At 55.7% G+C, this 131,278-nt stretch overlaps 9 protein-coding genes and 1 long non-coding RNA gene across 19 annotated transcripts in view; 7 read left to right on the top strand and 3 right to left on the bottom strand.

The window, feature by feature from the left end:
• Positions 1–199, bottom strand: part of GALR2 (galanin receptor 2) — a gene marked incomplete at both ends in the record, with an annotated part of 2,293 nt that extends 2,094 nt beyond the window's left edge. The window contains one exon of the mRNA XM_080679675.1: positions 1–199. This exon is cut by the window's left edge and continues 169 nt beyond it. Within this exon, the coding sequence (XP_080535801.1) occupies positions 1–199 (199 nt within the window).
• Positions 200–3,059: 2,860 nt separating this feature from the next.
• On the top strand, positions 3,060–28,838 carry SRP68 (signal recognition particle 68). Its single transcript, XM_080677669.1, has 16 exons — positions 3,060–3,248; positions 4,669–4,735; positions 7,318–7,431; positions 9,784–9,979; positions 11,273–11,355; positions 11,639–11,748; positions 12,009–12,091; positions 13,289–13,429; positions 18,650–18,748; positions 21,255–21,319; positions 22,607–22,763; positions 24,080–24,174; positions 25,519–25,648; positions 27,086–27,161; positions 27,575–27,627; positions 28,042–28,838. Exons 1-16 carry the CDS (start codon positions 3,080–3,082, stop codon positions 28,267–28,269), a joined length of 1,866 nt encoding a protein of 621 aa, XP_080533795.1. The 5' UTR covers positions 3,060–3,079; the 3' UTR covers positions 28,270–28,838.
• An 8,331-nt stretch (positions 28,839–37,169) lies between these two features.
• On the top strand, positions 37,170–53,822 carry EVPL (envoplakin; the record flags this gene model as incomplete). Its single annotated transcript, XM_080680874.1, has 22 exons — positions 37,170–37,255; positions 40,187–40,286; positions 40,623–40,777; positions 40,869–40,995; positions 41,762–41,887; positions 42,069–42,107; positions 42,229–42,390; positions 42,480–42,587; positions 42,751–42,846; positions 44,409–44,534; positions 44,972–45,118; positions 45,299–45,453; positions 45,625–45,722; positions 45,968–46,140; positions 47,073–47,251; positions 47,384–47,522; positions 47,604–47,797; positions 48,343–48,493; positions 49,284–49,367; positions 49,484–49,594; positions 49,677–49,769; positions 50,382–53,822. 22 exons carry the CDS (start codon positions 37,170–37,172, stop codon positions 53,820–53,822), a joined length of 6,090 nt encoding a protein of 2,029 aa, XP_080537000.1.
• Positions 53,823–54,220: 398 nt separating this feature from the next.
• Positions 54,221–58,578, bottom strand: CDK3 (cyclin dependent kinase 3). The gene is made up of 8 exons (XM_080677534.1): positions 58,239–58,578; positions 57,518–57,641; positions 57,138–57,215; positions 56,922–57,042; positions 56,670–56,840; positions 56,479–56,580; positions 56,055–56,258; positions 54,221–54,965 (listed from the first exon to the last, which is right to left on the bottom strand). The coding sequence occupies exons 2-8, from the start codon at positions 57,631–57,633 to the stop codon at positions 54,843–54,845; spliced, it is 915 nt and encodes a 304-aa protein (XP_080533660.1). The 5' UTR covers positions 57,634–57,641; positions 58,239–58,578; the 3' UTR covers positions 54,221–54,842.
• On the top strand, positions 55,960–59,867 carry LOC308252820. The gene is made up of 4 exons (XR_013961057.1): positions 55,960–56,063; positions 56,414–56,562; positions 56,683–56,834; positions 58,487–59,867. It is a non-coding gene; the product is annotated as an uncharacterized lncRNA (long non-coding RNA).
• Positions 58,439–71,655, bottom strand: TEN1 (TEN1 subunit of CST complex). Of its 3 annotated transcripts, none has more exons than XM_080677537.1 (5): positions 71,520–71,655; positions 69,501–69,625; positions 66,811–66,945; positions 64,959–65,116; positions 58,439–58,578 (listed from the first exon to the last, which is right to left on the bottom strand). In XM_080677537.1, the coding sequence occupies exons 3-5, from the start codon at positions 66,900–66,902 to the stop codon at positions 58,460–58,462; spliced, it is 369 nt and encodes a 122-aa protein (XP_080533663.1). In that variant the 5' UTR covers positions 66,903–66,945; positions 69,501–69,625; positions 71,520–71,655; the 3' UTR covers positions 58,439–58,459. The 3 variants fall into 3 exon arrangements, with proteins under 3 accessions (XP_080533663.1, XP_080533662.1, XP_080533661.1); XM_080677536.1 differs by having other exon boundaries at positions 71,278–71,555; XM_080677535.1 differs by lacking the exon at positions 71,520–71,655 and adding an exon at positions 71,176–71,226.
• ACOX1 (acyl-CoA oxidase 1) lies at positions 71,612–97,711 on the top strand. Of its 2 annotated transcripts, none has more exons than XM_080677533.1 (14): positions 71,612–71,843; positions 72,092–72,251; positions 84,876–85,033; positions 86,970–87,077; positions 88,047–88,166; positions 88,313–88,428; positions 89,280–89,449; positions 90,606–90,768; positions 91,409–91,599; positions 91,862–92,041; positions 92,161–92,266; positions 92,389–92,532; positions 92,820–93,026; positions 95,811–97,711. In XM_080677533.1, the coding sequence occupies exons 1-14, from the start codon at positions 71,723–71,725 to the stop codon at positions 95,859–95,861; spliced, it is 1,995 nt and encodes a 664-aa protein (XP_080533659.1). In that variant the 5' UTR covers positions 71,612–71,722; the 3' UTR covers positions 95,862–97,711. The 2 variants fall into 2 exon arrangements, with proteins under 2 accessions (XP_080533659.1, XP_080533658.1); XM_080677532.1 differs by lacking the exon at positions 84,876–85,033 and adding an exon at positions 77,497–77,657 and having other exon boundaries at positions 71,627–71,843.
• Positions 97,712–100,892: 3,181 nt separating this feature from the next.
• FBF1 (Fas binding factor 1) lies at positions 100,893–121,398 on the top strand. Of its 5 annotated transcripts, none has more exons than XM_080677216.1 (30): positions 100,893–101,456; positions 102,007–102,092; positions 102,911–102,938; positions 103,685–103,726; positions 105,451–105,544; positions 106,664–106,724; positions 107,224–107,274; positions 107,812–107,953; positions 108,676–108,753; positions 109,289–109,408; positions 109,735–109,873; positions 109,984–110,117; positions 110,635–110,734; positions 111,784–112,272; positions 112,371–112,499; positions 112,701–112,789; positions 112,991–113,049; positions 114,349–114,504; positions 114,638–114,738; positions 114,867–115,073; positions 115,902–116,009; positions 116,089–116,228; positions 116,308–116,426; positions 117,457–117,579; positions 117,666–117,851; positions 118,271–118,447; positions 118,537–118,674; positions 118,779–118,896; positions 119,604–119,722; positions 120,599–121,398. In XM_080677216.1, the coding sequence occupies exons 2-30, from the start codon at positions 102,090–102,092 to the stop codon at positions 120,680–120,682; spliced, it is 3,534 nt and encodes a 1,177-aa protein (XP_080533342.1). In that variant the 5' UTR covers positions 100,893–101,456; positions 102,007–102,089; the 3' UTR covers positions 120,683–121,398. The 5 variants fall into 5 exon arrangements, with proteins under 5 accessions (XP_080533342.1, XP_080533345.1, XP_080533344.1 ...); XM_080677218.1 differs by lacking the exon at positions 100,893–101,456 and adding an exon at positions 101,504–101,566; XM_080677217.1 differs by lacking the exon at positions 100,893–101,456 and adding an exon at positions 101,607–101,869.
• A 1,820-nt stretch (positions 121,399–123,218) lies between these two features.
• Positions 123,219–128,613, top strand: MRPL38 (mitochondrial ribosomal protein L38). 2 transcript variants are annotated; one of them, XM_080677221.1, is made up of 9 exons: positions 123,219–123,371; positions 123,505–123,684; positions 125,191–125,325; positions 125,402–125,610; positions 125,758–125,830; positions 125,952–125,997; positions 126,960–127,118; positions 127,352–127,488; positions 127,685–128,613. In XM_080677221.1, exons 1-9 carry the CDS (start codon positions 123,305–123,307, stop codon positions 127,819–127,821), a joined length of 1,143 nt encoding a protein of 380 aa, XP_080533347.1. In that variant the 5' UTR covers positions 123,219–123,304; the 3' UTR covers positions 127,822–128,613. The 2 variants fall into 2 exon arrangements, with proteins under 2 accessions (XP_080533347.1, XP_080533348.1); XM_080677222.1 differs by having other exon boundaries at positions 123,266–123,371; positions 125,952–125,979.
• Positions 128,614–129,503: 890 nt separating this feature from the next.
• The window catches only part of TRIM65 (tripartite motif containing 65), a gene marked incomplete at its 5' end in the record, with an annotated part of 5,685 nt that continues 3,910 nt past the window's right edge, over positions 129,504–131,278 (top strand). For both annotated transcript variants that reach the window (XM_080678151.1, XM_080678152.1), the window contains 3 exons: positions 129,504–129,905; positions 130,709–130,804; positions 131,045–131,278. In XM_080678151.1, coding sequence (XP_080534277.1) covers positions 129,504–129,905; positions 130,709–130,804; positions 131,045–131,278 — 732 coding nt within the window. The remainder of the gene's footprint in view (positions 129,906–130,708; positions 130,805–131,044) is intronic.

Genomic DNA, 131,278 nt, shown 5'->3' on the forward strand with positions numbered 1-131,278 from the left:
GGTTGAGGATGAACAGGTTGGTGGTGCTGACCGCCGGGCCGCTGCGCAGCAGCACGGCCAGCACCAGGGCGTTGCCCACGGTGCCCACGAGGAAGATGAGCGCGAAGAGCATGGGCACGAGGACCGCCTCGGGCTGCCAGCTGCCCCCGCCGCCCGCCTCGCTCGCGTCCTCGGTCCCAGGGCCCCCCGAGTCATTCATGGTGCGGCCGAACCCGAGGCTACCCGGCCTCCCGCACCGTCTTGAGTCCGGGCGAGCGCGCAGCTCCGGCGGCTCCAGCGGGACTCCGCAGGCTGCAGGCGAGTGAGCTCGGCCGCGGCTGGAGCGGGAGCCAGGGTGCGCTGGGACCAGGGGGAGGAGCGAGCAGCTGAAGGGGTGGGCTGGCCCCCCAGGGCTGCCGAGTGGCCCTGGCGGGTCCTTGCCGAGGCGCGGGCAGCCCAGCCCCGGGTGCAGGGCCCTCTGGCGTCGTCGGCGCGCTCCAGGCCCGGGTCCGGGCTGTGCCGGGCTGAGCGGCGAGCTGACCTCCCCGCAAACACGAGTGTTGGGAACGATCGCAGGGCCTGCGTGTGTGTGCGGCGCCTGTGCTCCCCTGAAGCCTGGTGGGGGCGCCGAACCTCCCCGGACTGGGGGCTCCTCGGAAGATTTCCCTGCGGGTGCTCAGAGGTGGTGGTGGGGAGGTGACAGGGGGCGGAGGCAGATGGGGGGGCCCCTCGGGTTTCCGGAGTTGGCGAGTGGGACTGCCATGCGGTGTACTCCACGCCTCTTCCCAGTCTTAATTTCCACCCACCCGCACAGGAGAGCTCAGAGACCCCGAGAGCCTCGGCGGGGATGAGGGGGTTTGCTTATTGAACGTTTCTCCCTCCGCTTCAATCCAATAAACAGTATTTATTGAGCATCTCCTGTGTGTCAGCCTCCGTCCTTGGCGTTATGCCTCAATTTCCTCAGCTGTAAAATGGGAAAATAACACCTTCGCACAGGGCTCTGGTGAGAATGAGCTGTGTCTGAGAGGCCTGAAGCCAGTGGTTGAATCTGAACGAATCAAATTCTTCTCTTTCTTCTGACCCTAGTCAGGTATCCAAACAGGGAAAACTTTAATATAAAGTAGCAGAGCTGGCCGAAACCGGTTTGGCTCAGTGGATAGAGCGTAGGCCTGCAGACTGAAAGGTCCCAGGTTCGATTCTGGTCAAGGGCATGTGCCTTGGTTGTGGGCACATCCCCAGTGGGAGGTGTGCAGGAGGCAGCTGATCGATGTTTCTCTCTCATCGATGTTTCTAACTCTCTATCCCTCTCCCTTCCTCTCTGTAAAAAAATCAATAAAATATATTAAAAAAATAAAGTAGCAGCCAAAGCCGGTTTTGCTCAGTGGATAGAGCGTCGGCCTGCGGACTGAGGGGTCCCAGGTTCGATTCCGGTCAAGGGCATGTACCTTGGTTGCGGGCACATCCCCGGTGGGGGGTGTGCAGGAGGCAGCTGATCGATGTTTCTCTCTCATCGATGTTTCTAACTCTCTATCCCTATCCCTTCCTCTCTGTAAAAAATCAATAAAATATATAAAAAAAAAAATAAAAAAAAAATAAAGTAGCAGAGCGGGCCCGTATGGCTCAGCGGTTGAGCATCAACCTATGAACCAGGAGGCCACAGTTCCATTCCTGGTCAAGGCACATGCCCCGGTTCCGGGCTCAATGATTGTCTCCCAGGAGGTCATGGTTCAATTCCCAGTCAGGGCACATGCCCGGGTTGTGGGCTCAATCCCCAGTGTGGGGCATGCAGGAGGCAGCCGATCAATGATTGTCTCCCATCAATGATGTTTCTATCTCTCCCTCTTCCTTCCTCTGAAATCAGTAAAAAACAAACAAACAAACAAAAACTGTATTTAAAAAAAGAGACTTGAACAAAGTGAGGGCGCTAGATTAGTAGATATCCAGGTGAAGAGCATTCCAGATGGACAGCCAGTGCCCGCTCTACAGCAGACACCTGCCTGGGTCCCTAAGCAAGGAGGCTGGCATGACTGTGCTGAACGGACTGGAAGGAGACTGGTGGGAGAGGAGGTAAGAGGCACAGCATGTAGGGCTTTTTTCCATTGTAAGGACGGTTGCTTCTAGCTCTGGGCCGAGAAAAATGAGGAGCCACTGCAAAGTTTTGACTCCAGTGGTCGGCAAACTCATTAGTCAACAGAGCCCAGTATCAACAGGACAACGATGGAAATTTCTTCTGAGAGCCAAATTTTTTAAACTTCTTCTAACGCCACGTCTTCAAAATAGGACTCGCCCAGGCCGTGGTATTTTGTGGAAGAGCCACACTCAAGGGGCCAAAGAGCCGCATGGGGCTCGCGAGCCGCAGTTTGCCGACCACGGGACTAACCCAATCTGACTTCAAATTTTTTTAATTGAAATATATTTCCCTTGCCCTGACCGGTTTGGCTCAGTGGATAGAGCGTCGGCCTGCGGACTGAAGGGTTCCAGGTTCGATTCCGGTCAAGGGCATGTACCTTGGTTGCGGGCACATCCCCAGTAGGGAGTGTGCAAGAGGCAGCTGATGGATGTTTCTCTCTCATTGATGTTTCTAACTCTCTATCCCTCTCCCTTCCTCTCTGTAAAAAATCAATAAAAAAAAAATAAAGAAATATATTTCCCATACCATGCAATATACCCATTTTAAGTCTTTTTTTTTTAAATTACATACAGAATTGTACAACCACCACAATCCATTTTGGAACATTTTTCTTTGCCCCCCAAAGAAACCTCTACCCTTTTAGCCGTAAGTCTTCAATCTCCACCCGCACTCTCCGCCAGAGGCAACCACTACTTTCTGTCTCTATAGAATTGCCTGTTCCGGACTTTGCATATAAATGGACCTATGCAATATACAGCCTTTTGTGGGGCTTCTTTCAGTTAGCTTATTTTAAAGACTCATCCGAGCCCACCCGGAGACGCCCTCCAACAAGGGGCTGGCTCCTGCGGGCGGGGACGGGGAGGGGAGTCCGCCGCTATCCCATCAGCCTCTGCCAGGCAGGTCCCGCTCTCTCCCGCCGCGGTCGTCTCGCCTCCTCTATCCCGTCCTGCTCTGCGGCACTGGGGCAAGATGGCTGCTGAGAAACAGGTACCTGGTGGCGGCGGCGGCGGCGGCGGCGGGGGCAGCGGCAGTAGCGGCGGTGGACGCGGTGCCGGAGGGGAAGAAAATAAGGAAAACGAGCGACCTTCGGCCGGATCGAAGGCAAACAAAGAGTTCGGGGATAGCCTGAGCTTGGAGAGTATCCTAGAGTAATCGGGCCCCACTTGGAATGACTACGTGTCGATCGGGCGGGCCGTCGGGGAACGGGCTGTAGGAATCACAGCTGGATGTTCTGGGTGCGAAGGCAAAGCTTGAGTGCTCTGAGGAAAAGCTCGTTGCCCGTTTTGAATGCGAGTCACCGCGGCTTTCTAGCATCGCTTGCGAAGCTTTGTTAACAGATCGGTAGGCATTTTCTGTCATGTTCCCATGCGCTGGAGGAGTCGATTTCCAGTTTACATCGCGTGTCATCACAATTGAGTGCGGATGACACTAGCTGGTGGCTTTTTGAAAGGAAGTAACAGATGGGGAACGTGTAGCTGAGTTTCTGAGATAACACATTTAGCTTGACTTCTTAATATAGTTAAGTTTTCAGGGGGTTGGAGTTTTTGAACTGGTGGTGTAATGCCAAATGGATGTTAGGACTCCTTGATTTTACTACGGACCTTAAAGCTCCTTGTCCCTATTTAGTTATTAAAATACTCCTTTTTAATTTTTAGTATTTAAAAATACACCCCTAGAGAAGCATTGAGGAAACTGGGAAAAGAAAACTAAAGTTGTAGATAAGGGTCATTGGACTTTCTAAAGTTGGTACATGATCTTAAGCTATTTTAAGATTCTTAAAAAGGAGAGTTTAGGCAGGGCTTGTTCTTTTATTTTTTTTAATATACTTTATTGATATTTTATAGAGAGGAAGGAAGAGGGATAGAGAGTTAGAAACATCTTGATCAGCTGCCTCCTGCACACCCCCTACTGGGGATGTGCCCGCAACCAAGGTACATGCCCTTGACCGGAATGGAACCCGGGACCTTTCAGTCCGCAGGCCGACGCTCTATCCACTGAGCCAAACCGGTTTCGGCAGGGCTTGTTCTTTTAAAATAAAAACTTCGGTGTCTTTATGCCAACGGTGGCCCGGTTTGGTTGGCATGTGCTAATCATAGGCTCCTGCAGCATCACAGCTGGTTAGGAAAGTTAGATTTGGCAGGTGCAGGAGCTGATGCAAATGGAGGAGGGATACGCGTCCTTTATAGCCCGAACCTGCCTGCATGAGTACATGACTGGGCCCAGGTGTCAATCAGTGGGAACCAGCCCACTGATTAACAGTCAGCATTTAGAATCCAGCAGCCTTCTTTAAGCTGTTGGGTTTCAGTAATCCTTAATGGCTAGTCATGGCCTCCTTTTTTCGTGTGAAAATAGAAATTGTGAAGGCAATCCGCTTTTCTATGCGCTTAGCCCTGTCCTAGGGGTAAGATAGCTATTGAAAATGGTTTCCCTAGTTAATGTGCTAATAAGTATTTCAGGAATGTCTAATACGCTGTGGCTTGATACAAATCGAGACTGATGGGGACATGTGATTGATTTGGGTTCTTGCCATTGTAAGCGTTCCTTAATCGTGGCTCTAGTTCTTCAGATCATTAAGGAATCCCAGCAGCAGCATGGCTTGCGGCATGGAGATTTTCAGAGGTACAGGTTAGTATCACGTGCAAATCCCTGTGGAATTTTCAGCTTAGCCTTTGTGAATATCCTACTTCGTGATATCAGAAAATCTAGCTCTGAACTTACATTGGATCCTCAAAAGATACTTAATTTTCTTTTTTTTTTTAAAAATATGTTTTTATTGATTTCAAAGAGGAAGGGAGAGAGAGATAAAAACATCAGTGATGAGAGAGAGTCACTGATTGGCTGCGTCCTGCACGCCCCCCATTGGGGACCGAGCCCGCAACCCGGGCATATGCCCCGACCTGGAATCGAACCGGTGACCCCCCGGTTCCTGGGTCGACGCTCAACTGCTGAGCTACACCCGGCTGGGCGATACTTAATTTTCAAATTTAAAGGTTTATAACGAATAAAAAGAGCCAACCTTTTTATCCATTTTGCCTCACAGTATTGCAGATACATTGGAGGCTTCTGCTGAAATTAATGAGCAGTTAATGGTAATCATTTTTTAAACTTAGTCATATTGTGTAGTGTTGGTTAAATGCAAAGCTTGACAGTATTTTAAACACAGAAGGGGGATTTCCGGCATTATGATTTATTGGTAAACTTTTATAACAGCCTGTAAGTTGAAAAACATTTCATATGAGTCTAAAAAATATAATAGATGCCTAACGTGTAATATAGTTCGGTACTTTGAAAGCAGAAATATCCAACTTTTTCTGAATTGTAGATATAGGCTTTGGCTACCTGACTTTTAAAAGTGCTCCTGAAACACTCTAATTTCAGCTTCTAAGGAATCAGCTTTAAGGTGAAGGTCAGCAGGCTGGGGCAGAGTGAGCAAGGTGGGGAGTGGCAGGACCAGAGGTCGGAGGGCCCTGGAGGCTAAACTCCTTCAGGTGTTCGTCTAGGTGTCGGGGGAAGCCACTGAAGAGTTAAACAGCAGGTTTTTATCACTTGATTTGTTTTTAAATATTAAGAAAATTTCCAAAAACAAATGTGGGGTTGATAGTATAATGAGCTCATCACACATTTATTACAGTGGTCAACTTTATGCTCTGTTCTAATTTGGTTTTTTTTCTAGTTATTAATTTTATTCAATATTGCATTTTAAAGAAGAATATGTTTTTATTTATTGTAGAGAGGGGAAGGGAGAGGGATAGAGAGAGAGAAACACCGATGAGAGAGAAACATCGATCGGCTGCCTCCTGCACACGCCCTACGGGGGATCGAGCCGCAACCCAGGCTTGTGCCCTGACTGGGAATCAAACTGGTGACCTCTTGGTTCCTAGGTCGATGTTCAACCACTGAGCCAGTATTGGCCAGGCCAATATTGCATTTTAATTGGCTTTGTGGTGGTAAGAATATACATAACGTAAAATTGACATCAGTGTGTACCTTCCAGTCATTTTTATGTCTTTAAATACATAAATACATTTGTACATGTGTGCCCACAAAATAATGTTTTTGGTTTTCTAGTTCTTTTCTATGCACTTTTTCATAAGCTTGCTCACATTGTATATACAAAGGTGTGTCCTGCTTTTTGGCTGAATATTATATTGTATGTATTTCTCCCTGCCTATAAAAATGTTCTGCACACATGATTCTTATGAGTTGCACTGTTAACCAGTGTTATTATAGGTACACAATAATTTATTTACCTTTTCCTTGGAGTTGGTTACGTATATGATAGCCAGTTTTTTAGGTTTAAAATTTTTGTTCCCATGAATCTGTTCAAACCTCATTGTATTTCTGATTATTTCTTGAGTATAGAATAGTATAGAAGTAGACTGTTGGTTCAGGGAGTATGAACGTTTTTAAGGATCGTGATAAATGTATCCAAATTGCCAGAAAATTCTTAGCAATTTATATTTCTCCCCATAAAGTATGTGTTCCATTTGATTTTTATGTAGAAGGATAAGTGATAATTAAAGCAAAAATTATGAATTGAGGGAAAAGATCTAGTTTATAGATTCAGCCAGACTGTTATTTTTCTTTTTAATAAGCTATACCCTGGTAGCTTTAGGGCTAAGATACTACAGTAGCATTTAAATATTACCCTGTATTGTAAATTATGCGCTTTATTATTTGATTAAGGGTTGGTAAAATTTTATATATATATTTTACACTAATTTAGTCAAAATACTTTAACTGAGCATCTGTATGGTAGGCACTGTGCTTAGAAATTGGAAAATAAAATCATCTTTGCACTAAAGGAGTTTATACTAGTGAGACAGGCATCCTGCTCATTCTTTCAAAACCCAGCATCAGTCCACTCCAGTGAAGTGTCAGCAAGAAGAGGATGATCACTCGTGTCCTGGACATTCAGTTGGCCATTTGCCTTGTTTTCTTGGTTGCCATTTTATCTGCATGATCCTCCCAACTAGAGGATGGGTTCATTGAGAACGGGTGCTGTGTCCTCTGTCTCGCTGTTTTCTGTGACGCCAGTCACACTGCCCGGCTTGTTTTACTTCGGTGAGTGTTTGCCGGACGATGTGTGGTGTCTGTAGGAACCGTAAGTAGAACATGTTAAACCTTTGACCTGACCTTACTATAGAATTTACTGTCGAATGTCCTGTTAGGTTGTCTGAGTGATTTTTGTTTGTGGTTTCTCACAGGGGCTACTGTTCCCGTAGACAAAGGCGTCTCCGGAAAACACTCAACTTCAAGATGGGGAACAGACACAAGTTCACAGGGAAAAAAGTGACCGAAGATCTTCTGACTGATAACAGGTACTGACGGCTCAGTGCTGGATGCTGAGTACTGTTTACAATGTGCCAGACATTTTGCCAAACTCTTTCATTGTCTCATGTGATTTTTTAAAAGTATATTTTTATTGATTTCAGAGAGGAAGGGAGAGAAAGATAGAAACATCAATGATGAGAGAGAACCATTGATCGGCTGCCTCCTGTATAGGACTGAGCCCACAACCTGGGCATGTGCCCTGACCGGAATCGAACCTGGGAACCTTCAGTCTGCAGGCCAACGCTCTTCCACTGAGCCAAACCAGCTGGGGCTCGTGCTTTTTTAGCAGCTCTGTGGAGTGGGCGTGTTTACTATTGCTGTGTTACAATAAGGTTCAAGAACTTGTTCAGAAACTGTGGTGGAATGGCAATGTTAAAGTCAGGGATTGAAATCTACCCAGTGTTGGGAAAGGTTTCTGGAATGCAGATTTCAGTGTCTCGAAGTGCTTGCTTCAGTCAGTAGATCTTAGACCAGCCTTGGGCAAACTATGGCCCGCGGGCCGGATCCGGCTGTTCTATCCGGTTCTCTTGCTCTCCCCTCCGCTCCTTTACTTTGAATTTGTATTAGTTCACACAAACACTCCATCCATGCTTTTGTTCCGGCCCTCCGGTCCAGTTTAAGAACCCATGGTGGCCCTCGAGTCAAAAAGTTTGCCCACCCCTGCCCTAGATGGAATCTGGCCGCATGCAGGCTGCTCCAGATGAGTCCTGTGTCTCAGTGCTGCATGCACCTGCTTCATGTTTCTGAAGAAGAAGCTGCCAGGCACAGGCACTGAAGGCCGCTAGGTCAGTTCCTCGAACGGCAGCCTGTGGGCCAAATTGGTCCTCCTGCCACCTGTCCTTAAAATAAAGCTTCATTGGAACACAGCCACACCATTTGCTTTGTACTGTTTCCAGCTGCTTTGAGCTACCATAACAGTAATTGTGGCAGAGACCATATGGTCTGCAGCCGTGGTCAGCAAACTGCGGCTCGCGAGCCACATGCGGCTCTTTGGCCCCTTGAGTGTGGCTCTTCCACAAAATACCACGGCCTGGGCGAGTCTGTTTTGAAGAAGTGGCGTTAGAAGAAGTTTAAGTTTAAAAAATTTCAAAAGAAATGTCAGTCATTGTCCTGTTGGTATTGGGCTCTGTGGACGAATGAGTTTGCCGACCGCTGGGCTACAGAGTCTGAGCTATCGGGCCCTTGACAGAAGAAGTTTGCCGTGAGTGGGATGATGCCGGTCCACTGAGTCACACCCACCGGCTCCATGTAGCGCCTCCTCATGCTCTGGTTTCTGACTGGGTTGGGATAGGAGAGGTGTGGGTTCAAAGGTGAGGCCAGCCGAAACCGGTTTGGCTCAGTGGATAGAGCGTCAGCCTGCGGACTGAAAGGGCCCGGGTTCGATTCCGGTCAAGGGCACGTAACTTGGTTGCGGGCACATCCCCAGTAGGAGGTGTGTAGGAGGCAGCTGATCGATGTTTCTCTCTCATCGATGTTTCTAACTCTCTATCCCTCTTCCTTCTTCTCTGTAAAAAATCAATAAAATATATTTAAAAAAAAAAAAAAGGTGAGGCCAGACTGTGTGCTTAGGTGGGCAAACTTTTTGACTCGAGGGCCACCATGGGTTCTTAAACTGGACCGGAGGGCCGGAACAAAAGCATGGATGGAGTGTTTGTGTGAACTCATATAAATTCAAAGTAAAGGAGCGGAGGGGAGAGCAAGAGAACCCTCCGCTCTTTCGGCTCCGCGGGCCGGATAGAACAGCCGAATGGGCCGGATCCGGCCCGCGGGCCGTAGTTTGCCCACGGCTGGCGTAGACAGTCTCTATTTGCTAAAATTTGGGAGGGGTCAGTCTAGGTTTGCCATTGAGGTGGGAGCAGGCTTTTCAGTGAGATGTATCTGGTGTTGGTTGGAAACCTGAGGTGGCCCTGGCTGGTTTGCCTCAGTGGATAGAGCGTCGGCCTGCGGACAGAAGGGTCCCTCTCGGGTTGGATTCTGGTCAAGGGCACATGCCCGGGTTCCGGGCTCGATCCTCAGTAGGGGGCGTGCAGGAGGCAGCCCATCAGTGATTCTCATCAGTGATGTTTTTATCTCTCCCTCTCTCTTCCACCCTGAAATCAATAAAAATATATTTGGAAAAAGAAAAAAACAAACCAACCTGAGGAGGAGCCTGAGTCAGGGGAGCCTCAGTCCAAGATGCTGATTTTGAGGTCATGGTTGCCGCTGTGAGAAGAGTAGTCAGGAGAGAGCCAGGGAGCGTGGAAGACGTTGCGAGGCCGCAGGTTGTGCCTCGGAGAATGCCTGAGTCTCCTGCTCCTGGCCTTTCCCGTTCAGCTCGCTCGCTTCTGTCTCTGGTTTAGGTATTTGCTGCTCGTTCTGATGGATGCTGAAAGAGCCTGGAGCTATGCCATGCAGCTCAAACAGGAAGCCAACACTGAACCCCGAAAACGGTTCCACTTGTTGTCTCGCCTACGCAAAGCTGTGAAACACGCAGAGGAATTGGAGCGCTTGTGTGAGAGCAATCGCGTGGATGCCAAGACCAAGTTAGAGGCTCAGGTTAGAGTCTTAATGTCAGCCTTGCTTTATGGTGCAGATGGGAGACCGACTCCAAAAAATACAGGTACACAGAGCAGAGCTCCTTAGGGTATACACTGAGACAGGAGAGGGAAAAACTGTTTGGTTTCTCAGGGTGAAGTGGGTATCTCTTTTTTTAATCCTCACCTGAGGATATGTTTACTGATTTTAGAGAGAGAGGAAGCGGGGGGGGGGGGGGGGGGGGAGGGGGGGAGAAACATGTGAAAGCGATGGGTTGCTTCCCATGTGCATCCTGACCGGGGGTCAAACCACAGCCTGCGCATGCGCCCTGACGGGGAACCAGACCTGCAGCCTTGGGCACGGGAGGACGCTCCAGCCATCCGAGCCCCCAGCCGGGCGGCATCTCTCGTTTCGGAGCTCTTGGTTTTTAGTAATTAGCTCTGACTTTTAGAGGAAGCTCATGTTTCTTTTGATATGTAGATGGAGACTTTTATATTTGGAAGAGTTCACAAAATAATAATTTTTAAAATGCATTTTTTAATTTTATTATTTTTTAAAATATATTTTATTGATTTTTTACAGAGAGGAAGGGAGAGGGATAGAGAGTTAGAAACATCGATCAGCTGCCTCCTGCACACCTCCTACTGGGGATGTGCCCACAATCAAGGTACATGCCCTTGACCGGAATCGAACCTGGGACCTTCAGTCCGCAGGCCGACGCTCTATCCACTGAGCCAAACCGGTTAGGGCTTAAATGCATTTAAAAATTTTTTTTATTTTTAGTATATTTTATTTTATTGATTTTTTACAGAGAGGAAGGGAGAGGCATAGAGAGTTAGAAACATTGATGAGAGAGAAACATCGATCAGCTGCCTCCTGCACACCTCCTACTGGGAATGTGCCCGCAACCAAGGTACATGCCCTTGACTGGAATCGAACCTGGGACCTTACAGTCCACAGGCTGACGCTCTATCCACTGAGCCAAACCGGTTAGGGCTTAAATGCATTTTTAAAAAAGAGATGGATATTGCAAGTTTATATTCACCTTTTGATACTTATGTTATAGCCCAGAAGCTGGTTTTAAGTAAAATGAAGACAACGAATTTCCTTTATTTTGAAGTTCTCTCCGGGGAAGTAAATGAATCATAACAAATGACCTGTGTATCACATTTGATTAGTGAGAAGTTGTTCTCCTTTAAAGTCAATCTGCACATCCATATTCTGGACACCCAAGGTGGAAGGACATAGAGGAGGCGGAACTGTCACACTGGTCTCGGGCGCTGAAGCAGTCTCTCTTTCCCTGCCGCCCTCCAGGCTTACACGGCGTACCTCGCGGGAATGCTGCGGTTTGAGCATCAGGAGTGGAAAGCTGCCATTGAGGCTTTCAACAAGTGCAAGTAAGTCCCCGCTCCAGGGCTCCGGCCAGTTTCCCTCTAGGTCGTCCTGTGCCTTCAAGCTGCAGATCAGGTGATGGTGGTTTCTGTGCCAGTCAGTGCAGTTTCTTGTTTTTCTTCCCTTTAGAAATGTTACTTACTCTCTGTCATCCTCAGAACATGCCAGCTCTGGCAGCTGGTAGAAGGTCCTTAAAGTGCCGTGTTTTGTTTTTAGCCAGCATGGTCCTTGTGAGCTCATTTTCTTAAAATCAGGCTGCTGTGAAACCCGGGGCTGCTTCCCTCGCAGGACTATCTACGAGAAGCTTGCCGGTGCTTTCACAGAAGAGCAGGCCGTGCTGTACAACCAGCGCGTGGAGGAGATCTCGCCCAACATCCGCTACTGTGCATATAACATCGGTGAGAGGCCGCGGCGAGCCCTGGTGGGCGTGGGGGTCCATCTCCGAAAAGGTAGGACTGTCAGAGTCAGTTCTCAGAATCGCACAAGGCAGTGCCTTGCTTGGCTTCCACCCTGCCGTCTTCTGTGCCCCACGAGCTGCGGGCAAGGACTGGAGTCACTGCACGCGCTTGCCCAGGGAGCCGTCCTTCCCCTGGGAGTTGAACCTCGTGGTTTTGGAGAGAACAGACCAGTCCCTTGACCGTTTTCCTCTCGTTCTCAGGGGACCAGTCAGCCATCAATGAACTCATGCAGATGAGACTGAGGTCTGGGGGCACCGAGGGTCTCCTGGCTGAGAAATTGGAGGTAATCTAATATGTACATTTTTGTGTGAAAAGTCTTTGGTTTTAAAAAGTCCAGAAAAAAGAAGTAATCCATAATCCCATCACCCAATATAATTGCTATTAATATGTGCATATTTATATTTATATATTTTTTAGCAAAAAACTTTTCACTTAGTGTTTTTAAGTATTCAAGTTCTTTGCCATGTCACACTTATTTTCTAAGCAATATAGGCTCATAGGCAAAGTAGGAAATAACAAAAATGGGGGAATAGGATCACGTGCGTGGCCACACATAGACCTCTGTATGTGTAGGGGAAAAGGCATGTATTTTAAAGATGGGATCTCAGTGTGAGTTCAGTAACATTCTTTTATTTATTTATTTATTTGTTTGTTTGTTTGTTTTATTTTTTAAAATATATTTTATTGATTTCTTACAGAGAGGAAGGGAGAGGATAGATAGTTAGAAACATCAATGAGAGAGAAACATCGATCAGCTGCCTCCTGCACACCTCCCACTGGGATGTGCCTGCAACCCAGGTACATGCCCTTGACCGGAATCGAACCCAGGACCTTTCAGTCCGCAGGCCGACGCTCTATCCACTGAGCCAAACCAGTCAGGGCTCAGTAACATTCTTTTAAAATATGTCACATGTGGTTTCCCCTCAGTAAATACATCTCCACATCATCATCTTTTGATGGTACTCCCTTAGGTCTGGTTTAGTTGACCACTTCACTGTTACTGAGTGCTAAACAGTATTACCATGAATATCTGTGTCCCCAGTTTTTGTACATATTCTTAACTCTTTCCTTCGGATAAATTTCTAAAAGTGTAATTAAGTATTTTGGAAGCTTTTGATACAATATTTTAAGTTTCTACCAATTTACATTTCTGCTTGGGGTGTATAACAGATATGTTTTTCTACACCCTTATCAGCACTCAGTCTTTTCATTATTTATTTATTTATTTATTTATTTATTTATTTATTTATTTATTTATTTTTGTGATGGTCTTTTTAACCTTCTGTGGTGTCTTTTTAAAATTTGAGTTTTTGTGAGCCAAGACATTATCCCCAGGAGGAATTCAAATACAAATTTGTGTGTACTCTACAGGGTATAATATGTTGGCTATAGAAAAAGACACATACTCACTTCTGTTTATTTCACCGTGGTCACTCATATCCATCAGTTAAAGCTTTAACTTTCCGATACTGCTTTCTAGGCATTGATCACTCAGACTCGAGCCAAGCAGGCAGCCACCATGAGCGAGGTGGAATGGAGAGGGAGGACGGTCCCCGTCAAGATCGACAAAGTGAGGATCTTTTTACTGGGATTGGCTGACAACGAGGCGGCCATTGCTCAGGTAAGGAGGCAGTACCATCCTCTCTTGTATGTTTCTGAAGAGGTGTGTGTGTGTGTGTGTGTGTTTAAAATCACAAAACAAAAACTATCTTAATGCTGTTGGGTATTTGATAACGGTCTCAAGATGCTCTCTCGAATGAAGTTACTTTAAAGGCTGAGTTTATAGAGGAGATACTGTGTGTAAAGGGCAAAGAAACGGATGGCGACAGCGTCAGCGTCCACCTGGGAGCAGGGGAGCGGCTGGCTCAGGTAAGGGGTGGCTTTGGGCCAGCAGGTGGAGCAGCAGCTTCACTGTCTGTTTCCCTCTCTCTGACCTCTCACCTGGCCTCCTCGCCCTAAAGGGCCAGCCTCCTGTCCCCGGCTTTCTAAGGAGGGCCTCGCTAAACCAGAGTATCTTGTTTTTGTGCGGTCCATGTAATACTCAGGCAGAGCTGCTTGCTGACATAATTGTGGCCTGTTTGTGGGTGTAAACAACCAAGTGAGTTTCAGAAGATGAGATCGGGGGCTCTTGGTTTGTACAAGCGATTAGGCACTTTTCAGACCTCCTCCTCCACGTGCATCGAAGAGCATCTTAAAAGAGAAGAGCCAGGCCGCTCCGCACGCCCGCCACCTCCCCAAGGGCCCGGTGCTTCTTTCCGCAGACTCCGCAGCAGCTGGGACCCTGAGTCACTCGCGTGTCGGGCGCTTGGCTAGTTGTTCCGATGGGTTCCAGTCTTTTCAGTGACGTGTTCCAAAGGAGCCACTTTGGTTTGAGGATGGCTTTCAGGGGTGGAATTCCTTCGTGCCTCTGTGTTAGGTGTGGCCTCTCCAGTTTTCCTTTATTTGCTCAAAGGACAGAAGACTGGAACAACGCTAGGAGTTTATTTTGTCCCCTTAAACCAGCCGTGGGCAAACTACGGCCCGCGGGCCGGATCCGGCTGTTCTATCCGGTTCTCTTGCTCTCCCCTCCGCTCCTTTACTTTGAATTTATATTAGTTCACACAAACACTCCATCCATGCTTTTGTTCCGGCCCTCCGGTCCAGTTTAAGAGCCCATTGTGGCCCTCGAGTCAAAAAGTTTGCCCACCCCTGCCTTAAACTAAGAGACTGAGAAACACTTGGAGAGCCTTTCATTGCACGGGAGTGGCAGTATCTCTGCTGGACTGGGGCTCTGGTAGCAGCAGCCGTTGAGGTCATGTGATCGGGTCATGATTTTGTTTTAAAGGGACACAGGCTGGGAGAAAGAGCTGCCGTCGGTGACAGCCAGCAGGAGTTCTGGCTGGAATGGGTGGGGAGGCCCACGGGGCAGATTCAGTGGGGGCTCCCAGGACTGGGCACAGACATGTACCCGATAAAGGACAAGAATAGCTGACGTTAAGCTTTAAAAATATTCAGCTTAAAGTTTAGAAAATATGAATGATGTTTTCAAGAGATTGGTCTGTCTCATGTGCCGTTCACTTCCATTGATATTTCACTCTAATGAAAAGGAAACCAGCGTATTTCCTTTCAGTCTCAGTATTCATGGGGTATATTTTTTACGTGTTGGAATTACACTGAGATCTGATTTTGTATCCTGTGTTTATTAACATTTTGTGAAGATTTTTCATGTTCTTGTCAATCATTTCATGAAATTTAAAAAAATACCTGGTGGTCACCTGGACAGAGACCCCACAAGCGGAGCCGAGGCGGGTGACCGTCCTCCTTCATGTCCCGGGAACCTGCTGAACGCTCCTGCCTCTGGGTCTTTCCAGCCCTGCAGGGTGGGCAGCGCTCCCGTTACGGATGGGAACGGCCTTGGAGAGCCTGTGTGACTTCCCAGGCGTGTGCGGTAGAGGGGAGCTTGGCATTTAAACCCAGGCCCTGGGCTCCCTCCTGTTCCTTGGCCTGTTCCACACGTCCTGTAGACTCACCAGGCGGGCTGGGGCAGGACTGGTGCTTTGGCTTTGGCGCACAGCGAGATGTCATTTCACTGACGTACACAGCGGCGTCCTGGGCTGGGAAGGCTTGGCTAGGCCCAGCCTGGAGTGGGACAAGCTCCTTAGCAAAGGGATGGTCTCCATGCAGTCAGGCAGTGGGGGAGGCAGGTCTCCCACGTGGAGAATTTACCTTTCTCTCGTTCTTTACACATAATAAGAGAATAAAAACCTGTAGTTGGGGGCGTCTTCTGCCTTATTTGTATAATAATTCAGCTTCGGCTAAATTAGACCAAGTGAGGACATTTACACCTTAGAGATGAGGGCTCTTCCTTCATCCCAGTGTCTCCTGACCTACCTACCCGACTGGTGTTGGCCACGCACAGGAGCTGGGATGCGAGGATGCAGTGGTCCCCGCTCACTGCTTGCCTGGCAAGGCTTCCGTGGCTTCGGTACTGACACAGCGTTTACTGAAAAGCGTGGAAGGAAGAAATAATTCAGGGAGACGAAACACGGGACTGAAAAGGCTGGAGCTGAGAGTGAATCCGCTGCCAAAATCCAGCTGCAAAATCCTGAGTCTCAGCCAAGCTTACATCTTCGTGTCTTTAACGTTGTCTCGCTTCATCACCTCCTATTTCGTTCCAGTCCCATGTGGTCGCCGCGGACTTGTCCCTAGGGTTGATTGTGAGGCAGCTCTTTGGGAGGGAGGTGGGTTTAACACAGCTGCAGCTTGGATGATTCTCAGCTGTGGTTAATATTTTAATGTTTGAGTGGAAAGGAGACCATTTATTCCTCTCTTTTAAAGAAATCTGTTCTACGGTGAGGTTTGTATCCCCTCGACCAGATACCCATCGTTTTTTCTCGACTTCAGTGGGCTGGGTGAGGTGTGTTCCGTCCCTTGGTTCTCCTGTGGGTGTGGCGGGGAATGTGGTCAGACTTGCCTCGTTTGTCTCTTAGTCACACCACCACCTTCCAGCAATTTTTGTAGGCAAGTGAAAACGTCTGTTTTTATAGCGGGGGCGGGGGTGGTGTCACTAGTTCAGGACATACAGCAGCCGGGTTTGCTCTGGACCAGGGAGCCACTGAGCCGGGAGAGGTGACCTCAAGCCCCAGCCCGGGACGTTTGAAGCTGATCTGGAATGTGTGCACTAGGGCCAGTGACTGACACTCCCGGGCCTGAGGTTGCTCTGGGTCGGCGGACACCTGGGGAAAGTGCAGGCCCACCTCGTTCCTAGGCAGGGAGTTGCCGCGTGTTCGGAGCACCTGTTGGTTCAGCGCAGACTTTGGAGGTCTGTGTGTGGGTTCTGAGGAACCCCGCTCTCCCTGTAGAGGTCTGTCTTGTCCTTTGTCCTTTCAGATGATCTCAGCCTCCAGGGTGGGCTCATGGAATGAAAGTGTGAACAGTGAAACGTGCTGAACGCTTCCTTTTGGGGACCCCGGAGAGGAGTGGTCTCTGAGTCACTGTGCACGGCTGACGGGCGTCCTCCCTTCAGATCGGCCTTCCCCCCTTCCCAACAGTCCCGGGGGGCTTCGCTTTGCTCAGCACCTGATGCCGAGGTGCCCTCATCCGAAGGGAGTGGAGGTGACCCATGGCAGTAAAGGGGTTCAGCAGTATTTTCATTTTCTTACTTGGCCCTCGCTGCAGGACGGAGACGATCCTGTGTAGCTGGTAAAACGAAGTTTACCCTTTTCTGACTTACACACCCATTGTCCCAGCCGCGAACCCTGCCGTCTCTGAAAGGGTGTTGGTGGCGTAATTGCCGGATTGCACGGTATCGGCTAGAGCGGGAGCTCACCTGCTGCTGGGGAGGCGGCTCCGCTCTGAGTGGGTGCTGCCAAGTCTGTTCACAGATCTGACTCCTCTGAGACTGTGGTATGGCTGCCCGACCCGCAGGAGTCCTCCTTAGAAATGGGCCAGCGAGTGTGAGTGACAGTTACAAGGTGCTGTCACCGGAGGCGCCGACCTGTGCTTTGTATGAAGTGTGTTTCTCCAGAGCCCACTGGGCAGCGCAGCAGCCGCTGGAACACGTGGCTGAGTTTAAGTGGATGAAACTTCAAGTGCTCTGAGGTCACAGGTGGCTACCACCTGCTGTAGGGACGGCGCCACGGGACGGCTGCTCTGGGTGTCAGTGAGTGGCTGGTGGCCGTGCTTGCTTTATAGCTTTATAGAAGGACTGTCCCCGATTTGTTCCTAAGTTAGGGAACAACAGGGGCGTCAGGTGACTTACAAATAGAAAGTGCGTGTGATTTATATTGGGTAATTCACAAGGCAGTTTGTTTCCACACTGAAGACCAGGGAGAACATGAGCGCCCGTAAGAGAAGAAGAGGGTTCCTTTAACCCTGCCACCCATCTCTCTCAGGAGTGGGCGGTGCTGGGTTTCCTTGGGGCTTTCTTAGAGGCCAGTTGGCTGTCAGTGTCTGTGGCAATCAAACACAATGATGGAATGCTGATGTTTTGGTGCCACAGTGGGTCTGCCAGTAACACAAGTCCCCTCCTTTCTGCCTTTCTTTCGCCCGTTCCCACCTGCTCAGTCGGATTCTTTAGACCAGTAATGTGGTGTGGCCGGTATTCATTCAGTTAATGAGTCACCTTTCCCTTTCCCAGCGGTGAGCAGTGGGGTGACGCGCTGTGCTTGTGCAAAGACTGTCATGGAGTGCAGTCTTGTCAACTCTACCTGCCCAGAAAGGCTCTCAGCGAGCCATGTGGCTGTCTGAGGGCGGCATCTGAGTGCTGAGGGAACCTGAGTGATGGGAAGAGAAATGGATGCCTGATGGGTGTCGATCAGTACAGTTACTCACTTGCTCGGACCTCAACGCAATCCAGTGTCAGCACGTCTGTGGGGTTACATTCAGGGGGATAACTCTGCTGGCATCCAGTGGGGTTCAAGGCCGTTGGTTCTGGAAGGAAAAAGGGAAGGAAACCTCTGGTGCTTCAGGGAGAAGTAGCGCCCAGGTCTGGTCCGCAGGCCCCTCCAGGGATGCCGGGCAGGCCCTGAGCAGAGGCGGAGCGGTGGAGGGAAGTGGCAGAGGCTCTGTGATGGGAACAGTGTGAAGCATCTGTTGCCTGACGGACAGTTTCAGGTGGTTGGACAGGTGCTTTTCAGCATGCTCACCTGGCGGATACGGAATTCCCTTTCCACCTGCAGAGTGACTGTGGCTCCCCGAACAGTCTTACGTGGTGCAGAGTAGTGACGCCTGAAACGCTCTCTGGTCGGGGCACTGTTTATTGGGTGTGTGATGGGGGGAATCAAAGCTGTGATGCCCCCTCCCATCAGAACCCTGTGCCTTACTCAGAGGAGAGTCGGCACCTCATTCTGCCTTTGTTCAGGCGGAGAGTGAAGAAACCAAGGAGCGTCTGTTTGAATCCATGCTCAGCGAGTGTCGGGACGCCATCCAGGCCGTTCGGGAAGAGCTGAAGCCGGACCAGGTAGGACCATCAGCTGAGGGCGGGCTCTTGCTCTGGGCTGGGGTCCTCCTCCTCCTCCTCCTCCTCGGGGGCCCATTCCTAGGTGGGGTCCCGGGGGACAGTGCATTGAGTCTCAGCCACTGTTGTTTTGGGGGGTGCTCGGCTAACAAGCAACAAAAGCCTCTGGGCTCCGTCAGGTTGAGGCGTCTCTCTCTCCTGCTTCTCCTACTGGTTCCTCTATGACCTGCTAGGCCAGGGGTCCTCACACTTTTTAAACAGGGGGCCAGTTCACTGTCCCTCAGACCGTTGGAGGGCTGGACTATAGTTTAAAAAAAAACTATGAACAAATTCCTATGTGCACTGCAGGCCCGGGACGAGTCGGCTGCTAAGCAGGACAGGCAGCGACACCCGGCGGGCCGGATCAATGTCCTCGGTGGGCCGCCTGTGGCCCGCGGGCCGTAGTTTGAGGATCCCTGTCAGCTAGGCCTTTGGTCTCAAACTCATCTCAGCTAGACCTCTCTAGCTCCCTTCTTTAATAAACCGCTGTGGTTCACTCGGCATCTGGGGAACCTCACAGCCACTGTGCCTCTTTCTTCCCTGTCACCAAACACCTGCTTCCTCTCCCTTGTGATTCTCTGGCCGCTCGTCCATCGCTCCTGTTTCTGGTTGGTGCCAGTGACTCCTCTCGGTCTGGAGCAGTGGTCTCCAGATGTTCATGCTAGTGGGTCCCTAAGTCACATGGAGCATTTACCTCTGATATGTTTATTTGTAAGTTACAGACCTTATTGGTCAGCTGATCGGTAATACATAAAATGCATTTAAAAAAGCTTCTTAAATTAAAAAGAGATCTAGTTTTCTCCTTAGACCCACGCTCTTGAGGTTGTGCGCACCACACTTGAGAGACCGTGGCCTGGCAGGCACAGTGCCACCCCCTGCGCTGGTGTGGAGCCTTCCCCGCCGGCGCTTCCAGCCTGGTTCCAGCCCTGAGCTGTGCTGCTTCCCTCGGAGCCCTGTGCCTCCCGCCGTCTGCTCACCGTCGTCTTCACAGGCCTCTCCCACCTGGTGCACGCCTTCCCCTCTGCTCCTTCCCCTCCTCCACCCGCTCTTCCTTCCGCTCCCTTCTCACACTCCACACCACGCCTGCTTACAGGGTCAGGTCACAGCGCACCCCCTCTGAGAAGCCTGCTACCCCATCCTCGCCCACAGACCTCTCCCTCTTCTACCTGTCTAAATGTTGGGTAGTTTATCAGGAATTGCCATTTAACGTCTTGTGTATCGTTCCATATTTACCTTTTTGTTTTCTCTTCCTCAAGATTGTAAGCATCGTAAAAGCAGCAATATATTTCCTTCAGCATATGCCTCAGTCCATTGGGTATAAAATGTTCAGTAAATATTGGTTAGGCTGTGGCCACCTGTCTCCCTTCCCCATTAAGCTGCTTTTGCACGTGACCTTCCCTTCATCCACTTAGCAGGTCCATACAGAGCCCCAGCCTCCATCGTTCACCTGGAATTCACGGCGGTCGAGGGACGCCTCCCAGCTAGGAACACGGTGATAGCGGGGGCCTCGGGGCCCCGTTGCTGCTGCAGCATTACCACGCGCAGTGGCTTTCAGCAGCACATTGATTAGCTTAACCGGCTGGAGCTGGACGTCTGCATGGGCTCCGTTTGGAAGCCCGGGGGGACCTAGGGGAGGAGGCATTCTAGTTTTCCGGAGAACGCATTTCCTGGCTTCCAGAAGCCACCGCATTGCTCGGCTCATGGTGCCTTCCTCCCCTTCAGAGCTCCGCTCTGACCTCTGCCTCCGTCTCACTATATCACCAGCTCTCTGCCTCCCGCTTATAAGGAGCCTGGATTGCATTGGCCCCGGATATTCTAGGCCAGCGGTTTGCCGCTCTGTGGACTAATGAGTTTGCCGACCACTGTCATATACTACCCTTTACCTCTGCACACAATATGCCACAATTACCTAATCCTCACAGCTTCCAACTACACGGTAACATTTAGTCCAGTCCAGTGATCGGCAAACTCATTAGTCAACAGAGCGGCAAACAGTGGTTTGCCGACCACTGTTCTAGGCTAATCAAAAGGCCCTTAACTTCACCGCCTCTTCAGGCCTCTCGCCATGTGAGAGAACAGCTTCACAGGTTCCAGAGTTGGGATGTGGACATCTCTGGGGTTATCATTCAGCAACCACAAAAGGCAGGCGCTGACAGCACAAGGGGTCCAACTTGGGTCAAGGCCCAGACCCCGACTGGAGCCGTGGATGTGGTCTGTCTGCCCTACGTTAGGGCCGTGGGTCTGGCTCGGAGCTGCGGACAGGAAGTCTAGCTGGCGTTGCTCTGAATTCTCTCATGTCACTCACGTCCAGTTTCCAGGTGCCAGTGGCCACTGAGTGACCCGTCGTCTAGAACATGGCCAGTAGATCTGATGTTCGAGGATCTTCCAGGGCCTTTGGGACCACACATGGGAGGAGGGGCCAGAGCCCGGGGAAGGTCAGCTGTGTGATCTGCCTTTTCACTTCCTGCAGAAACAGAGAGAGTTCAGCCTGGACGGGGAGTCGGGGAAGGTCTCTAACCTTCAGTACCTGCACAGGTGAGGCGTGATGCGTGCTTGCAAGTGCGGTGAGCACATCATTGGAACGAGAGTGTGTGTGACCCGTGTGTCTTTCCCTCCTCACCCAGGGAGTGAGGGGACTTCCCTCCCCTCCGACTCCTGTACGGCTCTCACTTCTGCTCTCAAGTCATTTCTGAGGACTGTTTGTGTTCTCGGGGTGTTGTTTTTAAAAGTCAGGGTCTCATTCTAATTTTGTGGTCAGGAAGTCTTCCTCTGTCTCTCGGGGGTTATCACTCATCGTGTGTTTAGGTTTCCTGCTCCCTGCAAGGCCTGGTTCTTCTCCATTGCTCGTTTCCCTCTTGGTTGTGACCGCTTCTGTCTGGTTCGAGTGAATGTCTGATTCGCCCTCCTGTGAGGCGTGTGCGTGTCTGGCGGCAGCTCTGCATGCTGCGCGGGGCTCGTCAGCTTGGGGCTTCGCTGTAGGCGTCGGCTCTGCCCTCCACCATGGAGCCCGGCTCCAGTCTGGCAGGTTTTGTCTTGGGCAGGTCGGATCCCCAGAACATCCCTGGCTGCTCTTGCTCTGGAAGCTGATTAGGCGAAGAAGGCTAGGAGGCCAGTCGGCACTCGGACTGACAGTCCTTGGGTCCCTGGTTCATTGCGGAGTCCCTGACGCGGCCATGCCTGTCCCCCGGCCCAGGCCTCTGGTGTCCTCTCCCAGGAGGCCTCCCGTCTTCTGCCAGAGGAGGATGGGCACCTCGAGGCCTGAACACTTCTCAACAGATTTCTAAGTGGTTACCTGTAACCCCCAGATATGAAAGAGCCTCACCGGGTGGTTCAGTTAAAGGGAGCAGGCCCCAGGCACAGCCTCCGGGACATGCCACCTGCACAGCCATCCAGAGCGACGCCCTCACTCTCTGAGGGAAGCCGTCATGGGAACATGCCTCCCTGTGGTGCACATGTCACACTCGTGGCCGGCGGGCTGCACGCCTCGTTTGACATGCTTGCTGCAGTGTGAGTGTGGGCGGGAACAGGCTTGCTCTCCGTGGGCTTCGTGAGGACTGCCTCTGGGATAGGCAGTGCGCTCCCTAAAAGAAGAAATGAGACTGTAATTCCGACTAAATAATTCTGTCGAGTGGTCTCGGGCTGGGCCCCTGCATGTTGGCCACTGAGCAGCAGCCAGCATTGAGGGCTTAGGCCAGGCTGAATGGCTCTGCCGTGTGACAGGCCCTCACCCCCACGCTTCCCCTAGGTCAGCCCCGACCTGAGGTTCTTCTCAGAACGTCAGCGTCCTGAGCGTAACCTGAGCTGCCATGTGCTACATTCCAGCTACCTGACTTACATCAAGCTGTCGACGGCCATCAAGCGCAACGAGAACATGGCTAAAGGTCTGCAGAGGGCCCTGCTGCAGCCGCAGCCGGAGGATGACAGCAAGCGCTCGGCCCGGCCCCAGGACCTGATCCGGCTCTACGACATCATTCTGCAGGTGACCTGGAGGATGGGAGCCCGGGCCTGGCCTTGGCATAGGCGGGACACCAATGACTTCGCTTTACATAGTGAAAGGGTGGTGACAACCAGCAGCTGTTAGGGTCTTGGTAAAAGACAGAGAGGGGTCTTGTCCTTGTACCACTTCAGTGACTGTGACCCCAGCATTTATTTATTTATTTATTTAATTTATTACTTTTTAAAAAATATATTTTATTGATTTTTTACAGAGAGGAAGGGAGAGGGAGAGAGAGTCAGAAACATCGATGAGAGAGAAACATCAATCAGCTGCCTCCTGCACACCCCCTCCTGGGGATGTGCCCGCAACCAAGGTACATGCCCTTGACCGGAATCAAACCTGGGACCCTTCAGTCTGCAGGCTGACGCTCTATCCACTGAACCAAACTGGTCAGGGCTATTTTATTACTATTTTTTAAAATTGATTTTTTTTTAAAAATATATTTTATTGATTTTTCACAGAGAGGAAGGGAGAGGGATAGAGAGTTAGAAACATCGATGAGAGAGAGAGACATCGATCAGCTGCCTCCTGCACACCCCCCACTGGGGATGTGCCCACAACCAAGGTACATGCCCTTGACTGGAATCGAACCCAGGACCCCTCAGTCCCCAGGCCGATGCTCTAGCCACTGAGCCAAACCGGTTAGGGCATATTTTTTAAAATTGATTTTTGAGAGAGGAAGGGGGTATATATAGAGAGAAACATCAATGTGAGAGAAAAACATCTATCAGCTGCCTCCCGCCTGTGCCCCAGCCGGGAATTGAACCCGCCACCTTTTGGTGTCCGGGACAAACGCTCCAACCAGCGAGCCACCGGCCAGGGCCGTGACCCTGATACTCAGACGTGTTGATGTGCAGAGACCAGGGAGCCCACGGGTTCACTGAGCACTTCGCCTGCGTGTGATCCTCGCCCACGTGCGGTGGCGCGCCCTGAGACCAAGGCCACCCTGCCTCAGCCTGGGAGCTTGCCAGGGAGCAAAATTGTGAGACATTCACACACACAGGCGTCCGTGTAGACGCCAGACGAGCGGGCTGCTCTGGAAGGAAGGCGCTGAGCGGAGCCGTCCCTCTGGCCGAGCTGCTCCGAGAAGGCGCTCGGGGTCAGTCTGCACTGAGTCGGGAAGGGCAGGTCGGCCTTCGGGGTCGGAGACGAGGGAGGTGACACAGGTGTGGCTGCCGCCAGGTCACTGGACTCAGACCTTGCCCTTGATTGAAGCCCAGGCTTTCATGTTACCTTCGTCGGTCTATTCTTGGTCCACAGCCGCCTCTTCATGAGCTTTCTTTGTGCGTCTCGTGCAGAATCTGGTGGAGCTGCTCCAGCTCCCTGGCCTAGAGGACGACAGAGCCTTCCAGAAGGAGATAGGCCTCCGGACCCTGGTGTACAAGGCCTACCGGTAAGGACGGGCCCTCCGCCCGGGAGATTGGGCGCTGGCTGCGGGTAACCTGCCCTGATCGGAGGCCAGCAGCCAGCATGTTCGAGCGAAGTCTCAGGTGTGGCTGGCAGTTCCCAGGGTTTGTTTGCTCTTGGGTGGGTCGGGGCAGCCGGAGAGCCGCACGTGAACCCTCCTCTCCCTCCTCTCCCTCCTCTCCCTCCTCTCCCTCCTCTCCCTCCTCCCCCTCCTCCCCCTCCTCCCCCTCCTCCCCCTCCTCCCCCTCCTCCCCTCCTCCCTCCTCCCCTCCCTCCTCCCCTCCTCTCCCTTCCTCCCCTCTCCCCCTCCTCCCCCTCCTCCCCTCCTCCCCCTCCTCCCCTTCCTCCCCCTCCTCCCCCTCCTCCCCTTCCTCCCCTCCTCCTCCCCCTCCTCTCCCTCCTCTCCCTCCTCTCCCTCCTCCCCCTCCTCTCTCTCCCTCCTCCCCCTCCTCTCCCTCCTCTCCCTCCTCCCCCTCCTCTCCCTCCTCTCCCTCCTCTCCCTCCTCTCCCTCCTCTCCCTTCTCTCCCTCCTCTCCCTCTCCTCTTCCTCCTCCCGTGGACAAGGGACGGTGCCTGAAAAGGGTCAGCTGGCAGAGCGAGGCAGAGCCTGAGCTGAAGCTGAGGGAAGGCGGGCTTCTCGCTTTCCTAAACGACTCGTGTTATTTGAACTTGGATGCGGGCTGTGTAGCAAGAGGGATCTGGACAAAATGGCCACCTGGAGCCCTTTTTCTGGCCCTCACACCCCCTCACTCCGACTCCCCAGGGTTACCCTCCTGGTCCCCGGGACCCTTCGTCCTGTGGGGCCGGCAGCCTCAGGCTGTGCTCCGGGAGTCTGGTTGCCGTTAGGAAGGGGGTTTGGGTTTGGTTTCTGAGACACGAGCAGAGAAGAGTGATGGGGCCCGAAGTGAGCCGTGCTGGCTGGGATTTACGTTGGGCCTTCCCTGGCCCCCCCGATTGCGGGGAGGGTGCAGGTTAGCCCCGCAGACCTGGACAGAGAACGCGGGGTCTCCCAGGCATCGGTCCTGAGGCTAAGAAACCTGTTTCCAGATTTAACATATAGCCCTGCCGGGCAGCTCAGTGGTTAGAGCCTCGTCCTGCTAGGCCACAGTTGTGGGTTTGATCTGTCAGGGCACATACAAGAATCAACCACCCGTAAATGTAGAAATAAATGCAACAGCAAATCAATGTTTCTATCTCTTCCTCCCCCTCCCCCTCCCCCTCCCCCTCCCCTCCCCCTCCCCTAAAAAATTTAAGTTTAGCCTAAATTCAAGGAGAGCCTTGCCCTTAGGAAGCTGCGCTCCAGCCGCCTGTGCCCTTCCCTCCCCACCAGGTGTTTTTTCATCGCTCAGTCCTACGTGCTGGTGAAGAAGTGGAGCGAAGCCCTTGTCCTGTATGACCGAGTCCTGAAATACGCAGATGAAGTGAGTTCCACGGCTGGGGCCTTCAGGAGCAGCCTGAAGGTGAGTCTCTAGGGGCTTCCTGTCCTTGGGGTGGGCCTGCCTGGCCAGCCATGGGAGCTGCGGGCCGGGCTCTGGGCCTGAGGAGGACCAGGTTCAAAGAAGGGAAGCCATTCCTCTGGGTGAAATAAACCGCAGACTCAGCTGCACGTTGAAATCGCCTGGAAAGGTCTTTAAAAAAAACGGATGTCTGGATTCACATCCCTCTCCGGTCCCCACACACTACAGGATCTGTCTGGATTTACGGCCTTTGGGGAAAAGCGTGGATGTCTGGGTTGCACCCCCGGAGATCCTGATTCTAACGGGTGGGGTCTGGGATGAGCCTCGGGTTTTTAAAGTGACTTTCACATGCAGCCAGGTTGAGGATAGGTGCCAAAGCCTTTCCCCACAGTGTGCCGGGGCCGGCGGCGGCAGCGCCTGGGCGTGTGCTGGAAATGCAGGCCCCGGCCTCGGCGTGGAAGTCTGCTGGGTGCACGTGAAAGGGAGCGCACTGGTCTAACGTGCTGGGTGGTGTGGTTTCCTTTACTGATGTGAAGAGAGCTGGCTGTTTAAGCTCGTGACTGGTGATGCAGCGGTTCCTGAAGCACAGCTGGCCCAAGGAATCGTGTGTGTTTTATGAGCAGAGACTGTTTAGAACAGTGCGCGGAGGTTTATAATAAAAGCGCTGGTATTAACAGAGCCTGGCTGTTTGCTCAGAACAGCACTCGGCATGGGGCTGCGCCATGAACCTGGTTTCTGCCTTCAGAGAGCGTGTGCGTTGGTCACCGCCCCGAGACCTGCATGTGGGAGCCCGTCTGTGAATGCAGAGTCGGGTGGGGGTCCTGGAGCAAGACAGGCAGCTGGGAAGGCGTAGCCGGTGCGGGCGGAGGAGGGGTGACAGTGTGGCAGCAGCGTCACCGTGCGGTGTCGTCCAGATGTGAGGCAGACAGTACGATGGCTTCTCCCAGGAGAGAAGAAACGTCTTACAAACGCCCATCCTACCTGGTGTGCCCATGGGTGTGGGGGTGTCTGGGAATAGCGGCTCGAGGGATTCAGCGGGATCCCCGTGTGGGGTCACTGTGAGTACTGCCAAGTGAGAGGCCGAGGCAAGAGAAGGGCCTTGTGCTCAAGCCAGACGGCCTGGGTAGGTCCCAGCTTCGCAGCCCTGGGGGTGGCTGCCACGTGATTTGGCCCCTCGGTGCTTCGGTCTTACCTATAAAACGGCACGTGCATTTGGTGTATAATAAACTTATTAATACTGTCGTTAGCCTCATTATTCCCAGGCACCGTTACTTACCCATGGCTCAGCTGTCCCTGTTAGAACCGGCCAGTGTTGCTCAGTAGGAGAAGCGTTGAAAAGTCTGAAATCCCCTGGGAAGACCAGTGGCGTCGCCTCGCCCGGGCGTTTGGTGCTCCTCCGGCCGCCCGGCTCATGGGTACGCGGTTTCTGATTTGTTGCAGGACCTGCCCGACGTGCAAGAGCTCATCACGCAGGTGCGGTCGGAGAAGTGCTCCCTGCAGGCGGCGGCCATCCTGGGTGAGCCTCCTCCCCCACAGCCCCTCCCTGGGGCTCCTCGCCCGCCCCCACTGCCCTTTGAAGATTGAACGGGGTTGTCTTGGTGAACCTGTAAGATTCTCACTTTCCCCACCATCGCCTCTGTGCATGGAGGCATCCAGCTCTGGGAGGGATCGGGGGGGAGCTGCCGCGCTGTCCCTCTGCCTCGTCGTGTCTCCGTGCCGTGTGCGGCTCCTGGGCCGGCGGCGCGGTCTGGGCTTTACTGTCCGCTCTGCGTGGCTCCTCCGCAGAGTCGGGGCCCCGGAGGGAGAGGGCTCCCTCGCCCACAGGTTGGCCCCCTCTGCTCTTGGGGTGAGAGCCCCACGTGTGATAGGTGTCGTTGGTGACCGAGTTTGCCAAGTCCCCGTCCTTACTGAATCCCTGTGACCTTCCAGATGCAAGTGACTCCCAGCAGACGGAGACTGCCTCCCAAGTCAAGGACAATACGGTGAGCCTGGGCGGGGCGCTCGAGGAGTGAAAAGGCGGGTTCCTGACTCACTGGGAAGGTGTGCTCCTGGGTGGAGGGGACCCCTAATCCTAAGGACATACCCTGCTCCCTCCCTTTTACTCAGCAACCTAAAGCTGCCTGTGCAAGGTCAGGTGTCATCTCGATGGTCCCCACTCAGCTTAGGGACCGGTGCCGAGAAGCACCCCCGCTGGGAGTCCCCACTTGGGCGTGTGGCGGGCCCATTGTACCCCAATCCCAGCCTGCCCCTCTCTGACCTCAGCTATTAAATGGGGCACAGGAGACTAGTGGGGACCGAGTGAGGTTCACCTATAGGCCCTGAACTGGGCGCCCCACACAGTGAGTCCCCCCCAGTCTGTGGCTCACCCCGATCCCTCCCTTGGACCTGCCTTCCAGCCTCTGGTTGAACGGTTTGAGACATTCTGCCTGGACCCTTCCCTCGTCACCAAGCAAGCCAACCTCGTGCACTTCCCGCCCGGCTTCCAGCCCATCCCGTGCAAGCCTCTGTTCTTCGACCTGGCCCTCAACCACGTGGCCTTCCCGCCCCTGGAGGACAAGCTGGAGCAGAAGACCAAGAGCGGCCTCACTGGCTACATCAAGGGCATCTTTGGGTTCAGGAGCTAACCGGGCCCCGTGGGGGGGGGATCCGAGCAGTCTGTCTTGTGAGAAGCCCAGCAAGTTCCATGGTGTAGATGCAGGTCCGCATTGGCCCGGGTGGGAGTGGCGCCCCCCGCCCTGCACCCCTGTGTCTCGTGTGTCTGTGCGCTTCCATCCTTAACCACGTGCGGGAGGGGCCCCTGTGGGCTTCGGGTGCGTGCGCGCGGGCTCCCTCTGTCCGGCTCCTGGGGCGCCACTGCCGCCTGGTCCCGTGGGCACGGGGTTGATTTCCTTCGGTCGGTAATGTGTTCGGGGAGGAGTTCACACCAGGCAGGAAGGGGTTCGGGTGTCTTGTCCCGCCCTTCAGTGCCGGGGCTTAGAAACGAGCTCCTCCTCGCTGTGAGCATCCAGATCCCTTGAAAAGCTTTTCTGTGACGGACGCATGGGCAACGTCTCCCCGAAATTACAGTGGGCCTCACCCCCTCACCTCCAAGTGGAAGCTAAGTTTCAGAACAAGCAAAGAGCTCTATTTTTAGAAGAAATGTGTTACACTCAGAATGACGAAAGCAAATCTTATATTAAAAGGCAAAGCTGTCGGAGACTGTGCCGTTCTTTCACGTGCGCTCGCCCGGTCCAGGCCCCAGCTCCCCGGGGCCCTGCTGCCTGCCGCTGTTGTGTCAGGTGGACCCTGCCTCCGGGCGGCCGGGGGTCCGATGTGAGGTGGAGTGTCAGAGGCAGCTTCTGCAGTCCCCAGGCTGTCATTTTTAGCTGCCACTGTGTTTTAACCAGTTTCTCTCCAGCCCCGTTACGTTGTCCTCAGTCATTCTTACTGTTCCTATTAGAGCATCACTAATAAGTACAAAGCAGTGTGCGAAAGCGAGGAATAAGTGATTGAAGCCTGAGATGGACCTGAACCTCTGAATCCCTGTGGAAGGGGACACCCCATAGGACACGGGGAATGGGGGCCGAGTGTGGTTCGGACTTGGCGCCGACGAGAGCAGCTTGAAGAGGCGGTTGATCGCTTCAGGATCTGAGAGCATTCTTGCAAGATGGACTCCCACCTTGGGTGCGATGGGCCTCGCCTCCCCAGGGAATTGCAGAAGCCAGATTGTGGTGGGAAGATGCCAGACTGCTCCTCAGAACTGCATACCCTCGAGGTGCTCACACGTGACCCCTCCTCCCCCAGGATCTGCTTTGGGTCAAAGAGAACCTTTTTTTTTTTTTGTCATTGAAAGTTTCATGGTCTCTGCCACACAATTTAGGGGTATCCTCCCTCCTAAAATACAAACAATGATCGTAGGTTGTGGTCTTGGTTTTTGGTCCTGAAACTCGGGGCTTATGGAGCTGAGGGAAGGTGGGGGCTTTCATCCCTCCTCGCCCTCCTCCAGCTCCCCAGTGGGCTGTGGTCCAGGGTCCCCATCCCCCTCGCCGCCTTGAACTGACTGGTCACAGCCAGGCTGTGCTCCACGGCCGGGAGCCCTCTCTGTGCAGTGCCCGTGGCACTGGGGGTGGGCGGGGCTGGAGAAGCCTCCTCGTCCTCACCTCCGGCAGAGGTGTCCCTGTGTCTTGCTCAGGGCCTTCCTGGGCCTCCACTGCAGAGTGCCGGCACCCGTCATCCTGTCGCAGTCTCCTGAGCGTGTTCTGTCCCGTGGCCACACTAGGGAGTCCCTCCCTCCTGGCCTCCCTGCCGGCTGCTCTGACCAGCACGGCTGTGGTCAGCCAGCGATGCTGGGACAAGACCTGTTTGGTGTTACAAGGACGCATTTGCATAAGAGGGCAGCTGGCAGGGCCTGGGGCTCCGGTGAGCTCGCACGTCCTTCGCGTAGGCTCCCTGGATGCTAGACAGACTGAGGGGGGGACAGGGTGCCAGAAGCAGGGCCCATCCCGTCCGCAGGCCCAGGAGGCGGCTTCCTCCCCATGGGGACAGGCTCAGTCAGCCCCCGGGCCCACGGGTTCCGGGCCCACGGGTTCCGGGCCCACGGGTTCCGGAGCGAAAGCAGCGCCCATGGTCCGCCTTCCCAGGGAGCAGGCGACGCAGCGAGGTCCAGGTGTGCGGAGTGGGTGTGGATGCCGCTTCGTTTCCAGGGCGACTTTCCTGCTGTTGGGGCGCACGTCCCTCCCCCAGAATGGGCTGTGGTTCGGCAGCAGTTGGGTCCTGTAAGGGCCTTGGGTCTCCCCGGATCGAGGAGGAAGCTCCATTCCTCTGTGTTTTGGGGGCCCCCTATGGGCTGCTGTGTTCATGATTATTTCCTACCTGCTGCGTGAGATCGCCTTGGTCTGCAGAAGCACTGGCCCTGGAGAGCTGCTTTCGTTGTCGGGGTAATGCTCAGCCTGGGGTTGAAAGACACAGTCTGGCCCGTTTATCTGCCCTTACCCTGTGGGTTCTGTTTAGAAAACACGGTGAGCAGCTGGGACTGGTTTTTCTCTCCCTTTCACATGCATTGTTCCGATGTACTGTCCTGTCTCCGGTTTTACATTCAACCAAGTGAGGATTCTGGACTCCCTGTTGGAAAATGAGACACTGCTGGCCTTGGTTCCGGCTCCTTCGCCTGCTGGCACCCTGAGCCTTGCACTGGCTGTGGGGGGCAGCCTGGGAGGGCGGGGCCCCTCCCCGCAGTGGCCGGACCCTCGTGGGGCTTTGCTCCCGAAGCCCAGGCGATGGCGCGCCCTCTGGGAGCGGAGGCTGGCTCGCCTCTCCCCGTCTCACTGCTCGGCTGATTTTTCATGCTCGGCGTCACCCGTTCCACGCCGAGCTCACAGCTCACAGAATCTAAACAGCACGTTGCTCTCCGACTCGGGAGCTTGGAACCTTCAGAGGCCTAGGAAAATGTCCAAAGATAGCAGAAATATGTGTTGGTTCTAAATTTTTGTTTTGAAGATACTTGTTGCTACAGAGGAGATGGAAACCAGGTGTAGCTGTAAAATTTATTGCTTCTCCAAAGCCAAGATAAATTGGAAACGGCCCGCATCCTGACATCACCGACTGGAAGAATCCAGCCTGGTGGCGGGTGGATGTCAGAGACGGCGTGCGCGGGGGGCGGGGGCCAGGCAGGAGCACACCAGTGTCCAGCACCCCTGGCTGCAGGGTCCACCCTCCCCGCCGGGCGCAGTGTTTAGCCAGCCGTGTCCGCAGCTGGTACAAGTTAAAAGAAAAACAGAATCGTTGCCCTAGCCCAGTGGTCGGCAAACTGCGGCTCGCGAGCCACATGCGGCTGTTTGGCCCCTTGAGTTTTTAGCAAAGGCCAGCTTAGGAGTACCCTAATTAAGTTAATAACAATGTACCTACCTATATAGTTTAAGTTTAAAAAATTTGGCTCTCCAAAGAAATTTCAATCGTTGTACTGTTGATATTTGGCTCTGTTGACTAATGAGTTTGCCGACGGCTGGCCTGGCCAGTTTTGCTCGATGTTTAGAGCATCAGCCTGCAGACTGAAGGGTCCCAGTTTCAATTCCGGTCAAGAGCACATGCATGGGTTGCGGGCTCGATCCCCAGTGGGGGGCGTGCAGGAGGCAGCCGATCAGTGATTCTCTCATCATTGATGTTTCTCTCCCTCTCTGACATCATTAAAAATAGATGAAAAACAAACACAAAACCAGAGACTATAAAGAAAGGAGAATCGCAGGTGACTGATAGGGATGGAATGCTTGTGGGAGCTTTTGTCTGGCCTCTTCCGGCTGGTGAGGCTGGTCCGAGGACGGCGGTGTGTTCGCGTTCGCTTTGGGGGCAGGGTGGCCACCGCCTGGGCGGCTGGCTGTTGGGGACCCGCAGAGGCAGGCCAGGGTCCTGCCCGCCTCCCTGTCGTGCTGCTCTCGCCCCCGTTTGAGCAGGTGGCCTTGTTCACCTCCGTGAGCTGCAGCTCTGAGTCCTCGCGCGGCCTGTGGTCGAGTGACCCCTCACCCCCACTTGGAAAAGAGCCACCTCCTCTCCATGAGGCTGGACTTTCCCAGGCGCCTTCTGGCAGGCGGCGGTTAGGACAGGCAGGGGCCCGGGCCCCTGACCCCCGTGATGTTAGCGAGCTCTGTGTGACCCGTGGGGGGGAGGGGGTGCGGGGTCATCGCCCATAAGACAGAGGCATCTGTTTCTCTGACTGATTTCCTTCCCTCCACCCCTGCCCGCACGTCCGCTGGCTCCTGAGCCCTGCCCTGGCTCTGCCCCGGGCCCGTGGGAGAGCCCTGCCCAGCCAGGGCTGGATCCGGAGAAGTCCCTCCTCTCCCTCACCGCAGCCGTGCCGTGAGGAGGTCCCCAGACGGTCTGAGCCCAGGGCCGGTGAGTGGGGGCTGCTGGGCCCTCCGTTGGTGAGGCCAACGCAGCGGAGAGGTGAGGAGACCCTTCTGTTCACATGGGTTTCTCCCTCTCACGGGCCCCCCGCCTCTCCTGCCTCCCGGGCTGAGCAAGGATGGGGCAGCAGGTGGAGTCCAATGAGCTGCCCTCGTTTGCTTTCCAATTTCCTGGCAACAAGGCTAATTAGCAATTAGTCTACGAAGACTGTTATCAGTATTTTCTTTCTTTCTGTTTGTTCATTTTATAAACCTTTTTCGTCCTCGGACCAGTGAACAGCTCAGTGCGACTTACCCACAGCTCTCCCTCCCGGAGAGCCCCTGTCGCTCTCGCTCTCCGGCTGCACGCCTGCTGCTCTGGGAGGGGGCGCGGTTAGCTAGCCGCCTCCTGCAGACTGAGCTGCACGATGGATGGCCGCAGTCCCCAGGCCTAGCTCTTAAGGCCCCCACCCCCCCGCTGTAATTCAAGGTGGCAGAGTGACCCGGAGCCCCTGCTTGCTCACTGAGGGGGCGGGCTGCAGACGTGTGGGATTCAGGAGCCGTGGGCTGTGCCTGCAGCTCCAGCACGGGGGAGCTGGGGCCATCACGGTTGCCCGAGGCTATGGAGAGGGAACCATTCCCTCCGGGAGGGACGTACTCAAAGCAGCCTGACTGTGAGGACTCTGAGGTCCCTGTGGTCTCTGTCTTGGCACTGAGGATGGGGAACCCTGTTCTCGCAACATGGGCAGAGTTTGTTCGCTTGTTTGTTGAGTTGCTTCCTCTAAACTCTTCCTACAAAAGGCACACGGGGAAGCCAGCACCTCTTCCTGCTGCTTCGGCTCTGAGGCAAGCTGAGGTCACGGTCTCTCCAGGCCCCGTCAGCACTCGTCCATCAGACCCGCTGGGTAGACTGGCAGCCAAGAGAGTCTCCCCCCGACGGCCTTGTGGATCCCTGGGGCTGCGCCCCTACTTCCCCGGGGCACCTGCCGACCGAAGGCGGCTCATCTCCTGACTCCCCTTCCCACAGCCCTTGTCCTCTCGTCCAGCTGGTGGAGGGACCTTTGTCCTCAGCGAGCCAAGGAGGGCGGGCAGGAGACGGTCAGCCAGCGGCGCTCCAAGGGTCTGGTGGCAGAGCTCTAGTACGAACGGCAGTTTCCTGAGATGGCGGAGCTTGTCCGGACCAGGGAGCCCCGGGGCCAGGCAGATACGGCTCCCAGGGCAGAGGCAGCAGTCGCCACCATCTGCTTCAGCAGGGGAGCCCGAAGCCGGCGGAGAGAGCGGGTGTGGGGGGGGGGGGCGCTCACGCCCTGGAACCCGCCACGCCTAGCTGCAGGGGTGTGAGCGTGCCTGGCAGCCTCGGAGCTGCGCTGCCTTCCGCCCTGATGGGCCTCCTGGGCTCCCAGCAGCCCCGCAGCCGGCTCCAGGCCAGGATGCCAGTAAGCTGCCACTTGGAGTCAGAGCTGGCACAGGGCTGGAGGGAGACCTGGGCTCAAGTGACCTCAGACCTCTCAATCCACAGAGGAAACAAGTGCCAGGCGAGGGGAAGGCCTTGGGGCAGGACGAGGAGCCAGGCTGGGCCTGCTGCCTGGTTCAAGGGGAGGAGACTGTCGGGGGCAAGACCTAGGGAGGCCGTCGGACAGAACGAACGTGGGGCGCCGATGCCGGCCACATCTGCCATTTCAAACTTCCCAAACATTAAAAAAGTGAAACGGGAAATCAGTTTTTAAAAATACATTTCAGAAGGCGGGGGAGGGTGGGTGGGTGGGAGGTAATCCACAAGGACCTTGTACGCGCATGTGGATGGCCCATGGGCACAGACAATGGGGCGGTGAGGGCCTGGGGCGGGAGTGGGAGGTGGGGGGGAGGAGAGGGCTGGAAGGGGTCAATGGGGTCAAAGGGGGACATATGTAATACTTTCAACAATAAAGGTATTAAATAAATATACTTTTCATGTAACTCTATATCCAAAACATGTTTTTGATATGCGATCGATATAACATCTTGAGGTATTTCACATCCTCTTTTCATAGGAAGCCTGAAATCCGGTGTGAAGCTTACGGACAGCGCCCTCAGCTCACACTGGTGGCATTTCAAGTGCTCAGGAGCCACACGGGCTCGCGGCTGCTGCGTGTGCCCCTCACTATGTAAAACCCTGTGCCCTCTTTCCTTTGTCCCTGGGGCCAGGCCACCGGAGGGGGAGCCGCCCTGGGAGAGCGAGGTGCCTCAGACCCGCGGGCCTGCCCACTGCAGGTGGCCCTGTCGGGAGCCGGGCTCTGGTTTGCTCGGGCATCAGACATCCCGCCAGGAATCCAGCTCGTTTCTCTCGCCGCGAATCAGCCCTGGTCCCCGGGCGTGCGAGGCCCCGTGGCACTTACATCCAGGAGGGCTTCTGCAGACAGGAGGCCGAGATCAAACGTCCCCCACCTCAGCCTGTCTCCCCACCCGCCTCCACGGGCCGCAGCCTCTCCCCCGCCCAGCTCAGAGGGGCTCCCCTGGCCGCTCCCTCTCCCGGGGCTGGACGGTGGACATCATCTCCCCCCGCCCCGGCCCCCACCTCAGTGACCACCGCCTCCGAGGGCGGGGCCGGCGCCCCCGGGAGGGAGGCGGACAGTGGGCTGACGCGGCCTCTCCAGCCTGGCTCCCAGCCAGGCGCCGCCTAATCACACAGATAAGGACGTGTGCTGACGGGTGTGGGATGAGAGGCTTGTGATTAGGCTGCTGCTGGCCCTGCAATCATGTAAGCAGATGGGCCCTTCCTGAGGACGCTGACTGCAGGCTGCTGGTGGCTGGAAGGAAATTGTCACCCAGGAACAAGCGGGGGGCTGGGCCGAGGCATCTCCCCCACCAAGTGGTGGGGGCAGAACACGGACACCACTCACTTCCCTGCTGCTCCTTGTCCTGTGCAGGCCCCCTGCTGTCCCCACCTCCGCCCCCACCCCTGCCACGTCAGCCCCTCCCCCTCCAGGGTGGGTGACTCCGGGTCCCCTCCCCAGGGCCACATTCAGCGACTAGTCCACGAGGTGCAGCCTCGAGCCTGCTCTGTCCCCCTGGGGCAGTGGTTGGCAAACTCCTTAGTCAACAGAACCAAATAGCAACAGGAAAACGACTGAAAATTCTTTTGAGAGCCACATTTTTTTAAAAAATGTATTTTATTGATTTTTTACAGAGAGGAAGGGAAAGGGATAGAGAGTTAGAAACATCGATGAGAGAGAAACATCGATCAGCTGCCTCCTGCACACTCCCCACTGGGGATGTGCCCGCAACCAAGGTACATGCCCTTGACCGGAATCGAACCTGGGACCCTTCAGTCCGCAGGCTGACACTCTATCCACTGAGCCAAACCAGCTAGGGCGAGAGCCACATTTTTTAAACTTAAACTTCTTCTAATGCCACTTCTTCAAAATAGACTCGCTCAGGCCGTGGTATTTTATGGAAGAGCCACACTCAAGGGGCCAAAGAGCTGCATGTGGCTCGCGAGTCGCAGTTTGCCCACCACGGCCCCGGGGCATGTGGCCAGTGTCAGGCCTTGGCCCTGGTCTCTCCAGTCTGCTGGGACCCTTCTCTCTTCTCCGATGTTCCCTGCCCTCCACAAAGTCTGCTCGGATGTCCCAGCGCCAAGCCAGGGTGACTGCCCTCGACCCCTCCTTCCACCAAAACGGTAGAAGGGACGCCTTGAGCTGGGCCAGTGGCATGAGTGCCTGGAAACGGGGCGGGGGGGGGTGGCCATTCCCTTCGTGAAGATGCTGGGGCCACCGCAGAAGAAGGCAGCTCCCAAGGTGACCTTCCTGGCACTCAACGGGAGGAAAGGCCCCTAAGCTGGCACCGCCGTGGCCACTCCATCTGACCCCCAAAGCCACCAGGGCCGCTCCCGGGGAACGGGGTCGGGAGAGGCAGGAAGACCCGAGTGCAGTGGGTTCTGGGGGCTCATTCAGCAGCACCTGGGGGCTGACACGGGGGTCTTTGGGGGAGGGTCCAGGGGAGTCCTTGTCCCTCTGGAGCTGGTCTGAGACCCTCTGAGGGTCCCAGTCATGCATGTCCTCCTGCATCCGGCCCTGGAGTCCCGGACAGCCAGGGGTGGCGGGACGGCTGGGTGGTGCCCACGTTAAAAATGTCCCTGTGCCCTCTGTCTGGGGTGAATGCCCCTGGCTCCCCATCATGTCAGAAGAGACCACAGAGGGAGCCCTGGATGCCTGGGTGGTAAGTGGAGACCCGGACCCTCCCGCCCACCCACAGCCTGAGGTGTTCATTCACCCGAGCCCGAGCGCTGAGGCCCCCAGTCTGTCTGTCTGTCTGTCTGTCTGTCTGTCGGGAGTCCTGTCCCCCCTGCACCCAGCTGTTTCTCCAGCTGGGCGTGACTGGCTGGCTGCCTCCGGGCTGTGGGTGTGACAAGCCCAGACCTTCTCTGGCAGCTGGGCAGGCTCGGCGCCCCGCCCTCTGGCTCTGCCCTTTCCTCCCAAACTGGTTGTGCAGGAGCGGGCGTGAGTGTGGGCGCGGGTGGGTGCATGCGCAGCCAGGCCTCACCTGTGAGAGGGGCCTCCCAGAAACTGCCTTTGCTCCCAGCGCCCGGCCGCCCCGCCTCGCAGAGCCCAGCCAGCCGCCAGGAGGACACAGCCGCCGCCGCCGCCACCGCCGCCGCCCGCCCGCCTGAGCCAGCACCTGCCTCCACCACCATGTTCAAGGGGCTGAGCAAAGGCGCCCAGGGGAAGGGGTCTCCCAAGGGCTCCCCGGCCAAGGGCTCCCCCAACAAGCACAACCGGTGAGTGGAGCCGGGGATGGGGCCGGGTGGGTGGTGCCGGACCCAGGCGCCCAGCCACCTGGAGGTGCAGCCCGGAGCCAGGACCAGCCCAGTGCTGGCATTCAGTGTCCCAAGGCCGAAGGGCCTGGGGGAGGACTTCCTTCCTGTCTGAGGTTGAGCTCCAGCCCTGGCAAGAGGCTAGGGATGGCCTGGGGCTCCTCGAGTTCTTGGGGAGCGGGGAGGGGGGAGGGGAGGGAGGGGGTGGGAGGAGGGGCTGGGGGCCAGGAGTTGAGGCTGCTCTGCTACATGGGGCCTGAGCAGCTGCCTTCCCTGCTGGGAGGCTGGGAGACTGGGAGGCTGGGAGGCTGGGAGGCTGGGAGGCTGGAGGCTGGGAGGCTGGGAAGCTGGGAGGCTGGAGGCTGGGAGGCTGGAGGCTGGAGGCTGGGAGGCTGGGAGACTGGGAGGCTGGGAGGCTGGAGGCGGGAGGCTGGGAGGCTGGGAGGCTGGGAGGCTGGAGGCTGGGAGGCTGGGAAGCTGGGAGGCGGGAGGCTGGGAGGCTGGAGGCTGGAGGCTGGGAGGCTGGAGGCTGGGAGGCTGGGAGGCTGGGAGGCGGGAGCCTGGAGGCTGGGAGGCTGGGAGTCTGGAACCTGGAGGCTGGAGGCTGGGAGGCTGGGAGGCTGGGAGCCCGGGAGGTTGGGAGGCTGGAACCTGGAGCCTGGAGGCTGGGAGGTGGGAGCGCCCAGCTCCAGTTCATGGCTCTGCCCTCAAGGCTCTGCTTGGGCTGGGACAACCCTTGGGACCTGGGCACAGGATGGGCAGAGGCCTGAGGCCAGAGAAGCCGGGAGCCGGGGGGTGCGGTACAGCGTTCCCCATGAGGCTCTCCTTTGGGGTGATTCCTTTAGTGTGTGGAGGGGATGCTGTGGGACAGGGGAAGGGCCCGCTGGCCCCAGACCTCCTCAGAGCCCCGCTTGGTTCACCCGCCCTCTGCAGGGCCCAGCCAGGCGCCCCTGAGCCCCGCGGTGCAGACAGACTTGCTGGCATGCTCCCTGCTCCGCCATCAGCCCCTGCGGGGGGTGGGGGGCAGCTACCTGGGGTCCTGGGCGTGCAAAGGAGAACGGAGACAGAAACCCTGTTATCCCGATAGGGATCAGGGCCAAGGGCAACAACACGGAGCCTGGGCTTCTGGGTGGACGGGAAAGACGGCACTGAAGCCTCTCATTGGGGTGACCTGTCCTCCCTGGGGCTCTGAGCCCTGCCCAGGGTGGAGGCGCCCCTCCTGGCGGGAGGACAGGGTGCCCAGGGCTCAGGACCCACAGCTCCCCCCGCCCCAGGCAGCCTCCGGGGCAGTGCTTGCTGGCCTCGCCTCGCCTCGCCTCTGTCCACGCGGCCCTGCCCTCTGGCTGCGGCCCCCTCACCCCCTCTGTGCAGTCCACTTGTTCAGCGTGTGCTTGTGACCCCACTGTGTGCCGAGACTATTCCAGGCACAGGGACGCCCCGCCACGGAGCCGACCGGCCCTGCCTTCACGCACTTAATCCTAGGGCATGGGAACCAGCCCTTCCCGGGCCGACGACTGCGCAGGCTCTATACTGGGCGCTCCACACGGATCCGTTCTCTTAACACAGCACCGCCAGGCAGATACTGTGAAAGCCCCACTTTACCGGTGGGGAACCTCAGGCACAGAGAGGTCAAGTAACTTGCCCAAGGCCGCACAGCAGAAGGATGAGAAGGATCAGACGCTGTCTGGCCAGAGTCCTTTCAGACCTGTCTTGCTGCACCACCCCTCTGCCCGGGGGGCTTGTCCTTTGACCCCTGGTCAAAGCCCAGCGCTGTGAAGGTCTCCCTTCCCAAGACTGTGACCTTGCAGGGTGCCGTGCTCCTGAGGCTTGGGCCACTCTTCCTTTTATTAGTTCTGCTTGACCCCTCAGCCCCAGAGCGTGAGCTCAAACATACAGCAGGTGCTCTATAGAGGCCAGAGGATGAGTGTATGCAGATGGCGCCCCATAGAGGCTGGTGGATGAGTGTATGCAGATGGCGCCCCATAGAGGCTGGAGGATGAGTGTATGCAGATGGCGCCCCATAGAGGCTGGAGGATGAGTGTATGCAGATGGCGCCCCATAGAGGCTGGAGGATGAGTGTATGCAGATGGCGCCCCATAGAGGCTGGAGGATGAGTGTATGCAGATGGCGCCCCATAGAGGCTGCTGGATGAGTGTATGCAGATGGCGCCCCATAGAGGATGGAGGATGAGTGCATGGAAAAGACTCTGGAGAATCTGGTTCAAGCTCATAGTCTGCTCCTGACAGTGTGACCTGGAACAACTCAGGTCCCAATTTGGGCTCTGAACCCCCAAATCTTGAAAATGGGGCGCCCTGGAAATCTCTTGGCCCCCACCAGGCCCCAGTGCTGTGTGGCTCCTGTGGATGGAGCCTGGGCATAGGCAAAGCCTGGGCCAGGGGGAGAGACAGGGCTGGGGAGGGAGGAAGTGGGGTGGGGACATGCTGCTGCTCCCCAGCCCCCAGCCCGCCCAACTGCCCCTCCCCAAGGCCCAGCCGCTGTCTGAGGTGTTAGCGGCTGAGCTGGTGATTCACTCCCTGGGCTGCTGGCCCGCCCGCCAGGCAGGGAGCTGGGTGGGCGGGGGGTGGGGGTGTAGGGTGGGGGGTGGGAACTCACTGCTAGGAGGGTGACGCCGGCCCCTCCACCTGCCACACACCCCTGGACCCGCACTTTCTGATCCCTAACTGGGGGCAGCTCTCCCCACCCCGACAGTTCCTCAGCCTTCACAGGAACACCAGAGCCCCCCAGGTCCTGGACTCTTCCCTCCGGGGCTGCGAGCCTGGCTGTAGGGCAGGGCGGGGCCAGGGAGGCAGGGGACCCCACCCCGGTGGGTACACTCTGCCCAAGGGAACAGGGGGACCTTCTCGGACCTGCGGCCTCTGTCCCACCACCCACCAGAGCTGCCACGCAGGAGCTGGCCCTGCTCATCTCCCGCATGCAGGCCAACGCCGACCAGGTGGAGAGGGACATCTTGGAGACCCAGAAGAGGCTGCAGCAGGTGAGGCCTGGGGGGCAGGTGGCGGGGGGGGGGGGCATGGGAGGGCCTGCCACGCCCTGGCGTGCCCACTGGTCAAGGTGAAGATGAGACAGGCGACCTTTGTTCTTCACTGGCCACTCCCCGAACGCGGTGGGAAAAGGGCTCAGCGCTTCTCAGTGGGGGGGCGTGAGGGACTCGGGGGCCAGGCCTCCACTGTGTCCTTGAGCTCGCCCCACGGATGCCCGAGTCTCCCTCTGCCAGTGTGGGCCCGTGCAGCGGGGTTCCTCAGGGTGGGGCTCAGGGGCAGTGACGGGCAGTGAGGATGCCATCCCCCACCCCCCGCCCCCCCGCCCGCAGGACCGGCTGCACAGTGAGCAGAGCCAGGCCCTGCAGCACCGGCAGGAGGCCGGCCGCAGCCTGAAGGAGGCCGAGGTTTTGCTGAAGGACCTCTTCCTGGACGTGGACAAGGCCCGGCGGCTGAAGCACCCACAGGCCGAGGAGATCGAGAACGAGTGAGTGGAGGGGCTTGGGCCCAAGGATGGAGGCGGCGGGGACCCGGGGGAGCCCCTGGCCCAGCCCTGACCTGCTGTGTCTCCATGGCAGCATCAAGCAGCTGCACGAGCGGGTGACCCAGGAGTGTGCCGAGTACCGCGCCCTGTACGAGAAGATGGTGCTGCCGCCCAGCGTGGGGCCCAGGGTGGACTGGGCGCGGGTGCTGGAGCAGAAACAGGTCAGGGGTCATCCCCAATGTTGGCGACGCCTCAGGACGCTGGAAGGCACACCCAGCAGTAATCAGAGCAGTGCGGAGTGTCCTCAGGGGCCCCACAGGAGGCTTGGACCCGGAGGTGGTTAGGGGTCTGGGAAGGGAGAGAGCGAGGAGACGGTGCAGTCAGGGCAGACTTCCTGCAAGAGGAGGCTCAGAGGCCTCAGAGAGGAGGGAAGGCGTGGCTGGGTTGGGGTGAAGTGGTGAGGAGAGGACATGCCAGAAAGAAGAATCAGAGGCTCCTGCCAGAGGACCCTGGGCGTGAGAGGAAGTGGGGTTTCCTGGGCAGGCAGGCAGGACCAGATCACGGGCACCCTCAGCCCTCACCCTGAGTGAGGAGTTGTGCTTTGGTGCCACAACAGAAGGGGTGCCGTGATGACAGCGAAGGGACAGGGGGGCCATGGGCAGAGCAGGGCCTGCTCAGGCTTCCGGAGCACGGCTGGGGGTGTGCAGGCGGGAGGCGCTGAGACGGGGCCGGGAGGAGGCAGGGCAGAGCCGGAGACTTGTCAGAGGCTGAGACCCAAACCCTGGGGGCCAGTGGGATTCGGGGACCACGGTCATGGGGATGCCAAGGCCTCAGCTAGGGCCACTGGAGGAAGGCATGTCCCCAAGGGTGAGCCGCCAGCTGTTCACCCAGGATATCCTCCTGGCTCGCCCACCTTCTGCGGCGCCACCTGCTGGTGGGGTGCGGGAGGGCAGGCCGGGCGGAGCTGAGTGGCCGGTTCCTCTGCAGAAGCAGGTGCGCGAGGGTCCCTACGGGCCGGGCATGGCCGAGCTGGAGCAGCAGATCGCCGAGCACAACATCCTGCAGAAGGAGATCGACGCCTACGGGCAGCAGCTGCGGAACCTCGTGGGGCCGGTGGGTGAGCCTCCACACACGCACCCCAGCCCCGGCCCCCTTCTCCCGCCAGAGCCCGGGTTAGCCCGCTGGCCTCTGGGGTGAGAGGAGGGGGCCTCCCGCGTGGCCCAGGCAGGGGCTGTGATCTCCCCTCCACCCGCCTCTCACTGGGCCCGCATTTTCTCCCCTTTGGTTGAGGCAGGACGCGAACTCCATCCGGAGCCAATACCGGGACCTACTGGTGAGCAGGAGGAAGGGCCGGGCTGGTGGGCTGGGAGCGGGCGAGCCTGGCCGCCTGCACCCTTGATGGGCCACTGTTTCTGGGCGCAGCCTGATGGTACCCCGTCTCTCTCCGAGCACAGAAGGTGGCCGCGTGGCGCGGGCAGAGCCTGGGCAGCCTGTACACGCACCTGCAGGGCTGCACGCGCCAGCTGAGCGCCCTGGCCCAGCAGCAGCACCGCATCCTGCAGCAGGACTGGAGCGACCTCATGGCGGACCCTGCGGGCGTGCGGCGGGAGTACGAGGTCAGCGAGGGGGAGAGAAGGACGGGGGGGGGGGGAGGGGGGGACAAGGACGTCCTCAGGCTCACTGCCCGCCCCCCCACTCTCCCCAGCACTTCAAGCAGCACGAGCTGCTGAGCCAGGAGCAGTGCGTGAACCAGCTGGAGGACGATGGGGAGCGCATGGTGGAGCTCGGGCACCCGGCCGTGGGGCCCATCCAGGTGCCCAGGCCCAGAGCCCCTCAATCTAGGGCTCCCGGGAAGCTGGGAGAGTGGGGAGGGGCGGGGAGACATGGCCCAGGTTGAGGACAGCAGGCAGGGCCAGCAGGGTAGACGGTGGGCGGTGGAGCGACCAAGGTCCGAGGGCTCCGTGGTGCTGTCCCAGGTCCACCAGGAGGCCCTGAAGATGGAGTGGCAGAACTTCCTGAACCTGTGCATCTGCCAGGAGAGCCAGCTGCAGCACGTGGAGGACTACCGCTGGGTGAGCGGGGGGGGGGGGGGGGGGGCGGCCGGGCCAGCCGGGCCGGGAGATGCGGGGGGGCGGCCACCAGGGCCCGGCTGGAGCACAGAGGTGCCCGGAGAAGACACAGGACACTCGCATTGTGGGGGGCAAGGCACCTCAGGACAATGAATGGCAGGCACCTGTGACCAGGCCTCAGCGGGAAGGTAATGTCACACCTGCGGGCTCGCCACAGGGAAATACCCCGACGGAGTGAGAGGTGGGTCTTATGAGTGAAAAAAAGTGTTGCTCTTTTTATGTCTAAACCATAGATAGACACACAGGACGGATATGCCACTTATCTATGGTGTTAAAAGTTCGTTGGGAAATTAAGAAAAAAATGTCTAAAATCAACACCTTCTTAGAAAAGACAACAATAAAAAGTGCTGAGAAACACTGAGTTACTATCCAACAGGAACTGTTTCTGGTCATTTTCACCCCAACTTTGAGAGAGACGAAAGCCAAGGCGTTTTCCGTCCTTTTCCTTTTTCTGTGTAACCCACAGTGCCATGTCGCCCCCATCGGCAAGAACTCCCCCGCTGGGGTGTGTTTCTTTTTAAAAATATGTTTTTATTGATTTCAGAGAGGAAGGGAGAGGGGGAGAGAGACATCAATGATGAGAGAGAATCATTGATTGGCTGCGTCCTGCACGCCCCCTACAGGAGATCGAGCCTGCAACCCGGCCATGTGCCCTTGACCAGAATCGAACCTGGAACCCTTCAGTCCGCAGGCCGATGCTCTATCCCTGAGCCAGACTGGCTAGGGCTGGGGTGTTTCTTTAAAGCACATCCCCAGCTGAAACCGGTTTGGCTCAGTGGATAGAGTGTCGGCCTTCGGACTGAGGGGTCCCGGGTTCGATTCCGGTCAAGGGCATGTACCTTGGTTGTGGGCATATCCCCAGTGGGAGGTGTGCAGGAGGCAGCTGATCGATGTTTCTCTCTCATCCATGTTTCTGGCTATCCTTCTCCCTTCCTCTCTATAAAATATCAATAAAATATATTTAAAAAAAATAAAAAATAAAGCACATCCCCAGGCCCTGGCCGGGCAGCTCAGCTGGTCAGAGCCTCGTCCCGATACACCGAGGTTGTGGGCTGGATCCCTGGTCAGGCCACATGCACGAGTCCACCCCTGGATGCATCAATAAGTGGAACAACAAATCCATGTTTCTCTCAAGTCAATTAAAAAAAAAAAGCATCAAAAAAAATCATCAAAGCACATCCCCAGCTTCTCCATCCTGAGCACCCACCCTGGGCACCCACCCCGGGTCCCAGCCCAGGGCGCAGCCAGCACCCCCCGGGGCTGGAGGGAGGCAGAGGCGGCGGCGGCCTTCGCCTGTGCAGGAATTCGGCCAAAGCCGGGCTTAGAGAGGAGATGAGGTTCAGTGAACCATAGGGCCGTGGGCAGAGCCCTCAGTTAAAACGCCCTCGGCCGGGAGAAGGGCCGGCGGTGGGGACTGCGGCGGTTCGGGATGAGCCGGTAGCTGTTTTGTGGGGTTGGCGGGCGGCGGGTGCCCTGGGCTCTGCTTCACACCCAATGAACCTCAGTTCCAGGAAGAGGCCGACTCCGTCAGCCAGACCCTGGCAAAGCTCAGCTCCAGCCTGGACACCCAGTACAGCCCTGCCCCTGGGGGGACCCCAGGCGCCCCCACAGAGCTGCTGCGTCAGCTGGAGGTGAGACAGCCCCACCAGCCCCGGCACCCCACTCCTGGGAATACGGCCTGCCTGTGTGGGCCTCACCCCTCCCGGGTGCCTATCCTGCCCAAGCCCTGGTCTGGGGGGCAGGAGGAGGGGGTGCTCTAGCAAGAGGAGGGGTCGCTCTAGTCACCAGCAAACTCTACCCCTCCTGGGCCTCAGTTTCCTCACCTGTAACATGACAGGGCCTCCAGGATAGCTGAGCCCTCCCGCTCCCACGCTGAGGCCTGGATGGCTCTGGGCACCCCCCCCCCACCCCGCTCTGCCCAGCAGACCCCAGGATCCAGGCCCCAGGGAGGGGCTCCTTTTACATTGCTGACCTAGAGACCCTCTTCATGAAGGCCAGGTCCCTGGCTCTCTTGAGGGGCAGATTTGGGGGAGCCTGGCCTGAACCCCCACTGCTTGGGACCCCACAGGCAGAGGAGAAGAAGCTGGCCGTGGCCGAGAAGACCATTGGGGACCTGCAGCGGCGGAGCCGGGAGGTGGCCCCCCTGCCGCAGCGCAGGAACCCGCCCCAGCAGCCTCTGCACGTGGACAGCATCTGTGACTGGGACACCGGAGAGGTACAGGCTCAGCCCGCCCCACCCCACCCCACCCCGCCCCCACCCATTCCCACCACCCCTGCCCGTGCCCCAGCTCCTGGCCCCCCACCTGCCCCTCTCCCCAGCTCCTACCCCATCTTGGCCTTGATCCCTTCTTGGCCACCCCCTGAGCCTAACTGAGCCCCGCCCCCCTGCTCCCAGGTGCAGCTGCTGCGGGGTGAGCGGTACACGCTGATGGACAACACTGACCCGCACACCTGGGTGGTGCAGGGCGCGGGCGGGGAGACCCAGCGTGCCCCGGCCGCCTGCTTCTGCATCCCAGCTCCGGACCCTGCAGCTGTGACCAGGGCCTCCAAGTGGGTCTGCCTGGGGAGACGCAGGGGCAGGGGCAGGGGCAGGCTGTGGGCCCACACTGGCCCCGTGGGGTCTGAGGCCTTTGCCTGACCTTTGCCTGGTCTGGCGTCTGTGTGGGGGTGGGGGGAGCGAGGGAGGAGGGGCATCCTTCTCTGATCTCCTCCTCCCTCCAGGCTGGCCGCGGAGCTGCAGGCCCTGAAGCAGAAATTGGCCACAGTCCAGAGCCGCCTGCAGGCCAGCGTTACAGAGCCCTTCCGGCCTGGCCAGCAGGGTACTGAGGGCTGGCGGGGCGGGGGGCGGGGGTGCAGTGGTGGCCCTGGGTTAGGGAGGTTTGCTCTGGGGAGCCCATCTCCTGGTTGGCAAGTCCCTGGGGCAATCCCTCCCTCAGTGAGGCCCTGCCCACCCCCTTCCCGCCCTACCCCGCACGGGCCCCTGCGGGCACTCAGGGAGGAGCCCCTCGGGCAGATGGGCAGAGGCAAGGTGGGCCCTGGACCCTCACAGCCCCTGTGCCCCCAGCTCCGACTGGCCCGGCCACGGCTGACCCGCAGGCCCAGAAGCTCCTGACGCAGATGACCCGGCTGGACGGGGACCTGAGACAGATAGAGCAGCAGGTGCTGGCCTGGGCCCGGGCCCCGCTGAGCCCCGCGGCACCGCTGGAGGACCTGGAGGGCCGCATGCGAAGCCACCAGGTGGGTGAGCGCGGGCAGCGGGGTGAGAGGTGGCCCTGCCCTGGGGCTGCACGGACTAAGTCAGACAAGTGCGGGGGCAGCCACGGGGCCCGAGGGTGAGGAAGGGAATGCCCAGCCCAGGAATCGCGCAGACTGGGTCCCGCCCGCCCGGCTCCTCACTGACCTGCTCTGGGACCCTGGGCCATTCCCTAACCGCTCTGGTTTCCTCAGCCCTGAAGGCACAATGACAGGCAGCTCATCTGGTTGTCGGAGATGAAGTGTAGGAAGGCCCGGGGAAGGTTCTGGAGGGCAGGGCCCGAAGTAAAGGCCCTGGGCTGTGTCCTGGGCGGGGCCCCAGGGCAGTAAGAAAGCCTGGAGCATCTTGGGGTGTTATCTCCTGGGAGGCAGCGAGTGGGGTGGAGGGGGCCTCCCTGGAGAGGGCAGAGTGTGTGAACAAGAGAATTGCTCTGGCTCTCGCTGGTTTGGATAGAGCGTCAGCCTGGGGACTGAAGGGTCCCAGGTTCGATTCCGATCAAGGGCATGTGCCTGAGTTGTGGGCTCGATCCCCAGTAGGGGGCGTGCAGGAGGCAGCCAATCAATGGTTCCCTCTCATCATTGATGTTTCTATCTCCCTCTCGCTTCCTCTCTGAACTCAATAAAAATATATAAAAGAAAAAAAGACCTGCTTGGAAGTGCTAACAGGGAGGGTCCTGTCCTCACGCCTGGCGTGGGGAGCCCAGGTTGGAGTGGGGGGCAGTGTGGGTTATGGCCTTCCACCTACATTGTCTGGGTTTGGTTTTGTAATTTGGAATCGTGCCGCTCACGTGGCTGTGTGACTTGGGACTTGGCCGCACAGTGAACAGAGAGAGGGGGGAGGTGGCACCTGCTCGATGTGGCAGGAGGCCGGGTGAAAGCCACCTGCCCAGAGCACAGACCCTGCCCGCCCACCCCAGGGCACAGCCCAGCAGCTGCAGAGCCTGGGAGCGGAGAAGGAGGCGGCACAGCAGGAGTGTGAGGCCTTCCTGTCTGCGCGGCCGGTGGGCCCTGCTGCCCTGCACCTGCCCGTGGCCCTCAACAACGTCAAGAACAAGTACAGCGACGTGCAGGCTCTCTGCAACCTCTATGGGGAGAAGTGAGTGCTCTGGGGGCGAGGGGCGAGGTGTGAGGGGCAGGGGCGAGGGGCGAGGGGCAGGGACCCCACAGCTGGGCGGGGCAGCAGGGGTGTGGCCAACGGGTTGCCTGACCCTCGGCCTTCCCTGCGCAGAGCCAAGGCCGCCCTGGGCCTGGAGCGGCAGATCCAGGACGCGGACAGGGTCATCCGAGGCTTCGAGTCTGCGCTGGCACAGGAGGCCCCCTTGCCCGCTGGCCCGGGCGCCTTGCAGGAGAGGGTCGGCGAGCTGCAGGTGAGTGGTCACAGCCTGAACACGCTTTGGGGTGAGGTGGCAATCAGGATGGCCCACGGCCTGTGTCCCCTCCTCCCCCAGCGCCAGCGAAGGGAGCTGCTGGAGCAGCAGGCCTGCGTGCTGGGGCTGCACCGCCAGCTGAAGGCCACGGAGCACGCGTGCGGCGCGCTACAGAACCACTTCCACGAGTTCTGCCAGGACCTGCCGCGCCAGCAGCGCCAGGTGCGGGCCCTCACCGACCGCTACCACGCTGCGGGCGACCAGCTGGACCTGCGGTGAGTGGCTGGGCCGGCAGGGCTCGAGGCACGCCCCCACAGTGCGCAGCAGCTGCTGATCCTGGGCTGGTGACTTCACCTGTCTGAGGCTCAGGATCTTCACCTCGAAAATGGGGAAATAGCCCTAACCGGTTTGGCTCAGTGGCTAGAGCATCGGCCTGTGGACTCAAGGGTCCTGGGTTCGATTCCTGTCAAGGGCATGTACCTTGGTTGCAGGCACATCCCCAGTGGGAGGTGTGCAGGAGGCAGCTGATCGATGTTTCTCTCTCATCGATGTTTCTAACTCTCTGTCCCTCTCCTTTCCTCTCTGTAAAAAAATCAATAAAATATATTTAAAAAAAGGAAAGAAGAAAATGGGGTAATAGCAGCCCCTACCCCCAAACCCCCGCGGGTGGTGCCTGGCAGACTGTGGGGTCCCTCTTTGCAGGCCCAGCTCCAGCACAGGGCCAGAGTCAGGGGATCAGCACGGCGGTCACTCAGGCCTCCTCCGCGCCCCTGCCTGTCCCCAGGGGCAGCTCTCACCGCTCCGGCCTCACCCTCCGCAGGGAGAAGACAGCGCAGGATGCGGGCCTCACCTACCAGCAGTTTAAAAACTGCAGGGACAACCTGAGCTCCTGGCTGGAGCACCTGCCCCCCAATCAGGTGCGGCCCAGCGACGGGCCCAGCCAGATCGCCTACAAGCTGCAGGCGCAGAAGGTGAGGGGCTGGGCTGCAGGGGACCTGGGGGCAGGACAGACCCCTGCCCAGAGCTGGGGCCTCAAGCCACATCCACCTTCCTGGCAGCCTCTCCCACTGGGAGAGCCCCTTGTGGGGGGGGCCTGTGGCCCCCTGGTGGCCGGTGCCCTAAAGACCTAAAGCTCAGACCACAAAGGCCTTAGGCCATCACCACCCCCACCCCCAAAATGCTCCGCTTTGCCCCCAGAAACGGCCAGTCCGTCGCTGTCTGGCCCGAGGTGGGCAGTGGGCTCTATGCTCCTGGCGTCACAACTCCTATGCATCCTCCTCCTCCCGGTTGCCCTCCCTGCACTGGCCATGAGCCGGGGCTGGGGGGACAGCATGGGGCTTCGGGGGGACAGCCTGGGGCTTCGGGGGGACAGCCCGGGGCTGGGGGGACAGCTCGGGGCTGGGGGGACAGCCTGGGGCTTCGGGGGGACAGCCCGAGGCTGGGGGGACAGCCCGGGGCTGGGCAGCTCGGGCGGCAGGGGAGGTGGTGTCACAGGCCATGGTGCTGTAAGTGCTTGGTGGAGAAGCCGGTGCCCTGGGAGGCCACGGCGGGACACGTGCGGGTCAGGGCAAGTGGTCTGGAGGCCTGAGGAACAAGCAGGGAGGGGTGAAATGTCCGAGCCGAGGCCACGGTGGGTTGGGGGGGGACAGGGCAGTTTCCCGCAGAACCCTCCTGCCCTGCCTCTGGCCTGGGGGCGCCTGGCTGGAGGGGAGTCCTGTGCCTGGTGCTACCTGACCCCCCACTCTCACCTGTGCTGAGCAGAGGCTGCTGCGGGAGATCCAGGGCCGGGAGCGGGACAGGGCGGCGGCATCCCGCCTCTCCCAGGACCTGCAGGAGGCGCTCCAGGTGAGTTTTCCTCCTGTTGGCCCCTCTTTATCCACCCCCCCTCCCCTGCCAGTCCCTGCCGTCCCACCCCAGCTTCCCTCACTGACCGCAGCCTGTGGTCCCTCCTCCCTGCTCAGGACTACGCGCTGCAGGCGGACACCTACCGCTGCTCCCTGGAGCCCACCCAGGCGGGGTCGGCCCCCAAGAGACCCCGAGTGGCTCCCCTGCAGGAGAGCGTCCAGGCCCAGGTGAGGCGGGGTCCAGCGGGGCACCAGCTCTGTCACCTCGGGCAGGAGCTGACCCGGCCTGTGCCCTCCCTCTGGCCTCCAGGAGAAGCAGCTGACAGAGGCCTACACGGAGGCTGTGGCCGTGCACCAGGAGCAGCTGCACCAGCTGGAGTTTGCCAGGAGGGTGCTGGAGAAGGTATGGAGGCCCGCTCCGTCCCCGCGAGGAAGCCTGGCCAGCTGTTGGCCCAGCTGTCTTCCTCTCCCCTCTCCCCGCCTCCTCAGGCTGGGGTTCCACCTCCCCCAGGGCTCCCGCCAGCAGCTCTTCCAGGCTGGGCTCCATCTCAGAGGAAGGTCCTGGGGGTGTCATTCAGGGGCTCGCAGCTCAGCCACTGGGCGGCCCCCCAGTGGGAACAGGAGAAAATGCCCCCAGTCCTCAGGGGTCCCAGCAGTGGGCAAGAGCCCCCCCTAGGTCTCTTCTCCATCACCCTTGGTGACTGGCTGAAGGACTTGCCAGCTTTTCCTACCCAGAGGGGTAACCCAGCATCCCCCAAGGGGTGTGGACCCATTTCTGGGAGCCCGGATGGGAGGTGAGTGGGGAAAGGTTGGGAGGGAACATGTTTCCGTACAAACTTGGCCCGGACCCTGCCTCGCATCCTGCCGTCCTGGGCTGGACGGGTCCTCTCTAAACCCTGCACCCAAGCACCTCAGGTCTCAGTGCCACCGCCCAGACCCTGCTGGGGAGGATGTCTCAGGAAGCAGGAGGGTCTCTGGCCCTCCACAGTGCTCCCCACTTCTTCCCTCTCTGCAGAAGGAGCTGAGTGAGGACATCCGGGTGGCCCACGGCGCAGGGCAGGGCTGTGAGGGCCCAGCCCAGGCGGGCAGGGAGGCAGAGGCCCTGAAGTCGCAGCTGGAGGAGGAGAGGAAACGCGTGGCCCAGGTGCAGCGCGAGCTGGAGGGGCAGAGGGACCAGCTGCTGCAGCTGCGGACCCAGCGGCCCTTGGAGAGGCTGGAGGAGAAGGAAGTGGTGGAGTTTTACCGGGACCCCCAGCTGGAGAGCAGCCTGGCCCGGCTGAAGTCCCAGGTGGAGGACGAGGGCAGGAAGCGGGCCGGCCTGCAGGCAGACCTGGAGGTGGCGGCCCAGAGGGTCGTGCAGCTGGAGAGCAAGAGGAAGGCCATGCAGCCTCACCTGCTGACCAAGGAGGTGACCCAGATCGAGAAGGACCCGGGTCTGGACAGCCAGGCGGCCCAGCTCAGCGGTGAGATCCAGCACCTGGGGGCTGAGAACGCCGCTGTCTCCGCCCGGCTGGAGAAGCTCAAGGGGGAGCTGCTGGCCCTGGAGCAGCAGGAGGCGCAGGTGACGGAGAAGGTCGTGGTGAAGGAAGTGGTCAAGGTGGAGAAGGACCTGGAGATGGTCAAGGCAGCCCGGGCCCTGAGGCTGCAGATGGAGGAGGACGCTGCGCAGAGGAAGAGGGCGGAGCAGGCCGTGGCCGAGCTGCAGGCGCGCATCGGGGACGTGGAGCGGGCCATCAGCAGCGTGCGGCCCAAGGTGATCGTGAAGGAGGCCAAGAAGGTGGAGCAGGACCCAGGCCTTGTCAAGGAGGCGGCCAGGCTGCGGAGCCTCCTCGAGGGGGAGAGGAGCAAGAACGCGGTGCTGGCCAAGGAGCTGAAGGAGCTGCAGGGCAAGTACCGCGCGGCCGAGAAGCAGAAGCCCAAAGTGGAGCTCCAGGAGCGCGTCCGCGAGGTCTTCCAGGTGGACCCGGAGACGGAGCGGGAGATCGCGCGGCTCCGGGCCGAGCTGCAGGAGACGGCCAGCAAGAGGAGCGGCGTGGAGAGGGAGGTGGAGAGGCTGCTGCCCGACCTGGCCGTCCTCCGGGCCCAGAAGCCCCAGGTGGAGTACAAGGAGGTGACGCAGGAGGTGGTCAAGCACGAGAGGAGCCCCGAGGTGCTGCGGGAGGTGGACCGCCTGAAGGCTCAGCTCAACGAGCTGGTCAACACCAGCGGGCGGGCCCAGGAGCAGCGCATCCGGCTGCAGGGGGAGCGCGACGAGTGGAGGCGGGAGCGGTCCAAGGTGGAGACCAAGACGGTGAGCAAGGAGGTGGTGCGGCACGAGAAGGACCCGGTCCTGGAGAAGGAGGCCGAGCGGCTCCGCCAGGAGGTGCGGGAGGCGGCGCAGAAGCGGCGGGCCGCCGAGGACCTGGTGTACGAGCTGCAGAACAAGTACCTGCTGCTGGAGAGGAGGCGGCCCGAGGAGAAGGTGGTGGTGCAGGAGGTGGTGGTCACCCAGAAGGACCCCAAGCTCCACGAGGAGCACAGCCGGCTGAGCCGGAGCCTGGACGAGGAGGTGGGCCGGCGGCGGCAGCTGGAGCGGGAGGTGCAGCAGCTGCGGGCCGGCGTGGAGGAGCAGGAGGGCCTGCTCAGCTTCCAGGAGGACCGCCACAAGAAGCTGGCCGCGGAGAAGGAGCTGCGGCAGCTGAGCCTGCGGATCCAGGAGCTGGAGCAGCGGCCCCCCGCGGTGCAGGAGAAGATCATCATGGAGGAGGTGGTCCAGCTGGAGAAGGACCCGGCGCTGGAGAAGTCCGCGGGCGCCCTGCGGCACGACCTGGACCAGGAGAAGGCCCGGGTGGCCGAGCTGCACCGGGAGAGCAAGAACCTGCAGATCCAGATCGACGTCCTCCAGAAGACCAAGTCGCAGGAGAAGACCATCTACAAGGAGGTGATCCGGGTGGAGAAGGACCGGGTGCTGGAGGGCGAGCGGTCCCGCGTGTGGGAGATGCTCAACAGGGAGCGCGCGGGCCGGAAGGGCCGGGAGGAGACGGTGCAGCGCCTCCGGGAGCGCATGGACAGGGCCGAGGCGCTGAGCAGGACCTGGGCCCGGGAGGAGGCCGAGCTCCAGAAGGCCCGGGCCCAGGCGAGCCAGGTGTGCAGGCAGCTGCAGCAGGAGCTGCGGGAGCTGGAGCGGCAGAAGCAGCAGAAAGTGCTGCAGCTGCAGGAGGAGACGAAGCTGCTCAGCCAGCGGTCGGAGGGCGAGCGGCAGCGGGCCACCCAGCAGGGCCAGGAGCTTGCGCAGCTCAAGGCGGCCATCCTCCAGGAGAAGGACCACATCTACACGAAGGAGAGGACCCTCCGGGACCTCCACAGCAGGGTGAGCCGGGAGGAGCTCAACCAGGAGACCCAGACGCGGGAGACCAACCTTTCCACCAAGATCTGCATCTTGGAACCCGAGACGGGCAAGGACCTGTCCCCGTATGAGGCCTACAAGAGGGGCATCATCGACCGCGGCCAGTACCTCCAGCTGCAGGAGCTCGAGTGCGACTGGGAGGAGGTCACCACCTCGGGCCCCTGTGGCGAGGAGTCGGTGCTCCTGGACCGGAAGAGCGGGAAGCAGTACTCCATCGAGACCGCCCTGCGGTGCCGGCGCATCTCCAAGGAGGAGTACCACCTGTACAGGGACGGCAGCCTCCCCATCTCCGAGTTCGCCCTGCTCGTGGCCGGGGAGACCAAGCCCTGCCCCTCGCTCTCCATCGGCTCCATCATCTCCAAGTCCCCGCTCAGCTCCCCAGGCCACCAGACCTCCGGCTTCTTCTCTCCCGGCTTCTCCCTCGGGCTTGGCGACGACAGCTTCCCCATTGCCGGCGTCTACGACACGACCACCGACAACAAGTGCACCATCAAGACGGCCATGGCCAAGAACATGCTGGACCCCATCACCGGGCAGAAGCTGCTGGAGGCCCAGGCGGCCACGGGCGGCATCGTGGACCTCCTCAGCCGCGAGCGCTACTCCGTGCACAAGGCCATGGAGCGGGGGCTCGTGGAGAACACGTCGACGCAGCGGCTGCTCAACGCCCAGAAGGCCTTCACCGGCATCGAGGACCCGGTCACCAAGAAGAGGCTGTCGGTGGGCGAGGCCGTCCAGAAGGGCTGGATGCCCCGGGAGAGTGTGTTCCCGCACCTGCTGGTGCAGCACCTGACCGGGGGGCTCATCGACCCCAAGAGGACGGGCCGCATCCCCGTCCCGCAGGCCGTGCTGTCCGGCATGATCAGCGACGAGCTGGCCCAGCTCCTGCAGGACGAGTCCAGCTACGAGAAGGATCTCACCGACCCCATCTCCAAGGAGCGGCTGAGCTACAAGGAGGCCATGGGGCGCTGCCGGAAGGACCCCCTGAGCGGCCTGCTGCTCCTGCCCGCGGCGCTGGAGGGGTACCGCTGCTACCGCTCCGCCTCCCCCTCTGGGCCGAACACGCTGCGCTGACACGGCTAAGTCATGGGAGCGTATATGGGGTGGGGGGTAGGCTGCAGGCACCCCTCGCCCCAGCGCAGCCTACCCCAGGGGGTGGGTCTTCCCTCTGTCTGGTCCCCGTTCTGTTACTCAGGTTCACGGTGTTGGGCTCCCTCCCCTGACTTGGTGCCCAATCCATCCCCAGGCCCGGAGATCAGCAGATCTGTTCCTCCCCACCCAGTACTTGCAATAAACCAATCCTCCCAGCGTCTCGTTCACCTTTGGGAGTGCAGAGGGGACCTGTCTGGGGAGGAGTCCTTCCCACGTGGGGGGTGGGCACGCCCACTGGGTCCTAGGACACGGGGAGGGGGGCCCTGACTCGGGGAGGGATGTGCTGGCGGGCCATGGAAGGAGGTCGCAGACGGGCAAGTCCCTGCTGTGCCCCCAGCAGAGAAACACGGGACACTCAGAGCATCACTTTTATTTCCTGCTCTTCAGTCCAGAAGCAAACAAATGTACGCGTATCCTAGGTGACAGCTACTTAGAACAGCCACACACACTGCGATCAGGAAAGTGTCCCCTCTCCCACACCCTCCTTCCCGTTTAACTTGGGATTCAGCTCTTCCCCCAAACATTTGAAATCCCCAAAAGACCAGCAGAGGGCACCCTCCCCTCAGGGTCTGGCCCTGCAGCCGAGGGCTAGGCAGGTGAAGGGCGGAGGGGCGCCTTGCCCACGGCAGCACTGGCGGCACAGGCTTCCTGCTTTCCTTGACCTGTTGCCCCAGTGCCAGAAACCCAGGGCCTAACATACCCCCTCGCACCCGGAGCTTCTGTGCCCCCGTCTTCAAACGGCCCCGTCGAACCCAACAAACAACACAGGAACTCGCTAACTTGTTGGCAGGACGAACCCAAACTCAGCCCTCTGGCGGCTGATGCCAATTCCTTAGAGCTCTGCTCTCCCCCCAGACCCGCCCCCTGCTGGGGAAGCCGGTGAGGAGGCGGGGTGGGGGGGGCGCAGCTGGAGAGGCTCTGAGGCGGCGGCCTGGCGCATCCTCAGCGGCAGAAGCGCTCCAGCACACACTGGTGGGGGGCCCGGGAGGTCTCGGACGAGAAGTACGGATGGGCAAGGGCGCCCTTGGCTGAGATCCGCTGGCTGGGGTCGTACTGCAGGAGTTGCTGTGAAGGGAGGAGGAGGAGGAGAGACTGGGCCTGGGTGTGTCAGGGTGGGGAGAGGAAGTACCCACCCCCCCAGCCCCAGGCTGGAGGGCCTCAAGCCCCCAAAGGGCTGCCTTCAGACCCAGAACTGCACAATGCCACCTCCTCCCTCCTCCCGAGCCAGCTCTGGACACTCCTGGGATGTGGAGACCAAGACTTAGCGCTGGTCCAGCCCTGCTGAGCCAGCCTCCCCTGTGCTGCGGTTCCAGGCCCCAGCCTGCTGTAGCTCAGACAGACTTCGCTCTGTGCCCCAGCAAGCGGGGGCCAAACCCGCCGGGTGGGGCAGGGACGCCCAGACCCCCTTGCCAGCCCGGCTGGGGAGGACCCTGCCTGGGAGCAGGAGCAGCCGGGACAGCGTGCGAAGAGCCGGGTGGCAGCCTGTGCGGTGCTGCGGGCCCCGGGCTGGTGAACACGCACGCTCTGGAAAGTGGGGCGTGTGGCCGGACGATGGAAACAGGGCCCCGCCTGCCTCCGGCCCAACACCCATGGAAGGGAAAGAGGTGCCTCCGAGCCCTTGTGGGCGAGAACGGGCCGGCTCTGCTAAGGCCTCGGGCAGTCTGGCCTGGCCAGCCCCAGGGATCAGGATGGTGCAACAGGAGGGGGGAGTGAGGACGTGGCAGGGGCCCAGGCCGCAGGAACAGCCTCGCGGGGGAGTGACCGCTGGGGAAGGCACGGTGGGGAATACTGACGCGGGAGGGGTGGCCCTGCCTGGAAGAGCTCACAGCGGAGATGGGAAAACGACCAAGAACACAAGGAAACTTAGGGAAAAAGGCCAGGATCACCGCAAAAGCCCCACAAAGCTTTAAAAGAGACGTTTTAAAAGGGACGGTGAACACCGGACTTTTCATGGGTGAAAAGCGTCTCCAGGTGGAACAATCAATACGCCCAGGGCCAGGGCCAGCCAGGGTGGGCAGGGCCAGAAAGGAGGCCAGCGGGACTCGGGAGGAGCCAGGGTTCCTGAGACACCGGCGAACAGAAGGGACACTGTGGTGGGAGCAGCAGCTGCGGCAGGAGGCCTCTCTTGCCCTCCCGCCACCTCCCTGGACCCACCTGGAGCAGGTCCTTGCCCTCCGGCTCCAGATTGGGCACAACATCCTCCAGCCCCTTCCTGGCCCACTTGGGGAAGCTGCCCTTATAGTCGGGCAGCTGGGTGACTCCCGGCCACGTGGCTTCGCTGGGTGTCCCCAGGGTCCGAAAGATGCGAAAGAGCTGGTCGATCTCAGAGTCTCCGGGAAACAGAGCTTTGCAGGTCACCTGAAGCGGGAGGGGGAGAGGTGTGGGGTCCACTCCCTTATCCCTCGGAACCCAATACCAGATAAGAAGCCAGTCCAGATGTGATGTGCTAAGACCCTGGCCTTTCTGGGGTAAGGCCCCATTCCCTAGCCAGTCCCTTAATCCACCTCCAACAGGCGACTCGGGCCCCCCACCCCACTTCCGCAGGCCCCTCCTGTGGCCATGTCTGCCCTCTCTCTACCATCTCTGCGAAGATGCACCCAATGCTCCAGATGTCCACAGCTGTCGAATAGAACTTGCTGCCCAAGAGGATCTCGGGGGCACGGTACCAGAGCGTCACCACCTGCGGGGACAGGGCAATGGGGTCAGGGTAGCTGAGGGCACTGGGGACTTCCCTCCAGCTGCCCTTCTCTCCCCCCGGCCCCATGGGACCTCGTGGGTGTAGGTGCGCAGGGGCACCCCGAAGGCCCGCGCCAGCCCGAAGTCCGCCAGCTTGATGGCGCCCAGCTCGTTGATGAGCAGGTTCTGGGGCTTCAGGTCCCGGTGGATGACGCGATGCGAGTGGCAGAAGTTCACCCCCTGCAGCAGCTGGAAGAGGTAGCTCTGGAACAGGGAGGCGGAGGGGCCGGCTGAGCGGAAGCGGGGCTGGCCGAGCGGGGGGGCTCCCAGGTCTCCCCCAGCTACCTTGACTAAGTGCAGGGGGAGCTCGGACACCGGGGTGGCGTCCATGAACTTCTTCAGGTCCTGGCTGAGGAACTCAAACACCAGGTACAGCTTCTTCTCGCTGTGCACCACGTCCAGCAGCCTGCGCGGGGCGGGGGGCGGGGGGAGGCGGCGGTCAGGACACGGCTCCCAGGAGGGTGGGACGGGCCCAGCTCCGCCGCCTCCTGCCCCCCTCACCTGACGATGTTGGGGTGCTTAAGCTCTTTGAGCAGGGAGATCTCCCGGATGGCGGTGCTTGGGACGCCCTCGGTCTCCCTGCGGGAAAGGAGGGCACAGCCGTGGAGGCAGGGAGCCAACAGGGGTGCCCCTGCCCCGGGGGTCGCCGTGTTCCTTGTTCCGGAAGGATGGCGCCCCTCAGCGATGGGGCCTAGGCTCCTCGGATGTACTTCTCGCCACGGCCGGGCAGAGCCTGGGGGTGAGGACCAGGGAGGCTGGCCTGTGTGGCCGCCCCAGGGTCACCGGGAAAGCTGGGTGCGGAACCTGAGGTGAGAGACGGGCGGGAGCCCGGCCCGGGGGTCACCTGGGGTCACCGGGGGTGTCTCGGCGCCGGCACTCACAGATCCAGCCGGATCTTCTTGAGGGCCACGAGCTGCCCCGTCTCCTTGTTCTTGGCCTTATACACCACCCCATAGGTGCCCTCGCCGATCTTCTCCACCTTCTGGAACACGTCCATGCCCGCAGCTGCCGGGGACAAGGCGCCCGCTGTGCGCTGGGCCTCGCGGGCCCCTGCCCGCAGCCTCCGGCCCAGGCCCCTGCCCCCCGCGCCCTTGGCCCGCAGGCCCCCCGGGCTCGGGCCCGCCCCCCACCTCCGGGAACCGGGTTTGAAGTGGGGCAGCCCCTCGCCCCGCCCAGGTGCCCCCCAGGAAGGCGCCCGGCTACGGGGCGCGGCAGGGCCCAAACCTCCCCGCCTCAGCCGGGCCAGGCCCGGTCCCAGGGGGGCTCGCAGCGGCCAGCGGGGGGCCGGTGGGGGGAGGGGAGGGGAGGGGAGGAGAGGGCAGCAAGGGCAGCTCGGGGCAGGGTCAGGGGTTCGAGGGTTCCTGGAGCAGCAGCCCCGCCCTAGGCCGCACCACCGGGGCGAAGGCCCGGGCCCCCACTTTGCGGTCGCTCTGCCTCCTCGAGGGCAGAACCTCGGCGGGGTCGGCCCCCTGCGTCCTGGGCCCCCACCTGGGCCGGAGCCCCAGCCCCGTCCCCTCAGGCCCGGCCGGACTCCCCGCAGCCGCGCGGCTGCGCCTCCCGCCCGCTCCCCGGCGCCCCCTCCCGGCGGCCCCGGCGCCGCACCACGTGCGCTGAGTCGGGCGCGTTTATTCGCGAGGTCGCGGCGAGGACAGGGCGAGGCGCGCAGAGCTCGGCCTCGGGGCCTCCGCGGGCTCTCGCTTCGGGGACAACCCCCTCTTCTCTGCGGCTCCAGGACAGGCCGCGCGGGGCCTTCTCTGTGCGGCTCCCGCGTCTGCGGGGCGGGACCCCGGGAGCGGGCGGGGAGGGCCCCCGGAGCCGCAGTCCTACGGGCCGCCGCCCCTCTCCCGCAGGTACAGCCTCTGCTCCCCGACGGCTTGTTCCAGCAGCGGAAGGTGCAGTCCCTCCACGCACGTCAGCACGCGGGCCTTCACCACGGGGCCGCCTGGAAGACAAACACCGCGCTCAGCCGCGCATGCCCGCGTCTCCCCGCTCAGTCCCGAGCCCCCCGGCGGGGACGGATGTTGGACAGGCACACGCCGCGCTGGAGAGGGGGCCCCGAGGCCCGAGCATTATGGGCGCACGCCTGGAACTAGGGGGTCGCCCGAAAATTCCGCTTCTCCAGGGAAGACGGCCAGAGAGACGCACCCTCCCTCGTCATCTTAGTCCCTGCCACCTTCTGTGGTCCCCAGGGCGGGGGCTGAGGGGGTCTCATCGCCATCCCAGTTCCATCTGTACCAAGGGAAGGGCATCCTGGGACCGTCTGGCATTGGAAATCAGGGCAACGAGCACCCCGAATGCAATAAACCCAAGGTGGGGGGGGGGGTCCTTATAGGGGTGAGCCATCCCACCCTGGGCCGGGGGAAGGGGCTTCTAGCAGGTGCCTGAGGACCCCAGAGAAAGGCTGGTCACTGTTCAAGTGGCAGCAGCGGCCGGAAAAGGGCCTCTGGGGCGGGCCCTGCTCCTTTGCCCTTTCCTTTCTTTCCGTCACGTCCTCGCTGCTCCCCTGGCCGATCAATGAGTCCGCTCAGTGTTCTAGAACACTCCTTCCTCTGATGCGGGTCACAGAGAGGCTCTGGGTTAGGCAACGTCTTTCTAGCCTTCCCCTGGCCCAGGCCCCTCTATTGACTGAACACAGCCTGGGGCAGAGGCAGAGTGCTGGGCGGCGCAGATGCCAGACTTCAACGGGGAAGATGACCTTGTTTGGAACACGAGGTCGCCCGAGTCACTGGCTTCTGTTGGCCCCAGTGCTGGGCTGCAGAGACCGCTCGGCCCGGCGTGACAACATCTGGATCTCCCGGCCAGTGTAGACGGCTGACTCGCAGCCCTCCTCAGGAAGCGCTGGGCCAGCTGCCCTGACCAGCAGGCAGGGTGTCTGCCTGAACTCCCGAGAGGCCTAGACCTTTTCTGGTGACACATGTGGCCCTACATCGCTTCCCAGAGCAGCTGCATGTGTTCGGGGCGACACGGGGAGAGCGAGGACAAAATCAGTCTAATTCCGTTAAAAATCTCCAAACGGGGCCCTGGCCAGCTAGCTCGGTTGACTACAGTGTCGTCGCAGTAGGCCACGGTTTTGGGCTCCATCCCCAGTCAGGGCTCAGGGCGCATACAAGAATCAACCAATGAAAGCACGAATAAGCGGAACAACAAATTCCCTCTCTCCCCTCTCTCTTCCTCTATAAGATCAATAAAAAATTTTAAATCTCAAAATAGGATCCTACATCAAATGGTTCCAAACTGCCTGTGTGAGGATTTTCTTAGTTGTTCACTTTACTTCCCAGCACCTTCCTTCCGGGAATGGCCATCAGCAACCTCCTCCCCTCCCCCCGGACACCCCTCCTGGCTGATGTACGGAGTGGAACAAGCTGCTTCTTCCTGGGGATGAAGATTCGCAGCTGCTGACGATGGAGGTGTGACGATCACAAGGGACAACTCTGTTCGTCATCTGCGAAAGGCCATGGCATGGAAGGAAGAGGGTTTGAAGCGCTGCAGGCCCGGGAGGAGCCGTGCACAAGAGGATGGAGAAACAGCCCTGCAGGGGACTCTCTTCCTGCAAAGATCAAGCCCCAGAGCAAGGAGGGGGGACGGTGGCAAGAGCAGCCGCGATGCACGGGACCGAGGTGTGAGCAGGAGATGAGGGAGGGGCGTATGGAGGTCAGACCTTCCTTCAGGAAGTTTGACTGTGAAGGAAAAGAGGGTCCCAGCTAGGCAGGCATGGAGAGCAGATGACAGTGTCATTGTTATTGTCATTATCATTATTATTATTACTGAGGCAGGGAAGTCAGAGCAGGGAACAAAGGCCCAAGCTCTGCCCTCCCCTTCGCCTCGGCTGGGACATCACAGACACGACCTCCACTGCCCACCTGTCCCACCGCGTCCCCCTCCTCGATTTCCTGTAATTGAGAGGGGAAAAAAAAGAAAAAAGGAAGAAATTGCTGTCTGGAGAGGAGGGACAAGGACCAGGGGCATAGGCAGTGGCCCTACAAACGTCAGGAGCAGAAGACCACCCTATGCCCCGTTGCCCATGTTTAATAAAAACCTTCCTCCCGCCCTGACCGGTTTGGCTTGGTGGATGGAGCGTCAGCCTGCGGACTGAAGGGTCCCAGGTTCGACTCCGGTCAAGGGCATGTACCTTGGTTGCGGGCACATCCCCAGTAGGGGTTGTGCAGGAGGCAGCTGATCGATGTTTCTCTCTCATCGATGTTTCTAACACTCTCTCCCTCTCCCTTCCTCTCTGTGGAAAATCAATAAAATATGTTTAAAAAAAAAAAAAAATCTTCCTCCCATACCCCAGAGGCACGGCTGGTTCTCCGAGGCCGCCTGCTCTCACCTCTCGGTGGGCACTGTGGCTTCATTAAGCTTTCTGCGCTTCGCTAAATCGTTCTGTCGTGCCCTTGAATTCCTTCTCGGGCCGTGACAAGGACGGGATGGGGCTGAGGCCTCCCTCGGCCGCCCGGTATCAATGCCAATTATGGTCATTACTTTAACATGGAAGAGGCTCCGGGGCTTTAAACACTGAGCGGGAGCACCTGTGGGCACAGGTGAAGGGTTCGGCTGCCCGAGCAGCGTCCCTGCAGAGGACAGGCCAGGACCACGGCGCAGGGCAGCGCCTCGGCCAGGGGACCTTCCGGCCCAGCCTGGAGGGAAGGCGCGTCGGACGGCTGTGGATGCATGTGATTTTAGGAGGACGGATGGCTGCTGTGGCCCCAGTTTCTCCGGGGACGTAAGAGGTGAGGGAGTTTGCCGAAAGGGGCCGGGGAGGTGATGAAGTTGGTGTATTGTGTTAACTGCCCGCCTGAAACAGCCGTGTGGGTTGTGGGACAGGGATTGATGGGGACATAGGAAGATTCTAGGCAGCGTGGAGGACCCCAAGAGATGAGGGACCTTGAAATCTTGGTGCTAGGAATCCGGGGCGCTGCGTGAACTTGCCCGTCCACAGTGGGGTGCGACCGAGAGGGTGGAGGCCTGGGTTTAATCAGGCGGGAGGCAGAGAAGGCGAGGGCTGAAGGTCTGCCAGGAATGTAGCTGAAATGATAGTGAGGTGCGGCGGGAGGGGAGGCAGGCGAACAGGAGAGCGAAGACGAAGGAAAGGGAGGAGTCCAGTCCCCGGGGCGGACGGGGGAGGGCAGAGAGATACGGAGGGTGGGCGAGCTGTTTCAGGTGGCAGAGGTGGCGCCACGCTGGGAGGAGCCGTGGGTGTCAGGCAGACAGGTCACAGGGTGGCAGAACTGGTGAGCCAGCAGAATGCGGGCCCGCCTCTGCGGTGTGTGGGGCTGGGGACGCTGACCAGGCCTCCCTGTGGAGGGAGGGTGGGGAACCGCGGCCCGGGAACAGGCCAGGTGTCAGGCGGGTCCTGGAGGACCGGACAGGAGGGCCCATGGAGGGGGACCCGGCGTCAGCTGGAATGTACCAGAAGGGCGGCATTTATGGGGGTTTATAGAGAGATCGAAGGCAGCCCGTGCTGTAGGCAAGTCGCCTTCAGCCTGGCGATTCTATTAGGGACCCTGGAGCTGAGCGGGGAGAGGCTGCGCCCCAATCCCTTAGCGCCCGAACAGGACAGGAAGCCCTCGAGGGCCTCTGGATGGTGCCCAAAGAGGGTGACACAGCCAGCGAGTTTCGAAACGGGGCTGGCATTTCTTCACCTTCCCTATCGCCTCTGCAAGCTCTTTGTATAAACATGTCGGACAGGTGACTTTAGGCAGCCTCTTGTCGGTCCTCAGAACCACCCACCTGCTCACGGGGCACGACTGGTGCCTGGTGACCTTTGTGCCCCACAGGACTTCGGACCTGGCCGGGGTCAGCCACGCCGCGCCCCCTCTGCCCAGGCTGGGGGTGGGGTGGCCGCTTCCATGCTCAGCCCACGCTCAGCCTACACTCTGCCTCTACCTCCTCCTCAAGTTTCTTTCCTGCGTCAGTTGCAAATGATGAGCGTGTGTGACTTAGAAACTTGGGGAAATTGTTTTTAAGAAAGTAAAAGACCCTGGCCAGGTAGCTCAGTTGGTCAGAGCATCATCCAGATACACTAAGGTTGTGGGTTCAATCCCCGGTCAGGGCACATACAAGAATCAACCAATGAATGCATAAGAGGAACAACTCGATGTTTCTCTCTCTCTCTCTCCCTCTCTCTCTCTAATATATATATATAAAATCAATTCAATTTTTTAAAAACGAGGGAAGAGAAATACAGGCTGTAACGTACTCAGTGAACCAGTGACAGGCTGGGGAGACTGATGCCTGAGCTGAGGGCTGACAGTGCAGGCTCCGCTTCTCCCTTTTGGGCACACTTCGGAGTGTGCTGTGTGCCTTCCGGGGGCGTCACAGCAGAGCGAGCAATCAATGGCTCTGCCTTGTTCATGGTCGGACGGACGGGCAGGCCCAGGTCCTGCGCTACCACATTCCCCACACGCTTTCACCTGACGAGTCCAGCTGAGACAGCCTCTGGGCTTCGGAAGAGGCGACTTTCAAATGCAATGCTTTCTCCTGCATTTAGTCACCGCGCTGGCCTCTAAAGAGCGTGCTTCCTCATCAATCATGTGGCTCCCTCATCAATCATGTGCTTTCCTCATCAATCATGTGGCTCCCTCATCAATCATGTGCTTTCCCTGAAGCACAATCCAAACAGAAAAGGCGGATCATGCAAGGGAAGGAGGCTGCAGGGTGAGAAAGGCACCAGGAGTTAACACTAGGCAGGCCCCGACTCCACTGGCTTCTACAACAGGGGACTGTTCTCCAATCAGCGGCACCATTTTCATAAAAAGAAAGAAAATCGGAGGACAGAACTGTTAGGGATGAACAGAGACTTGGGATATGTCAGTGGTCGGCAAACCGCGGGTGGCTCGCGAGCCGCGGTTTGCCGCTCTGTGGACTAATGAGCTTGCCGACCACTGGACTAGACTAAATGTTACCGTGTAGTTGGAAGCTGTGAGGATTAGGCAATTGTGGCATATTGTGTGCAGAGGTAAAGGGTAGTATAGGACAGGGGTCGGCAAACTCGTTAGTCCACAGAGCGGCAAACCTCGGCCACTGGGATATGTGATCCGAGTGCAATATGTGAACTTCGGGGCCTGATGTGAGCTGCCAGTTGTAAACACTCGGCTTGTTTGTTTGTTTTTGAGGCAACTGGGGGACGTGAACATGGACAAGGTATGAGATTATATGAAGAAATGGCTATTATTTTTGTTGGGTGTGATCGTGGTGGTGGGAGAGAGACCTACTGAGGTATTTATGAGTCAAATGAGACAATGTCCTATATTTGCTTTAAAATACACCAGAGCTACAACATCACCTTGGATGGCTGCATAATATCCTACCGCGTAAATGTTCCTTACTTGCTTTAACCAATAATCAATGCACAATGTACTCATAAGAGCAAAGAATTACAACAATATGAATGTCCAATGGTCACGTGAATTAGGTCACACATCTAATCTATAAAATATTATATAGCCATTGAACACTATACCTAGAAAAATTTGAAGACTTGGAGAAATGCTTATGATATAATATGAAGCCAAAATAACCAGATCCAACATCGTATGACATCAAACATGTGAAGGAAAATGGCCCAGGGACAGCCACAGGGGAGGCAAAGGATGGGAGCACCTGAGTTTTAAAGAGCAACCTTCAACTCTGGAAGCCAAGATTCGTTCAGGCTGCTTTTATTCCTCCCCTTGTGTCCTATTTCTCTCTTTTTTAAAAAGTTTTTTTAAAAATATATATTTTTGTTGATTTCAGAGAGGAAGGGAGAGGGGGAGGGGGAGAGAGAGAGAAGGAGAGAAACATCAATGATGAGAGAGAATCATTAATCAGCTGCCTCCTGCACGCCCCCTACTGGGGACCAAACCCACAACCCAGGCATGTGCCCTTGACCGGAATCGAACCCAGGACCCCTCAGTCCGCAGGCTGACGCTCAATCCACTGAGCCACACCAGCTAGGGCTGTCCTATTTCTCTTACCCTGACTTTGGGATGGTTAGTCCAGCCCCATCCTCTCTGAGCCTGGTTTTCTCATCTATGAGCTAGCAATAAGAAGACTCAGGTTAAGGGCTGGTGGGCAGATTCAAAAGATTTACGCTCACCTGGTGCCAGGCCTGGACGGTGTGGGCCTTCCGAAATGAATGGTTTCTCTCCACTCCTTCCCAATACCCCGTGGCAGATCGGCTCTGAGCCCAATCACGTTTCCCATGAGCCCTTGCACTTGTGGGATGATTTGGGAGGAATGTTACCCCCAGTGAGGGACACTGTTGGGTCAGAAACCAGGCCCAGTCCCAACCGAGTCACCACTCAGGACCCAGAGTGCAAAAGCGTGTGTGAGGCCCCGGCTTACCCTTCTGCTGCTCGAGCTCCCCCAGGACGAGGTACAGGGAGCCCACCTGGGCCCGGAACGGCTCCACCAACTTGGTGCAGACGAGGACCTGGTGCTGCTCCGATCCGTGCTGAGCTGTCAGGGTCGCTCGGGACTCGGTCATGTCGTAGAGGCTCAACCTGGAAGTCAGGGGAAGTGCGATCGTTTCTCTCCTTCCACACAACCGCCACAGAGCTTGGAGCTTAACGGGTTCTGGGAGGAAAAATGGCCAGCCTCACTTGGATCAGACAAAATAAAAGTGGCAGCAACAAATCAGAAAAACTGGCGAGGTATAAACTACCTGCACCAAAAGACACTTGTCCAACGAGTCTTGACAAAAACACACACTTGGTGTAACCACCACCCCAGTCAAGATTTAGAACATTTCTATCACCCCAAAGTTCCCTGAGTCTTAGCGACAAGAGCCAGCACTAACTCGCCAAACGTGTGACCCCATTACCCGGAAGCAGATCCTCCAGGTCCCGTCCAGCCCTCAGGTGTTGGCCCAGCGAAGCTACTCCCACGTTCCTGACCCATAGCAACTATAAAATAATAGCTTTTGTTTGGTATTATTGTGGTGTGTGTTTTTGTTCCTTTTTGGTTTTGTTTTTGTTTTTTTTGAGAGAGAGGGAAAGATATAGAGCAGCCTTGGGCAAATGACAGCCCGCGGGCCGGATCCGGCTGTTCTATCCGGTTCTCTTGCTCTCCCCTCCGCTCCTTTACTCTGAATTTATATTAGTTCACACAAACACTCCATCCATGCTTTTGTTCCGGCCCTCCGGTCCAGTTTAAGAACCCATGGTGGTCCTCGAGTCAAAAAGTTTGCCCACCCCTGACATAGAGAAACATGGATGTGAGAGAAACACGTCGACGGGTTGCCTCCCGCACGAGCCCTGACCAGGTCCCCGGCCAGGGAGGAGCCCGCAACCAAGGTACGTTTCCCTGACCGGAATCAAACCCGGGACCCTTTGGTCCGCAGGCCGACGCTCTATCCACTGAGCCACACCGGCCAGGCTGTGGTGTTTTCTTTAAGAGAAAGAAGGGAGAGGGAGAGAGCAAGAGAAACATCAATGCGAGAGAGGAACATCCATGAGTCGGTTTCCTCCCTTATGTGCCCCCACCAGAGACTGACCCCGAAACCTGGGGACCCGCCTGAGACCCTTTGGTGCAGGAGATGCTGTTCAAGCCACACAGGCCAGGGCCGAAATCATACGCTTTCATTCGCCTTTTAAGCCACTAAGTTTTGGGGTAATTTGTTACATGGCAATAAAATGACTGACTCGTAGTATACATGTATGTACACATGTGTAACAGTGTATATACACACCCACCCATATATACATATATACATACATGCATGAAAAAGTGTGTAAAGTAATCAGCATGAGCAGTGGTGGTTCAGGCAGTGGGATCACAGGTGATTTTTGCTTGCTTTCTTTACACCTTTATGAATTGTCTACATTTTTTTTTTTTACAATGAATGCATATTAAGTTTTTAATCATTTTTTAAAAATATATTTTATTGATTTTTCACAGAGAGGAAGGGAGAGGGATAGAGAGTTAGAAACATCGATGAGAGAGAAACATCGATCAGCTGCCTCCTGCACACCTCCCACTGGGGATGTGCCCGCAACCAAGGTACATGCCCTTGACCGGAATCGAACCCGGGACCCTTGAGTCCGCAGGCCGACGCTCTATCCACTGAGCCAAACCGGTCAGGGCAAGTTTTTAATCATTTTTAATCAGACAAAACGATGACTATTTTAATTGTTTTTTGGGGGGGAGGCAGCCACTGAAACATCCCCCCCACCTCGTGGGAAAACAGGCATCTCACCTGCCGAACGTCCTCAGCGCGTCCCCGTCAGGGGCCTGGCCAGCACTGACCTCCCAGGGGAAGCGGTAGGTCCCAGGTTTGGGCAGCGTCATGGGCGCCTGTCGCCAAGGCGTTGGGGTGGATTTTTGAAGATTCCTGACCAGCCAAGCAGAACACAAGGTGGGGGTTAATGGAGGCCTGAGAGCCACACCCGGCGGATGGTGGTTTACAATAAAATAAAAATAAATCTGTTTGATAGGTTATGCCTTCACTTGTTTTGGAAAACAAAACAACATACAAAAAACGTACAAAAGCTCTACGTGGAGAAATCTTGTTCCTACTCCACCCCCTGTGCCACCCATGCCCTGCCTCCTCCCCAGACTCGGCGGGGGGAGGGGTCTGTCCAGGGGCAGGAGGCAGTCTCAGACCTGTCGCCACCACTCAACTCTGCCATCACGGTATGAAAACACAGACGACACCTGAACCGACGAGACCAGGTCATTTTTCTCCTCTCACGACGATGGATTTGGTACGCTGAGCTATCAGTCACAGCGCCATCAAAATTATTTTTTTTCTTTTTAATATATTTTATTGGTATTTTACAGAGAGGAAGGGAGAGGGATAGAGAGCTAGAAACATCGATGAGAGAGAAACATCGATCAGCTGCCTCCTGCACACTCCCTACTGGGGATGTGCCCGCAACCAAGGTACATGCCCTTGACCGGAATCGAACCTGGGACCCTTGAGTCCACAGGCCGACGCTCTATCCACTGAGCCAAACCAGCCAGGGCTATTTTCATTTTTAAAGGTATCACACAGCAGAATTGATTCTTTGGGGGCACACACCTACAAATTTAACCTCAACTTTTCCTTCTCAAACAGAAGTTGCTATGCGTTTATTAAGACAAGCACAGCTGGCTCCATAAATCACTAGCCACATGTTATCACACCTTCCGTAACGTTTCCAAGAAGATCTATCAGGATGGGCTTCTCTTGGACTCAGCTGGATTTCAACTAACCTCCCAGGAGTCTGAGTGGGGGTGCAACCTATAATTAAGGGCCCTGCCCTTTTTTTTTTTTTTTTTAATATATTTTATTGATTTTTTACAGAGAGGAAGGGAGAGGGATAGAGAGTAAGAAACATCGATGAGAGAGAAACATCGATCAGCTGCCTCCTGCACACCTCCCACTGGGGATGTACCCGCAACCAATGTACGTGCCCTTGACCGGAATCGAACCTGGGACCCTTCAGTCCGCAGGCCGACGCTCTATCCACTGAGCCACACCGGTTTTGGCAAGGGCCCTGCCCTTTTGGTTCCCCAAGACACTTCTGGGAGGAAAAAAAGAAAAGTCCCTGGTAGGAACAAGAGACATCGTCTTCTTTTTTCAAGGAGTGGGACGTTTGAAAATACGGTACAGGAAGGACGGTGAACCAATCTGACTACTTCTTCCATCTCTCCTGAAGCGACTGCCCAGATTTGTGGGGTCGGGCTGAAGGTCAGAGAAGGAAGGCCTGTAACCCAAGTTCATCAGAGCTTTTACCAGCTTTGGGTTTGTTTCTTGAAGACAAGAACCTTGACTGTGGATGCTTACCACGCCACAACTAGGTTAGATTGCCAGTTTGTTATGAAAGGAGGTAACTCCGGAACAGGTCCATGGAAGAGTGAGTGCACAGGGCAAGGTGTGTGTGTGTGGGAAGGCGGTGGGGGGGAGCGTCCACGCCCTCTGAGGGCACCACTCTCCCACACACACACCTCACACGTTCGCCAACCCAGAAGCAACTCATTCACGTTCTGGGAGTTACGATTCTTTGTTGGCCGATACTGCACCATGAATCTTCAATCTGAAAACTCCAGTTACACACGACTTGAACTACGGCCTCCAAAGGTCCTAGCACACGGGGATGACAGATGTCACACCAATCTCAGCGAAATGGATTTCACAGTAACCAGATAAAAGGGTTATCTATCTTACTCTGTCTTTAAACGTTTTCCAGTCAGAGGAAATGTATTCAGAGAATCATCATCCATGGATGCTAAAGGCACTGGCTACACATTTGATGTGTCTAATACAGCATATGGAACATTCAGTATTTACTTATTTGTTTGTTTAAAAATATATCTTATTGATTTTTTTACAGAGAGGAAGGAAGAGGGATAGAGAGCTAGAAACATTGATGAGAGAGAAACATCCATCAGCTGCCTCCTGCACACCTCCTACTGGGGGTGTACATGCCCTACTGCAATCAAGGTACATGCCCTTGACCGGAATCGAACCTGGGACCCTTCAGTCCGCAGGCCGACGCTCTATCCACTGAGCCACACCGGTGAGGGCTCAATATTTACTGAATGGATGCAGAAGAGAGTGAACACCAAAACCATCTACCCCCGCACTCAGCTTGGGATACAGAGAACCCCAACCACACGTTACAGCCTACATTAAAGTGACTTTGTGGTCTGCTGTCTTCACCAGCATTTCTTTACTTTTCCTCCACCGCCCAAGCCAGGCAAATGGTTTGAATATCAACAGCCAGTTTGCCCACTGAGATCCTTTGAATTCCCTCCCCTTACTGTTTCCCCAATTTTAGACTGCTGTACAGTCATTCTTTGGGGGCACACACTTATAGGGGCTTCTACAATCCTAATCAAGACTCTAAACTGAAAAACTGGCCTTAAACCCAACTTGCAATTGTCAGAAAACCCTGGCCTTACCTTCTCCTCTCCGAGACACGGCCCAAGTTTTGCCGAGTAGCGTTCACCTTGCCCGAGGAAGCAATCAACTTGGCTTTGTTGTGTTGGTGATCTTCTGAGCCAGTTTTTGCCAAGAGGAATACAACCTAAACACAGTAGCCAAAAGAAATATTTTAATGCCTGGGAGCATTTAAAACAGCATCAGTAATAGTGCCCTCCCCAAGTATACCAGAGCTCGAGACAAAACCATCAGTAATCATGAACCTGATTTATTTAGAATTTTGCTATTCTGTTCATTGTGCATTTTCTTGCATTGATTTTGATTTTTTAAAATGTTTTATTAAAACACTGTTAATCTTAATTTTTTGGTGCTTCCTTACACTTTGTGTTGGAGGTGAATGATTCACTCGTGTACCCTATTCCCAGTGCTGGAGGGAACAGAGCATTACATTTATAGTTTTGGGGACAGAAAAAAAAAGGCTCTATGGAAAGTTAACTTCACAGGGTGATCTGCTCATAAACTCCTAAATGGGCAGGTCATCATGATGGGCAATGACTTCTCACGCCTGTACCTTCTGTAGTAAAAGGTTTTAAGCCAGCCCTGTCCACTGTTCCTGTGCAGCGAAGTTAACACAGCTTTGAAATAAGCAAAATCACCCTCAAGAGAGCACATAACATTGATAACGGTCCTGTAGTCCAATCCCCCCTCGCTTTTTCCCCACTTCCATGTCATCTTCCTTACATCTTCTCCTTTAATTCCAAATACAGAAAAGCTGCAAAATTGTTATTCTCCGTAGCCTTTGAGATCTTGCTTCTCCAAATATGGCATCAATTTGGCTCAAGTAGACTCATAAAAATTCTCTATAGGTTTGGCCCCATTTCTTACATTTTTTAAAAAAATATATATTTTATTGATTTTTTACAGAGAGGAAGGGAGAGGGATAGAGAGTTAGAAACATCGATGAGAGAGAAACATCGATCAGCTGCCTCCTGCACACCCCCCACTGGGGATGTGCCCGCAACCAAGGTACATGCCCTTGACCAGAATCGAACCTGGGACCCTTGAGTCCGCAGGCCGACGCTCTATCCACTGAGCCAAACTGGTTTCGGCCCATTTCTTGCATTTTTAAAAACAGGATTAAGGATGTTGATGACGTTATACAGGTAAATTAGGGAGATATAAAGGGGATGGTGTAGTGTGCTTTATCTTCATTATCATGGCATTAAGTCAAAGGCTAACGAAAACGAACCAATAAAGAAACAGCATTTAAGTGTTTTATCAACTTTTTAGGAATCAGAACTAAGAGCACAACTGATTAAAAGTGGCTGCTTCTAAGGCTGAACTTTGCTTTTCATTACAAACCCTCTTGTGCTAGATCTTTAAAAAACGTGTGCATTTACAACTTGGATGACGACGACGATAATTGTGAAAACAATAAAGTGGATTCCAAGATCTCTAAGTACAGGGCTAGCTCGGTCTCATTCCAAGTCCGCGCCCACCAGCCCAAACCCAGTTCACAGCGCCTACGCCCCTGGCAGCAAAGATGCCATGATCTTAACAAAGGATAACTAGAGCCTCGCCCCAGTGTTATTTCTGTCCCCGTCCCTTTTCAGATCCAATCTGGGCGGCTCTGGGGAAATCCTACGACCTCCCTTAGCAACTGCGCAAAGCCCACACGTCCACCACCCCCAGGACCTTGAGTCTCCTTCCCCTCGCTTTTCCCGGGAGGCCTTTGCGCATGGACCCGGAAGCCGCAGGGTGGTCAAGTCCCAAGGCGCAGGCGCAATCCCCCTTTACCTTGTTGTCCCGCCCCTTCCCAAGCCTCCAGCCAACCGGTTTGGGCGTCCGGGCCGTCTTTTGCTTCCTTTTTCCGCCCCGCGTGATCGCGTGACCAGGGGCGGTACTGAGCGCGCCGCACTTCCCCCTCCCTCTGGGCAATTGCTTGAGCAGCTTCCGGGGTCTCTTCCCCGGGTTTGGGGGGGCTCGGGTCAGGCGCTCCCCGGGCCGAGAGGTGGGGATTCGCCTTCCCGGGGGCTGACCTGAGTCAAGGAGACCACTCCGGCGCCACCGCCTCCTGGGCTAAGGCTGCGTACACGCCCAGCGGCCGCGGGGAAGTGGAGGGGGCGGGCCTGGGCGGACCGGGGGCGGGGACTCGCGCGGGCCTGGGGCAGCTCCTGGGCACGGCCCGCGCTGGAGATTCCGACAACCTTCGTCGACGCCGTCTCGGCCTCCGCTGTTTCTGATGGCTGTCACCATGAATCAGGACCTGCGCCGGGAGCGGGCCTCCGCCAGCTTCAACCCCGAGCTGCTCACGCACATCCTGGACGGCAGTCCGGAGAACACCCGGCGACGCCGAGAGATCGGTGAGGGCTGCGGGCCAGGCCTCCCTCGATACAGTCTGGGGGTGCTGTAGGACGTAGGCTCTGGTCCAGCTTTAGGGGAGCCGGGACCCCCACTTCTGGGGACGGCCTGTGGCGGCGGGTGGGGCGGGGGGGATCGCCCATCCGCAGAGGGGACCAGGGCCGTGACTCTGAAACCAGCTGTGATTCAGGGCGGTGTAACGGAGCCCAGAATGTCTGTCTTCGTCTTGATGCCCTTTAATCCCTTCCAGAGAACCTGATTCTGAACGACCCAGACTTCAAGCATGAGGACTTGAACTTCCTCACTCGCAGCCAGCGTTACGAGGTGGCTGTTAGGAAGAGTGCCACCTTGGTGAAGAAGATCAGGGAGTTTGGCATCTCAGACCCTGATGAAATCATGTGGTTTAAAAAGTAGGTATGCCTTAGCGCAGATCCAATGTTCACCGATGGCAAAAGCCCACACTTGAAATCCGCGGTCTGTGGGTGCTTGTTCATCGTGCCTGGCGTTTGAAGACTCCGACTGGCCTGTTTTCACGCCACTTGAAAGTTGTGTGTGCGTGTGGAAGAGAATGTTTACCTTTGTACCTAAGCCTTTTAAGAGAATGACATTGTGGAATGCTGATAGCGCATTGGTGCCCCTGCAATTTTCATTCTCAAGAATCGTACAGATTCTTGCCGCCTGGAGTCTCAATTTGAGTGATTCCAATTCAAAATGCCTTGGCTCTTTGTGGGAAGGAGGCTTGCTGCATTTAGATGCTGGATTCCGAGGGAATTTTCCATCGGGAGACCAAACATTGGTAAATGTTTCGTAGCAATAACGTATTTTTCTATGGTAGTGTAGATCTTGAGTTTGAAATAATGGGAAACGGGATGGATGAAGAACATTAGTCAAACCTCAGAACGAATAGAAAGCACCCTAAGAACTCGGCATTGTTGAATCTGGTGGCAGGGTTAAACGGTTCTCTGGTGCATATGAGGCCTCATAAAAACATCCCCAGGTCCCAGCGCTGAGCAGAGTACCTTCCTATTTTCAGACAATTCGTTTTTGTTGTTGTTGTTGTTGTTTGTTTTTTAATTGGAAAAAAATGCTCTTTGTTTTTGCCTAAATTCAAGGTACATGCCCTTGACCGGAATCAAACCCGGGACCCTTCAGTCCGCAGGCCGACGCTCTATCCACTGAGCCAAACCGGTTTCGGCGCAAATGCTCTTTTTTTATTTGTAAAGTTTGTAGCTCATGGCTGGGGAGATACTGAGGTGGAGCAGGGATTTTCATCCCTTTTCATCTCATGTCACACATGAACTCATTACTGAAATTCTGGGGCAGACCAAAAAACATATCTTCTGCTAATCTGACAAAAAGAAAAGGTATAATTTTGATTCCTTTACACTAGACAACTATTGTGTTAGCCGTTGTCATTTTTTTTTATTTGACAAGTTAAGAGAAAAGAGGTCAGTGCCCCTGACTAAATGGTCAGATATTATATGTTTTTTGTTTTAGAGAACTTTTAAATTTTTCTTTAATTTTTTAATTGATTTTAGGGGAGAGAGAGAAACATTGATTTGTCCCACTTGGTGATTTTTGTTCGTGCCCTGACTGGAGATCAAACCCCAGATCTTGGCATGTCAGGACAATGCTCTAACCAGCTGAGCCACCTGACCAGAGCTGGTATCGCATGTTTTAAAAATTCTTGTGACACTCCAGTGTGCCTCTTGCCACACACCTGCTCAGAATCACTGAGGTAGAGCAACTCCCGAGGAGATTATGTTTCTGAATTACCCAACGTGGGTTTGTAAACCTTAACATATTACTAAGATTTTATCATTCCTCAAGATAACACAAAAAGAGAGGTTTATTTTGTTTTGCCTTTAAATGGTTGATGCAATGCAGTTCAGAGTTGGTTAGACGATTTCATCATCTGTGATGATGACCAGACCCAAGTGAAGTCATGAGGAACTAGGACAAAGTCCTTTATGTGGGTTAAAGATTAGTGGACAGCAGGCAGGTTGGTATTATTTTCCATGACATAGACCTTGCTGTTTGGGGATTAACGGACACACTCTAACATGCCCTTGGACATCCTTCCAACATCCGTAGGCTGTGACAGGGAGATCAATATGTTAGCGAAGGGGATTGAAAAGTAATCTTGGCAAGTATCGAATGCCACGTCTTAAGCCTCCTTTGAATGTAAGTGACACCCATGTCTTACATCACTAAGACAGGTAACTGACATAGCTTCAATTGTGAGGTACATCAGATTTCTTAAATGCTAAAATTGGGGTGGGGGCGTGCTAGAATTGATGGAAAACTAGAGTATTTCTCTTTCTGGGGATTTTGGGCATTTACTGGTCTCTTTTACATCCACTCCTATCAAAATATAACTCACTTTTGAAGGTGACTGAATATTAGTAAAACAACTTTGAAATTCCTCAACATGAGCAACAACAGAATTTTTCAGTCTTTGAGAAAATAAGACCTTGCTGTTGAGGGATATAAAAGCTGTTTTTCTAATCTTTCCTGTAATTTTGTCTGTTAACTAGACTATTTGCTTTGAAAAAAACTGTTCTTAAGAGTAACTTAAAATTCTAATGAGAATCAGCCATGGATTTTTGTTACCTTTTTTAGGTTTTTATTTATTTTTTATTGGTTTTGAGGGAGAGAGAAACATCGATGCGTTGCTGCACTTATTTATGTCTCATTGGTTGCTGCTTGTATGTCCCCTGACCAGGGCTTCAACCGCACCTTGGCGTAGCAGGACCACACTCTAACCCAGGGGTGGGCAAACTTTTTGACCCGAGGGCCACAATGGGTTCTTAAACTGGACCGGAGGGCCGGAACAAAAGCATGGATGGAGTGTTTGTGTGAACTCATATAAATTCAAAGTAAAGGAGCGGAGGGGAGAGCAAGAGAACCCTCTGCTCTTTCGGCTCCGCGGGCCGGAAAGAACAGCCGAACGGGCCGGATCCGGCCCGCGGGCCGTAGTTTGCCCACGACTGCACCTGAGCTACCTGGCGGGGCCCTTAGGTTTTCAAAGCCGGTTCCCTGGAAGCATCTTCAGGAGACGTTAAACATAACTTGAAAACAAGCGCTCAGCCCCGACTGGTTTTCTCAGTGGTTAGAGCGTCAGCCTTTGGACTGAAGGGTCTTGGGTTCGATTCCTAGTCAAGGGCACATACCTCGGTTGCAGGCTTGATCCCGGCAACCAATCGATGTGTCTCTCTCACATCGATGTTTCTCTTTCTCTCCCCCACCCCCCTGCCTTTCCTCCATTCTCTCTAAAAAAATCAATGGGAAAAATATCCCTGGGTTAGGATTAAAAAAACAAGCACTCAGATTTTGTTCTTAGGTTGATTTTCTCTCTCTTTAAAATACATATTTTTATTGATTTCAGAGAGGAAGGGAGAGGGAGAGATAGAAACATCAATGATGAGAGAGAATCATGGATCGGCTGCCTCCTGGGGACCAAGCCTGCAACCCGGGCATGTGCCCTGACTGGGAATCGAACCGCTGACCTCCTGGTTCATAGGTTGACACTCAACCACTGAGCCACGTCGGTCGGGCATTAAGTTGATTTTCAAGGGGCCTCCAAAAAACCCCCCACGCAGCTCAGTATGTTATTAAGAACATGAATATCTCACAGTCTTTATTTTGTGTCACATTTCCCCCTCTCAGTTCCCTAGAACTTTGTGTGTGCCCTTGTCATCATTTTATAAACCCACAACCTCAGTTCCCTCTTGAAAGTAGGAGTGTCTTTTTTTGGCACCATTTTCAGCACCTGAGTGACAGCTTGTATTTCTCAGAAACCTCCTGGGCTCACTTCCTCGTTTGGTAAGACACTCGTTAGGGAGCGCTCTGATTCTCGTCCTGCCTTCGAGAATGACTTCTGCACGCAACTGTGTGTTGACTTCGGCTCCTATGCCGGTGAGGTGGGGTGTGCGTGTGTGAAGTGTGTTACTTCCCGCCAGGGCAGCAGTAAAGTGCTGCTAACCCGAGTGACTGGGAAAGCAGCCCCCCTCCTCTGTTCACCCGCCTGTCCCCTCTCTCCCTCCACTCAGTTTCAGTGACAGTTGATATTGCTGTGACAATCAGAGACCGTGGGTGATGGCTAGTCCAGGTGTTCCCTGGGTGTGTGAATCTGTCCCAGCACCTCTGGAGGGTGATCTTCCCCCCGAAAGATGGGGGGGTGATTTCAGGGCCTCTGCAGAAGTGAAAAGGGGCAGGCTACCCTCCTGTCCCTGCCTTCATGCTCTGCTTGTACAGACCAGGACGCTGGCGGCGACACCACCTCCTCTTCAGCCCTTGAGAAGTCATGACCGTCAGTTGTTTATTTTGTACTTCAGGCTCTTTCGACAGACAGATGGAACAGAACAGGCTCCTATAAAATCTATCATGCACTGTAGCCAAGGCTGACGGTGTAATTTGTATTTTGATTATTTCACAGCTTCTGTTCTATGAGAAAATAGTTGAAGACTGAATTTTATTATGATTAGAATTCTTTTAGTCCAGGGTAATTTTCAGAGACCATTGGCGATAGTTTAACAGGCTCACGGTACCTTCTGACCCGTCTGTAAACTCTGAAGGCCTTTAGCGATCTCCCGCCCTGGAATATAGAGCTACGTACCAGCCTGGGTGTTTGCTTCAGTTATCTAGGGAAGGGTAGTTTACATCCTTCTTTTTTTTTCATCTGCAATATGTTACTGTGCGTCTCTAAGAGAATTCTTTTTATTTTTTATTTTTTTTATTTTTATTTTTTAAATATATTTTTATTGATTTTTTACAGAGAGGAAGGAAGAGGGATAGAGAGTTAGAAACATCGATGAGAGAGAAACATCAGTCAGCTGCCTCCTGCACACTCCCCACTGGGGATGTGCCCGCAACCAAGGTACATGCCCTTGACCGGAATCGAACCTGGGACCCTTGAGTCCGCAGGCCGGTGCTCTGTCCACGGAGCCAAACCGGTCAGGGCGAGAATTCTCTTTTTAACATAACCCACAATAGTGTTGGCATGCAGAAAACATTAACAGAAATTAATGCATCAGATATCCAGTTGGTGTTCACTTTCCTGACTTACACTTTATTTTTAGTGGGTTTTTTTTAATTGAATTTTATGGGGTGACATTGGTTAATAAGATTACACTAGTGTAGGTCTCAGGCGTATGGTGTTATAATACATCATCTGCACGTTGTATTGTGTGAGCACCACCCCAAGTCAAGTCTCCTTCCTACATTCTTCTTTAGGATTTTTTGTTAACAGATCTACAAATAAGTGTTGTGTAGAATTCTTTTGATTTTCAAATAAGTAAAACCTGAAATAAAGCAAAAATAAAGACACACCAAAAAATCCAACCAATCAAACCAACAAAACAAAAAACAGAAGGTGTTTTTAGGCTAAAACGATGGTAAATGGGCTTCCTGGACTAAGCATAGAATTAAAGAGGAATTCTGACCCTGCAACGATAAGGGCAGAAAAGGTACCACTAGATCCTGCTGTTGGCTCTTGGGTGGTAAAACGGCGAATTTTACACTTAATCTCACAGGAAGGGGCTAAGTGCTCGCAATCTACCTTCCTCCCGGGCCCGGCAGGCAGGCAGGCAGGCAGGCAGGGTGGTAGACACAGTTTCTAATGAGGCTGAGACCCTTTTCTTTTCTCTCCTGTAGACTACATATGATCAATTTTGTGGAACCCGTGGGCCTCAATTTCTCCATGTTTATTCCCACCTTGCTGAATCAGGGCACCACTGCTCAGAAAGAGAAATGGCTGCTCTCCTCCCAAGGACTCCAGATAATTGGCACCTACGCCCAGACGGAGCTGGGCCACGGTTAGTCCACAACGAGGGCCAGTGGGTAACCCGCCTCAGGACTTCACTTTCCCGCTGACTCCCGGCATCCGGGGTCTTTCTGCTGCTGACCATTCGGGATTTTATTTTTAAATTGTCAAACGTTAAATAAAATTCAGCGCCCCATCCTCTCGTAGATCATTTCCCCGTAAACTGGTCCCAGGACTCTGGTCTGAAACAGCCTTCATTGCTACTTACTGTTGCTCCGTATACCCATGTTAACAGGGTTGAGCAGTTTGGAAAGATGGCGTTGAAAATGTGGCAAAGAGCCCTGTTGTGTTGGTGTCTGATGATGGAAGTGTTGGAAATTCTTGAGAGGGTTAATGCCTCTACATCTGGTAGATGCATCTGCTTTAATCGAATGTGGATTTTAATGGGGGCAGAGGATTAGAACAGTTAAGTGTCTTACTCATGATTCATCGCCCACTAGCGGGGTTATAAGGTGGTTTGAGAAAAAGTCGATGGTTCTTTGTTTCTTTTATACATCTTACCTATCCATGTCCATGTCCTCTGCATTCTGAATAGCTCCCGGTTAAATCGTTCCTAAAAGCCTGGCTACTTACAAAGGTTTGTGTTTGTTCTGGATGTGAAATAAGTTGGTTTTCGCGGACAAGGCCCTTGGCAGGTTTGTGTGTCTTGAATATGCATTGCCCTGTCTCATTTCTAATTACCATATTGCTTCCATTATGTAAATAAAGGAGAGGAAAGAGAGGGAAAGAGGATTTGGTGCATTTTGATTTGTGAGCTGGTTTAAGAAGATGCTTTTTATCATAAGCCCCGAGAGGGCTCCGACTCTGGTTCCGTGGTGTTCTGAACACCTAAGATCTGGGCTTCAGGACAGCCAGTCCTGAAATCACAGACCTGGAGAAAGGGAAGGAAAGTCCCATCCCCAGGGGCTTTCTCTCTTGGAGTGGGGGGGAGAGGGAGAGAAAGACGGTGTGTTTTGTAGTCTTGAAATAGGTTGTGGTGCAGAACCCTTTTTCTCTTTCAGTATTTATCACCGCAGAATGTTATGACTTAATAGTCATGTTGCTCGCCCTAACCGGTGTGGCTCAGTGGATAGAGCGTCGGTCTGCGGACTGAAGGGTCCCAGGTTCGATTCCGGTCAAGGGCATGTGCCTTGGTTGCGGGCACATCCCCAGTGGGAGGTGTGTAGGAGGCAGCTGATTGATGTTTCTAACTCTCTATCCCTCTCCCTTCCTCTCTGTAAAAAATCAATAAAATATATATTTTTAAAAATAGTCATGCTGCTCATAGGAGCCATAAGATGTAAACCCTCCTGAGTCTGAATGGGTCTGATGTGTTTATCTCTTATTGATTGGTCCAGTCCTCCTGCCTCTCTTTATAAAGTACATTCCAAATATATATTTGCCCGAAATTTTGAAGGAAGAGAGGAAACAGTGAGGACTTGACCTTCACTGGTTCGAGGAGCCCAGAAATTGGACTAAGGTCCTGTGTTGCTCTGGGCGAGTTTGCGTATGTGAGAATTCTCTTTTCCTTTTGCTTCTAGTTTCCAGAGATTTTCTTGTATTTGAACCCCCTTTGTCTCGATCTCTAAGTTTACTTTAGAGCAGCGATTTTCAGCCGCTGTGCCGAGGCACACTGGTGGGCTGCAAGCATTTTAAAACTTGCAGTACTGCCCTACCCGGTTTGGCTCAGAGCGTCGGCCTGCGGACTGAAGGGTCCCGGGTTCAATTCCGGTCAAGGGCATGTACCTTGGTTGCGGGCACATCCCCAGTAGGGGGTGTGCAGGAGGCAGCTGATCAATGTTTCTCTCTCATCGATGTTTCTAACTCTCTATCCCTCTCCCTTCCTCTCTGTAAAAATCAATAAAATATATTTAAAAAAAAAAAACAAAAAAAACCCCTGCAGTACCTATGTAGTCAGGGCCACGGACCTCTTTTCCCTTAGATTGTCACATGAAAAATGAAACAGCCACACAACAATGGCAATCCAATGTGCAAGCATCAAAATTATACCTTTTTGTTTTTGTCAGATGAGGAAATGATAGAAGATACTTTTCGGTGTGCTGCAGAATTTTAGTAATTACTCTGTGTGTGCATGAGATGAAAAAGGTGGAAAGTCACTGCTTGGAGAACAGTATTTTAGGATTAGGTCCTGTTTCTTGCTGGAATTTGGTTCCCATTGGTGTCAGCTGTCCTTCACTGACTGCTGTTCTTTTCCAGGGAAGCAGTCATTCTATTAGTTCATCGAAGTCCTGAGACTTTGGAACATTGATCAACAACGGTTACCTAAAGTGTTCGCACAGAACTATCCTTCACCTCGGAGTAGCCACTGAGCCGGGGAGAGACTCAGTATTGCTCATGCTTATTCCAGGATTGTCAAGAATCTTAGAATTCCATCGCCTGCCGAAAGTCTCAGTCACCAGTTTTCTCTCTTGCCTCTGGACTAGCTTCCCCCTAAATATGCATAAGTCTGTGTGGGCACACAGATTCTGACACGCATTTGGTCTGTGGGTCTGCGAGCCCAAGGCAGAGGTCTGGGCAGAGGGGAGCACCCTGACCCTAGGGTTTGCGTGCTGAAGGGGTCACCTAGAATGTGTGTGGCCCAGCGTTAACCATCCTGACCAGACACTGCTCCAGGTCGCAAAGCAGGTAGTATGTGTGGTCTTCACAGGTACTTGATCATGTCACGTTCTGGTCACTCCCTAGTGACTCTTCTTGCGTGTCATTTCTATTACTGACTGTTATTATTGTTATTGCTATTAAGGAAAATGCAGCTTATACCATACGTAGTGATCGTCCATGAAGATGGTGCAGTATCTTTGCAAATTCCCATAGCATCTTTCTCCCCCTGAAACTTGAAAAATAGTGAACTTGAATTTGTAAGTCAGTGATCTTTTTCCCCCTGTATCTTCACTGCTCTGTCTCCCCAACAGTCTCTGTCCTTTCTCCTGGGTGAGTCCCTTCCCTTTTGGGACTTCCCAGGAGACTCGCTCCCTAGGTATTTGGGCTCGTCTCCTTTCCCACTGTTAGAAATTACAGTGTCAACTTCTTAGCTTTTATTGCATCGTTCAATACTTTTCCTGAAACATAGAACCAGTGTGCAATATATTTAGCAACTTTTTAGTATACTTGTATCTCCATAGCCTCATCAGCATGGCTACTGTAACTTCGTGTTGCTACATTAACATGTATCTAAGAGTTAAGAGTTTTAATTTTCCAATGCTAGTGTGCCTAGATATTATTACATGTTTTGGCTTACTGTCTGCATTTCCCAAGTATAAAACTGAATTTTTTACTTTGAGTATCGATTAAATGGAATATCCATGTTGATCTTATATGAGTATACTGTACCCTTGCAATATTTTTTCTGTTGCCTCTGTTTCATTAAACATTTGGCCGTATGTGTTCAATGCCCCCTTCTCTGAGTAGGTGTAAGTGTTCTATTTTCTCCCAATCTTGTTGGTTTGATATTCAGTGCTTTGACCTATGTATGCTATAGAGTGATGAATGATCCCTTACTGTTTTATGTTTATTAACTCTTAGCTCATCACCATTGTTATGTTCTTTCTGGTTCATCTTTTTTTTTTTTTTTAATATATTTTATTGATTTTTTACAGAGAGGAAGGGAGATGGATAGAGAGTTAGAAACATCGATGAGAAAGAAACATCGATCAGCTGCCTCCTGCACACCCCCCACCGGGGATGTGCCCGCAACCAAGGCACATGCCCTTGGAATCGAACCTGGGACCCCTCAGTCCACAGGCCGACGCTCTATCCACTGAGCCAAACCAGTCAGGGCTCTGGTTCATCTTATAATAGTTTTATAATAGTTTCAATTTACTTCTAGAATCTTAAATATATTACAGTCATTTGTTTCTTCCTTTGTTTTCCTCCTAGCATCATAAACTCTGGCTCATGGCTGCTTTGTAAGATATTTTAAAATCTGATAGGCTAAGCCTACAACTATTGTTACATTTCAAGATACATGTATTTGGTGTACTTTGCATACTTATTCTTCTAGATGAATTCTGATTGCAGTTTATCAAGTCATAAAATTTATTCTACAGGAACTTAAAATCCATGTTACATTAAATCCTTGTGATTTATTTAGTCCTTTCAGCCAGGAATTAGCAATTTCTTTTTTGTTCTTATCTTTTTTATTCATGTTATTAGGTATATATTTTTTCCTAATTAAATTTTTAATATCCTGAGCTAAGTTACTTAACACATTTTAAATATTTTGTTGATTTTGTAAATCTCTTCTCTGGTGTTTCTACTTGAATGGTCCTAATCAATAAGAATGCAGTGATTTTTTTTTTCTTTATAGCCTATAGCTTTTCTTTCTTTGTTAAAAATTTTATTTATTGATTTGAGAGAGAGAGAGAGAGAGAGAGAGAGAGAGAGAGAGAGAGGTGTTGTTCCACTTATTTTTGCATTCATTGGTTGCTTCTTGTATGTGCTCTGACAGGGATCGAACCCACAGCCTTGGTGTATGGGGACAATGCTCCAGCCAACCGAGCTACCCGGCTAAGGCTTACAGCGTTTCTAAAACCATTTATGAACGATGGTGTTCTTTTTATTTCTTCCTGTCTCCGACCTTATCCACCACATCATTTTGTCCTCGGTGTTGACTGGAAAGGCCTTCAGTGTTATGGTTTTAAAAGAATTAACTCTAGTGCTTCACCAAGTAAAATGTAAAATCTATAATCATAAAGGCGTAATATGCTGATTAGACCGGACAGCCTTCCGGACAAAGCCGGGGCTGCGAGGGAAGCCCGGGTCCCGGGTGCCAGAGGGAAGGCCAGAGGGAAGCCCGGGTCCTGGGTGCCAGAGGGAAGCCGAGGGAAGCCCAGGTCCCAGTGCCAGAGAGAAGCCCGGGTCCCGGTGCCAGAGGGAAGCCCGGGTCCCGGTGCCAGAGGGAAGCCGAGGGAAGCCCAGGTCCCAGTGCCAGAGGGAAGCCCGGTCCCAGGTGCCAGAGGGAAGCCCGGTCCCAGGTGCCAGAGGGAAGCCCGGGTCCCAGTGCCAGAGGGAAGCCCGGGTCCTGGTGCCAGAAGGAAGCCGCTGGGAGAAGGAAGGCCTACTCTTGCACGAATTTCGTGCATCGGGCCTCTAGTGGTATATAAAGCCCCGGCCGGGTAGCTCAGTTGGTTAGAGCATCATCTGCATGCACCACGGTTGCGGCACATGCAAGCATTAACCACTGAATGCGTAAATAAGTGGAACAACAAATCGATGTTTTTCTCTCTCTCAGCCTCCCTCCATCCCCCTCTCTCTAAAATTTTTTTATTATAATCTTCATTATGCATGACTTTTTACAACAAATATTTAAGTCAAAGAATTGTCTAAGATCACGTTCTCCTTGTAACAGGCCTAAATTCCATCCCCTTCTAAATGACATTCTTCAGTCTCAAGAACAGCTTCTGCTGTAGTGGTATTACCCGTGTCCTACGCGTGGGTTTGTGGTAGCCCTTGTTGTGCGGTATTATTCCGTAATGCCGCACTCCGCTGCCCGCCTCCCGGGTGTCTGATGGGGCCCCCCCTCCCCAGGCGCAGCCCTGGTTTCTAGTAATGCAAATCGGCCTCTCCGCTGCGCCTGGGCCCTGGCCACCGCTGTCAGCCCTAGTTCAAAGCGGTGTTTTCTTTTCAGGCCCCAGGCATACATTTATTTTGCTCCCCAGCCACCGCGCTTTTAAAAAGGGGACAGCTGGCATTCTTTTTTTTTAAAAAATATATTTTATTGATATTTTACAGAGAGGAAGGGAGAGGGATAGAGAGCTAGAAACATCGATGAGAGAGAAACATCGATCAGCTGCCTCCTGCACACCTCCCACTGGGGATGTGCCCGCAACCAAGGTACATGCCCTTGACCGGAATCGAACCCGGGACCCTTCAGTCCGCAGGCCGACGCTCTATCCACTGAGCCAAACCGGTTTCGGCCAGCTGGCATTCTTGATAGTGAGTGAGAGGTGCTCTCTCATCCTTGAGCGTGTTTTTTTTAACTGATCATTTTGAAATGATTGTCGATTCCTCGGAAGTTGCAGCAATAGCATGGAGCGGTCCCGGGGACCTTTCACCCAGTTTCCACCAGTGCTCACACCTTACTGGACGTTTCCAGGGACAGCTCTGGTTTCGGCAAGTCTCTAGCGTCCTCATCATTGTCCTCAACGCAGGGACACTAGACTAGGAGATGTGTGTAGGCGATAAGGGTCTTTATTTTCTTTTTAGGGAGGGAGGAGGAAGGGAGAGAGGGTCCCACTTACTCATGCACTCATTGCTTGATCCTTGCATGTGCCCTGACCAGGGAGCATCTACCAGTCGGGGCATGCAGAAAGCAGCCCCTTGACGTTGCTCTCGCCAATCCATGTTTCTCTCTCAAAATTAAAAAAAAATACAAGGGCTTGTAGAAGGCATAGAGAACTATTTCCCATTAAGATAAATTCACACAAAAGTCCAAGGCATCTGCAGATTTTAGGTGGGAAAGGATGACTTTAGTAAGTGGAATTGAAATTACTCCGAAGATGCTTCTTATCCTCAGTGACAATCCCCATAGAGCACAATGGAGAGCTTGTTAGCCATGCATCTGTTACTTGTGGTTGATGGTGTGGTCTTCACTAGAAATTGCATGTTTTTTAATTTCTGACATGTATTGGGGTCAAGAGCACTGCCAGTTTTTGTATTAAGCTGTTTCCGTGGCATGAGGCTAGATCTCGATGAGGAACCCGAGCGAGATGCGCACAGCTGAGGCACGAGGGGCGGCGCTGGCTGTTGGGCGGCCGGACAGAAGAGGCCAGCATGGCTGAAATCGGACCTCGGCAGACCTCCCCGAGAGAGCGACCGAGCCCTGTCTCAGCTGCTCTGCAGAGCAAAGCAGTGCGCAGCCGGAATGCCGCCTTCCGCGCACCCTCTTCGGATTTCTCCCCTCCTTTGATTGAATGGCAGCCGGAGCCCCCGGCCTTGCTCACACGGTTTGGGCCGCACAGGCTTTGAAATGGCAGTCAGTGCCGCCACACGGAGCAGTTTGAGAGCTGAGTGCTGTACGAAGAGACAGGGAAACGGCCACGTTAGCAAGTAATGCAGAAAGGGGCGGTGCTCTGACACGTGGTGAAGCCCCCCACTAATGCGTACTCACAGAAGCTTGTTTTTTCTCTCCTCTCCTCGATCTGTCTGTCCACATTGCTGCTTCTCTCCCACCCGATGGCTCTTCTCAAATGCCCACCTCGGTGTGCCTTCGAAGCTTTGCGCACCGAGGGCCCTCGCCTCTGGATCTCCACTTGGGCATGTTCCTGCCCACCTTGCTTCACCAGGCGACTGCGGAACAGCAGGAGCGCTTCTTCATGCCCGCCTGGAACTTGGAGGTCATTGGCACTTATGCCCAGACAGAGATGGGCCATGGTACGGTGCATTCAGTCTACGTTCTGGGTGGGGCGGGGCGCTGCACGCTTAGCACATGTGGCATGCCCGCCACGTGCTAGCGATGGCATGTACGAGCTGTTGACATGCGATCTTTCTGTAGAAGCCAGGTTTTTCAGCATACAAGCCTTGGCAAAGACATTGCTTTGGTCAGTGAAAGTGAAAGGTTACACGATCACAGAGATAGGCTGATGTTTCTTTTCCATGGCTTCCCCGTTAAAAGGTCAATAATGACAAGTCAGGCCTTGCTAAGTGGTTTTTCAGGTTCACTGAAGTTGCGTAGGATGTATGCATATAGACTCTGAACCCATCTTTCTTCGTTACTATCTGATTACCCTTACTACTGATACATCAGGAACTGGCAGAAATTCCAGAAGAAATACAGATTTATAGTATGTGTGCTCTTTGATTTGCTGATGTGAAGTGAGTGGTTTATGTAACCCAAACATGCAGCATTTTACACCTGGAAGTTACTTATGTCTTGACTCAGTAAATGCAGTGAAGTTCTAAAGCTAGCTTAGCCAGAGTTCAGACAAATAAGATTAGCTGTGCCCTGGCCGATGTTGCTCAATGGTTGGAGCGTCGGCCCTTACGCTGAAGGGTTGTTGGCTCAATTCCAGGTCAAGGGCTCACACTGAGTTGCAGGTTCGATCCCAGTCCTGGTTGGGGTGTGTGCAGGAGGCAGCCAATTGATGTGTCCCTCACATCAATGTTTCTCTCTCTCGCTCTCTCTCTCTCTGTCGGTACCCCTCCCTCCCTCCCTTCCATTCTCTCTAAAAATCAATGGGAAACAATATTCTGGGGTGAGGATTAGCCAAAAGGAAGAACAAGATCAGCTGTGCCTCCAGGCGGTTGGCTCCTCTCTGGCTTTGTCCTTCGTTCGCTCTGGCTTCTCGTTTTCTCTCAGAGGTTTCAGGACACCTGGTCTGTGTAGTTGCCGTTTGCATCTTATTTCTGTGTGGCTTCATCTCATGTTATAGCTGCTTTGTCTTCTGGCTTCGGTGCTGAGTGCTGCTTGGCAGGGTGTTCAGGGCTCAAAGTGGAATGCCATTTGGTTCAGATGTGCATTTGAAAACACTTGGTCATCATCGGTTCTGTTCAGTGTTGCCTCATTCTCTCAAAAAGCTGCTGCCGTGGTGAAAGGAGTCTCCGTGCCTGTTTCCTTGATTCCCACTCTGGGAAGGTTGTGGGTCACACGTAAACTGGCGTGGCTGCTGTTCACCTGGGAAGTTTCTAAAGGTTTGAGAGTTTCCGTGTTAGTGAGATCCATCCAGCGTGACACAGCTGTTCGTGTTCTGAGGGAGAGCGACACTTAGAACATCTGCCTGGAAGTCTTTAAGAGAACTGGCCCTCTGCATTGGGACTTAAAGCATGACTCCCCACCCCCTTCAGTACACATGGCACCGGGAGCTCCTCCTGGTCACACCAGTGAGCCGGCCAGGGCGAGGCACGGCCTAGGTCTGTTCCCCAAATGTGACTCCTTTTTCCGATCTTGTTTGCCATCCTAGCAATTCTTCTGAAAGAAACGCTCCGTTTACAAGACCTTTAGCTGGAGAGTCTCTTCCTCTCACGTAGTTGGTGAGGAAAACACAATCATCTGCGTTGAAATTGGCATACTCACACTTAGAGAGGGGCTTAAAGGGGCAGTTAACTGTGAAACTCACGTCCTGGGATCTTAGAAACTAGGACTCTAAGTTGCCTTCACTTTTACTTTTGGTTGCTCTAAATGATGTTACCTGGTTAAGTACAGGGAGTTACGTATCTTGGTTATCAACCATGGGTAGCTCATCTAAAAACGCTGTATTGTTGTTAGAGCTGTTACCCTCTGAGATACTGGAGCGTAGAGGCCTGGCCAGGAGACCTGACTCTGTACCTATTTTCCCTTATTTAGCTGACGTGATGTGATTTATTTCCTTAGGGACTCATCTGCGAGGCCTGGAAACCACAGCCACATATGACCCTGAAACGCAGGAGTTTATTCTCAACAGCCCTACTGTGACCTCCATCAAGTGGTGGCCTGGTGGACGTAAGTGAGCTTTCAACAGTTACTGGATGTTTTAAGATCATGTTTAGAATGGAGAGCTTCTGTGAGAATATCGTTTGGAAATATAGAAAAAACTTCCTTTTCTTAATAGAAAAACTCTTCAGGCTTAACTATTCTAAGCTATTTGACGTTCTGCTGAGCGCGTTACAGATACTTATACCTTACATAGCGCAGAAGGGAGAGCTGTCTCACTCTGCTTTTCTCAGCTTTCATCGAAGCATGTCTGAGTATTAGCGTGCTTTATATCGTCATCATTCAGGTAGCTCTGTACTCCCTGTTTGGTTAGTCATTTCTGTATTGAAAAGCACTTGAGTTTATTCAGATTTTTATTATAAATAAGTTTGACATGAAACTCATTTAATATTGTCTTCCATTCTGAGTCATTGTCTTAGAATATATATTTCAGATGGTGTTAGTGCTTGAAGGATTTTGTTATTCACATTATACACTGAGTGGCCAGATTATTATGATCTCTGAACGCATAATAATCTGGCCACTCAGTGTATATCCTATATAATAAAAGGCTAATATGCAAATTGTCCCCTCCACCAGGAGTTCGACCAGCAGGCAGGCTGGCCAACCGCCCATGTCCCCTCCCCCTGGCCAGGCTGGCCGGACCCCACCCATGCATGAATTCATGCACCGGGCCTCTAATAAATATATATATATACACTGAGTGGCCAGATTATTATGCATTCAGAGATCATAATAATCGGGCCACTCAGTGTATATGGAAATGAAGGATTGCTCTGCCAGAGTTCCATACATTTTAATAACTCTCATCTTACATAGATTTTCTTCTGAAAACTAGGGTGGCGCTGTCATAGGAAAGGCTTTCTGGCACACTGCTGAGAGTCTAGCGTTACATTTAACATGTTTTCTCTTTCATTTCTGTCCCTTGGATCATGTCAGAATGGCTCACTTGTGTCTCTTGTTTTTTTGATGTTGCAGTTGGAAAGACTTCAAATCATGCGATAGTACTAGCCCAGCTCTACACCCAGGGGAAATGCTATGGATTACATGCCTTCATTGTACCTATTCGTGAAATTGGAACCCACAAGCCTTTGCCAGGTTAGAGTTGTTCATCTGACGTGGAGATAAAAACTCAAACCGAGCACTTCGTTCTGCAGAAAGCATGAAACACAACTACAGGAGCGTGGGGACAGCCAGGATTTCCAGAGCATAGACCCTGGTGACTTTCCTTTCTCTCGTGGTAGGTATCACCGTTGGCGACATTGGTCCCAAATTCGGCTATGATGAGATGGATAATGGCTACCTGAAGATGGACCATTATCGTATCCCCCGAGAAAACATGCTGATGAAGTACGCCCAGGTATGTGAGACAGAGGAGGAGCCGCGGTGTCGGGCTCGGGTCGCTGTGGCTGGTGATGATCTCAGGGTTAAAGGGTCTGTTTCTAGGAGCTACTGACATGGCTTTACTTCTTTTTTTTTTTTTTTTTAATATATTTTACAGAGAGGAAGGGAGAGGGATAGTTAGAAACATCGATGAGAGAGAAACATCGATCAGCTGCCTCCTGCACACCTCCCACTGGGGATGTGCCCGCAACCAAGGTACATGCCCTTGACCGGAATCGAACCTGGGACCCTTCAGTCCGCAGGCCGATGCTCTATCCACTGAGCCAAACCAGTTTCGGCCATAGCTTTACTTCTGATGCTGCTTTTATTATGACAGTGAAGCCAGAAGCCGTTGGCAGGTCTGAAGAGCATATTCTGGTCGGCTAAACCAGCGGTCTCAAACTTGAGGGCGCATTAGAATCATCTGCAGGGCCGGCTGAAATCCACAGTGCTTTGCCCCCAGAGTTTCTGATTTAATGAGATTATTTATTTATTTTATTTCATTGATTTTTAGAGAGGAAGGGAGTGGGAGAGAGAGAGTAACATCAATGTGAGAGCAGAAACATCGACTGGCTGCCTCCCACACACCCCCTATCTGGGATCGAGCCCGCAACCTGGGCCTGTGCCCTGACCAGGAATCACACCAGCAACCTTTCGGCGCCCGGGACTCTGCCCGACCAATTGAGTCACACCGGCCAGGGCTTTCTGTTTCAAACAAGTTCCCAGGCAATGCCCCTGTGCCGTTCTGGGACCGCACGTCGAGAACCCCTGGCCTAAGCTGCCTCTTGGGTTTCACAGAGGAAGCCTCAGCCCCCTGTCCTTTCCCAGGTGAAGCCTGATGGCACCTACGTGAAGCCCGTGAGTAACAAGCTGACCTACGGGACCATGGTGTTCATCAGGTCCTTCCTCGTAGGAGAAGCTGCCCGGAGCCTGGCGAAGGCCTGCACCATTGCCATCCGATACAGCGCCGTGAGGCACCAGTCTGAAATCAAGCCGGGGTGAGGGCGGAGGCTGGGTGGGCTCATTACTGAACTCCAGGCTTTGCGCCCGTTCAGATACCAAATCCCCAACTGCGGTGCAGAGAAGACGCCCTGGCCATAAACTTAGCTAAGGTGGCAGCGTACGGGGCCTGCTACTTAGAACCTAGATTTCCTTTTCTTATTTTAAATAGTTTATTGATTTTTTTACAGAGAGGAAGAGAGAGGGATAGAAAGCTAGAAACATCAATGAGAGAGAGACATCGATCAGCTGCCTCCTGCACGCCCCCCACTGGGGATGTGCCCGCAACCCAGGTACATGCCCTTGACCGGAATCGAACCTGGGACCCTTCAGTCCGCAGGCCGACGCTCTATCCACTGATCCAAACCGGTTAGGGCTAGATTTCCTTTTCTTAAGCGGAAAGATGAGGGTACCACTTCATTCTTCTTAACCTGCTAAGAAAAACAGTAATAATATTACTTGAGCTCTACTCAGGAAATGTTCAAAACAATGAAGGCAGCTTGAAAATTCGAATTGCTACTAACAACTACAGATCGGCCTTGGTGAAAGTGACATTGAACTTGGCTCCCTGTGGTGTCCATGCCCGTAGTTTATCCCTACCACTGCCTTCCACTTGGGCATCACCTTTCACTCCAAAAGAAGGAATAAAGAAATTGGTTAGAGCAGACCTTCTTAGAATTTAAATGTTTAATTCTGTGCTTTGGGTCTTCTCCATAGTTGTGGTCAAAATATAATTTATTCAGCCATCTAGTTAGCAGGTTAGATCTCTTGACCATTGCCTTCCTCCTACGACGTTAACTAACTTTGCCTTTGTATGTTGCCGTAAGATAGTTTCTGTAGTCATGCTGGAAGGACAGAAAGATCTGAACTTCACAGCTCGAAACGTGTGTCCACCTAAGACGGGGGGTTAAGAGTGTCTTCTGTGGCAACATAGTCTCATTGTAAATCGAGGGTCTGCCCCTTACTAGCTGCGTGAGTGCAGCTGGGCCCTGGACCTCTCCTTGTCCCATCTGTAAAATGGGGTAATAAGTGTTACCTCACAGGGTCTTTATGAGGATGAAATAAGTTAATATACCAAAGTGCTTAGACTAGAACCTGGCGCAGAGTCAGTTCTGTATATGTATGTAATTTTTTCCCTTTTTCTATATATTTTAGTGAACCGGAACCACAGATTTTGGATTTTCAAACCCAGCAATATAAACTCTTCCCACTGCTGGCCACTGCCTACGCCTTCCATTTTGTAGGCGCCTACATGAAGGAGACCTATCATCGCATTAATGAAGACATTGGCCACGGGGACCTGAGTGAGCTGCCCGAGGTGCGTGTGGAGGCTCGTGCACTCGTGGGCACCCTTCTCTTTCGTGTTTGCCTGTTAGATAGTGTCCGGAGGAAGCACACATTGGGATTTCTTGAATGGTCCATGTATTCTCAAAAGATCCAAAAAATTCTTCCGATTGAATGGAGTTAGCTATGAACACATGTAGGGTTTATTTTTATCATTTTATTGATTTCAGAGAAGAGAGAGAGAAACATCAATGATGAGAGAGAGAATCATTGATTGGCTGCCTCCTGCACGCCCCACACTGAGGATCGAGCCCACAACCCGGGCATGTGCCCTGACTGAGAATCGAACCATCACCTCCGGGTCCATAGGTTGACGCTCAACCACTGAGCCACGCCGGTTGGGCTGTGGGTTTGGTCTTTAAGTTTCCGAAGCGCTGCACCATGTTGGTCGTCTGTTAATGAAGGGAACATAGTGGGGACTTTCTGCCAAGTAGAGCAGTTCCAAGTGTGGGAGTGGGAGTGGGCGCGATCAGGCCAGTAGATGCCCACGCTGCTTCCGATACACGCGTGGCAGGTGATTTTGAAAGCGACCAGCGCTGGCAGGGGAGGGTTCGTGTTTCTCCTGGAACTCAGCTGTCAGCGCACACGTTCTGACGGCCCTTGCTTGCCCTCAGCTTCATGCCCTCACCGCTGGGCTGAAGGCTTTCACCTCCTGGACCACTAACACCGCCATCGAAGCGTGTCGGATGGCCTGTGGCGGGCACGGCTACTCTCACTGCAGCGGCCTCCCGAACATCTACGTCACCTTCACCCCGACCTGCACCTTCGAGGGAGAAAACACCGTCATGATGCTGCAGACGGCCCGGTGAGTCTGGACCGCGATGACTGGCCTGTTAGCTAGAGCGTTCGAGTCCTTCCCACCGGCTCCGGTTACCGTGTTTTCTCTTCACGTTAAATGTGTTCCTGAAAGACGTCATTGTGCCTTCTCCCCGGACCCCCTCTGTTGATCTTGTGATCAGACTAGTGAGTGCGAAACTCACCTGCCCCGTAACTTACACCTCCTGAAGGTTTGGTTTCATTCCTGTTTCACACGAAGCAGGCTGCTGAAAGCGTGTGTATGGCTTTAGGTTTCTGATGAAAAGCTACGACCAGGTGCACTCGGGAAAGCTGGTGTGTGGCATGGTGTCCTACTTGAACGACCTGCCCAGTCAGCGCATCCAGCCGCAGCAGGTGGCCGTGTGGCCCACCGTGGTGGACATCGACAGCCCCCACAGCCTCACCGAAGCCTATCGGCTCCGGGCGGCCAGGTGAGCTCCCCTCGGGGCAGCCGAGGGGCCTCGGGCTGGGGGCCTGAAGCAAGAGGAGGGCGGCGTGGGCACCATGGATCCCTCCCTCCGAGCTTCAGTTTTCTGTCATTTCTTAACAGATTAGTAGAAATCGCTGCCAAAAACCTTCAGACTGAAGTGAGTCACAGGAAAAGCAAGGAGGTCGCGTGGAACCTGACTTCCGTGGACCTCGTGCGAGCAAGTGAGGTCAGTGATGGCGCTGCGCTCCCGGCCGGCCCTCACGCCGCCACCCGCCTCGCTCTCCGGCAGACGCTGCCGCGGGTGGCGAGTCCCGCAGCGTTCTCACCTCTGCTGCCCTCTCTCTGCAGGCGCACTGCCACTACGTGACCGTAAAGCTCTTCTCGGAGCAGCTCCTCAAAATTCAGGATAAGTCCCTCCAGGCCGTCTTGAGGAATCTGTGCCTCTTGTATTCTCTGTACGGGATCAGCCAGAAGGCGGGGGATTTTCTTCAGGTCAGTATTTTCTTAAGTTGAAGGCTTCTTTTTTTTTTTTTGTAGAGAAATGATTGTGGTCTGATTTATAGTTGTGCATGCATATAATATATCGAGCTGTCTACATACAGGGGCGGGCAAACATAGGTTTGCAGGTCGTATGGAAAAAGACATGCAGGTTTTGATTATTACAACAGCGTCATTAACTCAAAAGAGCGTCACGACGTAACCGTGAACCTCCCGTTGCCCACCCCTGGACGGACACACACACACACACACACGCCGTTTGCGTGTTTTGTTTCTTGCAGGAGAACATCCTGACAGACTCTCAGGTCACCCAGGTGCACCAGCGCATCAAGGAGTTACTGACCGTGATCCGCCCAGACGCTGTCACGCTGGTCGATGCGTTTGATTTCCAGGATGCGTCGCTGGGCTCCGTGCTGGGCCGCTATGATGGCAACGTGTACGAGAACCTGTTCGAGTGGGCCAAGACCTCCCCGCTCAACAAAGCCGAGGTAGCGAGCAGTGTCCTCTCACCGGGGTGGTGCTTCAGGTCCCTGTTAGACAGCAAAGACCTCGGGCGGGTCCGTCTGTAAAAGCTTTGAAGCTCGCCTCGGACAGTCGGTTACTCAAGCAGCAGGTTCAGAAGGGAACTGGGTCATTCCTGCAGCGAGCAGGTTTGACTACCTTGACTATTTAGTAAGTCGTTCAAGTTTTCCAAACATACACAAAAGGAGAAGACTGCACTACAGCACCACGTGCCCCAGGTCATGCTGCAACTATTGTCTACTTACAGCCAGCCTCCACCCTCTCCTCCTAAGGCTTACTATTATTTTTAACTAGAGGCCCGGTGCACGAAATTCGTGCACGGAGGGAGGGTGTCCCTCAGCCCAGCCTGCACCCTTTCCAATCTGGGACCCCTCGAGGGATGTCTGACTGCCCATTTTGGCCCGATCCCAGTAGGATCGGGCCTAAACAGGCAGTCGGACATCCCTCTCACAGTCCAGGACTGCTGGCTCCCAACTGCTCGCTTGCCTGCCTTCCTGATTGCCCCTAACCGCTTCTGCCTGCCAGCCTGATCACCCCCTAACCATTCCCCTGCCAGCCTGATTGATGCCTAACTGCTCCCCTGCCAGCCTGATTGCCCCTAACTGCCCTCCCTGCAGGTCTGGTCACCCCTAACTGCCCTCCCCTGCAGGCCTGGGTCCCCCACAACTGCCCTTCCCTGCAGGCCCGGTTGCCCCCAACTTCCCTCCTCTGCTGGCCTGGTCATCCCTAACTGCCCTCCCCTACAGGCTTGATAACCCCCAACTGCCCTCCCTTGCAGGCCTGGTCCCTCCCAACTGCCCTCCCCTGCTGGCCATCTTGGGGTGGCCATCTTGTGTCCACATGGGGGCAGCCATCTTGTGTGTTGGGATGACGGTCAATTTGCATATTACTCTTTTATTAGATAGGATAGAGGCCTGGTGCACAGGTGGGGGCCAGCTGGTTTGCCCTGAACAGTGCCCCGGATCAGGGTGGGGTTTCCCTTGGGGTGTGGGGCGGCCTGGGCGAGGGGCCTGTGGTGGTTTGCAGGCCGGCCACGCCCCCTGGCGACCCAAGCGGAGGCCCTGGTATCTGGGATTTATTTATCTTCTATAATTGAAACTTTGTAGCCTTGAGTGGAGCCAAGCCTCCTGCTTGCTCCGTGGCCACAGCCATTTTTGTTGGGATTTATTTATCTTCTATAATTGAAACTTAGTAGCCTTGAGTGGAGGCCTGGGCTGGCCAGGGTGTGTGGAAAGCTTGGCTTCCTCTATTGCCCGGGAAACCCAAGCCTCCTGCTCGCTCCATGGCCGGAGCCATCTTGGTTGGGTTGATTTGCATACTTTCTCCTGATTGGCTGGTGGGTGTGGCTTGTGGGTGTAGCAGAGTGATGGTTAATTTGCATATTACTCTTTTATTAGATAGGCTTCTTTATTGTTGAAAGTATTACATATGTCTCCTTTTTCCCCCATTGACCTCTCCCCCCAGCACAAGCCTTCACCCCCCCCTACTGTCCATGTCCACTGCTAAGGATTATTTTGAAACAGATCTAAGATGCCAGATAATTTCATCCATAAATCCTATCTAATAAAGAGGGCATATGCTAATTGACCATCACTCCATCACAAAGATGGCTGCACCCACAGCTGAGGCCAAGTTCCCTTAAGTAGCCTTAACAAGCAATCAACAGGGACCTGAGGCTATGACCTCCCCCGCCCCTGCGGGGCTTGATGGGGGACCTCAAGGTGCACTTCCCGTCCTGGTGCTGGGCTAGGGGACCTCAGGCTGCTCCCCCTACCCCAGTGCCAGGCTGGGGGACCTCAGGCCGCACCCCCCGCCCCAGCACCGGGCCAGGGGACCTGAGGCTGTGCCTCCCTGCCTGGCAGGGCTTGACTGGGGACCTCAGGCCGTGCTCCCCACCCAGTGGGGCTTGACGGGGGCCTCAAGGTGCACCCCCAGTGCTGAGTCGGGGGAACTCAGGCTGCGCCCCCCCACCCACCTAGCAGGGCTTGACAGGGGACCTCAGGCCATGCCCCCCACCCAGCAGGGCTTGACAGGGGACTCAGGCTGTGTCCCCCACCTGGCGGGGCTTGACGGGGGACCTCAAAGCATGCCCCCCACACCATCTGGGGGACCTCAGGCCATGCCCCCCATCCTGGCGCTGGGCCAGGGGACCTGAGACTACGCCCCCTGCCTGGTGGGGCTTGATAGGTTGGGACTGGCTGGGTCTGGATCTAGCCCAATGTGGGGAGGGGCCAGCCGGGTCTGGGTCTCATACGATTTTGAGGCGCATGTGGGTGGGCGGGGACTTGACTCTGGGTCCCCCTTTTAATGTGCAAGAATTTCGTGCACCGGGCCACTAGTATTTCAATAAATACGTATCTCTAAAAGAGAAGGATTATATCATGAAGTACTCCATGCCTAGAGTTTCCCAGTTGGCTCAATTCTGTTTCCCTCCACACTTCAAATTCTTTGGGTCAGGATCCAAATAAGGCCCTGATAATTTCTTGGTTAAAAGTATGCTCTTTTAGCCCTGGTCGGTGTGCTAAGTGGTTAGAGCATCGGCCAAGCACTGAAGGGTCTCAGGTTCAATTCCCAGCCCCAGTCCGATGTTTCTCTCTTCTCTTTCTTCTCTCTCTTCCCCGCTCCATCCCTCGCTTTCACTCTCTAAAAATCAGTGGAAGAACGTCCTCAGGTGAGGATTAACAACAACAGAAAGTGTGCTTTTACACTGCAAGCTCCTGATCAGTCATTCTCCCCCTGCCTCCCCTCAGGTCCATGAATCTTTCTACAAGCACCTGAAGCCACTGCAGTCCAAGCTCTGAAGGTCACGACCTCAGTCCTCCACACCCCCTGCACCTGTCACACAAACCTGCACAGAATCTTGATCCATCCAGAGAGCTTTGGAGCACATGATAAATTGACCCTTTCCTCTTTATCAACGAAGAAAACAGTGAACAGCTTTCAGAGATTGAATGAAAAAACAAATGTTTTAAGTGCAATTAACACTAAAAGAGACCTGCTAAGCATTCAGAAAAAGCTTTAAGAAATGCAGTATGATTTCCCTTTGTAACGCTGCTGATCCCAGGCCGTAACTTTTGATAATTCATAGAGTTTAACTACTAAGTAGTTAATTTTTCACTTCTTAATTGCTAATCACTGGATATATGTGTTTTTAAGCAAAGGTGTTTATAAAGTGGGGTAGAACCCTTCTGAGCTTTCCTGCTGAATGCCCTACCCCTCCCACCATGGGCCCTGGCTTAAAAGCAGAACCGAAGAAAACGGATTGGGAGAAATAAACTAATCAGGAAGTTCGCTGTGAGTCCGTGCTTGACACATTGTCTGCCTGCTTGCCCTTGATTGCTGATGTATTTTCTGATTGTTCATAGTAGCATTTGTCCAACACAAGGATTTCTTCAGCACAGGCCCACTGCAAGGTCATGGTCCTGTGCAGTTGGGAATTCATCTTCCATTTGAAGGACCCCTAAGTTGTCACTGTAGTAGCACTGCCACTCCCTTTGTCCCCCACATCTTGGGAAGAGGTAGGTAGCAGAGTTCTCTCTCAGAGGACCCTTGGCAGCTGATGGGACCTCAGTCAGTGGTGTTTGATCTCCCGCCCTCCTCCTCCTCAACCTCCTGAAGGAGGTGAAGAAAGGAGAAAGAGGCACCGTTCCTTCCTGGTGGAGGAAATGTAGGGAGCGCTCTCGGTTACGCTTACTGTGACTTCGGTGACCATATTAACTGGAAAGCCTGGAACAATCCAGATCTCATACGTGCTGTCATTTTGGCTAAACCATTAACACGCTTGGAGGTTTCAGCACCTGGCATGACAGAAAGCATCACTCAGGTTACCACCTCTTACACCCAGGGTAGCACAGAAAAACCCCTCGCCAGCCATGTGTTCTGATTTTGAATCCGAAAATACAATCACTGAAACCATGGCTGAAGGATAAGTGGAAGTTGCATAGAATCCTTCTTACTGTACATCTGGTTTTATTTTCAGTATGTTTCTAGGAGTTTTCTCTGAACTGCTAAATTGTCCTTTCAACTGAAATCTAATTTACACAATCATTCTGTATGTAAAGGGTAAACATGTATCTCTTAATGAGTTTTATTCTTAAAATCAATGTAAAACAATACATCACTTGATTTTAATTTTTTTTTTAACCTGTTAACGGTGTCTGTGAAACTAGTTGTTTCTGCCTCAGGAAACTGGTTGTCCTTGAGGAAGTGCTATAGTTCATGGGAATTAATTCCTATCTGGGGACCTAACATAAAATCTGTCCCAGTAATAGGAGAATTTTAGGCCCAGCAGGAATTCTTGTCTGTTGACACAAGCCTTACTCTCTCCAGGAGAATTAATAGATAATTGTGTTAAGATTGAAGTAAAAAGCACTATGTTCATCTCATTTGAGTGTTTCTTGACAGTAGTTCAGATTCTGAGAAATAATATTTAAATTACTGGATATTGACCTGTTCAATACAGAATTGTTTCAAAATCAGTGCTTAAGCACCTTACCCACAGATGAACATCTGTAATCAGGATCTGTGTTTGAAATACATGCACCTAATAATAAACTAAGCCTGACATTTGATACTATTTTTATTAATATTGGAATGTTTGTCTCGAACTTGACTCACTGTAATCAAAGAATAAAGATGTAATAAAACCTCACTAATTTGTACTGTCAAGAGGCCAAGAGTGTTCCACATAATTAAACAAGTTCAAATTATGAAGGACTTTAAGGTAACGGGTTTATTAGGTTTAGGGAGCACTAAGAACAAAAGGAGTGAGGCCTGCCTGAGCCACAGCCTACCATCCGCTGGCGTTGCTGCCGTCTGGGGAGCCGGGCGCGCTCCGGTCCATTTAGGAGAACTGGTTTGTTGAGTGCTGAACAGGAAGCAGCAGGTCCAGTCTGCTGTCCCTAAGGAGGCAGACTTGGCCATAGATAAGTCTGTGTTGTGTTCTTTTGTGTAAATTAGATTTTCAGAGATTACAAAGGTAAGCTTCAACCTGGTCTCCTCCAAGATGATCAAGATCGAGTAGAGTTAACAAGATTTTCCTATTAGATGATACTGATCTCAGTTTTTGTCCAAGTACTCTGAGCAGGACTCCAAAGTTTGAGGTTCAATAGGGAACTTGTGCTCTTTGTGACGATGAAAGTGGATTCTTCCTCAGGTGCCTGGAGCGCTGTGTTCCCTGATAGGTATGTGCTGAGGGGTATTTCAGTGTTTGAATGCTGGCCTCCGGACACTTGGCCCCAAAGCCTGGGGGCCTGTCCTGTTCTTGTCTGCAGTATCAGCTGACTCCAGAACACTTCCGTTGCGGTGGTAACTGTGTTGACATGCACTCTGAGAACTCACTGCCCGGAGTTCCAGGTTCTCTCTCTCTCGAGGCATTTTGTAATTCCTGAAGTTAACATGTTAGATCTGCATCCTTGCCTTTCTTCAATGAAGGGCTTTGGCTGGAGAAAGAACTGTTCAAGTTCACGACCCCAGAGTTCTCTGGGGAATGCTGCTCAGTCCCTGCTCCCCTTTCTCAGTTCTTTCCATCCATCTTATTAGGAAGGGAGAGAATAGATGCAGATCTGCCTAACGCTGCTGATCTTCTTACACACGTGGAAGCTATGCCTGGAGTTAGAGGCTGCCTTGAAGCAGCAGCTGCTACTGCGGCTGGAGAAGGAGCAGAGCCAGGAAACTGATTATTCTACCCGAGAGCAGGACTTGTTGATTCTCCTGATGCCCATAAAGGTTTTGGTCATTTTCATGGAGTAACTCAGAGATCTCAACTAACTGAATGTTTACGCCTCAATATTTTACTTGGAGGATTAGACCAAGTCAATGACTAAAATGATTTTTTCATTTTATTTTTATTTTATTTTTTAAAATATATTTTATTGATTTTTTACAGACAAGAAGGTAGAGGGATAGAGAGTTAGAAACATCAGCTGCCTCCTGCACACCCCCCACTGGGGATGTACCCGCAACCAAGGTACATGCCCTTGACCGGAATCGAACCCGGGACCCTTGAGTCCGCAGGCTGATGCTCTATCCACTGAGCCAAACCAGTTAGGGCATGATATTTTCATTTTAAAATGGTGGTGGTGGTTTCCCCCAGCTGGCGTGGCTCAGTGGTTGAGCATTGACCTATGAACCAGGAGGTTACGGTTCGATTTCCTGGTCAGGGCACATGCCCAGGTTGCAGGCTCCATCCCCAGTGTGGGGGCGTGCAGGAGGCAGCCAATCAATGATTCTCTCTCATCATTGACGTTTCTATCTCTCCTGTCCTCTCTGATGTCAATAAAAATGGTGGTGGTGGAATTTTGATTTTAGCTGTGCATACTTATTAAATTTTTCAGTAACTATTTCTGTGGTCTATGACAATAAACAGAATTATAAAGAATCTTCGGAGTGAGTTACCAGATGTTAGCTGTTGCAGACCTGCACATTTCCTAGATTCTAAGGGGGTTTTGTTTGTGTGATTTTGCCTTAAATTTAAATGAACCATTCATTATCTCAGGGAATCATGGAAAATTGGAAGTGATTTTAAGAATTCTGAACCAGCCCTGGCCAGCTAGCTCAGTTGGTTAGAGCATTGTCCCAGTAGGCCAAGGTTTGTAAGCTCAATCCCGTTAGGACACATACAAGAATCAACCAATGAATGCATAAATAAGTGGAACAAGTCAATGGTTCTCTCTCAAAAAATTTAAAATTTTTTCTGAACCAAAATAAGTAGTTTTGCCACAATACGCTTGACTTTCATAGATTAGGTAACAAATATGCAATCTTCAACATAATATTCAGACTGCTGACTACTACTTTGTGAAAACCGTTTTATTTACAATTGCTGTGGATTCAAGGATGGGACTTGTATCCGGTGGAGTGTATAATTTCTTTGCTACCCTTTTTTTAAAAATATATTTTATTTATATTTTACAGAGAGGAAAGGAGAGGGTAGAGAGCTAGAAACATCGATGAGAGAGAAACATCGATCAGCTGCCTCCTGCACACGCCCCAACGGGGATGTGCCCGCAACCAAGGTACATGCCCTTGACCGGAATCGAACCCGGGACCCCTCCGCAGTCCGACGCTCCATCCACTGAGCCAAACCGGTCAGGGCTCTTTGCTACCCTTTTTCCTTTTCCTTGTGGTTTGAGTTTGGTTTTTACCTGACATTTAGCTTGCGTGGTTGCCCTCCCTGGCTGGACATTCAGCGGGGACGGGAGTACAAGGTGCAGGAGTCCGTAGCATGTCGGTCACGGTTAGACAGCGGTGACCCAACACTGGCCTGCGGGTAAGCCAAACCACTAACCCCTTTTTCCTTTGTTAAGTCGAAAGACCCCTAATAAAACCTGTAATTAACACAAAAAGTGGTGTGTGTCTTTACTGGTGATGGTATTGGGTTTCATTCTGGCGTTGCATCTTTGATTTTCTTAATTGAACAGTTAGGTCACAGCCACTTCCCTAAGCTTTGGAATGTGGGATAAATACATAATTACGGCGTAACGTGTCAATCTTCTAAACTTAACACATTTCTCACGCCCTCCCGGTCACGATTCAGCCCACAGAAGAGTGCTCTGTCTTAGAACCCAGATGCATGCGCCTTGGAGCCAGGGGCCCTCTTCCCAAAGTGGCGTTGAGGCAGCTCCCAGCAACGGCCGAGTAGTGAACCGAGGCCGGTTTCGACTAACGGCCGCGACGGGGCACCCTGGGAAATGTAGTTCACCTTAGCGTCCCCTGTTTCCTTGGTCCCGGCAGGTGAGCGGGGCTCAGACTACAACTCCCAGGATGCCTCGTGCCTCCTCTTTCGAAGGCCCGGGCGACTGAGAGAGAGGCGTTGACTGGGTTCCGAAGCGGGAGGCCTGACCGAGCTGGGCCGGGACCCTGGGCTATGGCTCGGACAAGTCCCTGGGACTGCGCCTCCGAACGGAAGGGCGCGTAACCCGGGGCATGTCAGGGGCTGGGAGGATCGTAGGCTGCGCTGAGGTCGAGATGGGCTGGGTGCGCGGAGGGGGCGCACGGAGGGGGCGGCATCTCGGGACCGAGGGCATGCCCCCGGGAGGACCCTTGCTAAGGGGCATGCTCGGGATTTTAAAACGGCTAGGCACGGCGTTGGCTGAGCAGATGCGACGACAAGATGGTGCTCGTGGCCCCGTGGCCTTTGTAGACCTCTTAGACATTCCCGCGGTCTGGGAGGCCGGGACCCGACCCCCCGGGAGTGACCGGAAGGGCCTGCATGTGCTGCGAGACAAAGCGCGTTTGCACTTTTAGGTCGTGAAAATGGCCATTACAGAGAAAAAGAAACACAAGCATTCACGTTAGTGGCCCCTGTATGTAACCCCAGATAAACTTTGCATCCGAATAACAGGGCAGGCCGACAGCGGAGAAACAGAGATGACCCCTTCCCCGGCGGGCCACAGGTCGGTTCCGGTTCCGGTTCCGGTGGCGCGGGGAGGGGGAGGGGGAGGGGGCGGGGGCGGCGCACGGAGGAGGAGGGAGCATTCTCGAGAAAAAGAGTCCTCTAGATGGGGTGAGACGGGCTTCCAGCTGGTGTGAAGGAAGAGATTTCCACGTGAAACTGTCCTGTCAGGGAGCAGCCAGCACTCAGTCCGCTGTTGGTGCTGAATGCTTCCTAGACAGCCCTGGCGTGGCCTGGGCAGGTGCATTGGCCGCAGTGCCAGGCCCCCCACCTCCTTTCTGAGATGGGCTCCTGCCGTCTCAGCATCCTCTTTGCAGTAAGGGATGCGGAAAACTGCACTTGATTCGAGTAAACACCACACCGGCTCATCAGGTTACGGGGAGCACTTAGCTTCTCACCCGAATGACTCCCCCTGTAAGGAACTTTCAGTTGATGGAAGTAGGTTTCGGCCTCTGGAATGGGCAAAGTGAGAGAAGCCTGGATAGGCCTTGGGCTCAAGCACGGTTCAAGTGACATCATTTGTAAGCAACCACTTTGGTTTTCTTCCTTAGGGAGCAGGAGCCTGATGTGGGCAGAACTCAGATGAGCTGCATGGTGCTGTGAAGGAGCCCCAAGCCGCCCCCAAAGCCTTGAGATGGTAGGCAGAATGCAGGGTGCGATGTGTGGAATGTGAACCTGCCCCACCCCCCACCCCCAGGCCCTGACTGCATGGAGGACTGTGGGGCTGGGTGACGGGGACCCCGATGTGGTGCCTGGAGGAGAGTGACCGGAAGTCACGTTGATCTCGAACTGAACTTCTTCTTCTTTTTTTTTTTAATATATTTTATTGATTTTTTACAGAGAGGAAGGGAGAGGGATAGAGAGCCAGAAACATCGATGAGAGAGAAACATCGATCAGCTGCCTCCTGCACACCCCCCACTGGGGATATGCCCGCAACCAAGGTACATGCCCTTGACCGGAATCGAACCTGGGACCCTTGAGTCCGCAGGCCGACGCTCTGTCCACTGAGCCAAACCGGTCAGGGCATCGAACTGAACTTCTTGTTAAGCTCCGAGCAAGCATTTCTCGGAGCCTCTGCGTGTCCCACTGGAAGCATCTTTAAGCCTGTCGCTGGTGTTGAGCGGGGGGGCTGTGGGATAGAGGAAAGCGTTCCCGATCACGTTGCATCCTGGCTGGGAGGGTTTGCGAGTGGCCTCTGGAATTCAGGGAGAAGGAGAGGCTTCTGCACGGAGGGGAGGGACACCCACAGTGGCATCCACTGCGTTAGCGGGGGCCGTTTCCATGCTCGGAATGAGTGTGTTCTCAGGAACTCCAGGCAAGCACGAAGGGCTCGTGTGCTCCTTCTCCCCTGGTGACGTAGCCAAAGGCAGCAAACGCACTTCATTCTGTGGTCTCGGTTTCAACACACGTTCACTGTTTGATTTCGTTCAAGTGATTTGTTTCTCCCGCTGCAGGCACCAAAGGCCAGGAGAGGGTTGAAAGGTGAGCGGAGAGGTGGGACATCACCCGTAACCAGAAGGAATGCCCCCACCTTGGGTCCACATGCAACTTACATGTGTCTGTGTCTGAACGACCCTGGTGGTTCCCCCATAATTCCATTGGCGGCTCTGGTCATCAGGGGGCTCCTGAAGCTGCCTCGGTGGCCCTTGGCATAATTCAGAAATGAACGAGGGATGGGACTTGGGAAAAATCCCTCTCAGTGGGGTCTGTGTCCGGAAGTACTTGGTTGGGGTTAAGGGTGGTGAAGGCACTTGAGTTGGATGGGGTTTCCATGTGCCCCACGGAGAAGTGGCCAAGGAGGCGTGCCCCCAGACCAGTCCTGCTGGGAGGGGTCTCGGGTGGAAGGGCCCTAGCGGGCTGTCGGGGTGGAAGAAGCGTGTATGTGCCCACAAACCTCGGACGCTTTTCCCAAAGACACGCTGGACTTTGTTCAGAGTCTGGAAGCCTGGCTTGGTGGCCGGTGCGTCACGTACAACGTAGGTCCTACTGGAAATCTTCACCATCGTCCTCTGAGGAAGTCGTTCTCAGTTCCTACCCTGGGGTCTTCCAAGAAGGCGATGTGACTTGTTGCCAGAGAATTAGAAGACGTCTCGTGGCCAGTGAGAGAGAGCTAGGCCCCCGAATTCAGCGTCTGAGAGCCCTGAGGTCCTGGGGTGAGGGCTCAGGACGTGCGGCTCTGAGGACCACTCCTTCCTCCTCAAGTCACGCCGCCGCCCCCTCTGTTCCAGGCTCCATTGATGACGTCCTTGAGGACCTCCTGGGGGATGAGAGTAAGTGCCCCTTTCCAGAATCCCCTGATTCAGGCTTCTTCTTCTTTTTTAAAAAAATATATTTTATTGATTTTTTACAGAGAGGAAGGGAGAGGGATAGAGAGTTAGAAACATCGATGAGAGAGAAACATCCATCAGCTGCCTCCTGCACACCCCCTACTGGGGATGTGCCCGCAACCAAGGTACATGCCCTTCACCGGAATCGAACCCGGGACCCTTGAGTCCGCAGGCCTACGCTCTATCCACTGAGCCAAACTGGCTAGGCATAAGCTTCTTCTTCTTTAATTGAGATACATTTCACATAAAATTTACTCTTTTAAAGTGTACGTGTCGATGGCTTTTAGTATATTCACAAAATTGTCCAACCATCACCACAGTCCAATTCCAGAACATTTTCATCACCCCATAAAGAAACTCCATGCCCGTTAGCAGTCACGCCTCATTCTCTCCTCCCCCAGCCCTAGGCAACCCTGGCCTTCCTCTCTCTACGGATTTACCTCTTCTGGACATTTTATAGAAAATGAATCCTGCGGTGTGTGGCTTTTGCCTCTGGCTTCTTCCACGTACCAGGATGTTTTCGAGGTCTCTTTCTTCGTTCCTCTCCACGCACGGCTGGGCGATATTCTGTTGTGTGGATACGCCACATTTTGTTTATTCAGCCATCAGTTGATGGATATTTGGGAGGTTTCCACACGTTCCTAGGCTGTTAGGAATAATGCTGCATGAACATTCACATACAAGTTTTTGTGTGGATATATGTGTTCAATGCTCTGAGGTCATACACCTAGGAGTAGAATTACTGGGCTAGATGCTGACTCTGCGTTTAGCTTTTTTTATTTTTTATTTTATTGCTTTTTTACAGAGAGGAAGGGAGAGGGATAGAGGGTTAGAAACATCGATCAGCTGCCTCCTGCACACCTCCTACTGGGGATGTGCCCGCAACCAAGGTACATGCCCTTGACTGGAATCAAACCCGGGACCCTTCAGTTCGCAGGCCGACGCTCCATCCACTGAGCCAAACCGGTCGGGGCAACCGCCAATCTATTTTGACAGCAACCGCACCATTTTACATTTCCCCAGCAGTGTGGGAGGGCTCCGGTTTCTCCACACCCTTGTCAATACTTGCTCTGGTCTGTCTGCTTGACTCTAGCCATCCTCACGGGTGTAAAGTTGCATCTCATCATGGTTTTGATGCGCATTTTCCTAATGGGTAATGATTTTGAGCATCTTTTCGTGTATTTATTGGCCATTTGCTTATCCTCTTTGGAGAAGGTCATTTTTTACTTGGCGTATTGTAAGCGGTCCTTATTCTGGACCCTTGTTTCTTACCCCGTATATCCACGTTTGATGTTCTGAGGAGCAGGGTTCAGAGTCATGCAGAGCTCCGGGGACAGCAGGGACAGCAAGGCTGAGGTCCCCCACCTGGCCCACCCACCAAGCACAGCCCCTGGCGTTCCAGCGACAGCTTTGGGCCACGGAAGTGCATTGTTCTTCCTGCATTTCCATGGGGTGGGGGGCGGGGGCTTTTCATTTGTCATTTGGCGTTCAGGCTTTTCAAGGGATAGCGTGGGAAGCTGCCTGTGGGGCCCTTTTCCTTCCTCCAAAGGGCCCTCCTCCATCAGGAGGTCTGGGAGACAGCTTGCGGGGGGACCTGCACCCCTTTTCATCTTCACTCCAGTCCTCTGTAGCCCAGTGACATCTTTTCTGTTTTCTTTTCTTTCCAGTGACACTACCTGAGAAGCCTGTTAAACTGGCGCCACGTGCCAGAGATAAGACAGGTGTAGCCCAGGTGCTCCCTTCCGCCAGGGCGAGGACAAGGTAAGCGGGGACTGGGTGGGTGGCCTCGACCCGCCCGCCAGAGGCTCTGCCTCCCCTCCCCGGCTTGCCACTGACTGGGTGCCCGCCTGTCAATGCCAGCCGTTTCCTCTCCCCGCCTCAGCTCCTGGGCAGGGGAGCACCTCGGGGAGTGGAAAGAGAGTGGAACTGGAGGGCAGAGTCCCGGCTGTGGTCTCACCTACCCCTGCTACCTACTGTGCGCCCCTGGGCAATCCCTGAACCTCTCTGAGCCTCCATTTCTTTCTCGGGCTCAGAGGCTTGCCCCAGATTGGAGATTTTCAGTCGTTTGTTCTGAGGTTCTGACAGTTGAGCCGTAGGAGGGAGCTTTGTGAGCCCCCGCCCCCCGCCCCTTCATTATAGCTAAAGCAGATCTGTTTTTTTTTTTTTTTTTTTTTTAATTGTTGGACCTCTTCTTTTCTTTTTCTTTTTTTTTTTTTAAATATATTTTATTGATATTTTACAGAGAGGAAGGGAGAGGGATAGAGAGCTAGAAACATCGATGAGAGAGAAACATCGATCAGCTGCCTCCTGCACACCCCGTACTGGGGATGTGCCCGCAACCCAGGTACATGCCCTTGACCGGAATCGAACCCGGGACCCTTCAGTCCGCAGGCCGACGCTCTATCCACTGAGCCAAACCGGTTTCGGCCAGATCTGTTTTTTAAAAAAATATATTTTATTGATTTTTTACAGAGAGGAAGGGAGAGGGATAGAGAGCTAGAAACATCGATGAGAGAGAAACATCGATCAGCTGCCTCCTGCACACCTCCTACTGGGGATGTGCCCGCAACCAAGGTACATGCCCTTGACCGGAATCGAACCTGGGACCCTTCAGTCCGCAGGCCGACGCTCTATCCACTGAGCCACACCGGTCAGGGCAAGCAGATCTGTTTTTCTCTCTGACCTGTTGGGTTTTAAGATTTTGGTTTTGAAGAGGCTCTGCTTTTTTAAAAGTTAGAGTCAGGGCACTGGGGAGCCTGCGAAGTTCCCCCCCGCAGCCCTGTCCTCCGCGGGAGCGTGCGGGCTCACTGGCCTCTCCAGGCCGTTCTCCTATCGCAGTCACCTGGCCCCCGGGAGCCGGCGCTCACCCGCCCTTTGCAGGTCCCTCCGGGAACACGACGCCTTCTGCACCATGGCAGACCCGGCGGGAGCTGAGGCCGAGGTGAGCCTGGTCCGGCCCTCCTCCAGCCCCTCTACGGAACCCCGAAACTGAGATGGGTGTCATGGCCAAGGGCTGCTCACGGAACGGCTTAGGAGGCCCTGCAAAGCCAGTTCTTAAAGCCAAACCACACCCGCGGGCTGTCAGATGCCCAGAGCACCATCCCCTTCCTTCCCCACGGAAATGGAGCCGGCCTGGAAGGCGGAGCTGCGGCTGCCGGGCCTCCTTGTGGCCCATGGAGCCGGGTGCCCACAGGAGGCCCCGCGCTGAGGCCCCGGAGCGGGCTTCCCAGTTGGGAGGAGGCGGAAGTGGCAGCGCTCCCTGGGCCTCCGCACCTGGGCCGGTTCCACTTCAGACAACACCCAAGGCCACGGGCGGGCAGGCTCCTAGTGAGGCCCCTGGGCGAGCTCTGCTCCTGCCCCACAAGCGGGGCCGCAGGGGGCGAGGGCCCCGGGCTCCCAGGCCCTGGACTAACACCTGTCGTTCCCCTCCGGGGCCTCAGGTTTCCGACATCTCCGATGCAGACCCGCAGGCTTTGCTCCAGGCCATGAAGGTAGGAAGCGGCCTGCCTGCGCGCTCTGAGTTCCGGTGGCCGGGCCTGGGCTGGGCTGCTGGTACTGCTTGCCACACTTCCACTCTCCCTCTCACGATGGCGTCTGAGCCCTTCCCAGGGCAGGAACGGAGCTCATCATGAGCTGCTGCCCTCTGTCCCTCTGGGGATGAATTCCGTTTCCTGGTTCAGAGAGTCCCACGCAGACACATCAGGCCCAGGCCCCTGTGACATGGCCAGGCCCACCTCCCCACCCCCCAAGGCGCACCTGGCTGCATCCCTCCACCCCCCCACCTGGTGGGGAAGACGGGAGACAATCTCCTCTAGAGCTGCTTCTCAGCCTTTCTCCACATCCCTCCCACCCCCCGCCGAGTCCCCTTCAGTCCAGCTGTCCTCTGATATAGGTCAGGACCCAAGCTGACCTTGACCCTGGAATTTAAGACATCAGTTCTGAAGACTTGAACCTCTCGGTGCTGGGGCATGGAGGCATTCAGCACAACTGAGCACCGTCGGGGTCCCTCCCTCCCCCCACTTTTGCAGGATCTGGACGAGATGGATGCAGATCTCTTGGGTCTGAAGAAGTCTCCCCTAGCCCCAGGCAGAGGCGCGGCCAAGGGTTCTGGGAAAGAAGAGCTGTCTCACAACCCCCCACCTGCTGCCCCGATAACAGCCCGGGAGGAAGGTGAGCAGGACACAGCGCCTCAGGCCCAGGGCGGCTTTGGGCGTGGAAGATGCTTAGATGGAAGCTTTCCTGCCCCGTGGGCTTCTCTGCCTCCGATGGCGTGGGCTTCTCTGCCTCCGATGGCGTGGGGTTCTCTGCCTCCGATGGCGTGGGCTTCTCTGCCTCCGATGGCGTGGGGTTCTCTGCCTCCGATGGCGGGGGGTTCTCTGCCTCCGATGGCGTGGGGTTCTCTGCCTCCGATGGCGTGGGCTTCTCTGCCTCCGATGGCGTGGGCTTCTCTGCCTCCGATGGTGTGGGCTTCTCTGCCTCCGATGGTGTGGGCTTCTCTGCCTCCGATGGTGTGGGCTTCTCTGCCTCCGATGGTGTGGGCTTCTCTGCCTTGGATGGCGAGGCCGGAGCTGACTGTGTGAGTGTTCATGGTGGGAGGGGGACAAGACGAGCTTCCTCCTAGGGCTGCCCCGTCCCTCTGAGCCCAGTGGCAGCTCCTGGAGAAGCCAGCTGAGGTAACTGGGAGTTTTGTGGTAGCCCCTGCAGCTCCCGGGCCCGTGTCCCTGGGGACGGGGCAGAGCTTCCAGGCCACGTTTCCTGCCAGAAGCCCGTGTGAGAACAGGGAGGTGCGGACACAGCCCATGGCTCAGCCACGGCCAGCCCCTGAGCTCCACCTGGGAGAAGGGCACGCCTCCCGGCCAGGCCCCGGCCATGACCTTGCCGTCTCTCCGCAGGGGGTGCCGTTCCCACCAAGAAGCCCTCCCCGTCTCCCAGCAGCTTTGGGCACCAGTACAAGAAGTTTTCTTTCGAAGGTACCACAGGCCTTCCAGCCATGCTTCTGGGACACTCCAGCTTGGGGAGGGAGTGGCCATGGCAACGCAAACTTGCCCGCAGCCCAGTCGCTGTGTGTGTCAGACACGGAGCAGGGGGCCGGTGCCGCTGATTTAATCCTCATGAGTCCAGGGCGGACTAATGTGGATTCACCCGGATGTTTGGGGAATTTATTTGCAAGAAATTTGAAGCCAGACATCACGCCGGAGCTTTTATAAAGTGCAGGAGAAGCCCTTTCCCTTCGTGGGTACACAGATGTTGGACTTCTCTTCCGATGCCGGGGGATGTTTCCAGAAGGCTGTGCCGGCAGCAGGGTCTGGGGTCACGGCCAGCCTGGCACAGTCACGCTGGACCACAGGCCCAGGGCCGCTGTCCCGTCCCCTCCTTGCGAGGAGCCCGGTCTGTGTCCAGATGCTGAGGGGCAGCGAGGTGGGGGAAGGATGCGGTGGCCCCAGCGCAGCGCAGGGCTCATCTTCCTGGCGCAGCGTCCGTCTGACCTGTGCTTCCCTCCCCCAGACGTGGAAGACCCGTTGGCAGGACTTCTCTCCGACGATGAGGAAGGGACCCCCAAGAAGCCGCCTGGGACGGAGAGCAAAGCGGTTTCTGAAAAGAGCCCAGCCCCAGCCAGAGACCAAGGTGGGGCCTTGTTTCTTGTCCCGGGAAGAGGCAGGTGGCAGTGGCTCGCCAAACTTTCTGGTGCAAAGCAGAGACCTGCCAGGTGTGGACTGCAGGCCTGAGAACCAGGATCAGGAGATCTTTCATCTCTAAGAAGCGGGAGGCGGAGGGGGTGAGCCTGGGAGTGGGGCGGGTTGGGGGGACAGATCTTGTGGCATACCAGGCACGCTCGATGCCTGCTGCCCCAGCCAGAGGTCAGGGTTGCAGGGAAACACTTCCCTCAACCCATCCAAGCACCACCGTGGAGGGCCGGATGACTGGCACTGTGCCCTGCGTCTGTCTCTTAGGGCCCTCCATTCCTCTCACTCCTGGGGACACCCCTGTCCGGAAGAGAGAAGAATCGCTCTTTGACGATGAGGACGACCTCATGGCCGCCCTGGGGTTTGGAGATAGCCCCAGAGCAGAGAAGAGGCATCCAGGAGACCAGTAAGGACCCTTCCGAGGGCAGCGTCCCTGGCCGAAGCTGGAGGGCGGGTACAGCGTGTCCCCAGGCGCCCCTCGTATTCACACGTACCAGCTCTGTGTCGGTCCTGCAGGGAAGGGTCCCGCCCTGCTTGCTCCAAGCTGGATGAGCTGCTGGCTCGAGGCACTGCCACCACACACCTGGCTCGCCCGGGCACTGGGGAGGCCCTGGAGCTCAAGCTGGACAGGAAGTGCCAGAGGCCACAGGGTGAGGAAGCTTGCGGGACAGGGAGGTGGGGGGTCCTAGAGCAGATTTTGCCACAACCCATAGTAAGAACTAAGCTTTACATCGGGACCCACACGCTTTGCCCATTTATAAAGGAGACAGTGTCATGAAATAAATAATAATCACCACGTTCCATACTGCTACTTTTTCTTTTTATGGCATTTGATTTATAAATACAGTGACACAACTCATTACATTCGCAACCTGCTAATAGGTAGCAGCTCAGTGTGAAAACCACGCAGTGTTGCTCACAGTGTCACCCGGGGGGTTGACGCGTTCTCGTTCCACACGCAGCTCGTGGCCTCACCTAAAGGCTGTCGGGCAGGGCCCCGCTTCTGCGTTTCAGCAGCTCCCCGCGGTCTCCCAGTGCTGGGTGGGTGACACCCAGCCCCTCGCCCGCCTCTTGCAGAGCAGCCTCGCCTGCACACGCCTTACACGCCACGCTGCCGGGACAGAGTGTCACTCCCCGGCCCTAGATCACAGGCTCCTTCATTCACAGACAAAGAAGACACCTGGGCCAACGAGGACTTCCCCTTTGGGGCCTATCAGCCCACCGTGGGCTCCTCCGAGGGCCGGCAGTCCCGCCGGCAGCCAGTCAGGTAGGCGGGCCTCGCCCCTCCCACGACAGTCCGGCTGGGAGGCCACGCTGCGCTTCCCGGGGGCTCGGGGCTCTGCGGGTGTGAGGGCAGGGGGAGGTCACCCCGTCCCACCTATACAGGCCGTGTGGTAGAGGCGCCCCCAGCAGGAGCCTGGGCCCAGATCCGCTCCCAGCCTCCGCAGAAAGAAGAGAATTGTCTGGATTAGGGTTTTTTCCTCCCAGTATATATTTTAAACTTTGTATTTTATTTTTTTTAATATATTTTATTTTTTACTTATTTATTTTTAATATATTTTATTGATATTTTACAGAGAGGAAGGGAGAGGGATAGAGAGTTAGAAACATCAATGAGAGAGAGACATCAATCAGCTGCCTCCTGCACACCTCCTACTGGGGATGTGCCCGCAACCAAGGTACATGCCCTTGACCGGAATCGAACCTGGGACCCTTCAGTCCACAGGCTGACGCTCTATCCACTGAGCCAAACCGGTCAGGGCTAAACTTTGTATTTTTAAATAATTTCAAGCTGACAGGAAGGTTGTCAGAACCATACAAAGAACTCCCTCCTGCCCTTCGCCCAGACTTCACGGTTGCTGACATTATGCCGTGTTGGGCAAGGTGCCCTTCTTTCTCCCTAAATAACCCTCTGTACATGTCAACACGCTTCCAATCCCTGCTGCCCGGCCAGTGACACAGGCAGTGGCCGAGTACAGGCGCCGGGAACCAAATGACTGTTGCCGGAAACCACTTGACCGGCTGCTTCCCTCTGGACGGGTGTGCCTTGGCTGGCATTTGGGCCTAGTCACTGCACGTGGAATTGTCCCGGTTCCTGCGATGGGTTTTAAGGTGTCCGTGCCACCACGCTGCCACCTGAATGGGTGTGAGCACCGTGCCCACAGGGCTAAAGGCTGTGCCGAGCCCCTGGGCACCCCAGACTCCTTGGCATGGGCCTGGCAGTCACCCCGCCCACAGCAGAGGGGAAGACCGATGGGGGCTCTTGGGACAGGCTGCTTGCCCTGCTCTAGACCCCTCCTCTCTGTCTTGAAGTAGGTTCTTTGCAGAAGATGGCATAGACCGCAAAGGAGAACCAGGCTCCAAGCAGGCCGCCCCAGCAACAGCCAGCCCCACCCCCGCGAGGAAGGGAGGCGCTGACTGGTTGGGCCTCAAGGACGAAGATGAGGACCTGCTCCCTCCCTCTCCCACCAGAGAGCCTCGCAGGAGGGGCTCCGCGCTCCCCACACCCTCCGTGCCCCATCCCGAGAGACAGCCGGCTGCTCCAGGCCCGCGCTCTGCCCCAGCTGGGCTGCCCCCCTCCTCCTCCTCCTCCTCCGGGGCACAGCCACCGCCCCAGGGTGCAGACCCCCCTGCCAAAGCCAGCCAGCCCTCCCAGCCGGGAGCGTCTGCGGAGAAAGAGGAGGAAGACTGGCTGAGCCATGCCTTGTCTCGGAAGAAGGCCCGAGACCTGGCCAGAGAAGAGCGTGCTGCGGCCTCTAAGGGCCAGATCTCGGTGGGGGCAGCGGGCCGACCCCCTTCCAGCAGGTGCAGACTCGGGCTGTCTCTGGTGGAGGGAGGGCTGGGCCGGGTACAGACAGGAGCACCACCTCTTCCCTGTGCTTCCTTCCCTCTGCGCGGCACAGGGGCCTGGACTTGGGAGGAGAATTCCTTGGCCAACCTGTTGTGAGCCCTCCAGGGCTCGAGCCAGCAGCTGCTGGAGGGACCGCAGGACCAGCAGCACAAAAGCCACCTGCCCAGCCTGCCGCCTCGGGGTACGTCTGCAGCCGGGGCTGAGGGTGATGAGAGGGCTGGGGGCCAACCCGGCCTCCTGACTGAGACAGCCCTGGATGAAGGCGCTTCCTGCAGCCGGCCCCTCTGCTCAGGGAGGCCGCACTGTGAAACTGCAGCCACAGCCTCTCCCGCTGAGGACGTGACCTGTTTTCCATTCCTGCCACCCCTCCCTGTGTCCGCAGGGCCCCCGGGACTGGGAACCCGGCCACCTTGGCCCTCGATGCAGGCGACTCAAAGAAGGACACAGTCCCTGGAGACCTCTCCGGCACTGGTTTGTTTTCTGCTTTGGGGTAAAATCTGGGTGAGAAAGAGGACGTTGAGCTTCCTTCGGGGCTCCCAGAAGACAGTGATGCTGGAACACACACACGCACACACGCACGCACACGCACACACACGCGCTAGAGAGACAGAGACAGACCTTGGGACCTCCGTGGGCCTCCGTCCTGCTCAGTTCCCTGCTGTTTGTTTTCAGAGCCTGCAATGCGTTTCCCGAGCTCCCAGGATCCCACGGGGCTTGCCGGGCCTGTCCAGGTAGGGAGACAGACAAAGAGGCACAGGTCTCAGCCCCCTGATGCAGCTCCCCGCGCAGAGGTGGCGGCAGCGGTTCGACTTGGTGGCCTGCAGGATGTCAGAGAGCGCGCCCGGCTCTCCCACCAGCATTCTCTGCACTGAGCCTTGTCGGGCAGAGCTGGTGCCAACTTGCCAGCACCAATGGGGAATTAGAGGTGGTACCCAGGCGGCGTGGCCAGGATGCTCCCGTCCCAAAGCAGGGTTGCAGTGCCTTGCTCCATCTATACCAGTGGTTCTCAAACTTCCTAATGCCGAGACCCTTTAATACAGTTCCTCATGTTGTGGGGACCCCCAACCCCAAAATTATTTTCGTTGCTACTTCATAACTGTAATTTTGCTACTGTTATCAATCGTAATGTAAATATCTGTGTTTTCCGATGGTCTTAGGCGACCCTTTAGACCAGGGGTGGTCAAACGTTTTGACTCGAGGGCCACAATGGGTTCTTAAACTGGACCAGAGGGCCGGAACAAAAGCATGGATGGAGTGTTTGTGTGAACTAATATAAATTCAAAGTAAAGGAGCGGAGGGGAGAGCAAGAGAACCCTCCACTCTTTCGGCTCCGCGGGCCGGATAGAACAGCCGGACGGGCCGAATCCGGCCCGCAGGCCGTAGTTTGCCCATGGCTGCTTTAGACAATTCATTAACAGTAGCAAAATTACAGTTATGAAGTAGCAACAAAAATAATTTTATGGTCGGGGGTCACCACAACATGAGGAGCTGCATTAAAGGGTCTCGGCATTAGGAAGGTTGAGAACCACTGATCTAGAAAGCCTCCTCTCTCCTGCCACCCTCCCTCCAGGCCTCCACCTGCTTCCCGGGTGTGGCGTCACCTCTGACCCTGGGCCTGAGGAGGCCTAGCCCCACAGGAGCATGTCCCTGGTCACCCAGGGCCCTTTTGGAGATGGGGTTGGTGGGCAGGAAACAGGAGCTATGCCATTTGGACTGCGGCTGACAGCAAAGGCGCATCGTACGCTTTTGTCGTCATTAAGACTGCTGGGACGTAGCGTTGGTCTAGGAGTCTGGACCACTGTGGGGGGAGGATGTCTGAGGAAGGAGGGACTCATTCTCCTAACCAGACCTGAGTGACCACGTGACACTCCGAGGCCCCTTCCTCGGCTTCTTGGTGTCATGTCCTTGACCCCGTCTGCAGCCCCCGGTCAGGTGCAGGGCCTGGGAGGCCCAGTGAGCAGAGGGCCCGAGGTAGCTGAGCTCCGCTGAGTCCCTGCCCCTGCCGAAGCTGGAGCATGTCCCCTCCTCAGTCCCTGCTGCCGGCGTCCCTGGCGCAGAGCCTGCTGCCGGGCACAGGATACGAGCAGCAGCTCCTGGCCGCGCACGTGCAGCTTCAGAGTGGCACCACCCAGCTCCAGGCTGAGCTTCTGCAGAGCCAGGCCCGGCTGGCAGAGCTGGAGGCCCAGGTGAGGGTCTGGGCCCGGGTGAGGGTGGAGGCAGGGCTGTGATGGGAAGGCATCACTGTGCGGGCTGGAAGGCTTCCCCAGGGACCTACGGGCCCTGCCTCGCACCCCCACGCTGTCTCTCTTGCTGTGTCAGGTGCGGAAGCTGGAGCTGGAGCGGGCCCAGCACAAGCTGCTGCTGGAGACTTTGCAGCAGCGACACCAGGCCGACCTGGAGCTCATCGAGAATGCTCACAGGTACCCCCCCGCCCCGGGCCTTCAGGGCTCCCCACGGCTCCTGGCCTGCCCCAGCCATGTGCTCGGGGAGGCCCTTCCGGTGGCCGCCCTCACCTTCTGAGCCCCACAGCTGGGTGTTCTGTTGGCAGAAGCCGCATCAAGGTGCTAGAAACTTCCTACCAGCAACGGGAAGAGCGGCTGCAGAGAGAGAACGAGGAGCTGTCTGCCCAGTACCTGTCGCACTGCCAGGAGGCCGAGCAGGCCCGGGCCGAGCTCACCGCCCAGCACCAGCGGCGCTTGGCGGCCGCCGAGCAGGAGAAGGACCAGGAGGTGGAGCGGCTGCGGCAGCTGCAGCGGTGAGGGCCAGGCCCAGGGCCAGGCGGGCAGGGGGGCAGGCTTCTAGGGTGGCCAGGGCAACCTGATTACCATGATCCCCCCAAGCCGTGCCTTTGAACCGAGGTGAGGACCCAGGCCAGCACACTGACCCATCCACCCATGAGAGGGGGCATCGCCCCACAGAGGTGGGAGGGGTACCCACAGGGCTGGTTGGGCTGTGCCTGGCAGCAGCAAGCAGGCGAGCTAACTCAGCCCAGGTCAACCCACGCGCCTGCTGGGCCTCTCAGGTCTAGTTTCTAGACCAGGGGTGGGCAAACTTTTTGACTCGAGGGCCACAATGGGTTCTTAAACTGGACCGGAGGGCCGGAACAAAAGCATGGATGGAGTGTTTGTGTGAACTAATATAAATTCAAAGTAAAGGAGCGGAGGGGAGAGCAAGAGAACCGGATAGAACAGCCGGATCCGGCCCGCGGGCCGTAGTTTGCCCACGGCTGTTCTAGACGGACCCTGGTGTGGTTTGTACTCTGTGCCTGGCATGGCGATCTGGTTGCCTTTCTGGGTTAGAGCAAAACTAAGAAAAGGTCCATAGGGAGCTGGCTGATGAGGCAGAGCGGCCCCGTAACACTCGTCAGAGTCCAGGCACGCCTGTCCTTTCCTCCGCGTGAATGACGGGAGCAATATCCCCTTAGAGAGTGGATGTGGCATTAAGGCACCAAGGCAGTTAAGGCTGACAGCCAGGGAAACTGAGGCAGTGCCCGGAGAAGAAAGGGAGGCCTGGCAGCACTGCGCCGGAGGCACGCTCCTCCCTGGAGAAGCTGCCCACAGTCCGCCCTCCCACGGCGCTGCAGGGCCTCCATCCTGGAGATGCGCAAGGACCATGAGGAACAGCTGCAGCGGCTGAAGCTGCTGAAGGACCGAGAGATCGATGCTGTCACCAGTGCCACCTCCCACACACGGTATGTGTGAGGTCCAGGCCCTGCCCACCCAGGGGGCGGTGCTGGGGTCCCCAGGCCAGGCTGACCGGATCCTCCCCAGGTCCCTGAATGGCGTCATCGAGCAGATGGAGAAGTTCTCCAGCAGCCTGAACGCGCTGTCCTCCCGTGTGGAGGCCTCGCACCTCACCACCGCCCAGGAGCGGGAGCTGGGCATCCGGCAGCAGGACAAGCAGCTCCGAGGTACCGCGTGGCCTGCCTCCCGCCCCTCCCAGCTCAGTGGGAAGGCGGGCGGACACTGAGTGTCCTTGGGCTGCCCCAGCGCTGCAGGAGAGGCTGGGCCTGCAGCAGCGGGACATGGAGGAGGAGCGGAGCCGGCTCCAGGAGGTCATCGGGAAGATGGAGGCCCGCCTGAGCGAGCAGAGCCGGCTGCTGGAGCAGGTGAGCCGTCCTCCACCCCGCGGGGCCCGTCTCCCAGAGCACCAGGGAGCTCAGTGTACCCCGAGTTCACCTCCGGGGCCTCGGGACTTCCCTCTGCAATGTCTCCTTCCCCTTCCTGCCCTGGCCCCCCATCCCACTTTCTTTCCAGTCACTGGAACCTGTCCTGGCTGCTGGTGCCTGTGACATTGGGAAAGATGTGGAACTCCCTACATAGCTCACATAGAAGAGGAAGCTGTAGTCTTTAAACATACCTTTCCTTTCTTTCTTACTAGGTTATAACATGATACATTTCACTGAAAGAAATTAAACTACACAAAACAATAAAGAAAAAAGTGAAAATTACCCCCTAGCCCAGCCGTGGGCAAACTACGGCCCGCGGGCCGGATCCGGCTGTGCTATCCGGTTCTCTTGCTCTCCCCTCCGCTCCTTTACTTTGAATTTATATTAGTTCCCACAAACACTCCATCCATGCTTTTGTTCCGGCCCTCCGGTCCAGTGTAAGAACCCATTGTGGCCCTCGAGTCAAAAAGTTTGCCCACCCGGAGAGAGCCCTGCGCTGTCCCCTGTGCCTGTGGACTGGCGGTGTGGAGACAGAGAGGGTTCTATGTCCTGACCGTGTTTATTCAGGCCTCACGGGGTACCTTTATGAAGCCCCTGCCTCGGGCCAGGCCCAGTCCGCTTCTGACCTCATGCTGTGTGTGCCCTGCGTTCCCTGGCACGCTCAGTGTCATGACCACCCCGCTGCCTCGCCTGCTTGGCTGATGGGAGACGGGGAGGCGAGTGCTGTCATTGGCAATTCAGGGACCAGGCATGCTGCTGCCTCCGGAGCTCCCAGCGGAGGGCCCTGAGCCTTAGCCCTGGTGCAGGTAGCCTAGCGGTCGGGCCGAGTCCTCCTGGTGTCCCTCGCCTTGTGCCTCTCCAGAAGGGCAGTGTTTGTGACGTAGTGTGGGAGGCGCAGGTGGCTTTGCGCAGCAGTGAGGCCTGACGGGGCAGGTGGAGCGCTGCGGGCTCACTCTCGGCCCTGCCTCAGGAACGCTGGCGGGTGAGTGCTGAGCAGTCCAAGGCCGAGTCCACGCAGCGCGCCCTGGAGGAGCAGAGGAAGGTCACTGCCCAGCAGATGGCCATGGAGCGGGAGGAGCTGGAGAGGGCCAAGGTGAGTCCAGCCACACCGTATCCAGCTGCCACCCCTGCCGTGATACCCGAGGACACACACCCCTGACCTTTGCACCCTCGTCCCAGAGTGCCTTGCTGGAGGAGCAGAAGTCCGTCATGCACAAATGTGGGGAGGAGCGGCGGCGCCTGGCAGCCGAGTGGGCCGAGTTCTTCGCACAGCAGAAGCTGAGTAAAGAGAGGGCCGAGCGAGAGGTGGAGCGGGTGCTGCAGGTGGACGCCCAGCGGGAGGGCACCCTCATCAGCCTGGCCAAGGTAGAGCCCAGCGCCGCCAGCCCTGCCCTTTCCTTCCCGTCCTCACTGTCTGCTCCTCCATCAGGTTGGGTCAGCTTAGCAAAGGGCACAGCAACAGTAATCATGTAACAGTAACAACTTCATTCTCCTGTCCTGGTTCTGTACGCACATTGCTCACTCAATCCTCGTCACATCCCCATGACTTAGATATAAAATACGGGTTCAGAGAAGCTGAGCCCAGGGGTGAGGGCAGCACTGAGGCCTGGTCCTGGGCCTCCCTGGCTGGTTCTGGGACCCCCTTACCCCACCCCCTTCTCCCAGAATCAGGATCAGATGGAGCCACAGCAATGAGGCGGGCGGGCCAGGGGCTCCTCGAACCCTGAGCAGAGCCCAGTTCAGCTCCTGAGAGGACACAGGAGTGAAGGCTTTGCCATCTCCAGGAGCAGGCAGAGCTGAAGATCCGGGCAAGTGAGCTCCGGGCCAAGGAGGACCAGCTGGCGGCCGAGAGGGAGGCTCTGGAGCGGGAACGGGAAGAACTGCGGCGGGAGAAGGAGAGGGTCCGCGCCGCTGCCCTGCGCATCAGGCTCCACTCCGAGGAGGTGGAGAAGATGAGCCAGGTTCCGGCAGCTCAGCTGGGCGCGTGGTCGGGGCCTGGGCAGTGCCCCGTCCTCAGGCAGCCTGGCTGACCCAGGTGGTCTCCCCGCAGGTGGCCTCGGAGAAGTACCGGGAGGGGGAGCAGGCATTGCGGGAGGCCCGGCAGGTGCAATCAGAGCATCAGGCCCGGCTACAGCTGGTGCGGCAGCAGGTGGAGCGGCTGCAGCAGCAGGAGCAGCACATGCACCAGGCAAGCCCCCCCCTCCCAGCTCCTGCTCCCCCCAGTCTGGCTCCACCGACCCCCCACCTTCAGACCCTCATGGCTGTGTCCTTCTCTCTGGGGACGGGGGACAGGAGCATCTGAGCCTGGCCCAGAAGAGGCTGCAGCTAGACCATGTCCGACAGGACCTGCCCTTCGGTCCCGTGGGGCCACTCGCCCAGGCCCAGGGCCTGGCAGCGTCCGGCCCGAGTGGTAAGTGGCTCCAGAAGGATGGACTTTGACCATCGGGTGGGCAGTGCCAGCAGCATCCTGCCCATGCCTCCCTCCACTCAAGTTAAGGGCTAGCTGGTTTTAAAGTTATCGCGTTAATACGTCTTTACACAGTAATGCGTGTTCCTTATAGAAAAATACATTTGAAAATAGAGGGAAGAAAACTTTTAAAATAAAATGTCACTCTCAACCGCACACTCTAGAGACAAGCACTTTTAACATTTTGGTGCATGGTGTTCTAGACTGCGTGTGTGTTTTTAAAAACAAAATTGACATCATATACTGTTTTGTACCTTGGTTTTTTTATTTGGAAATATACATACAGAACATGTTTTCATATCAGAAATTAAACACTTAACCATAATTTTTAATCAGTATAAGTTTCCATTATGAGGCTGTTCCATACTTTTAATGGTTTGCTACTGGGTGATTTTTTTGTCACTAAGATAAACAGCACGTCCGTGACAATCTGTACCTACAGCTCTGCGCTTTTGCCTGGTTATTTCCCTTGAATAAGTTCCTAGAATTAGATTTGCCGGGTAAGATCCCCGGAGCATTTTCAAAGCCTTTTGAGGGTTGGAGAAGGTGGGTCCTGGGTGCACCCACCACCGTGGTAAGAAGGCCCCTGGGAGACAGGCTGTGGCTGCCCTGTCCTCCCACCCACGCGTGGTCCCTGACCTCCCCCTCAGCCTTTTCACCCAGCGTGGCTCCTGCTCCTGCCAACCCTCAGGGCATCCAGCCATCAGCCTCCCTGGGCCCCTCACTTCTCCACGCCAAGCTGGTGCTGCTGAAACACGCAGCTGAGCAGGTAAGCATCCCGTAGCAAAGGCAGACTCCACCCCGGCCCGTAAGCATCCCATAGCAAAGGCGGACTCCACCCCGGCCCGTAAGCATCCCATAGCAAAGGCGGACTCCACCCCGGCCCGTAAGCATCCCATAGCAAAGGCGGACTCCACCCCGGCCCGTAAGCATCCCGTAGCAAAGGCGGACTCCACCCCGGCCCGTAAGCATCCCGTAGCAAAGGCGGACTCCACCCCGGCCCGTAAGCATCCCGTAGCAAAGGCGGACTCCACCCCGGCCCGTAAGCATCCCATAGCAAAGGCGGACTCCACCCCGGCCCGCCACTCCCCCTGGGCCAGGGCTCCTCGTGGTCACCTTGGTGACAGGCAACTCAGGGCAGTCAGAGAGGAGCACGTCCTGGCCCTGAGGAGGGCTGAGCCCACCCCCTGGAGGGGACCATCTCAGACCTGTCCTGTAGGCCCGGTTCTGTTCAAAGCCATTGCCTGTATCTTGCCAGCTGATCCTCACAGTAGCCCTGTGGTAGCAGTGACAGCCGCTCCTGTGTTCAGGCTCTATACTGAAACGTTCCTCTCCCCCAGCCTCCAGGCAGGCAGTGCTCCTCTCTCCAGTTTACAGGCAGGCTGAGAGAGTGACGTCATGTGCCAGCAAGTGGCCTTGCCAGAACAGACCTGGTCTTTCACTCCAGTGCGCCTGCTCCTTCCAGGCCCCCCTTCCGGCTCACAGCTTCCCAGAGCCAGGGAGTAAGTGGGGAGGGCCTGGAGTGAGGGCTGGCTCCCTAGCACCCAGGGATCCACCTCACGCAGTCCCTCGAGTCTGTGTCCCTGTTCGCAGAAACAGCACAGGAGGGGCCAGAGGAGGGTGCTCACCCAGTTCTGCCTTCCAGGACAGAGACTTCTTGGAGAATGAACAGTTCTTCCTGGAGACCCTGAAGCAAGCCTCCTACAATATGACATCCCACTCAGCCTGAAGGCCCTGCTGCCTCCTCAACAGAAGACTCGGACCCGGGCACTCTGTCCTAGTGCCCCCTGGCTGCCAGCTCCAGGGAGGGGGTGCCCAGGGAAGGCTCTGAGATGCCCAGGGCTTGATAACAGCTCTTCAAGTAGACAGGGTACAAGGCCATTCCGACCATGCCAGCCGCAGCTGAGGCAGGCAGGTGCCCCCGGGCCTTGGGTTTGAGATACAAAGGCCTCTGGGGAGACGCAATGCTGAGTGTCTCTGCCCCCAGACACTGTCAGCTTCAGCTTTGGTTCTCTGGACCCCTCCCCTCGTCGGTAGGCAGGTGGTTGAGGGGTCTTTTCACCTGGGCCTCTTCTGACACGGGGTCTTCTCCAGGGATGCCGAGCAGCCTCCTGCCCTCCCGCCTGAGGCCAGCAGAGACAGCACAGGGCCCCCTCCCTAATGGGGATGTGGAGTCAGACCACGTGTTTTGAAGGGCCTCTATCCTGCTGGCCAGGGGTGGGGGTGCAGGGGCAGGAGAGGGGTGGGAATCGCAATTGCCTGTAAATTACTTGGAAAGAACATGTCCTGGTGAGCACGAAGGCAGAGGGGGCAGCTGAGTGGCCCTGAGCAGGCAGTTCGTGTGTCTGTCGCAGAACAGCTTTTGGGGGGGAACTTATTTGTCTACCAACAATCTACAGCCTTCATCTTGGACCCATTAAATTGCTATATGTTTTTTAATCCAACTACCTTTCATTTCTTGCCATATTTGATTCAGAGATAGCCCTTCTCTTTCTGGTTCTACAGTTTCACTCTGTGTGTACGTAGCCACAAACAAAACAGAATATTGATTTGTGTGTTTAAAGATCTCTCTAGGCCTGGTCAGTGTGGCTCGGTTGGAGTGCAGTCGTTCTATACACTGGAAGGTAGTGGGTTCAGTTCTGGGTCAGGGCACATGTGGGTGTGATACCCGGTGCATGCAAGAGGCAATCAATTAGTGTTTTGATGTTTCTCCCTTCCTCTCTCTAAAACCAATTTTAAAATACCTAAAATTTTAAAAATATCTATATGGTATTATCCTATACTAGAGGCCCAATGCAATAATTGATGCAAGGGGCTCAGCCCTCACAACCGCAGCGGCTGCCTCGGCCCTCACAGCCCCGGCTTTGTCCGGAAGCTCATTCGGCTGTCTGGTCTAATTAGCATATTATGCTTTTATTATTATCTATACTAATAAAAGGGTAATATGCTAATTAGACCAGATGTCCTTCCGACAAAGCCACAGTGGTGGGGGCCGAGGCAGAGGCAGTTAGGGGCAATCAGGCCAGCAGGGGAGGGCAGTTAGGGGCGATTGGGCCAGCAAGGGAGGGCAGTCGGGCCTAAACCAGCAGTCAGACATACCCTGAGGGCTCCCGGACTGCGAGGGTGCAGGCTGGGCTGAGAGATCCCTCCCCCCAAGTGCACAAATTTTGTGCACGGGGCCTCTAGTATTTATAATACCAATAAGCTTTGTTTTTCCACAACTTTTTTTTACATTTAACCTTGTTTCATGTAGCTGCAGTTCATGAATTTTAACTGCTGAATACTATTTCATTGTTTGAATATACCACAATTTATTTACTCATTCTTTTGCTAATGGGCATATAGGGTGTTTACAGTTTTTTGGTTTTTTTTTTAATATATTTTATTGATATTCCACAGAGAGGAAGGGAGAGGGACAGAGAGCCAGAAACATCGATGAAAGAGAAACATCGATCAGCTGCCTCCTGCACACCTCCCACTGGAGATGTGCCCGCAACCAAGGTACATGCCTTGACCGGAATCGAACCCGGGACCCTTCAGTCCGCAGGCCAACGCTCTATCCACTGAGCCAAACCGGCTTTGGCGGGTGTTTACAGTTTTATTGGGATTTTATTGTAAACAATACTGCCACGACAGTGCTGGGCATGCCTCCGCATATATGTAAGCACTTCTCTAAGGTAGATACTAGATTGAAGTAGAATTTCTAGGTCATAGAATATGTGCTTAACTTGACTAGTTAAAACTGTACTAATTACTGGCCAATTGTTCCGTAAAGTAGCTGGACCAATTTACACTCCAACAGTGGCTTTCAATGCTTATTTAGAACTGGGGGGGCCTGGGACCTCCCGCCTACAAGCTACACACCATGGCCGGAGGGTCTGAGGCTCAGGGAGCTCCACGCATCCGGGCATCGGCCAGGCCTGGCCTGCCGCCCCGGGTCTGTGCCACCCCCGGGTGGCCGGCCGCGGGCAGGAGCCCCGACCGCTCCCAGCTCCGCCCTGTCGTCCTCCGAGCACTTCCGGGACCGGGAGCCCAGGGCCCTCCACCGCCTCTGGCGCCTCTAGCGGGAAGGAAAGGACCGCCGGCTCTCCCCTGCAAAGAGGAATCTGGCCTGGGCGGGGGCGGGGCTCCTTGGTCCGAGGCGTGGCCTTGGCTGGGCGGGGGCGTGGCTCAGGGGTCCGAGGGCAGGGCCTGGTGGGCGGGGTGGGGCAGGGCCTGGGTGGAGGCGTGGCTCCTGGGTAGCGGGGGCGGGGCGTGGTCTGTCGGGGGCGGGGCCTCCGCGGCGTTCAGGCGCCGTCGCGGCCACCTCAGTAGGCTTCTAGAGGCGGGGGCGGGGCCGACCTGAGGGAAGATGGCGGCACCCTTGTGGCAGGCAGTGCTGGGCGCAAGTCGGAGATGGCGGTGCTTCAGCACCTCGGGTGAGGGGTCTAAGGGTGTGGGGCTCTTGCAGGTCCCCATTAAGCCCGAACCCTGGGACTCGAGCCAGCGTCCGCCCGCCCTCCGAGGGGCCGGGCCGTCGCCGGCCTGAGCCGTCCCGCTCTCTGCCCGCAGCCGCGCTGAGCCGCCGGACCCCGCCTCTGGGGCCGATGCCCAACGAGGACATCGATGTGAGCAACCTGGAGCGGCTGGAGAAGTACCGCAGCTTCGACCGCTACCGGCGCCGGGCGGAGCAGGAGGCGCGGGCCCCGCACTGGTGGCGGACCTACCGGGAGCATTTCATAGTGGAGTCAGGTGCGAGGCGCCCGGAGCAGGGGGCTGTGGGTGCGGGCCCCGAGCACTGGGGGGCGGGGGCCAGCCTGCATCCCGCGTTGGTAGTATTGTCCAACCAGGATTTTCACGCCTGTTGGTCCCCCTGCTTGAAAAATTCCCTCCCCCATTAGAGTTCCACCTTAGATATTTCTCCTAAAGTCTTTCTTGACCGCCGCCCCCACCATTGCGAGTCAGAGCGCCGCTCTGTGCCCCTAAAATACCCCGTGTGTCGCCCTGCCCACACTGTACGTTCTTTCCGCTGCCTCTCTCCCAGATTGTGAGCCCCCGAAGGACAGGGTCCCGTCTGCCTTAACCGTCTTTGGATCCTTGCACCCCACCGTGTACAATACTTTGCTGAATGAAATAGAAAGCCCTGGACCAGGTGCCTGGGGAAGGCTGCCCTTGAGCAATCTACAAGTGCATCCTTTTGAAACCTTCACTGGGCCAGTGTTGAGGGTGCAGTGTGTGACTGTTATTGTCCAAACGGGGAAAGGTGTTGGGTTAAAAGTTCTCTAGGGCCTTGCTACTCAAAGCGTGTTCTGGGACCAGCAGCACAGACATTGCCTAGAAACTCCTTAGAAATGCACTGCCATGCCCTGGCCAGTGTGGCTCAGATGGTTGGAGCCCCTCAGGTACCCCAAAAGATCACAGGTTCGATCCTAGACAGGCAATGCTCAGGTTTTGGGTTCGATCCCCAGTAGGGTACAACTGATTGATGTTCCTCTCTCTTTCCCCCTCCTCTTTCCCCTAAAATCAATAAAAATCATGTCCTCGGGTGAGACTTTAAAAAAAGAAAAAGAAATGTGGTTTCAGTTCCCACTCTGACCTGCAGAGTCAGAATCTGAATTTTAAGAAATTTTCCCGGTGACTTGTATGGCTCGTTTATTAAAGTGTGAGAAGTGCTTCTTTAAGTTCTAGCTTCAGCTATTCTACGGAGGACACAGGTGTGTGACGGAGCCCCGCTGTGACAGTATGAAGGTGATCCCAACTATAATTGGGAGGCCATGTGCCTGTTTCCCATGACCCAGACCAGGGGTCCTCAAACTTTTTAAACGGGGCCAGTTCACTGTCCCTCAGACCGCTGGAGGGCCGGACTATAGTTTAGAAAAACAACTATGAACAAATTCCTATGCGCACTGCGGGCCCGGGACCAGTCGGCTGCTGAGCAGGACAGGCAGCGGCACCCGGCGGGCCGGATAAATGTCCTCGGCGGGCCGCATGTGGCCCGCGGGCCACAGTTTGAGGACGCCTGACCTAGACAGACAGTGGAAGGGGTTAGGGATTAGAAAATGCAATCTCAAGCTTATCCAATTTGCTTAGCAACTGGACCCTGCTCAGGTCTGAGAAGCAGACTACACGGTGTTTTAGTTTTGTGAATTAAAGGGGAAGCTTTAGCAGCAGATCTTGGGCAAGTGAGAGGACTAGGTAGAGACAGGTGGCTTGGCCAAGAATTGATCCCACTTCCTCCAACACATCTTTCCTCCCTAGATCCCAAAGACAAGATTGACATTGGGCTGCCTCCACCCAAGGTCTGTCGGACCCAGCAGCTGCTGGAGCGGAAACAGGTTCTCCGGGAGCTGAAGGCCAATGTGGAGGAGGAGCGGGCCGCCCGCCACCGCACAGGTAAGCCCTCCCAGGGGAGAGGCCCTGCTGTGTCCCTGCCCCCACCCTGGGCCCAGCTGGCATTATTCCTTCCCAGTGTGCATTCCGCTGGAGGCTGTGCGGGCTGAGTGGGAGAGGACCTGTGGGCCCTACCACAAGCAGCGTCTGGCGGAGTACTATGGCCTCTACCGAGACCTGTTCCACGGGGCCACCTTCGTGCCCCGAGTCCCCCTGCACGTGGCCTACACCGTGGGTGAGGATGACGTGATGCCTGTGTACCACGGCAATGAGGTCACTCCAACAGAGGTAACTGCTGGCTTGTGCCCCTTCCTGCTCTGTGCGCACAGACACACCCCCCGCAGGGCCATGTGCCTCCCTTCTCCAGAACATCTGTTTGTAACAGCTTGTCTGTCCCTGGTGGGCGTGACAGCTCCCTCGTTCTCTCCCCATCAGGCGGCCCAGGCCCCAGAGGTGACTTATGAGGCAGACAAGGGCTCCCTGTGGACACTGCTGCTCACCAACTTGGGTAGGTGTCTAGGGTACGGGAGCCAGGGCCCTGGGGCTGGGGCCTGGGGCGGGGCCAGGTGGAGAGCCGCAGCCCCGGCTCCTTTCATGGGCCCTCAGTCAGTGGGTCTGTTTACGTGCAGATGGACACCTGCTAGAGCCGGATGCCGAGTACGTCCACTGGCTGGTGTGAGTACCTGGGGTGGGGCCGTGGGTCAGGCATGCGGGGAGGCCCTGGCATCCTGGGAAGAGCTGCACCGGAATTTCAGTCTTGGCTCCGTCTCGGATTAGCAGTGGGACTTGGGTTAACCTCCCTCCCCTGGAGGTGGCCCCTCACCTCTGCTTCCTGAGAGGGCGAGGGCCTTACGATCCAGTGGCTGGAAACCGGTAAGAAGAAAAGCAGGCAGCGGGCCTTGGCTGCTCCCACGGGCCTTCTGGTCTCCCTGAACGCATCTCCTCACCCGTAAATCTAGGACGATGCGTCCACGTTCCTTACGCACCCTCAGGGGCTCTGTGACAGTCCAATGAGAGGGGGCCCGTGAGAGGCTTCTGGCAGCTGCGACGTGCTCGGGTGGCCAGCCTTTTGCTTTCTCGGAGGCTTTTGGCTCTGAACACCAGGGGACAGAGGTCAGGCAGGTGACCGCAGCTTTGGAGTTTCTGGGTAATCGAGGCCAGTGACTGGGAGGCTGGTTTCTGTCGTTTTCATTCAGCTGCAGTTACCAACCGATGCAGCAGGACCCTCTGGGGCTGCCTCTTGAGGTGGGTACAGTGGCCATTCTGGTGCCAGGTTGGACAGACACTCTGACAAAGCCCAGAGTTTCAGGAAACAGAGAAAGAAGCGGCTCAAAGGTGTCATGGTCTCAGCCAGAGTGGCTGTGGCAGCCCCACCGGCTTTCTTCCTGCCCCCCCAGCTCCCCAGGGCGTAGCAAACAGGCTGCTCGCCTTTGCTCTCATCCCGACTCTGCAGCTAGTCCTCCGCCTCTGAGCCCCAGGGGTTCGCAGAGCTCCAGCTCCTGCTTGATTGCGCAGAAGAGGTCCTTGTAGGCTGTGTCCCCCGGGCGTTGTCTCAGCCCCTAGGAAGTGCTGGACGGGGACGCTCCCGCCGCCACTTCTGACCAGTGGCAATTAACAGCTTCCTTTCCTCCTGCCAGAACCAACATCCCAGGCAACAGGGTGGCTGAAGGACAGGAGACGTGTCCCTACCTGCCCCCCTTCCCTGCCCGGGGCTCTGGCTTCCACCGCTTTGCCTTCCTGCTCTTCAAGCAGGAGAAGCCAATCGACTTCTCTGAGGATACCCGGCCCTCCCCCTGGTAATCTACACCCCACACAGGTCCCTGCACCCCCACCCCCAGCCTCAGGCCAGCTTCCCAGCAATGGCCAGCCTTGCTCAGTCATCCTGCCTCTCCCTTCCCTGGGCACTTGAGACGGGCAGACAGTGGTTGTGCTGGGCAGGCCCTAAGGGGCTTCTCAGGATTGCCTATGGGGCAGAGGGGGTGTGGGGCCCTGGTGTCCCCTCCCCGCTCACATTCTCCCCATCTCACAGCTACCAGCTTGCCCAGCGGACCTTCCACACTTTTGATTTCTACAAGAAACACCAGGAAGCCATGACTCCAGCTGGCCTGGCCTTCTTCCAGTGCCGCTGGGACGACTCGGTCACCCACACCTTCCACCAGCTATTGGGTAGGGACAGTGGGGGGCAGGAGGGGGTGGCTGGCGCACACTCACAGACCTTTCCAGACCTGGCAGGCAGTTCTCCCTGGTCTCGGGGAGTCGCCCAGTCCTCCGCTGTGCTGGCTGGCTAGTCTCAACCTAGAGACAAGATGGGGGTCCGGGCCGGCGGAGCAGTCCACATCCACACTCCTAACTCTTCTTGCAGATATGCGGGAGCCCGTGTTCGAGTTTGTGCGGCCACCCCCTTACCACCCCAAGCAGAAGCGCTTCCCCCACAAGCAGCCCCTTCGCTACCTGGACCGGTACAGAGACAGTCACGAACCCACCTATGGCATCTACTGAGTGGCTAGACTGCCACCCACCTCAGAGGGCGGGCTGGGCCTGGGGCCACTCTGTCAGGCTCCGCAGGCAGGAACCATAAACACAGCTCCAGGGGCCAGGCTGTGGGGCTCTGGGCGCTCTCAGGCAGCCCCTCTGGTGCAGGGTGGGTGTATGAATAAAGATGATTCCTGCTCTAGCTGGTCTGGGTCTGTGTTCCAGGAGCAGCCAGATCCCCTCCCCACCCCCAAGGAGTTGTATTTCACCCCAGGAAGTAACCCCTGTGATCCAGTGGCTGAAGACTGGTCCAGAAGAAAAAGCGGGCCGAGGTCTTGGCTCCTCCCACAGGCCTCTGGGAAGAGGTCTGCCCACTGAGCATTGGCCCCTGGCCGGCTGTGGGGTGCAGGCTCCTGGCCTGTCAGGTCTCCGAGACCTCAGGCTCACGCCCCTGCTTGGGACAGATAGCCCCTGCCCCCTCCCCGGTGGTCAGGGCATGTCTGACTCTAAAGGGAAAGACCGCCTGTAGCCACCGAGAGGAGCTCTGTGCACCTTCTCCAGAACGAGCGACTTCACATACTTACAACCCAAGACACGATGCTGCATTGCACTGAGGGCAGCTTACCTTTACAGTCGGCGGGTTGGCATGGCTCAGGGGTTGAGCATCGACCGATGAACCAGGGTTCGATTCCCAGGCAGGGCACATGTCCGGGTTGTGGGCTCGATCCCCAGTGTGGGGTGTGCAGGAGGCAGCCGATAAATGACTATTTCTCATCATTGATGTTTCTCTTCCTCTCTGAAATCAATAAAAATATATTTAAAAAAATAAATAAATGGACCAGCGTGGTCAGAAGAGTTAACCCTCCTCCAGCCGGTCCCAGGCAGACTTGCCCTGCCCCGGGGCAGGTGGGTTTGCAATCAAGCCCTCTGCTCAGCTGCGGGGAGCCACTGCTCTGAAAATTGAGGTTCTAGAGCAGCAGCGGGCTCACACAGAGGGGGGGGGGTTCAAGTGCAGTTAAGTGCTTCCGGTTTCCACGAAAGGGGGTGTGAAAAAGCAGCTGGACTGGTCTGTCTTACTGACCAGAAAGGCCCACCTCGTGTTGATACGCAGCCAAGAGAAGGGAGACACCCTGGTTTGGCAAATGCCTGAGACTCAGCTCAAGGGAAAAGTGCAGCAGGGCCCTTGGGTGGAGAGCATTGAATGAGGACTGGCTGCGCGCCCGCTCTTACTGCCAGACACTCAGCGTCCATTTAACCGCTGTAGCCGGAGGTCGGCGGGGCGGCAGATTTCCCGATGAGGCCCTCAGCCAGGAGGAGGCCCCTTGGGGTGCTTGTCTCTAGAGGCTGGGACCGGACCGCCTTCTCAGGAGCTGCCGCACTGAGGTTTAGGAAAGCGGGGAGGAGGTCCCAGGGTGAGACCAGAGAGAGCGGGACCCCAACTCCCAGCCAGGGGTGGCAGGTGGCAGGCAGGGGTGGCTCTGGACTAGACTGAGTGGGAGGCCGTGGGCGGAGTCGCAGGGCGGGATTGGGTGCGCGGAAGCCCGCGGGCGCTGGGAGTGGCGGCAGGTCCCGGTCCTCGGAGGAGGGTTGTCCCCCTCTTCTCCCTAGGCGGGCCCTCGCTCCTCCCCGCCGCACCCGCGGGCTTCGGTCCCTTTAAAAGGCGCGGACCTCCCCGGGGGTGCTCCCGCCCTCCCGCCGCCGCCGCCGCCATGGCCCAGCAGCTGCTGCAGGAAAAGCTGACCTGCGCCATCTGCCTGGAGCTCTACCAGGACCCGGTGACGCTGTCCTGCGGCCACAACTTCTGCGGGGACTGCATCCGGGACTGGTGGCGCTCCCACGAGGAGTGCCCCGAGTGCCGGGAGCTCTGTCCCGCGCGCGCCGAGCTGCGCCGCAACGTGGCCCTGAGCGACGTGGTGGAGGTGGTGCGCGCCGAGCCCCCGGCCCCCGGCCCCGGCCCAGACCCCGACCCGGGCGCGCGCTGCCCGCAGCACGGGCGGCCGCTCGAGCTCTTCTGCCGCACCGAGGGCCGCTGCGTGTGCAGCGCGTGCACCGTCGGCGACTGTCGCCTCCACGAGCGGGTGCTGCTGGACGCGGAGCGCCGGGAGCGCGAGGTGACACACCGGTGCCCCTCTGCTCTCCCTGTGTGCAGGCAGCCTCTTTACGCCAAGGTGGTGGTCAGAAAACAGGGAGGAATAGATGCCCGAGCTGGGGACAAGGCCCTGGTGGGGTTGGGGAGTGAGGAGCTGAGGGGGTGAAGCTAAGGGCTGTGCAGGTGAGGAGGTCAGGAGCCAGAGCCAGAGGGCTGGAGGTGACCCCCGTGGCTGCCCAGGTCTCAGGGAATAGGCCCGGGTGAGACTGTTGGTGGCACAGAGACCGGGCACTAAGCATGAGGGTTTGCAGTGGGCCAGTAGATGACAGGAACAAGGGGGGGCGGGCACAGGTGGTAGAACCCATGGCACTTGGGCCAGTGGAGGGGGATTTTGCTAGAAGGAGGGGAAGTGAAGTAGGGCTGCTGGGTGTCCTCTGGGGGAGTCAGATGACCCACTCCCTGCACGGGCCTGGACTCAGGAAGACCTGATGGCTTTGGCCACACTGTCAACCTCTCACCATTTCCTCGTCTGGAAGGGGGGCTAACACCCATCCTCACCTGGATGTGTGGCTGGGAGGAGAGGAAGCCAGACAGGTGCTTGGCCAGGGGCAGGGAAGCAGATCCCGGCAGCGGGAGTTTTTCCTGCTCCGGGACATTTCATTTATATCCAGAGGGGGCCAGAGGGGGCACCGCCAAACAGAAGTGCCCTCTTCCCCTCGTGCCCCCTGGTCAGCCTCGCCGGGGGCAGCACGAGGGGGGGACACTTCACAGCCAATGCCGGTCCCCTCTTGTCACTTGTCCCTTGTCCCCCGGTGGACACCATAGGCCCAGCTGAGAGCCATGCTGGAGGTCACCCGGCAGCAGGCCACCCAGGCCGAGAGCCAGCTACAGGAGCTGCAGCAGCGAAGCCGCCGGATCCAGGTAGCGACCCGCCTATCCCACCCCCCACTTCACGTTGTGCTCTCCAGGCAGCCACCAGCTGGCCCCTGGGACCCTGGGCAGTAGGTGTGAGCCACCTTGAAAATGCCTCCTGGCCTCAGGGAGTGAGGGGCTGAATGGGGGAAAGAGGTTCCAGGGACCCTGTCTCCCCATATCCGCACCCCTCAGTCCAGTGGGCAGCGGTGGCCCCGGCCACCCTAGGCTCCTCCTGTGCCCATCCAGAGCTCGGCCTGCACCCTGGCTTCCACGGTCTCTGGCAAGTTCAGCTGCCTGCTGCAGGCCCTGGAGATGCGTCAGATCAAGGCACTGAGGGGCATCGAGGTGGCCAAGACGCGGGCACTGGCACAGGCCCAGGAGGAGGAGCAGCGGCTACAGGGCCACCTGGAGGCCACAGCTGTCTTTGACCGCAGGACCCAGGACCTCCTGGAGCAGTCGGATGACCGAACCTTCCTCCAG

The sequence above is a fragment of the Plecotus auritus genome (genome assembly GCF_963455305.1).
Source record: "Plecotus auritus genome assembly, chromosome: 7".
Taxonomy (NCBI): domain Eukaryota; kingdom Metazoa; phylum Chordata; class Mammalia; order Chiroptera; family Vespertilionidae; genus Plecotus; species Plecotus auritus.

What these genes read in the sequence shown, in the direction of transcription:
- CDK3 (XM_080677534.1), bottom strand. Translation starts at nt 57,633, where the DNA reads ATGGACGTGTTCCAGAAGGTGGAGAAGATCGGCGAGGGCACCTATGGG. An exon ending in TGCGCACCTACACCCACGAG is followed by an intron (nt 56,581 to 56,669) that starts GTCCCATGGGGC and finishes CTGTCCCCGCAG; the next exon opens with GTGGTGACGCTCTGGTACCG. An exon ending in AGGGCAAGGACCTGCTCCAG is followed by an intron (nt 54,966 to 56,054) that starts GTGGGTCCAGGG and finishes CTCCCTTCACAG; the next exon opens with CAACTCCTGCAGTACGACCC.
- SRP68 (XM_080677669.1), top strand. Translation starts at nt 3,080, where the DNA reads ATGGCTGCTGAGAAACAGGTACCTGGTGGCGGCGGCGGCGGCGGCGGC. An exon ending in TCTACGACATCATTCTGCAG is followed by an intron (nt 22,764 to 24,079) that starts GTGACCTGGAGG and finishes CGTCTCGTGCAG; the next exon opens with AATCTGGTGGAGCTGCTCCA. An exon ending in CCTTCAGGAGCAGCCTGAAG is followed by an intron (nt 25,649 to 27,085) that starts GTGAGTCTCTAG and finishes GATTTGTTGCAG; the next exon opens with GACCTGCCCGACGTGCAAGA.
- FBF1 (XM_080677216.1), top strand. An exon ending in CTTTGCTCCAGGCCATGAAG is followed by an intron (nt 107,275 to 107,811) that starts GTAGGAAGCGGC and finishes CCACTTTTGCAG; the next exon opens with GATCTGGACGAGATGGATGC. An exon ending in GATAACAGCCCGGGAGGAAG is followed by an intron (nt 107,954 to 108,675) that starts GTGAGCAGGACA and finishes GTCTCTCCGCAG; the next exon opens with GGGGTGCCGTTCCCACCAAG.
- ACOX1 (XM_080677532.1), top strand. Translation starts at nt 71,723, where the DNA reads ATGGCTGTCACCATGAATCAGGACCTGCGCCGGGAGCGGGCCTCCGCC. An exon ending in ATGATGCTGCAGACGGCCCG is followed by an intron (nt 91,600 to 91,861) that starts GTGAGTCTGGAC and finishes GTATGGCTTTAG; the next exon opens with GTTTCTGATGAAAAGCTACG. An exon ending in CCCCGCTCAACAAAGCCGAG is followed by an intron (nt 93,027 to 95,810) that starts GTAGCGAGCAGT and finishes GCCTCCCCTCAG; the next exon opens with GTCCATGAATCTTTCTACAA.
- TEN1 (XM_080677535.1), bottom strand. Translation starts at nt 71,220, where the DNA reads ATGCGCAAAGGCCTCCCGGGAAAAGCGAGGGGAAGGAGACTCAAG. An exon ending in CGTGTCTCGGAGAGGAGAAG is followed by an intron (nt 66,946 to 69,500) that starts GTAAGGCCAGGG and finishes TTGGCTGGTCAG; the next exon opens with GAATCTTCAAAAATCCACCC. An exon ending in GCGCTGAGGACGTTCGGCAG is followed by an intron (nt 65,117 to 66,810) that starts GTGAGATGCCTG and finishes CCTGACTTCCAG; the next exon opens with GTTGAGCCTCTACGACATGA.
- MRPL38 (XM_080677221.1), top strand. Translation starts at nt 123,305, where the DNA reads ATGGCGGCACCCTTGTGGCAGGCAGTGCTGGGCGCAAGTCGGAGATGG. An exon ending in GAGTACGTCCACTGGCTGGT is followed by an intron (nt 125,998 to 126,959) that starts GTGAGTACCTGG and finishes TCCTCCTGCCAG; the next exon opens with AACCAACATCCCAGGCAACA. An exon ending in GATACCCGGCCCTCCCCCTG is followed by an intron (nt 127,119 to 127,351) that starts GTAATCTACACC and finishes CCCATCTCACAG; the next exon opens with CTACCAGCTTGCCCAGCGGA.